The sequence below is a fragment of the Enhydra lutris genome, unplaced genomic scaffold, assembly GCF_002288905.1.
Source record: "Enhydra lutris kenyoni isolate GAN:26980312 unplaced genomic scaffold, ASM228890v2 scaffoldscaffold12, whole genome shotgun sequence".
NCBI lineage: Eukaryota > Metazoa > Chordata > Mammalia > Carnivora > Mustelidae > Enhydra > Enhydra lutris.
In genome coordinates, this window is record NW_019154096.1 from 45,000,788 (window position 1) to 45,141,625 (window position 140,838).

The following is a 140,838-nucleotide window of genomic DNA, read 5'->3' on the forward strand; positions in this document are numbered from 1 at the left end:
CAGTCTGTGGAAGTGGGGTTAGAGAATGTTTTAGGATGGGATAAGTTTATTTATTTATTCAAAAAATAGGGACACCTGGGTGGCTCAGTGGGTTAAAGCCTCTGCTTTTGGTTCAGGTCATGATCCCAGGGTCCTGGGATCGAGCCCCATGTCGGGCTCTCTGCTCGGTGGGAGGACATGCTTCCCATCCCCCTCTCTCTGCCTGCCTCTCTGCCTACTTGTGATCTTTGTCTGTCAAATAAATAAATAAAATCTTAAAAAAAAAAAAAGCCACTGAGTGCCTACGAGGTAGTCTTTGGATTATCACTGAAGAAAACAAAGATCCTTGACCTTATGGAGTTTATTTTCAAACAAAGGAAGACAGACAATAATCAAAAAGCATACGAAATATTTGTTATATGGTTTGTTATAAAGTGATATGAGCTATGGAAAACAGAAAGCTGAGCAGGAAAATGGGAATGAAAAGTGGGTGGGGAGTGGAGAGCTGGGTTGTAGTATAAATACCATGATCAGGAAAGGAGGTGTGGAGGGCAGAATAGCCCCCAAAGGTGTCATGCCATAATTCCTAGAATCTGGAGACAGGTTAAGTTGTATGGCAAAAAGAACTTTTGACCTTTAATTGAAGTTACAGACCTTAAACTATGGAGACTGGACTGTCTTGGCTAAACCAACCTAATCAGAGAGCGCTTGAAAGTAGGGTTATGGTTAGAATCAGAGAGATGTGGCTGAGGTTAAAATTCTGAGAGAGACTCAACCCAGAGTGCTGGAGGGTGGAGGCGTGGAAAGTGTGGGGAGGAAGGAGGGAGCCTCCAGGAGCAAAGAGCAGCCTCCGACTGATAGTCAGTGAGGAAACGGGACCTCCATACTACAGCTGCAAGAAGCGGAATCTGGCCAATAACCTGGATAAGCCTAGAAGTAGATTCATCCTCAGAGCCTTTGTAAAGTAGTGCAGCCCCGCTGACACCTTGATTTTGGCCTTGTGAGACTCTGGGCAGTGGACCCAGCTGAGCCAGGCTCTGCCAGAACTTCTTACCTACAGAACTATCAGATAACAAATAGGTGTTGTTTTAAGCCACTGAATCTGTAGTAATTGCTCATGGCAGCAATAGAAAACTAATACTGGGAATAAGAAAGTTAGCCAGGCTGATACTTGGGAAAAGAATCTTTCAGGCAGAGAGAACAATGAGAGCCAAGTTCTAACATGAGGTCCGCTTGGGATAGTAGAGACCGAGCAGGTGGCAAGTGTGGCTGGAATGAAGAGAGCAAGGGGATGAGTAGTTGGAGCTGAGGTCAGAGAGGCAACTGGAGTGGAGGGTGGAGACCGTAAAGGGCTTTGGCTATCATTCCAAGTGAACCACGGAATCATTGCACCATTTTGATCAGAAAAGTGATATGATTTGACTTAATTATTAAGATCATTCTAGCTCCTCTGACGGTAGACTGTAGGGAAGAAGCCAGGAGACCAATTATGAAGGCGATAATAGAAAATTCTGACACAAAATGGTGGTGGCTTAGACCAGTGTTAGTGGAGATGACGAGAAATGGTCAGATTCTAGATATATTTTGAAGATAAAGTCTATTTCTTTGTGACTTAGATGTGAGATCTGAGGAAGAGAAAGTAATCAAAGATGACTCTGTAATCTGGAACCTGTTAATAGGAAAAGATGAAAGTGCTGTACTGGAAAGCTGAGGGTGAAGGAGATCTGGGGTGGAGGGAGGAATTAGTGTTCAGTTGGAGCACACCAAGGATAGGTTGTCCGCTAGACTCCAGTAGAAGATGCATAGTTTGGTAGCAGAATAATGACTTCCAAAGATGTCCACAGCCTAACCCCCAGAATTTATGAATATGTCTCTTTAGGTAGCAAGAGGGACTTTGCAAGTGTGATTAAGTTAGGATCTTGAGATGGAGAGACTTTTCTGGATTATCTGGGTAGGTCTTTTTTTTCTCTCTGACCTCTTGGTATTGCAGTAGCAAAGCACACCGAGTGACCAAGCAAGAAGGCAAAGGGCAAATGAAGAGAGGTCAGTGTCGTGGAAAGCAAGTGAAGAAAGTATATCAAGGAGGAGGTAGTGGTTGCTTATGACAAATGCCACTGATGGGTTAGTGAGATGAAGAGTGTGGCAGTGCTCACGAAAAGCTGAGCTGCCAAGGAGAGGAGCTGATAAGGATGGTCTGAGGGCATGGGTTGGGTGACTGCTTCAGTCGGAGAATGGTGAGTTCTTTGTGGTGCCTGGGGAGAAGGCAGAGAGTACAGGGTGGGGGAAATGCGGTGGGAGTGCGTGGGCATTCTCTTCAGATGCGTCCATTTTCTCAGAGGAATAGGAAGTTGATGAGAATGAGGATGGGGAGGGTGGTTTGGGTGACTTAACAGAAGTGTTATTAATATTCCTAAATCATTGAATATGTCACATTTTACTAAGTCAAAGTTACATGCTATCCTAGCCTGGGTTCCTCTGAATATCAGAATGTGGACAAGTTTATGGACAATTCATTTATTCTGAGGAGTAATCCCAAAGAACCCAATTTGAGCCTGGGAAGAGTTAACAGGGAAAGAAGGAAACCCAGTTTAAGGTTCATTCAGCAACTTGATCACCACTGTGGGCAGCTGGGAAGTGATCTCACAGGGGACTGGCAGCCTAAGAATGTACCTCAGAATTGTCCAGCGGAGAGACAGGGAGATGGAGGGGTAATTCATTTTCCTGTGCTTGCTCCTGTCCCCTGCGGGTCTGGTGCTTGCCCACCAGGTGTGGAGTCCATCACAGGACCATGCCCGTGTCAGAATGCTCAGCAGGTCCCTACGGATGAGATGAGTTCCACGAGGGTGGCTTGACGGCAGTATCCCCAGGACCACATGGAAGGAGCTAAGACTCTACTCCTTGAGTACTTGGTGTCCATCATTCATCTTTTTCCATGCTTTGTGGCTCATCTTGCCCGGTTAAGCCATCGCCTAGATGAGGAGCTTCTGGGGCTTTGGGGTTCACTGGTGGACAAGCTGCAGTCCCTGCCTTCGAGTCTCACAGTATGTTGAGGAGCTCCCAGGTTCTTTTTATTCAGGTTCTTTTACCCTGTGTGGGAGGTGGAGCCCCACGGAATCCTTTTTAAACAGAAAAATCGCATGATATGATTTCTGTATTAGAAGTGGACAAGGGAGTTGATAAGCAGAATTCTGGTTATCTAATGCTGAGTGACAAGCCACCCCCAAACTTAATGATCTAAAACAACAATCATCTGTAACTCTCACAGTTTCTTTGTGGTGGGAACTTAGAATCTGGTTAGCTCTTCATTCCACTTGGCATCAGGAGGGAAGGCTCAAGGGCTGGGGGCTGGGGGCTGGGGTCGTCTTAAGGTTTGCTCTCTTATGTGGTGCCAGGTCTGGGACACTTGGGCTCCTTGAATGTGCTCTTCACTCTGTGAGACCTCCCCTCTGCTGGTCTCTCCAGCAGAGGCATCAAGGGAGCCAGATTTGTTACTGGCCACTGGGGCCTCTCAAGACGCACATCCCTAAAGAGAAAGAACCAGAGGAAAGCTGTATCACCTTTTATGACCTAGTCTTATGAGTCCCACTGGATCACGTCTGCCTAGTCACAGGCCTGCCCAGATTCAAGAAGAAGGACCACAGACCCACCTCCGGCTGGACCAGCACCATCCTGTAAATAGAGCATGTGGGAGCATGTAAATGAACATGTATATTGGTGCTGCATTTTAGGAAGTAAAGTCTCACAGGCAGTATTATCATCACCATGACTGCTGGCATTTCGTGGGAGCTGACTAAGGTCCGGGCACTGTGCTAAGTGCTGGAGGTATTCTATTCTAACTCCGGATTTGTAAGGTAGCCCCCTTTTTACAATGAAATAGTGAGACTCAGTGAGGTTAAATGACTGGTATAAGCTCACAAAGAATTTCTAAATTTAGTGATAAAAGGGCAAATAGTTGTAAAGAGTATGTAGGAGCCTTACTTCCAGAGGGAAACTTGAACCATGGATCCCTTGAGGGACTCCTCCTTCAGCAGTTCCTGCACAGTTTTCCACCACCCCGATTCCCTCCTCCCACTTCCCCCCTCCCTCCAGTATCAGCCTCTTCTCAATTTGTTCATTAAATTCCAGTGATATTTTCCTACACCTTTTTTGTGCATGCAAATCATTTCAGTTATGTTTTGAGTCTACAGATTGATCCCAAAACATAAGTACTATGAAAAGGCACACAAACTGATTAAAAAAAAAAAAATTCCCAGGTCATAAATTATTGGTATGTTGAAAACTTCTATATGTAAAAAGGACACATTTTCTTAAACCAGTGAATCTCAAACATTTTTGCAATCCTGACAGGTTGGAAACTCTAATATAACTTGGAAATACTACCCTCCCCACCCCATCCCTCCCTGCCCCTCCCCCCAGCCACTTCTTCTCTCCTGCCTTGAGACTGGCCAGCCTGTAGCACCCAGAAAGCCAGTATCTCTGAAATCCTATTCACTTTAAACCTTGTCATTGAACATCTCATAAACACTACCGCTCTCTATGTGTTTAATGAAGGAGTTCCATAAATGTAAAACTTCCCAAACTGCTGATGCTTCTGTCATCTTCTGCATCTAGGCATCCAGTTTTTAGAAATTAGAAACATATTTGGTTTTAGAGCCTTGCCTAGGTGCTTAAAAGAGCTAATAAATAATCATTTGTTATTTTGGCTTTACAGGACTAATTTAAACCCACACCTTCCAAGGAAGCAGAAACATTATTCTTTTTGTCTAGATTCACATTGCCATTTAGAAAAGAGTTCTTCAGAGGCACCTGGGTAGCTTAGCCAGTTAAGTGTTTGACTCTTGATTTTGACTCAGGTCTCTGGGTTGTGGGATTGAGCCTTGCATACGGCTTTACACTCAGTGGGAAATCTGCTTTAACTTCTCTCTCCCTCTCCACTTCCTCATGCTTGCATTCTCTCTCTCTCTCTCTTTCTCAAATAAATAAATAAATCTTGAAAGGAAGGAAGAAAGAAAGAAAGAAAAGGAAGAATTTTTCAAGTTCTTCTGAAGATGATCCATTCATTCATTCAGTAAATATTGATTATTAAACACCAGACACTGGGTGTGGCCATGGCTAGGCGAGTCTACAACAGTGAATCAAAGCGACAAAACTTGTCTGTCCTCATGGAGCTCACATTCAAGTGGGTTGAGACAGCCAATAAATACACAACACATAATCTGTCAGAGAGTGAGAAATGCTGTGGAGAAAAATCAGTCCACAGAAGTGTCAGAGTATATCCCTGTACCTAGTCATGTTTCCATGGTTCCCATCTTCCCCAAGTAGAAGGACTTACAGCAGCCCAGAAAGCCCTGTGTGATGTGGCCTCTCTTCTCCCTGACCGCAGCACCTTCTCCGTTCCCGGTCTCCTTGGCCTCCTTGCTGCTCTTGGGCATCGCATCATTCCCGTTGGTGGCCTTTCCATGTCTCTGTTCACCGCCGCTCTCCCTTCAGAAAACCATAAGACAAACTCCTCATCTCTTTTTGGTCTTTGCTTAATGTCACCTTCTTGTTAATTTCTTTCCTCGTTTTTAAATGTTAGTCACTCTCCTGATCCACTGCTTGCAGTGCTGCCTCTCCCAGAGGTCACAGCCCAGCGGAGGAGGTGATGCCACCAGCCAGGCACCATCCGAAGCAGAACAACATCGTGGGCTTCCTCTCCAGAGGCAGGTCTGCCTGTGGTTGGAGAGCCCTCGGACTTTCAGTGTCGTTGGAAGAATTTTCAGTAAAGGCCCTGCCTGGGGTCAGCACTGCGGGCTGTCCTGGGCTTCTCCAGTAGCAGCGATCCAACCCTGAGCTTAATTAATTAGCAGGAATTCTCAGGGTGGCACTTGCCTTTGTCATGCCGTGGCATCGTCCTTCTTAGGGACTGGATGTAGTCTCTTGCAGTAGAGGGCCCTCTTGTAGATGGATTCTTTCTCCCCCGTGATTTTTGCCTGGGTGTGTTTGGTGTGTTTAGTCTGCTTCTCCTCCTTGGCAAGGCCATTCTTGTTTTGCTTCTCCCTCTCATTACCCACTGTGACTGCCTCTTCTGAGTCCTCTGCTTCGAGTTTCACTGACTATGCTGACCTTTTATATATTTCTTGTTTCTGTTCAGAAACCAAAACTGCATCTCATACATGGCTGGCTTATATCTGCCTCATTCCCATTTTATTAAAAAAAAAAAAAAAGACAAAAAACCTATTTTTACACCTTGTCTCTACCGCATCTTTACAGCATTAACAAGAACATCCCTGCTTCCACAGGCAGTTCAAGAGTTTATGACTAAACAACATTTGAAATGTGATTTTTGTCATGGGTTGGGTTTCCTGGGAGGCCAACCCTGAGGTGTAGTTTAGCGTTCAGCACGTTAATTAGGGGGTGGGAAGGAAGTAAGGGGAAAAAGAAGTTGAATTTTGGTACAGGCCCGGCAATGACCTTGGTCAGCCCCCCAGGTATCTCTGCAGTTATAATGGCTCTTCAGAGTTGTCTTGACTTGCGCTGGAATAGTCAGGCCTTTACCCTCCAGCAGCCCTCAGTCATTGCCTGTTGGCCACCTTGGGAAAGTGTGTGACCTTGAGCAAAAAGAGCCTCTGCATCAGAGGTCATCCCTGTAGAAGCCAACAACAGCCCCAGCAAGTGTGGCAAGAGGGGGATCTGGGCAGTGCCTCTCAGCGTCTTCCACGTTAATGCAGGTGCCGGGCAGCGACAGCTCCAAGTGATGATGCAGTGCTTTCGGTACGAAGTAACCTCCATTGTCACTTTTAGTTTGTGATCGAAATTTGCTTTATTTCACTGAAAGCATAGGCTGTTGGAACCTGAAGAGGCCGTAGAGAACCTCTGTCCAGCCCTCTTATTCAGTGGATGGAGAAATGGAGTAATAAGGAGAGGAAATCTCAGTTTGGTTTCCCCAGAAACAGACCTTAAGACAAGGATTTGAAGAGTAAATGGTTCATATGAGAGCTTCTCCCCCAGAAATATTAGCCAAGAAGTGGGCAAGTGGTACAGGGAAGAGAAGGAAGCCAGCAGAGTTGCATTTACAAAAGGATTGCTTCTGTGGGTTCCTGGAGCTCAGTCCCTTGGGGGAACTCAGGAAAACAGTGCACATACTTCTAAGTTGCCCTCTCCAAAGGGCAGAGTAGCTGGCATATTTGCCCAGTGGCTTTCCCCATCCATCCTTGGCTGAGGGCAATTTCCTGGAGGCACTAACTTCTCTGCATTCCCAGCTCACTCAGGGAGGGGCCCAGCCTGTTCCCAGAGCCAGAGTAGAAGCCGCAGGTGGTCACAGAAGGCTGCCTGCCCCATGGAGAGGTGAGCCCAGAAGGACGTAGGAGGGAGTGGGAGGCAGAAAGAGCAGGGATCTAGTCCCTCCTTCTGAGAAACAGTCTGATTGGTGGGCCAAGCACACATGCAAGCCTGAAAGAGCACAGAAGTTCACAAGCATTTGTAGCAGTTTGTGGGGACGATCCTGTATTCCAAGCCGTGCATTGCACATGTGAGTGCCCAGGCGCTGCTAAAGGGCTGCCTCAGAAGAGGTTTTTTTGTTTTGTTTTTCATTTTTAAGAACAATTCTCAGTCAAAATTTTGAACATGGATTGATGTGGCCTGAGGGGTAGGGTAGCATACCAGTGACGAGTTGGGTGCCTTTGGAGAGGGCCATCTGGTTTTTCATCCTGCTTCCATCATTCAGTGGTCATTGGATGGTGGGCATGTGAAGCCTCAGTCTCCTCCTCCTCTTAAAAATGGGGACAGTCATGGAACACAGGAGTGTTGAGAGCACTCATGAAGTAACTGATGTAAAAACACTGAACTGAGAACCTGCCACGTGGAAGGAGTTTGATAAACGTTAGCAGTGGTCGTGATTCTTGTTGCCAGAGAATGGTAAGGTAAGGTCAAGCGGGAAAAATTAGGGCATGAGATTCAAGAATCTAGAAGAGGAATGCTGTGAAGTACGACCTCTGGGATGCTGGGGGAAGTGAAGGGGAAGGCTTGATAAAGTCGAAAAGGGCTGCCCACTCAGACCAAGTTCTCATGGGAGCCTGGGTCCAATCAGAATGAAAGTTTTTGGGGAAACCCAATATGTAAAAAATATAAACAGAGCTGCTCGTTTGAAGGTGGAGTGGGGAAGCAGGGTCCTGTGTTCTCCCCTCCTCCCTCAACCACCCACAACCCCTGAGGGAATTCTGAGAAACCCCAAAGCTGTGAGAACAAAAACAATTTCTAAAGAAGGATTTTAAAAAGCTACTGTAACACCTCATTTGTTCTGTATTGAGTTAGTTTTCCAGAAAAACATTTTTTTAGAAACTCATCTTGGTTGAAATTTTGTTTCAGTGTGTTACTTTTTTGCCTTCTTAACAAGGCTGAATGAAAACCTTTTAATTTGTTCTTGATGATTTTTGATTATAGTAATGAACATTTAGTTATGGTTCTATGCTTTAATGTGGTGATTTCCAACCTCAGAGGTTCTGAAGAGTTAGGACTGTTTACTTACTTATACTGTGCTTTTTAAATTGTTACAAGAAGCAGCATGGCTTCAGGGAGGGTCTTGGAATTGGGAGCCAGACTATCCAGGTTTGTCCTTCAGTCTGGCATCTTACTAGCATAATGACCTTGGGCAAGTACTTAACCTCTCTTTGCCTCAGTTTCTTCTTCTATAAATTGGGAACAATCATTCTACTTACCCGGTAGGGTTATTGTGAGAAATAGATAAATTTTGTTCTCTCGATGCTTAGAATAGTGCCTGCATATAAAAAGTGTCATATAAGTGCTGCTGTGATAATAAGGATGATGATGATTTTATCTGTTTTTATAATTCTTCCATTGTCGTCTTTGACGTAGCTTAGTGGTTAAGCCTGTGGGCTCTCAAGCTAACCAACATGGACTCCCACCACCACCGTGATCTGGGGTAAGTTCACTAGTGCTCTGTGATTCAGTTTATTCATCTCAAGAGTGGGACTAATAATACAAACTAGTTACAGGATTGTTGTAAGGATTAAATAGGATAAAATTTGTAAAGTCCTCAGCACAGTATTTGGAACATTGTGTCATAGTCATCATTATTATTAATTATTAAGGTTCTAGATGAAGGATACCATAACAGTAATGTAGTATAGAGCCAGAAGTTTTTACTATATTACTCCTTCAAAGCCTTAGAAGAAGGTTCCTTCTTGTTACTTCATTGGTTTTCAGTGAGTAGAGGTTTTTTTTTTTTTTTAAGATTTTACTTATTTGACACAGAGAGAGAGAGAGAGAGAGAGAGAGAGAGAGAGCACAAGGGAGGGGAGCAGCAGAGGGAAAGGAAGTAGCGGGCTCCCCGCTGAGCAAGGAGCCCAATGCAGGGCTCGATTCCGGGACCCCGAGATCATGACCTGAGCTGAAGGCAGACGCTTAACTGACTGAGCAACCCAGGAGCCCCTAGAGATTGTTAATCTTACTTAAACAATAAACATTTTCAGTGTGCTTCTTAACATTGGAGTAAGGAGTGGATGGGCAGAGGGATTAACCGTTGATGCTATGTAATACAGTGTTTATTATCAAACACTGACTCAGAACTTTTAGATATCTTTGTGTGGAAGGAATTAGATATTTTTTGATTAAAAGGTTGACATAATTAGTATTCATACAAAGGGATACTGTCAAAGGAAGAAAAACAGTAAAGAATGTGTTGGTAGAAATGACTAGAAGCAACACAGGGTAGGCAGCAGATTTTCTGATATAGAAGAGAGACCAGACATGTGATAAAAAGTAGGCAAACAGTGATTTTGCAGCCTTGGTTAGGGGGTGGGGAGAATGTTCAGTGTACCCCTTGATACTCAATATTTTAAGAGCTAACTTAGATCTACAGATCATGCCACTATCAAGACTAACCCATTGCACAAGGATTTTGTATAGCCAAAGTTTTACAGCATAAGCGTTAAGAAAAATTAGCTAGTGCTGGAGAATAAGGCACAAGGATGATTGCATGTCCTTGCAGTGTTATGCTGGAGCATGGTCAGACATACCCAGCCAAGGACCACATAATTCTCTAGGGAAATGTTCCTTTCTTTAACTTACTAGTTGCTATTGATCAAGACCCAGATTTTATAAAGTTAGATGTTAATTGTAGATAACTTGCAAATTACTTGGCTCTGGTGGAGAAGATAACCCCAAAGTTTAGAGTTTCAGTGACCTATAGGACCAGTTTTATATCTGAACTATTTTTAAGCTTAATGTGTTCTTTCATAGACTATACATACTTCAGTCTTTCCTATTCTCACTGAACCAGATGTATCGTCCTGCTGGTTTTCTCCTTAATGATTTAAATAAATATTGGACATGTGCTTAATTTATATTTATGTAAGAGTCACGTCTTTAACTTCTTCAAAACTATATCCCAACAAACAACCTACCTGTTAATGGAAATTTCCTTTCTTACTGTTTGCTACTTCCCCTAACATTTTTATTTTTCATTGTAATTTCAAAATTGGGATATATTTTATAGGTCTTTTATTTATTTTTTTTTATTTTTTTATTTTTTTTTAAAGATTTTATTTATTTATTTGACAGAGAGAGATCACAAGTAGACGGAGAGGCAGGCAGAGAGAGAGAGAGAGAGAGAGAGGGAAGCAGGCTCCCCGCTGAGCAGAGAGCCCGATGCGGGACTCGATCCCAGGACCCTGAGATCATGACCTGAGCTGAAGGCAGCGGCTTAACCCACTGAGCCACCCAGGTGCCCCTCTTTTATTTATTTTTTTAATTAAAGGCATTCTGTGAAGAACAGAAGCAAGTGTAGGTAGTTAAAATTTTTTTTTAATTTTTTTTTTATTTATTCGAGAGAGAGACAGAGTGAGAGAGCATGAGAGGAGACAGAGAGAGAAGCAGACTCCCCATGGAGCTGGGAGCCTGATGTGGGACTCGATCCCAGGACTCCGGGATCATGACCTGAGCTGAAGGCAGTCGCTTAACCAACTGAGCCACCCAGCTGCCCCGGTAGTTAAAATTTTTAAACCTGATTCTTTTAGGCTTAGGCGAATCGTGAACCTAATGGTTGCAGTAAGATCCATGTCTCTGAAATGTGTGTAAGCTGACGTAACACTTTTACACAGCTTTCATGTGATTGTACCACTAGCTGGTCTCTGTGGGAATTGATTGAGTTTGTGGACCATGACATCAAGGATTGTAAAAGTGTTCCCTTTTATGTAATCAGAACTACAAATGAGATAGTGATGAAATTTAGAGAATGTGTTCTTTAATAGTTACTTGCGTTTACAAAGAAATGTTTTAGAATTATGAATATATGTTTAATTTGGATACAGTCCTGCCCTCTCTTTACTCCTCATACAATATTCTGACAAGACATATGGTAGGGAAGAGAGGTATTTGTTAGGGATGTCTTAGACAGGATCCCAGCATTGGATCATAAATTTAACTTGTGACTTTCAAGGTCGTCGCTTGGATTGTTAAAGTTAGGTGATCCTAAGGTTTTCATGAAAAACTTCTTATATTTGTTGCTCCTCCCTTTGTTAGAAGTTTGCTTTCAACTCTCTTAGATGCCTTAACTAATATTTGTTGATAGATATTTAATATTTAATTCTTTTGGAATGGAAGCTCCATGAGGACAGGTTGTATCTGCTTAATTCATAAATGTGTTCAGGCACCTGTCACAGTACCTGGTATGCAGTAGGCCCTTAGCGAAATAATCCAGAGTGAGTGACTACGTGCTTGCCTTTACTCTGTTATAAAACAAGGAACAAAAAAAACCAAGACAAAACAAAACAAGGAACACATTTAGAACTTGATCACAGATGGATGATTTCAAATGCTGGATGTCGCTAGAGTTTAGTTCCCCACCAGTAAGAATCGTGGACATCGTGGACACACAGCATATCGTTCAAGTTCTCTTGTTGTCTTCTGTCTCAAACTCATCCATTCTCTGCAGTGTTGGTTGTTGTTGTTGTGTAATTAGCCAGTTTGGAAATTACCAAAATAGGGAATAAATTGACAGGAAATGATAGAGCCATTTCTATCCAGACAAACCTTTGGTTCTCAGAAGTCTTGGAAGATGATAAACCTGAGAACCCCCAAAATGCTAAGAGAATAAAAGCAATTAGTTGTACATAGCAAAAGATCCCCCACTCCCAATTTGTCATTGCTCTGTCCTTTTTCTCTCTCCTCCATCTCTGATTCCTTCCCCCTTTAACTACCTTGGTTCCTTTTTCTGAAAATGAGTACATTGGGTATTGATTTGGTGCTGTGTAGGCCACCAAGCTGAAGAAATATAATAAACTGCCTTTAGCTGGGCACAGTGTCAGAAGTTTCCTAAGTGTTCTAAGTTTTAGCTTCTTTCTCACGAAATGCCAAAAATAGAGATTTTTGTAAAATTCAGAGCATGCATTCAGTGTGATTAAATTAAATATATATGTAATTGAATATATTATGTATTAAATTTGTAATTTTTTATATAAACAACTCCTTAAAATTTTGTGGGAAAACCAAAGTCTAGGTAATACAGGTTTAGTATTCTCATCCTTCCAGTCCAGTGAGATTAGAACTGTAAATACACTCATTTTTATTTTTTTTAAGATTTTATTTATTTATTTGTCAGAGAGAGAGAGAGTATAAGCAGGGAGAGTAGCAGGCAGAGGGAGAAGCAGTCTCCCTGCTGAGCAAGGATCCCTATGTGGGACTCTATCCCAGGACCCTGGGATCATGACCTGAGCCAAAGGCAGATGCTTAACCAACTGAGCCACCCAGGCATTCCAATACACTCATTTTTAAAGCAGCAAATCTATTTCTATTTTCTCACTAGAATCACTAAATTGGGCAAAATCTTCATCTCCTTGATTCTCTATGTCATCCATTCTTGAGCACAGTTGCTCCCAAATAGTTTGAAAGGATATTGTTAATTTTCTTTTTTCTGAATTTCCAAATTACAAAGAGCACATATCCACCATCCCTCCCCAAATCAGCCCTCACCAACAGTATGTGAGTAAAAACATTACTTGTAGTCCCAGATAGCAATATCCCAAGTGACAGTATTGTATCCAAAGTTCATTTACAAACTAATTGTCATGAACCAAACCTAACGTACATTTTTTCCTCTAAAAATTTTGTTATAAATATTGGAAATAATGGGTTTCACGTCTTCTATCGGATGTGCTATGCTCTTTCCTGATTTTATCCCACAGTTTAGTCCCCCACCTCATTCAGATGTAAGCTCTATGAGAATGGGGTCTTTGTCTGCTTCACCTTTCTATTTCCTGTGACAGGAACAGGCCACGGCACATTGTAGAAGAATTATGAGTTGCATTTTCAGAGAATGGGCTTTTAGCCCAAAAAGCACTTTTTCCTAAAAGTGTTTTAAGGAGGAATTTTTTTTCAGCCTGCCATTCGATTATATTCAATTTCAGGACCATTTTGGGTGGGGAGAGGGTGCAGTTGATGGTATTTCGTCTTCTTCTAGTAGAAGGTCATGGTATGAGGGCCATTTGCGATAGCATCATTTTTCTATCTTTCACTTTTTTCCCCCTATTTCTAACTTTTTATTTTGACCAATTTGAAATCTACAGATAAGTTGCTGCAATAGTTCAATGAACATCCGTATACTTTTCACTTAGACTTACCATTTGCTAACATTTTACCATATTTGTTTTATATCTCTATATACATATATTATTACAGTTCCTCACAGAACTACTTAATGTTTAAGAATAAGTTGCAGGTGTGACTTTTCACCTCTGAATGCTTCAGTTTGTATCACCTAAAAGGAGATACAGTTGCCATATTCAGGACAGAAACATTGATACAGTAGTTCATCTAGTGTACAGACCTGTCTCGGTGATCTCCTTTAGAACAATATACATTTAACAACAGCAAAGAAGTCTTAATCCAGGAAACAGTCCCCAATCACAGATTACATTTGGTTATAGAGCTTCTCCAACCTTTCTCAGTGTTTTGTGTCTTTTGTGACATTAACATTTTTGAAAAATACAGGCCATTTGTTTTATAAAATGTCCTTCAATGTGGACTTATTTATAACTCCTCATAGTTAGAGTCAGGTTATGCATTTTTGGCAGAAGTGGTATCGTCTCCTCCTAAGTCTATCACCTCAGCAGGTCCATGATGTCATGTGGTCCCATTACTAATGGCATTAAATTTGATCACGTGATTTGGTTAATGTCCAACAGATTTCTCCACTGTAAAGATACCTTTTTCCCTTTGTAATTCAGCAGTAACCTGTGGAGAGATACTGTAAAACTACGTAAAGATCCTACTCCTCAACAAACTTTCACCTAATGGTTTTAGGAACTCTGGAGATTCTTGCCTGAATCCATGACAGCAATGGTGGTTGCAAATTGGTCATCTTCTGACTCTTTCGTTCCTCATATATTTGTAAATTGTAAATGCCATTGTATATGCCATTGTAAAGAAGGGCTTCCACTTTACCCATTTGTTTATTGCCTTATTACAAATATGGATTAAGGGAGGGGCGTCTGGTGGCTCAGTCGTTAAGCGGCTGCCTTCAGTTCAGGTCATGATCCCGGGGTCCTGGGATTGAGCCCTGCATTGGGCTCTCTGCTCGGTGGGGAGCCTGCTTCTTCCTCTCCCACACCACCTGCTTGTGTTCCCTCTCTTGCTGTGTCTCTCTCTCCCTCTGTGTGTCAAATAAATAAATAAAATATTTTAAAAAAATATCTTCAAAAAAAATCAATTGTGGATTCAGGGTTTCATGGATTTTTTTTTAAAATTCAATGTGTTATAGTACATTACCATAATTTATTTCAATGTTCAGATTGTCCTAGAATTGGCCTGACTACACTGAGCCCTAGCATCTGGGGAGAGAAATACTTAATCCCAAGAGTGGGAAATATTTTTAGTACATTCACAGTGCTTCTGAAATTTTAATGGCATACAAATCACCTGGGGCCCCAGATTCTGCATTCCTAACAAGCTCCCGGGTGGTGCCGATGCTGATGGTCTGTGGACGGCAGGTGAAGTAGCAAAGGTGTAGGAGTCTGTAGGCCAATCTGGAAGACTTAAAATACATCTTGCTCTACCTCTATTAGTATGAAAATTCCCCTTATTAACATGGAAGAGACTGCTCATTTGAAGAGTGTGTGAGCTCTGCTAGGCATGGGCAGAGAAGAGCTACACCCCAGCTACTCGATTCCCAGAAATCATGATGATGTGGAGCACTGTATTCCCCTCCTTCATGCTTACTTTTGAATTTCCCTAGAAATCCTGAACTTTCAGGGAACTGTCTTCAGCTCCAACAGGGATCAGGGGAAATTGTCCACCTGATTGGAGGATGTGTCTCTGTGTTCTCCCTTAGACCCAACTTTATTGATACCAACGGAAGTTAGGCAGTTTGAGCTCTCCTCCTCAAAAAAAGAAATATTTATTTGTTTATTTACTTATTTATTTATTTATTTATTTATTTATTTATTTTTTGGCTCCACAAAAGTTATGAGTTTCCTGTCATTGGCTTTTGGCCAATGGATTTGGATTTGGATTTCAGTGGCTTTTGGCCAAATAATTTCCTTTTTCCCTTTTAACGTTATTTTTTGACAAATAGCTGTTGGCAATCCAGCCCTCTGCAGTTTGTGACCACTACATTCATAAAAATTCCAGATGTCCATGGAATTTTGTTGCTTCATCATCTTGTCCAATCTGTTCACATTTTTATCAATAATCCTTTTTCCCCTTGTCATGATTTCATTTCCCCGTCTGTCATCTGACTTTTCTATTTCCCCTTACTTCACCCTATTAAGAATGGATATGGGGCGCCTGGGTGGCTCAGTAGGTTAGACCTCTGCCTTCAGCTCAGGTCATGATCCCAGGTCCTGGGATCTAGCAGCACATAGGGCTCTCTGCTTGGTAGGGAACCTGCTTCCTTCCCCCTCTTTCTCTTCCTGTCTCTCTGCCTACTTGTGATCTCTCTGTGTCAAATACATAAATAAAATCTTTAAAAAAAGAATGGATAGGATCTTCCCTATAGATGAAGAGAGCTTTACATCTGAGGGAATCCCTCTGTGGAGGTTGTGGAGGGAGCGTCAGAAATCAGAGGACAGCCAGTGTGATGGACTGAGTGTTTGGGCTACTCACCAGCATTGGGAAATAAGTGAGTGTGAAACCCATGGGCACATACCAACTCATTTAACAAAATCCAAAGGATTTCTAAAATGAAGATTTTGTTTCTGTTTGTTTTTATGTTTGTTTTATTCTCTGCCATTTGTATCTTCTGCTGTTTCTGGCATTTAAATAGATAACTGATAATAGTATTAGACTAAAGTAAAGCTTGGGCAATTTCTGACTTATGAATGATTCACAAGTTCATATGCCCCCATCAGTGCTCTCTGTTAACTCCCAATTCCCTTCAGGAGACCAGCTCCCACTTCCCTGCTAAGGGATGCTGTCTTACTGTTATTGCAAATAATCTCCCTGCTCCTAGAGCCTCCATCTCTAACAGAAGGTACTGTAGCCCTTGTGATCTCTTTCTTGGTCATGGCACATAATAACATGTTCATTGAATTATGTGGGGTTAGAAGGGATTTTATTCCCCCCTCTCTGAGTAACGTATGTCACCGAGGGTGTTTAATATGGCCACATAATGAAAATATTATGTCGGAAAGCTAACCTGGAAATCTAGTAAGGTACATAAGCAAGTTAATACCTTTTATGCTTTGTCTGTTGGAGGATGCAACCTGAAGATTTCTAGTATCAAACTGTATAATTGGCTTAGCCTGGTGATAGATGATTGTCCCTTAGAGGTTCAATGGTTGCTATAGAAGCTCAGGGCCAGAACTGTGCTCTGTGCAGGTCACTACTAGGGTATTTGGGGACTGGGTCATGGCTGGGTGCCAAGGTCCTGTGGAAAGCAGAAAGGCTGTTTCAGTCCCTCAAGTGCTAGACACCTTGTACCAATTAGACCACACCTGCTTTCTGCTGTTTGGCCTCTCCCTTTCTCCCACCTGTGAGCTACTCTTTAAAAAAAAACTCACTGAAAATGAGAAACTGTTCAGGTTCTGACTCAGATCTCTGTGTATCTTTACAACCTCTTGGAACTGTGTGACTTCTACTGATGGTAGTAAGTAGGAGAAAATTTGCACCTATTCTCTCATTCATTTTAAGATTGAAAAATTCTCAGACAGGTGAGCTGCTTCACGCACATACATTAAAAAAAAAAAAAAAAAGAACTCAGCAGGACTGGGGCAGCACCCTCCACAGTGCGCAAAACAGAGTTTAACATATAGGTCCTAGAAGTCCTTATTAAATGATCCAAAGCAAAATGGCAATGGAGTGCTTTTATTTTCATTTCCCATCTTATCAGCTGTTCAAAACATCATTTTAATTCCAACGAACTTGGATCCCTCGTTATATTTCCAATGCTGTATTTAAACATTGCTTGAATGTCTGTCCCTGGCTGTTTATACACAGACATATGCGTACACCAATTTGCTGTATCCAAACGCAGGAATGCCTGCTCAGTTGATGTGATTAGCTGGAGGAATTGGTTGTTAGGTTGAAGAATACCCTGGAGGTTATTATAAATTCTGCCAACATTTACTAAACATCTGCTGAGACCTGAGCTGGGCCCTGTCTGTCTCTGCCTTTAGGTTATCTACCATCTTTCCTGATAGATTACAAAACACAAAGCATGAACACTAATATGAAACCAGCTAAATACCAGGTGCATGGGGCTCCAGCAGTTCTCAGAAAAGAGAGAGTCCAGTGAGGTGGAAGGGTTGGAATAATGGACAGTTTGGAAAGATTTATCATTGCAGTTGGCCTTAATGGATGGTGAAAGGAGGAGAAAGAGGAGAACATTCCATTTAGTGGTGAACAATATAAGCAAAGGCAGGTGGTTGGCATTCATAGCTTTTTTTGTGGGTCAGTGATAGCTTGGTCCAGTTGTGGTGTTCTAGGTTGGAAAGAGTGCAGTTAAGATGTTAAGCTTGCTTGGTACCAAGTCCCGGAGGTGCTGTGCTGCCACAGAGCAAAGTGATCTAGAATGTGCTTGAGCAGCACCTGGACAGTCCTGGAACCACTCTGCTACGTCCCACTCTTGCCTCCATCTCTCCTGAGCTTTGTGCTCCTGGTTGTCCCACAAACTCTGTGCCACTGTTTCCTCACATGTAAAATAAGAATGGTGATTTTATTTATCTCACAGGGTTGCTGTTGGAGCAAAAGAAATAATAATCACACCAATTGTTTAGCACATTCTGGGTACTTGGTAAGGCTCGTCGCATCATTAATTATTAGCAAGGGAGAGAAGGAGTGGAAGCTATGCCTTAGAAAGCTGACTTTGATTCAAGATAAGCTGATTGAAGCTCCAGGAGGCTTTCCGGAGTTGCCTTTTGCCTGGATGGAGTTGAAGACAGAATTTTAGAGGTGTCTCCACAATCTCCAGCCTCTGTAGGCAGGCATGGGAAAGGGTCCGGGGTGACATGTTGCACAAAGCCATTCTCTTTCCACTACATCTCCCTTTCACAGATTTTAGAAATGATTGTGCTTGATAGTCATTCAGAAATGATCTGGTAGGTGTAATTAGCAGTGTTCTTTAATGGCCACAGAGAACTCAATGTTGGTCAGTTAGGGGAAGTGAATTGTGGAGCCAGAAGTAACTGGAAGTTTATTTGCTTTTTCTTCTTCTTCTTCTTTTTTTTTTTTTTTTTTTTTTTTTGGTTAATATTTTATATTGTGTGCCCAGAGGCTGCTGTGCTGACAGGGATAAGATAGAGAATTGAATCTGAATAAATCAAAATGGAAAATAGCTCTGAATATCCCTACAAGAATTGCAGTGCCTAACTTCGATAACTCATGCATGCTAATTCTGTTTGTTGTACTTACTCTTTGGGTGGACAAGAAAACTGAAAGCAGTTCTCTCTATAAAAACAGGAATTCCATTTCATACCTTTCCTTGAAGTTGTTCTTTCTCTTAGCTGTAAGATTTTTAACTGGAAGTAAGTTTAATTCATCTAATAGGAAGTTTGAATTTTTACTATGCTTCTTTTTATAAAAATATGAATAAGCTGTACTTCAGTCCTATCTTCATGGTGGAAAGTTGTATGAAAAGAATTTTACAGCATGAGCATTATGCTTCCTGAAGAAACCACATCCTCAAAGGATAATGTTACAAAACATTTACATTTTTGTTTATCATGGTAAGTTTTACTTCCTAAGTATTACTTGTCTATATTTTGACTCTGAATATTATAGATGTTTTCATATATGGTAAGGAGTGTTCTTATATGCAGTTTAAAAAGGGTTTCAAAGGCCAAAGTTTATAAATAGTTCTGGTATAGCACTCCAAGTATAATGCCATCATGTACTGACAGCAATAGTTGTTAATTCTTGGTGATATTTATGCCTTATAAAACACAATAGAAATAATCAGTTAAAAATGAGTGTGACTGGGGTGCCTGGGTGTCTCAGTGGGTTAAGCCTCTTCCTTCGGCTTGGGTCATGGTTCGGAATCCTGGTATCGAGCCCTGCATCGGGCTCAGCAGGGAGCCTGCTTCCCCCTCTCCCTCTGCCTGCCTCTATGCCTACTTGTGATCTCTCTGTCAAATAAAAAAAAAATCTAAAAAAAAAAAAAATGAGTGTGACTGTTATGTTTGAAGAAGCACATCTCTCTAGTTCTTCATCTGTGCAGTCTTTAATATATACTGTGCATATGTGTGTGTGTCTATGTATACGTTTATGTGTATATGTATCAAGGAGTCCCTGTAACTGTTTGGCCATGTGTAGCACAGAGTAATTCTGTGCCAGGTATTGTAAGTAATACCTTGAATCAGATTCCTTTGAATGGATCCAAAAGAATGTCTAGAATTAAATACATGATAAATTGATTTTAAAATAAATATATTCCGGCTTATATACTTGGCAATTATATTAATATAAATGGGGATTCACTACCCCTCCCTTTCTGTGCAGTTCAGTCAACCCCTGTCTGGCTTCCTTCTTTTCCTAGTTACCCCAGTGTCATCATCCTGACTTTCCTCTTAACTCCTTTCTTCTACCCACTGTATCTACAATTCTCTACCCGTTAGGTCAGTCCATTTAATTCTTGTGCTGCTTCTTTACCAGCATGGTTGGGTTGCAAATCAGTACCACTAGAAAGATGTTATCCAATTCCACAAGGTTCTCGGTACTGCTGGGTTTTTTGGTTTCGGTTTTGGCTTTTTGTGGGAGGGGTTATTTGTTTGTTTTTATTATTCTTACGTATGTGCCTGGACAAATTCTCTCTCATTTCCCAGCCATGATCCTAAATTTGATCATTTTCCATAAATTCTTTAACACAGAGGTAGCTGAGCTGTGGTTCCCTCTTCTGACAGGAACCTCCCAGGTGGGAATTTCCAATCCCCTACCACAGAGAGTTCTGGTGCTGCTGCTCCAGTCTCTGTCTGGGTCATCATATGGCCATCTTCCCTCTGCATCTGTATCTGCACATGGTACTCTCCCTGCCTTTCTCCTGTTCTTATAAGGACACCAGTCCTATTGGAGTAAGAGCCCAGCTACTCTAGCATGACCTATTGTAACTTCATTATACCTTCAAAGACTTTATTTCTGAATAAAGTCATACTCACAGGTACGGGTTAGAACTTCAACATGTCTTTTTGAGGGACATAGTTTAATCCATAACAGGTATTTAGAATACATCTGTGTAATATTTAACGTGTAATACTTAACATGTGTGTTGAGGGTTTGTGTTTCATGTGGCATACATATTATGATGAAGTTAATGAACCAAGGATAGAAGTGTGAAACATTCACCTGGTTGTTGAGTATGGGTATTGTATCACACATGTCAACTTTTAAAAGTTAAATTCTCTTTATTCAGTTTTATTGATAACTAGTTTATTGTTAGATACTTCTAAAGTGATTTAATTTACATAACATAAAGTCTTCATGTAAGCCCTCATGACTGTGCTTATAAATTCAGTTCCTAATTATAGAAATTCTTTCCTTTTCCAGTAGAAATGAGTACTCCACTTAAAACTTCAGACTTTATTGGTAAAAAAAAATGATTAAAGAATAAATTGTTTAGGAAATACTATAAAGGAAACTGATCTACTAATTTATAATTATCAAGTTCCAATTAACTTCCTTGTCAGTATTTGTGATAAGCATCATTCTTCTAAACTTTTTAGGAAGTGAAGTACCACCGTAAGTTGTTCAAATCAAGAACAACAATTCTTGACAAAACTTACCTTTTAAAAGCTCAAGTGAGTACATGTAATTGCCTCTCTTCCTTGGATTTTTCTGCAGTTTTCTTAATTTAGTCAATTAAAATGCCAGTATTTAAGTGATCTAATATTAAAGCCTCCTTCTTTGTAATTCAGAAGTATAGTAGTGAATGGACCTCAGTTATGATAACTTATGTGAAAAGTACTTTGAAACTCTTTTACCCTTTCCACAGATTCTTCTTGATTTGCCTAGAACAGTCATCCAGAAAGCTGGAAGGGAAGAATATCATTACAACCTATCAGCTTCATCATAAGAATAGAAGCATCCCTCCCTGTCCTCAGACTGTCAGGCCAGATCTACTTCCCACAGCTCCAGTATCCTCATTTTAAATATGTCCTCTCTTGTTGGAGCTGCTGTTCTTCAAAGGAAACAGGATGGTGAACGCTTACCCCCTTGCCCTTCATGGCCTCTTCTCAGACCAGGATCCAGGCTGCTGAAGCTGGCCATGGGGAGACTGGCAGTGACATAAGCACACGTTCTAGCATGACTTCCCAGGTCAGGCCAGCTTGTAGTGCTCTCTCAAAGTCTGTAAGCAGATAGCTTACCCCTCGAAGCCCTGTTTTTTTCTCTTAGATCAGCACTCTAGAATCCCAGGTAGAATGGGGAAATATTTTCTCTTTAAATGCCACTGGGACTATACAGTGTCTTGGAGTTGGAGATGAGAGACTAAGTCTGCTCTTCAGTAAACAGGAGAGAATGTTTTTATTTAATATTCCTTTTCTCTTTGTTGGCAGACTTTCTCCATTGTGATGTAGGAGAAAGAGCAGATTATATTTCGCTTCTAAATAATGAAAGATCGTTTCCGTCTGAGTTATTTGATGATGATGATAGTGATGATGATGGTGGTGATGATGACGGTAGTTAAGCCATTCTATCTATTCTATTCATTGCCTGGAAAATAGAAATCATAAAGTTAAGGTGTTACACTAAGACAAGAGCTTATTGGAATTGTAGAAGTTTTCAACCCTGGGACACAGGAAAGTTTTTATTGGATATCATCTGTACATGCTCACAGAGAGATGCTCTTGATCAGGAATTGACAAATAGTACCCCAAAGGCCAAATCTAGTTTGCTGCCTGTTTCTTAAATGAAGTTTTATTGGAACACAGCTATACCCATTTGTTTGCTTATCTGTTGTTTTGGGCAGATTTACCCTATATGGGCAGAGTGGAGTTACAACAGAAACCATGTGATCCACAAAGCCTAAAATATTTCCCATCTAACCCTTACAGATAAAATTTGCCAACCCCTGCTCTGGGTAATGCTTCCAAATTGTAAAACCATATAATTGAAGAACTTTAAGGGTCATTAGAGATTATGTATCCCAAGTCTAAAGCAATGTCATAGGTGGGTAGACCAAGGCTCATGAATGGTCATGAGCCAGTTTGCCAATGGTCTTAACTGTTTGCTGTGATTTTCTTTTCCTTTTTAGAAAAGGAAGATTTTTCTTCCTTTTTATCATGGTAAAATAAATAAACATGGGAAAATAAATTTTACCATGTTAACCATGTTTCAGGTGTGTCGTTCAGTGGCATTAAATACATTCATACTGTTGTACAACCATGTCCACTATTTATCTTCAGAACTTTTTCACCAACCTAAACTGAAACTCTATACCCATCAATCTAACTCTCCACTCCCACTACCCCTAGTTCTGGCAACCACCATCGTACTTTTTGTCTCTATGGATTTGACTACTCTAGATACTTCATTTGAGTAGAATCATATAATGCTTGTCCTTTTGTAACTAGCTTATCCAGAATTTTTTCCTAATTGAAGGAAATGTGCTTTACAGAACCAAGAAAATTCTAGCCTTATCCCTGACTTATTTACCACTTGACTTGGCCCAAAGAAACTGATCAACTTAATATTCTCAGCTCTTAAAATGGCACATTTTATTATCTTTCTCTAAGGAATTCAATAGTGTCATAGTATTAGTCAGCTATAGTTTAAAAAAAAAGAAAGATCTTAAAATTTACAGTAGAATAGTCACAAATATTAATTTTGCACTTCAGTTATTTGTTTCCAGAATTTTGATATAAGGGAACACAAATGAATACTCAGAAATTCTGGAAACAAATAACTGAAGTGCAAAATGAATACTCAGAAAGTAACTTTGTGGTCATTGGAATCAGAGTCAGAGATGAGGGATGATAATTCAAGTCTCATGAACCAATGATGGGTAGGCTCAGAGCATACTTCTCTGGTGACTAGTTCAAAATTTGCCAAATTCAGTGTCTACCTGTCCTAGACAATGCTGCCTATGCACAGCTCACATCTTGCCCTTTGTTCATCATTCTTTTTCTATTTGCATAAAGCTACCCAGATGAGGTAAAATATAACTGATTATGTTTTAGTTTACTGTCCCATTTCAGTTCTGCCTCCCTAAGACTATCGCTAGGTCACTCATTTGGAATTTTGAGTGTTCATAAAATTCTTTAGATATCTGTGCATCCTATTTCTTGATTTCACCTTGAGTAATTTAAGTTGTGATTTTCATATTTTACTCATTTGCCACTTAGAAGTAACATTATTTTAAAATTCTTACAGGACAAGAAAGGGCAAGTCTCAGGAAAGTTAGGTTACTAAGTGTTGCCTGTACATACATCCTCAAAGCAAGTAGATCGTACTAACGCATTTGTTCTAAGTATTTGTTTGTCATTAGGCCTTGAATTATGTCTTTTGTTTTATTGCTGTTTTGTCCAAATAGTGGGGAAGGATATGGATATGAAATTCTCAAGATGAATTCAGTGTTGTTTGCTTACTAAGTGTACTAAGTGCATTGCTGGTATTATCTCCTTAAAACCCCCTTAAACCCCCCTGAAATATGTACTTTTATTATATCCATTTAGGTTATGAGGAAACTGAGAGACAGAATAGTTCTTTGCCCTATGATATACAGCCAGTAAGAGACTATGCCCAGGGCACCTGGATGGCTCAGTCAGTTAAGTGTCTGCCTTTGGCTCAGGTCATGATCCCAGGGCCCTGGGATCAAGTCCCACATGGGGGGTCGGGGTGGGGAGGTCCCTGCTCATTGGGTAGTCTGCTTCTCCCTCTGCCCCTTCCCCCTGTTCTTGATTTCTCTCTCTCATTCTGTCTTTCTCTCTCAAATAAATAAATAAAATCTTAAAAAGAAAGAGAGATTGTACCAGAACTTGAACGTTGGCAGTCTTGACTGCAAAGTCAGATTTCATTTATTTGCTTATTCATCTGTTCATTCATTTATTCCAAAAAATATTTAATAAGATCCTGTTATGTTTTTTTTAATTTTTTTTTAAAGATTTTATTTATTTATTTGACAGAGAGATAGAGAGCACAAGTAAGCAGAGCAGCAGGCAGAGGGAGAGAAAGAAACAGGCTCGCTGCTGAGCAGGGAGCCCAATGAGGGGCTCGATCCAGGACCCTGGAATCGTGACCTGAGCTGAAGGCAGCCGCTTAACCAACTGAGCCACCCAGGCACCCCAGAGATCCTGTTATGTTTTAGAATTGATTCAAGGGATATAGCAGTAATGATAAAAGCCTTGTCCTCATGGAGCTTATGCTGTTAACCACTTTTCTTTTATATATATATAAAAGATATTATTTTATTATTATAACCACTTTCTGTGAACCATTTTGTATTCTCCTTCATCATGTGTTCTAAGACACTTGGATGCTAGTGCTTTTTTCAGCTTCTTATCAAGAAGCTATTAGGAGGTTTTGGTAAGTGGTAGGATCTTTTCCAGTCAGCTAGGATAACCCCTTTCAACAAACAGAAATGAAGAAACCATTGAAGACAAATATTGTTTCTTTTGTCTTGAACTATCACAGACAAGTTACCATAGCTTCTGAAACTTCTGTGGGGTTTATCACCCTGAAGGCCAAGAATTAAGAGTATCTACCTCATAAGTAATGTTGCTCTGCTTTAATTTAGGCCTGTGTTCTCTTAGTTTTCCTGCAAACCTGAACACAAAGTAATCAGTATCGTAGTCATTAAGTCTGAATAGTTGAAGACCGTATGAACACACACTAATTTGTTTTTTTCTTTTGTTTTGCTTTGGTTTGGTTTGGTTTGGTTTGGTTTGGTTTGGTTTTGATGTAAGACAGAATTGTGAAGTACAAGAGAGAAGGTTGTGTTTGGTGCTTTGCTCTTCTCCTTTTTCAGTTACACTTTCCTTCCTCCTGCTGGCTCCCGGACCTCCCCGCCAGCAAAGTGTTACAGTTAATATCCTGCTAAAGTGTTAAGTCATAACTAAAGCCTCCTGCCCTTCCCTGGCCTCTCTCCCTTCCTTTAGACTAAGAATTCTACTAATCCTGGTGAGCAAGGAGCCCCTAGCTCCAGAGATGGCTCGTGAGGACGTGACTGAGACCATGCCCAGAGATTTTGCATTTAATGGAAAACATTACGTTTCTGCTACCCCTTCATCTGAGGGGAGTAAATAAAGATTTAACACACACTTCTGCAATGTTGAACTAACCCAGATTATTACACATTTGGGGGGAATTAGTTTTCTTTGTGTGTCTTTGAATTGCTTAGTATGAAATACTTAGGTTTTCCCATCTTTTTAAAAATTGGGTGTGATAAATATTGAGTCCAGAGGAAGGAATACTTGGTGACCATTGCATGCCTTACTTTATGCTGTGTCCTAGATTCATGGCCTTGCCTGGAGTGTCTCATTCATCCTGTAAATTCTCTCAGCATCCAGGACCTCTGCTGGGTGGTACAGGATTACCAGGTACTATTCGACTGCTGGGGGTCTGCAGGATTGACAATTAAACCTTATATTTTTACAGTCCTTTACAGCTGATAATTTAAAAAACACTTATCATCTCATTTAATCTTCTATATGCTCATTATAATAACACACAAATATAGAAAGAAAAGACTAGTGATTAAGGTAACATTAATCTCAGTTTTCATAAGAAGAAAATGAAGCCAAGGGAGCTTAAGTGACTTGCCCTGACTAAAAACCAGGTTCTCTTCCTAGGTCCAGTGTCCCTTCCTCTAAACCACAGCTACCTATAAAATGAGGACTTTTTCAAATCATGTGCCTAGTCTCCTCTGGTATTTGAATGTTTATGTCACTAAATTTTTATATTGCATTTGCCCCATTTGAATTTCCTATCTTTTTTTGGTAGGTCTTTTTTCCCTAACTTTTCTATAATCACTCCTAACTTAGAATCATCTACATTCAGATTTGATGGAATATTCTTAGTTTCTGCATGTCAGTCATTTGTCCACTGGACATCCTGAAGGATTTAATCTGACCTCCCAAAATAACAGTTGTGGTTTTGTCATGATGTTTTAAAGTATCCACAGCCCTGATGATGGGAGTGATGGGAGTAAATGCAGTTTTTCCTTATAGTCTGTACCTATTTTAGTTACATTCTCTGTTCTTCCAGTATAAATGGAACTTGCTGCAGCCAACTGTTGAAATTGCAGTAAAGAAAATACAGCTAGTTTTTTCTCCCTCTCAAAAGAGGGGGGAAAAACAAGTATTGTTAGTCTGTCTTTTTAGCATAATGTACTTAAGGCACTTTAAAATATTTATTTAGCTAGTTGCACAGTCTTTCATAGACTAATCTTGTCCCTCTAGCTAACGCTATTTATCTGTACTTCCTTTTAGGTATATTGACTTAATTTCTCTCTTTTTTTCTAACATTCCCATTTATTTTTCACATCCATATCTTTTAGTATTTTCCCTTGCAGTCTTTATTACTGGCAGAGTCTTGAGCATGTAGGGCTAATTTTTTGACCACAAGTAGCACTCCTTCCTTCAGCTGGAGTTTTTGTCATTTAATACTTTATTAATAAATTTGGTGTATTGCTCTATAATTGTTTCCTGTGGATAAGTCTCTATTCCCTGTTGTGATTTTAATTAGTAGTCCTAGATTGCAGGGATTATGCCTAACATATCTTTGGAAAGATCCCTCCAAGAAGAAGCCAGACAAAGAATACACAGAATATGTCTTAGAGTGCGTACAAATATTCAGCTTTTCAGCCAGTATTTATTTAAACGCTTACCATTTTGTCATCTGTTCTGCTAGTGAAGCACAATCAAGCCATGGGTCACCTGGGCTTACACACTAGTAGGAGGTTAACCAGTCAATTCAAGACAGTGTGATGTGGGACTTGAGAGAGTAAGTTGAGTTGTTATGTATGTATGTGGTATATGTATATCAAAGAAGCTCTTCAACAACATCAAGGTGTCTAGGAAGGTAGCCTTTGATATTGTTGGATAACTGAAGGACAAACAAGGGTTGACCAGATTTAGCAAGGGTGGGGAGGGGTAAGGAAGTTGGGACAGGATGCGCTTTTGAAAGAAAGAAGACCCATCTTTCTAGCTAGAGGGTAAAAATGTTCATTAGGGCAACAGCGTAGAGTTCAGGGGAAAGGCTATAGACGTGATGGGGATCTGGAAAGGGCTTATTAAGTGTTTGAGCATCAGCCTAAGAGCAGGTGTTTTTAAGCTGGGGAACAGCATGATCCAATTTGTAGTTAGAGAGTCCTCTGGTTGTGCTATGGGGAATGGTTGTACAGATAAGAGCCATAGCTAAGAATTCATTGAAGTAATGGAGAGTAGAGATAATAGTAATCTCAACCTGGGCAGGTTAAGTGGAAGGATTCAAGAGACATTTAGTAGAGAGAGTCCTTGAGAATTATTGATTACAGGGTGCATTACGAGAAAAAGAGACATGGCTGAGGGTGATTGGAGGACTTTCGGTTCTGTTCCCTTCTCATACCTCCATCACTGGTTTTAGGTAGTCATAGATTTTGAGCTGTCATATCCATGGCTATAAAATAAATACATTTGGGCCCAGGGGAATGCTTTAAATTTTACTATTTTCTAAAGTCTCTGTAAGAAGACTTTTATAGAAGATAATTTTATGTTAGAGATATTCTATATAAAAAGATTAACTAGCATACTGAGGTACATAAAATAATTTACAAAAATGAAAAAGCCATCTCATTTAATATCCCAGGGGAAATGTAAAGTTCTAACCCCATTTTTATACATTATGCTATTAAACATCAGTTCATTGATAATATATTAGCCAAAGACAGAATGCAGACTTTCCAGTATAGAATTATCCCTACCCAGCCTTAACTGAAATAAAAATCTAGACATAAAATATAAGTAATGAAAATGTTTGTTAGGTATACGGGTAGATCCAAGTAGTTGCAAGAGTTATCAAGAGCCATTTGTGGTTCCCTGGAAGAGTCTGGATCAATGATCGAATGAAACAAGTTACTGCTTTGGGATTAGGCTTCTTTGGTAGGAATTCACCAGTGGCAGCTCCCTCCTTGATACCATATAGACAGTTATTTGCCTCTCTCCCTTCACCCATTCTTCTCTCCCTTTGTTCTTTATTTTCTTTCAAGTTAACATGTTTCTTACCCAACCTCTCTTGAAATCCTGGACTTAAGAAGTTCCCTTGAGAAATGTAAATGATATGGAACTGGTACCTTTGTTTTGGTCTTGGTTTTACCAAAAGCAGGTCTGTGATTATGAACTTGCCACTTTTCAGGATCTTGGTTTCTACATTTGTAAAATGAGAAGGCTGAAGTAGATTCATGATAAGGGGAATCCCAGCTATGATTCTTTTATCTGCCTCCCCTCCCCAAGTCCTGCATATCCAATTGCTTCCAGGCCTTTGTTTATTTGAGGGCCCCACTGGTACTTGAGATTTGTTATCAGAGCTGCCCTCTCACGTTGAGGCTTCTGTGGTTTGTTTCAGCCCCACCACCAGAACCAGAGGACTGAGAAGTGAGTTACTGGAAAGCATTCCCAGGTGGGGTGGTTGCTGAAGAGGGAAAAGGAGAAACCACTGAACATTTTACTACAGATCCTTCAGGGACATTAGGCACAGATTTCCTTACAAAGGCTGTGTTTCTCTCTCCCACCCCTAAGTCCACCATCTGCAGTCTGGGTTATGGCAATGCGCCCTCTACACCTGTCTTCAGGTCCTACTCTAGCATATTCCTCACTCCTTCCATTTCTAAGGAAAGCCTTCCTAATATCCATCCTCGAGCTCATTTCCTCAGGAATGCTGATTAATCCCACTTACTATCAATCACCAATCACATTTAAGCCCCCCCCTTGGACCTCTGTTAAGTGTTATTCTTTAAAAATATATTTTAAATGGGTTCAGATGCAAAATAGGAAAATACCAATTTATAATAGTATATACAGAAGTGTATTCCATTGCTTGAAACAGGGTGACTTTTCACATATTGATCTGTTTTTTCTCTGAGATGAAAGATCTGAAAGTACCTTCATCTATAAAGTCATTTAACCAAACTTGTTTTCTGTGCTCATTGTGAGTGCTTGACTTATTGAAGCTGATCCTAGCTTAGAAATTGGCATGTATGCTTTTGCAAAATGGTTCTTATAAGGACTATAAAAATGTGGTCCTTGAAAGCTGTTTGAGAAAATGTATTGCTCCTGCTGTGATATTAGCAATGGTATTTTTTAAATGTTATGTTCCCTCTACATAAGATTAACTGTAAATTAGATATTTTTTAAAAGATGTCTTTCTCTACTCTTTTGATGTATTCAAATTCGAAATAGATCTTGGAACACCTGTTTGGTTGCTGGACCCATGGTTGTTGGGTTTGTTGGTTTACCACTAGAACCATCTCCACAATCTATCCCTCTGATAATAAGGATAGTGACTACTTTCAATAGGAGATAAAACAAATACTTTGCATTAATCCTCCACCCCAACCCCAGTACTGTCAGTTCCCCAGCCCCCACCACTCTCACTTCTACAGAAGCAGAATTATGTAATTACAACACCTTTTCCTCTAATACATAAATTGAAACCACCCTTTACTGATTCCCTTTGGGATGTTTGTTTTAACTTTTGTTTTACTGATGGAGACCACACTGATTTGCCTGCCACCCTAGGATTACTTGATTGCAGTCTTCTAAGAAGCAAAGAACCAGGTCTAATTTAATGTTTAGCAAAATAGAGGTTGTGGTAGAAATTTGTAAGTTTTTGGAATGCAGTAGAATAGGATTGAATGACGTTAAGGAATCCTTTAATGCATGCCTTTGAATAAATCTTTAGCAGTCAGTGGTCTCTTGTAGATCTCAAAGCCACTAGAAAGAGAACTGGGGTGTTTGTTTATAACCTAGCAAATAGTAATAACTCTTTACCTTTCTACTGATACTCCCACCCACCAACCCCCCACTCCCCGCCACAACGCTCCTGCTTGCTTACGGTCGTCAACAACCCCCACCCCACAGTAGCAAGTTCGTTAGTGATTTTTGCATAAGGTGCAAATCAAGGAATGTCTTCGTCCCCGCTGCGTGCAGGTGGGACTGGCTTGGGGAAGACACTTTCGCAGGGTGACTCATTATCAACACTGACCATTGCTTTTAAACCCACCAGGGAAAATGTACCAGACATTGTTATGATGAAAACAACCGGGAGGGGTGGTGAGGAGAAGAACCGAGATAAAATTTGGCCAAGGCCACGTGTCGCACTGAAGCCACGGCAGCAAGGCGAGCGGAGAGGCCAAAGCACCTGCGAGGAGTGCGGGCAGGCGGGCGTGGCCTGCGGGCGTGGCGCCGGGGGCGTGGCCGGCCGGCGGCCCTGGCGGTTGAAAGGGGGTGGAGTTGCCCTTGGAGGCGGCACCGGCCCTGGGCCCCGAGGCGCGCCGCGCCCTATCGGGCCTGAGCCGAGTGGCCCCGCGGAGCCGGCGCGCTCCCGCCTGCAGGGGGAGGGCGGACGGGGCGCGGGGACCGGCCAGGCCGCGGCGGGCGCTGTTTCTCTTTCACTTTCCTTCCCTCTGAGGCCGGCGCGCTGGCGGGCGAGGAGCGGTGGTGGCGGCGGCGGCGGCGGCCGCGGGGTAGGTACCGGGAGGGCTGAAGAGGCGGCCAAGGGGCCCAGGCCGCCCCCGCGCTCCCAGGGCAAGTTTGCGCCCGGGGCGGGAGCGGCATCTCCAGGCACCTGCCGCGGCCGGCCTTGCCTGAAGCCGGGAGAGCCCCTCGGGGCCGGGGATAGGGGTGGCTAGCGGGGCTCCGGGGGCTTCGGAGCCGCGTCCTGCCCTCGGGCGCGGAGAGGGCGGCGGGCTGCCGGCCCTCGGCCCCGGGGGAGGCGGCGCGTCCTCCCCCGCGTAGCCCCGGCGGGGCGGGAGCGTCACGTCCTCCCGGCCCGGGCCCGCGCACCTGCCGGGCGGGCGGGTCGGACTAGTGCTCGGACCGCCCAGGGCCGTGGCGCCGGGTCCCGCCGGAGGACGCGGAAAAGTTCCGTGTCGCCCCGTCACTGCAAGTACTTGCTTCCTTTAACTGTCTTGGTGACAGAGCTCTGTGGCTTACTCTCTTCATACCTCCCGAGGTCGGGACCATGTATTTCCTCTTTCAGAAGACTCTCAGCTCTGGAGCTTCCTGGCAAACCTGTGGAAAAGGCAGGGCCGTTAGTCCCTATGTATAGCGGAGAAGCTGAGACCCGGGCACGGGTATTAAATGCCTTACTGAAGGTCATACAGGGCTAAGGACCAGAACCCAGACCCCCTTGGCTGTTATTTATGCTCCCTTTATGTTACACCCTGGCCATAACTTTCCTGAGCGGGTGGGATGGTACCACGCAGAACCTATTCCGTGCACATTCTTAATGGCGATGTGTCCGTGGAATGATGCCTTTTGCCTCCCCGCTTGCTTTATAACTGTGAGTTAACAGCTAAGATAGGAGAAAAGTTCCTGTTTATAGGATTAACTTGGGAAATCAATACCTTGTTTTCTCAGAGAACACATTTGTTTGTGAGAAACCTTTTAAACTTTATTTTTCCTTTAACAACCCCATCTACCAGCCAAGAAGGCTAAATATTTCTGGGGAAAAAATAATGACTTTTAGCTTTTACTGTGTGCTAGCTTTATGTATATGGTCTCATTTAATCCTCACTACTCTTAGGGAGCTGGCACTCTTATTTTTATTTTACAGTTTAAACAAACAGATTTAGAGAGTATAACTAACGTTGCCCAGGTTATACATTTACTAAATGTGATTAGTTCCTATCAAAGATTGTGTAGTCTAATAGAGGACCTAAAGAATGAATGTAACTATGAATCAAAAGGAAAATGTTACAAAAGAGAAGGATTAAACTTGAGAGTACGCTGAGGGTAACTTTGGAGAAGGGTTTCAAAGGATGTAGGTAGGATTTAGACAAAATAAGGGAGGGCTTGTTGGGCACAGGGTATATTGCCCATGCAGAATGGACTGTGAGAGAGTGATCCTTTCAGTTTGCCTAAAGAAAAGTGTTGAAGGGTATGCTAATGTCTGCCTGTGGAAGGTCTTGTATGGAAAGCTAAGGAATTTAAATGTCTTTCTGTTTGTAAAAAGGAGACATTGGCAGTCTCTGAGAAGAAGACCCAAATGTGATAGAATAAAATAAAGCTGGTAGAATGTAAGATGGACTGCAGGTGGAGAAGTAAGCTTAAGTAGGGTGGCTATGGATGGAATGGAAAAAGACATCAACTTGATTTCCCTGACTAGATGTACAAAATGGAAATAGGCAGCATATTGGTAGGGAGGACAGTGACTTCAGTTTTGAATCTTATAACTTGTATTGGTAAGAACTCCTAATAAAGCAGTCGAGCAGATAGCTAAAATGCATTACTGAAGAGGTAAAGATACCAAAACTGGAGTTAACCGCCTTGGGTGTCATTTTTTTAGAGGTGATAGTGAAGGCTCCAGGATTTGATGTATCTGCCATCCTGAATTAAATCATAGCAGGTTTACAAATTAATGTGATAGTAAGAGACATGTTCTGTTCACCCATTCACCCAATTGGGAGCATGTAACACTTGCCGCTAATGTTATTAATATAGTATGAGGAATTTGACACTTTTTTCTCTTATCTTTTTAAAATTACTGTGGAAACAGATATGGGAAAGCCGAATCACCAAAAGGAGTGATGACCAGCGATCTCGTGATAAATCTGGATGTTAGTTCTCATGCCTCAGGACATCCAGTTGGGAACTCCACACCAGCTCCTGGGATCAAACTTCATCCACTTACTACCCCTCTTTGCCTGAACTACTAAAGCCTAGCTAACCACGAATGGCTACCCAAAGGAAACACTTGGTGAAAGATTTCAATCCTTACATCACCTGCTACATCTGTAAAGGGTATCTGATCAAGCCAACTACAGTGACGGAATGCCTCCATACCTGTAAGTAGTCTTGTATGTCCTTTACCCATCAAAAGTTATGGGTTACATTTGTTCTCTTAAAACTACCAGATTTATTTTTAATATCTAGATTTTCACTTTCAAAACTATGAGTATTCCAAGAATCATTAACTTTGAGTTTATTTTCAGGATTAAATTTGTCATTGGGATACCAGTGGCATGAAATTTTTCTTGTAATTTTTTCTTATTTCTTATGTAATAGTTGACTTTTATCTAATCTTAATGTTCTAAAAATCATAAACATGTTGTTATTGGTTATAGTTTTTTAAAAATTGAACTATTTTAGGTTTCTGATTTTTAAAAAAAGTATATCACAGACACTCACTCTCTCTCTCTGAAATAATAAAATCTTTAAGAAAAAATAAACCAAGCCTAAATAGATTTTGGGAAAAAAATATTAAAAAGTATATTGAAGGACTTGATCTGCTCTCAGGTTTTGCTTGGGTATGCGTACTTCAGTTCATTGGCTTTTTTTATGTCCCTTTACTGAGGTATGGTTGACATACAAAAAAAACGGTACACATTTAATGTATACAACTTGATGAGTTTAGGGATAAGTATAGACCCATGAAAACATCACCACATCTGTGCCACAAACCTGTCCATTACCCCCAAAAGTTTTCTCCCAGCTCTTACTATTATATTTTTGTGATATGAACACTTAAAATTTACCCTCTTAGCCAATTTTAAGCATACAACACAGTAATGTTAACTATAGGCTATTCTGTGCAGTGGGTCTCTAGGACTTACTCATCTGTTTAACTGACATTCTGTACCCTTTGACCAAAAACCCTGCAGCCTCTCCATCACCTGAGATCTTGTTAGAAATGCACATTATCAGGCCCCATTCCAGAATTACTGAATCAGAAACTCTGGGAGTGGGCCCAGCAATCTGTGTTCAGTAAGCCCTTTAGGTGATTCTGAAGCATGATCAACTTTGAAAATCTCTGTTCTAATATGATCATATCTGTGGAACTCTTACCAAGTTTCTTTGTCACCTAGCCTATCAGTAGAAGACAGTGTGGTGGATCAGTGGTGGTGAGGTCCATGTGTGTGTACTTTGGAAAACCTTTCCAAGTGATGGTGATATATATTACCTTTGGTTATTACCGGCCTATGCTATTCAATTAACAATTAACTATGAATGGTCTTGAAATATTAATTTACTGTTGGCCTATATTATTATTTAACCTGAACATTTGCCAGTTCAATATCATCAAACAAATATTTATTGAATACATCCTGTGTGCCAGGCACCATCCATTCCAGAAAGGATACAACTGTGAACAAAATAGAATAAAAAATCTATGCTTTTGTGAAGTTTAACATTCTAGTGGAATTTAACATTCTAGTGTTTATTATGAAACTGATAATAAACATGTGCCATGTTAGATAGTGATGAATGCTATAAAGAGAACAAAGAAGGGCTGTAGGTAGGACAGATGGGGTTATTTTACATAGAGTGTCAGGGTTGATGTCTTTGATAAGATGACATTTGAACGCAAACCTGAAGGAGCTGAGCTCTGTGGATATATGGGAAGAGCATTCTAGACAGAGGGAAAAGCCAGTATAAATAAGGCTTTGAGGCAGGGAGGTTTATACAACAGCAGTCACTGCAGGTCTCCTGAAAGATTATAGAGTCTTCAACCAGAGTAAAGAGGTGTGAGACTGGAGCCTGGGAAGAGTGATTGGATTGTGGATGTATTTTGGAGGAAGAGCCAGTGGATGTGGCTACTCTAGGACAAGGACTTTCTGTTACACTTCCATGTTTCCTGCTATACCAAGCATGGTACCGAGACATGGTCCCAGTCTGTTTTGTTTTGTTCCTTCTAATATTTGTGCATTTTTTTCACATTTGGATTTCTCTAGCAAAAACTATCAACCCTGGAAAAGGAGAATAAAGCCCAGATTCTCCCAATTTCTGCCTTTCTTACACAGATTTTATATCTGTTTTTCTGAAAGAAAATTTTCTCTGGGGCATAATGAAATCTCAATTTAAATGTCACTTTTTGGGAGGAAAACAAAAGATTCCAGAAGTATAAACGGGTTATAAGCAAGGGCAATGTTTATGTTTGCAATAGTAGTTTAAAGTCTAAAGGGGTAAATGACAGTTTAATTGCACAAGTCATTCTAGCCTGAAAAACTCCTTGGCTGTCATCAGGCCCCTTTACTGAGAGAAAATGTACGTAGCTGAAGTGGAATTAAAAAACAGTGGTGAATCATAAATGTGACCTTTATCATCAGCAGGAATACAGAATAGAGTAAATGATGAAGAAGTAAGGTACTCAACCCAGTGTCTGTGGAGACCTGACAGTCCTGTAGTACTCATCTTAATGCACTTTCTTGTCCCTCAATTTCTGGGTATTATTTTGTTTGTATTTATGTTGGGGCTTGTAAGCAAAAACTATCCTATTTGCAAAGTATCCTCTTATTTGTAATGATAAACAGTTCTGCAAATTAGTGTTCCTCAGTCATTGGTTGGGTCTTTGATTTTACCCAGTTATCTTATGTATAATGTGGGTCATATTTAATGAAACTGCGATTTGAGAGAGTAGGGAATAGAAAAGTCAGATGGCCAAATGAGAGAGGAGGAAAGTGAGAAATGTTAAGTGACATTATAGTACACCATATTTTTTATCTTGATTTAGGCAAATAAAAAGAATATCTCATTAAAATAACTTTGTACAAATACTATGATTTTGTGAGCCTTTCTCCCATTGAGAAATTATGGAGCTAACCTTGCCTGGCTTCCCCATCGATGTAGAAATAAGGTCCAACAGGACCAGCAGGATGACTGACTACAGTAGGCCTTGAAGATGTTAGCTCCACAGCTGCACGGAAGAGAAAGGGCCAGTTAGAAGGATGGGAGAGGCAGAGATGGCAGGGCAGACTGTGTCCCAGGTTCCTGGCAAAGAGTTGCAAAAAAACAAAACAAAACAAAAAAACTCTTATAAAAGCCCCATTTTAAGTATGCTCATATCTCACCTGTTAACACCACTTCTCTTCAGCAGGCCAAGGACACTTGATAAAAAGAAGAAATTTTAAAACAAGGCAGAAATTAAAACAGAAACGAGTCATAGCTTTGAATGGTCACTTCATGCTAGATGAATTAAAATCCACATTAACTGTGGTTATAGATCTATGAGATAACTTTAACCCAAGTAAAAAAATACCCTAAGAAAATAAACATGTCTACCCAAATAATAGATAATTATTGAATTACTTAAAATAATTAGTTGTCAGGCACTTTGCTAGCCACTGGGGCAGAGTGGTAAAAAAGACAAATTCAGAACTTAAAATCTATCAGGAAAAACTCATAAGCCAAGAAGAAATTTCTACATGTGTATTTGGATCTTTTTCTTTTCTATGTGAGCTCATCGACTGTGGGACTTAAGCTGCATGTGCTGATGTCTCCCAGATCTTTATATTTGGCATAGACCTTCCTTCAGAGTTTCAAAATCCTACTCGATATGCACTTGGGTGTCCTAAAGCCACCTGGGGCTCTGCATGTCGAAAAATGAATGAATGGGGTGCCGACACTGAGTTATCCCCCCAGGAAATAAGCTCCATACTTGACTCTGTTTATCCTCCTTAACAAAATAGGGACCAAGTCCTGTCTGGCTTCTCTCTTTAATATCCCTTAAATCTGTCCCTTCACTTACACCCCCTGTTACTGTTCTCTCAGACCCTCATTACTTCTCACCAGTCACTGCAGCCCACTTCTAACCTGTGTCAATGCGTGATCATTTGAAGTAGCTCCTGTCTTCATCACTCACTCTTCAACCACCCCAGAATTTCCTAGAGATATCCTAGTGCTCTCAGGAGAAATTAAAGCTACTTAGCTATGCCCACCTCTTCCTCCCTCACCACCTACTTCACACACATGTACATACTTGGCTCAGCTGTGTGTTCTCCTTGGAATGCACTTAGCCCATATGCCCAGCTAGCCGTTACCCATCCTTTAAAACTCCTCTCCTCCAAGATACGCCACAGGCAGATTTGGTGTATCTTTGGTACCTGGTACTTGAGTGCTTAATAGTGATTAAATGAATAAATAGATGACCGATTTGTTGATTATTTTACTGTTTTTCCTTTTAAAGATTCACATGCAGTAATAAGTAGCTTGAAAGGCATGTAGGCAATGTCAGTTAGGATTTACGTATTTTGAAAAACTGTCTTCTACAGTATAGGTGGAAGCCATGTAGGTCTTTGGGAGAGATGCTGGACTGGAGACCAGAGATTGGCAGTTCTAGAGTAAGGGATGCTCTGTCTCTTGTACTAGGATCCTCAGAAAGTTTTTGAGGTTACTTAGAGTATATTTGCTTGTGGTTGTATAGGTTGTTGGCTTAAAATGAAAGACTTTTCACTTAACTTAGAAACTTTCACTTAACTTAGAAACAAAGGAGATTTGTTCCAGGAGCAAAAATGTGAAGAATACAGTGCAGTGGTTCTTAACTCTTTTGTGGTTAGAGAACTCCTTAAGAGTCCTGATTCTTTCCTCAGGGGAAAAAAAAAAAAAGAGGGTTATACACATAGAAATCTGTGGTATGGGAAAGGAAAGCTTTCTTCTTTGTGCCCTTTCAGAGACTATGGTGGTAATCCCTTCACTAGGTACAAATTCTTTGGAAAAACATTGTTGTACTTAGTTTTTAACTTATGCATAGAAGACAGATTAATTGATAATTAAGCATAGTTGATGTGACAGTTAAGGGACTTGGTGATTTTATGTGATAATTAGTAAACATGAAGGAACAATTAATCAGAAGATGATAAAATTTAAGTATGACCAACCGTTTATTGTTTTGGAAAACGTGTTATAAATACATAAGTATTTTAAGGTACAGAGATCTCTTGATGTGTAGATATTCAATGTTTAAAACCTTGGGCTACATACACTTGCTATTCAAAGTGCGGCCTCCAGGCTAGTGGCTCCCACCAGCAGCAACATTATCTGGGAACTTGTTAAAAGTGCAAATTCTTGGGGCGCCTGGGTGGCTCAGTGGGTTAAAGCCTCTGCCTTCAGCTCAGGTCATGATCCCAGAGTTCTGAGATCAAGCCCCGCATCGGGCTCTCTGCTCCGCGGGGAGCCTGCTTCTTCCTCTCTCTCTGCCGGCCTCTCTGCCTACTTGTGATCTCTGTCAAATAAATAAAATACTTAAAAATATATATATATATTTAAAAAAAAAAAAGTGCAAATTCTTGAGCCTTGCCGTATACCTGCTGAATCAAAGTCTCTGCAGACAAGGCTAGAAATCCGTGTAATAAGAAGCTCTTCAGGTGATTCTGTGGTGTACGAGTTTGAAAAGCACAGCTCGTGACCAGACATTTATAATACTAGCATACTTCAGTCAGGCAGTTTATAATCAGACAGTAATTAAATCATACTGTAATTAAAATAAATGCTAATAAAAGGTAAACTAATAGCTGTTATTTATTGAATGTTTGTTGTGTTTGTGGTCATGAGCTTTACATTTATTATCTTATTTAATCTTCCCAAGAACCTTCTAGTTAGGTGGGATTATTTAACCATTCAACACCTACATTGCCCTAGTCATTCTTCTAGCCCGTGGAAACAGGGCAATAAACAAGATCTGCCTAATCTTTGCCCTCCTGGAACTTGTGGTCTAATAGAAGAGGCAGGCAATAAGCAGGTAAACAGTATCATTTCAGATGTTATGCGTATCAAATGATGAGAAAAAAATAAAACAGAGGAAGGTCTTTCTTGGGAGTTACCATTTGAGCAGAGACCAAAATAATAGGAAATAGCAAGTTGTGAGAAGGCTTGAAAGAAGAGCATTTCAAATTTTATTCCAGTATTTTTCACAGAGACAGGACACAGAAAGTTCAAGTAACAAAGCTAGTAAATGCTGGAGCTGGATTCTGAATCCTGGACATCTGACTGGCATATCTTCATAATTAATTATGACATTTTCCTAATTTTATTTTTTCTTCTTTCTGCTTGGTTTTGACTTTTGAAATTTCTTCAAGTAAACATATATATATGTATATATATATGTATATACACACACACACACACACACATATACACATATGTGTGTGTATATATATATATATATATATATATATATATATATAGGCTTTATATGTATATAAAAAGCCTCTTCCTGCTATGTTTGCATGACAGGATACTTGTCTTATGTACCCAATCATGATATGAATTTATTAATTCTGAATAAATAGCCATTATAATGGAGTTAGAAATTGAACTTTCCAATAATGTATTCTTTATAAAATTCAATTTTTAGGGCCAAGACTTGTTTTTAGAATAAAAACCAAAGGCCTAATTAGCAATTACATTTAAATTCTCAATAGGTAGCAAATATAATGTTTTCAGGATTGTATTAGAAATGAGGTCATTGGTACACTGTTAGATCTTTCAAACAATATTTTGGCAGAAACTAGTCACTCATTCATGAAAGTGATTATAGTATTCATTTTGATGATTCTTTTTAAGTAAGAGTAATTATAGGTCTTAAACAGTCTAGGTGTCATCTGTTATTAACAATAATGCTAAAGAAAATTGTATTAAATTTATGGTTCTTTTAGCTTTTGAAACTGCATTAGATAGTAAAGAATGTTTAAACAGTTGAGCAAAATATCATAGTGGACACTCAAAGCCAAAACTTGGGGCTAACAAATTAAAAAATGAAATTGTCTTATATTGGCTTCTGAGAATAAATTATATCTAGGTCATAATCATTTGGAACCAATACCACTGATAAGAGTGAGAAAAAATATCTACCCTAAAATATGTAATTATTAAGAATTAGAAGTCACAGTTAGTGCACAGTTATGTTTAAGAGTCTAGCACAGGGGCTTCTGGGTGACTCATTTGATTAAGCATCCAACTCTTGATTTTGGCTCAGGTCACTATCTCAGGGTCATAAGATCAAGCTATGCACATTGGGCTCCATGCTGAGTGTGGAGCCCACTTAAGATTCTCTCTCCCTCTCCCTTTGCCCCCCAAACCGCTGACAGCATTCTTTCTCTATGCCTATATAAATAGAGTTTGTTTAAAAAAAAAAGGGGGGGGGGCGCCTGGGTGGCTCAGTGGATTAAGCCTCTGCCTTCGGCTCAGGTCATGATCTCAGGGTCCTGGGATCGAGCCCCGCATCGGGCTCTCTGCTCAGCAGGGAGCCTGCTTCCCCCTCTCTCTCTCTCTGCCTGCCTCTCTGCCTGCTTGTGATCTCTGTCAAATAAATTTAAAAAAAAAAAAATTAAAAAAAAAAAAGTCTGACACATGTTCGAATGTAAACAATATGAATACAGTTCAAACATGTAGAAAAGACAAAAGATAATTTCTCTTTGGATACTTTGAAGACTTTTTATAACTGTTGATGTTTTATAACATACTGGTTTTTACCAGACTACTATATTATATCAAAAATTTAAAAACCAGTGGACAAAGCTTTGTTCTCTCAGAATGCTCAACCGCTGAATTTCTTTACTCAGTTAGCAGAAAATTATTGTATTTTAGAAAACTAAAACTTTTAAATTTGTGTTGAATTAACTTTTTTAAATTGTCAGAAAGATTGCTAGTAAACTCAGAGAAAATCTCTTCCCTTACCTAAGTTGAAAATGTAGGCTGATCTCTGACTTGACCACAATAGGACACTATAGGCCCTAGAATCCTGCCTCCTTCTATAATTCCTAACCCCATGTCCTTGTTTATTCCATAAATATTTACTGAGAACCTTCTCCTCCAGGTACTATACTAGGCACCCAGGACACATGAGGCAGCACAGAAGGCAATAGGGAAATCATAGTGTATCGTGGAAGGTGCTAAATGCTGTAAAAAAAAAAAAAAGGAGAGTCAAGCTGGGTAAAGGGAATTGGGCTGTCAGTGAGATGTTACAATTTAAAATAAGCCTATGTTCAGGGTAGACCTCATTAAATGACATTTGAACAGACTGAAGGAGGCGAAGGAGTTATTAGCTAATCACAGGTCTGAGGGGAGAATATTTCAGGTAGAGAAACAGCAAGAGCAAAGGCTCTAAGGAGGCACGTGCCTGTCAGGCTGCGAAGTGGCCAGGAGCCCACTATGGCTGGACGGTGAGGAGCAAAGCAGAATTGGGAAAGCTAATGGGGTGATGTGGGCCCCAGACACAGTGCACAGTTCTTGTGGGGCCATCTTAAGGATTTTGGCTTTTACTCTGAGAGAAATGAAGACCCAATTCAGCAGGGTTTTGAGTGGAGGAATGACATGATCTGACTTAAATTTAAAAGGATCATTCAGACGACCATTGAAAATGGACCTGTTAGGAATAATTACAATAAGCCAAGCAGGAGGTAGTGATGGCTTACACAACGTGGTGGTAGTGGTGGGAAAAGTGGTCAGATTCTCGTTCTATTTTGTAGGTAGAGTTGTATTTGCCAATGAACTGTCATTAAGAAAAAGGAATCAGGGGCGCCTGGGTGGCTCAGTGGGTTAGAGCCTCTGCCTTCGGCTCGGATCGTGATCCCAGGGTCCTGGGATCAAGTCCCGCATCAGGCTCTCTGCTCAGCAGGGAGTTTGCTTCCCCCTCTCTCTCTGCCTGCCTCTCTGCCTACTTGTGATATCTCTCTGTCAAATAAATTTTTAAAAAAAGGAATCAAGGATATCGTCTAAGATTTTTGGCCTCAGGAATTTGAAGGATAAAGATATCATCAAATCATACAGGAAAAACTGAGGATGGAAGATCAGGTGGCTATTTTTTGGCAATTGAATGTCAACTGTGAGACATCCAAACAGAGATACCGAGTTGGGAGGTGGACACATGCGTCTGGAGTTTATGAGCATATGGTTTGTCAACAATGGAAGCACCAAGGGAATGAGTGTAGATTGAGAAGTTGAAAGACTGACCCTGGGGCTTTAAGAAGGAGAGGAAGAGGCATGAGTTAGGAGAAAAACTGCTTATCCTGTCAAGGAGGAGAAGTCAACTAGATCGGCTGTGTTGAGTAGGGGGCACTGAGACTAGACCTCTAGGTTTAACTACATGGAGGTCACAGATAATCAATGGAGTGGTCAGGAACGAAAGTCTGGATAGGTGTGAGAGGATGGAAATTTCTTAATTTCCTGGTTTTGATAATTGTACTATGATTATACAAGTATTTAACCTTAAGGTAAAGAAGGTGAAAAAATTGGAAAGAGCGGTGCTAGGGAGTGAGTGAATGAGTGTATTTCACTCTGAAATGGAGTGATAGCTCACAAAGGAAGTAGGGTCAACAGAATTTTTTTAGTTTTTGGTTTTTAAGATGGAAACATATTTTTGAATATTGTTGGGAATCTCAGCAAAAGACTAATGTAAGTGAAAGGGGAGAAGCACTGGAGCAATGTTCTTGGGTCACTGGGAGGGGTCTAGTGCACAGGCTGAGACTGGCTTTAGATAGGCACAGGAATGTTTTAGAGATAGGCAAGAGCAGAGAGTATAGATGCTAGTAAGTAAATAGATGTGGCGGTATGAATTCTCTTTGTTTCAATTTTTTTTCTTTTTTTCCTTTTGCTTTCAGTAAAAAGGAAGTGAGGTGATCAGTGGAAAGTGAGGATGGGGAGGAAATGTTGGGGATTTGAGGAGAGGAGAAGGTATGCAGTATTAGCAAAGAGCCTAATGGACTTGGAGAGTTGAGTGTGACTGCCTGGCAGATGCGGCACCCACTGGTATTCATGGTCAAGAATTAAGGTGAGAGACCAATCAGCATGGTGCATGTGTTTCTCCCAGTGTTCTGCTGTAATTTTGTAGAAGCAGAGTATGTAGAGAGTTGGATTTGGCCAGGGTGTAATATTTTAAATGAGCCAGGTCTGCTGAAATAAGAGAGAGGCAAAGAGGTGAAGTAGAAAACAGCAGAACTATTCAAGAACATGTGTAAGGAAGTGATTATTTTGATTGATCATGAAATTTCTATTGATAAGGAGGGGGGATGAGGGCAGCCCTGGACTGACTGAGCTACCATCAGACTGTATCTTGACCTTGGTGTCGTACTTGACTCCTTAAACCTGACTGTGGAAGTGGGATAAGCTTTCCAGCCTTTCTGAACCTTTTGGTCTCCTGGTCTATTTGGTCTAAGATTCCGCTACCATGCTTAAATCCCAAGATTCTATCCTGACCCTGTTCAAAAAACGCTGCTGCCTGTCCCTCTGTCCTGTAGAGACGATAATAAAGCATTCTACTCAATAGAAAGGAATGCTGTTCTTAATGTTCTCCATGAAATTGCAACCCATGTAAGCCTTTGAAAGAAATGTGCCATGTATAACATAAGAGAAAGATGTTCGTTAGTTCCTTATGTAAGTAAAATCAGAAGATACTGTCTCATGGAAGAAAATTACAGCTATTCTGGAAAACTTTTATAAAAACGTCAGTTTTACACATTAAGAATATGTATCAAAAGCAGGAAACTGATGCTTCTTCTCTTTGCAGATGACCACGATTTACTTACAGATTGTTAGCAGATAATAGATAAATGTTTCAAAGGCAAAATGTATCAAGTGAGTGCTATCAAGAAGGGTATATAAAGATAGTGATGTGCTTAAGGAACGAAGGAAAAGTATGCTTCTATGTTAACAGATAAAACTAACACATTCAGATGTTTTTAACAAAGGAAGTCAGCATTTGATCATTTTCAATACACAGGGCATGACTAATGAATGACTACACCAAGGACATGAAAGAAAAGAATATTATTGTTTTACTATCAGTGATAGCAGCATTAGTGCTCATGAAGAGAAATTTGTGTAGATTACTTTGTGTCATCAAAGCTGGGAAGCTAGCTCTCTGATACAGAAGAGACGTGGGTGGACCATACATCCAAGATAGCAACAACAAATGGTCGTACCTATTGTGAAGAACCCCCTCCACCAAGAATCTGAAAATAAGGGTGTCTGGGTGGCTCAGTCAGTTAAGTGTCTGATTCTTGATTTTTGGTTCAGGTCATGATCTCAGGGTCATGAGATCACACCCCGCCCTCTGGACTCCACCATGAGGAGCCTGCTTAAGATTCTCTCTCTCCCTCTCCCCTACCCCAATTCTCTCTCTCTTCCCTCCCTCTTTTTCTCTGTCCTTCTTTCTCTCTCTCCCCCTCTCTTAAAAAAAAGAGAAAAAAAGAATTCGAAAATAAGGAATTAGGATAGATAGCCCTTGAATAGTTAAACTATGAAATCAGCAGATGATCATGCTTCAGAGCAAGTATGTGCAAAGTGATCAGGAAAAGACAGAACATGGTAAGGCCTAGACCAGTGGGACTGTGCTAAAATTATATTAAACATAGAAGTTAAGGAAGGAATGTATAATGGAGAAATGTTGGTCAATCTTGGACCCTCCACCCCAGAAAAAAAGTACTATCACACATGTAGAGACCAGCAGTTTCCATTCTGGTGAAGCAGTGTGTCATAAATATCATACTTGAATTGCAAGACTATCTCTAGGGTGCACATGGCTGCAGAGGATTAATACCAATACATGATAGACATTTCAAGTTCCATTAGGAAGCTCATCTGTTATTTAAGATGGACACATGAAACTAATCATAGTCTGATGCCATTCAATATATTGACTTTCCTTGGAGTCTCCTCCTCCTCATTTCACGCTCATCCAGTGATCTAATATATAGTGATAGCTCACATGAACTAAATATTTATAAGTTCTCCAACACTCGTTTACACACTTTATATATATTATCTCATTTAATCTTCACAAGAACGCTGTGAGATAGGAGCCTTTGCGATATCCCTTGTACATAGAAAAACACAAAGTAATTTGCCTAATGAGAGAACTGGGATTCAGATCCAGGCAGTCTGCTGCAAGATTATTTTTATCTAGAACAACTTTGTTGTACTACCTCGCTTCTCATGTAAATCTGCATTATGAGGAAAGAGTACATTAATCCCATTTTTTTTTATTACATCTTGTCCCTTGACAGTGATTTCCTAATGGTGAATAATAAAGTGACTTCTGACTGAATCCTTGGTCAGGTTTCCCCATTCTTCTTTGGCTGCCTTAGTGAGAGAGCTTTGCAAAGTTAGAATCCTGGTGCTAATCTCCCAGAGATTCAGATTTAACTGGTCTTGGGTGTGGTATACAAATCCGTTTTTTTTTTTTTTTTTTAATCTCACTGGTGATTGCAGTGATTTGAGAATCACTGCTTTTTTAAAAAAATATTTTTATTGAAGAATAATTGACCTACAATACTGTTTTAGTTTTGGGTATATAACATAGTGATTTGGTGTTCATATATATTACAAAATGGTCACCACAATAAGCCTCATTACCATCTGTCACCATATAAAGTTGTTACAGTAATATTGACTGTATTCCTTATGCTATACATTACGTCCCATGTCTTATGTATTTTATAACTGGAAGATTGTACCTCTGAATCACCTTCACCTATTTCATTCATTCCCCACCCCCACCCTCTTCCCCTCTGGCAACTATCAGTTTGTTCTCTATCTATGAATCTGTTTCTGTTTTGTTTGTTCCTTTTTTTCTTTTTAGAGTCCACATATAAGTGAAATCAAATGGTATTTGTTTTTCTCCAGCTTTTTTCACTTATCCTGTAGGTCCACCCATGTTACTGTAAAGGGCAAGATTTCATTCTTTTTTTTTTTTATGACTAATACTCTCTATATATATACCCCAGAAAAAGAACCACTGCTGTAGATGATACAAGGACTCTTATTGTATTAATTTGTACAACAACCTAGTTCAAATATGAGAAATGGTCAAAGGAAAGATTTCGTCTTAGTAGGCTTTACGCAGAAGTTGAATGCTGTTTGTGATGGGCTAAATATAAGCATCAGTTAAAAATATGAAATCTTGAGGCGCCTGGGTGGCTCAGTGGGTTAAGCCTCTGCCTTCGGCTCAGGTCATGGTCTCAGGTCTTGGGATCAAGCCCCGCATCGGGCTCTCTGCTCAGCAGGAAGACTGCTTACCCCCTCTCTGCCAGCCTCTCTGCCTACTTGTGATCTCTGTCAAATAAATAAGCTCTTTTTTAAAAAAGTGAAATTTTAATGAAGGGACCAAGTGTTACGGACATTAAGATGTGTTGCATCTTAATGTGTGGATTTTAGGCCTGGAGCTACACAGCCTGAGGCTGGATATGGTCTCTGGTACACAGCTGGCCAGCTGTGGGCAGCCTGCTCAGGCACTCCAATACTGCATTTCTCATTTGCCAAAAGGGGTGGTCAAAGTCCATCCTAGAATCCATACAAAGCCTTGAGCGGAGAGCCTGATCCTTGTTAGTGCTCAGTAAATGTTAGCACTTGTTTCTATTCAAGCGTTTTTCCAACTAGAGATATCTTTGGCAAGCCCAACTCCCTTTCCGACTCAGGTGTTTTCTTGTGGCTACAGCACCTGTTTGTAGAGTAGCTGGTGAGAGTGAAAACTAGTTGGTCTCCATACACAGTCTTAACCACAGGGGGGACTTTCTCAGCATCTTTCTTGGACCTAGGGAATTAACCAGCACAGCAGCTGAGCAGTTAGAAAGCTTGGTATTAAATCTTGAAGATATTTTAAAATTTTATTTTCCAGCTAATACGAACAAAATTATAAACTAAGAATCAAAGGTCAGTTTTGTAATGATGGGTTTTTTTAAGCATCTAAGGGAAAGCAAATCCTCCTTTTACTTTTTTTAGTTTCACTGAAATTCTGGCCTGAATTTTCTCAGGTTCTAATTCATATGAGGTTGTGCTTTACTTAACAGCTTTTAAAAGCATGTAATGTATTTTCTACAGTTATTTTTTTAAAGGAATAAATAAGCTGCTTAAAGGGGTTATTCCATGCAAAACACTTAGCATAAAAGGAGATCTTATTCTACAAACAGACATTTTTAAGGTTCCCAAATTAAGGGGTAAGGCATTCTTTTTCTATGTGTATATATAGGCCTATAGAAATAAAATTAGAAAAAAATGTGTCACACAGGCTGTGTTAGTTAAGAAAATGGGCTCTTGATTCAAACCCTGGCTTTTCTCACTTACTCAGTGATTTTTGGCATATTTCTAAAGTTCTGCTCAGTTTCTTCAGCTGTAAGAGGCCTAATATTACCTAATAGGGCTGTAATGAGGATTAAATTATTAAAGTGTTGAATTAAATAAATGAAGCATTTAGAATGCTGTCTGATACAGCTGGTATTTTTATATAACATTCTTTTCCTTTGTGAAGTTAAAAAAATCTTTAAATTTTGACATAAAATTTGTGATTTCATATCAGAAAACCTAGATTCAAGTCTCTGTGCTGCCATTCATCAGAGTAGGCAGGTAACCTAGCCTGTTGAAACCTCTTCATATACAAAAGTAGAAAAAAGTACTGTATCTCAGGTGTTGCTGTGAAAAATAAATTCACCTTCTGACAGGGCTTTCTGCATCCCTCTAAAATAGCAGTCATTCAGTAGTAATAAAATGTGAGCCACTAATGTAGTTTTAAACTTTCTGGTAGCCACATTGTAAAAGCAAGAAACAAATGAAATTAATTTTAACATATTTTATTTAATTCAGTATATCTGAAATATCTTAACATGTTACATGTTAAGTAACATTTTAACATTAATATAACATTGATGAGATTTTCATGCTGAGTCTTTGAAAGCTGATGCACATTTTATACTGAAAGCACATCTCAACTTGGATATTTCAAGTGCTCAGCCACATGTGGCTAGTGGCTGCCATATTGGACAGTCCACATCTAGATCCCAATGAATATTCCCCGTCAGCATCCTTGGGCCCTGGTGCTGCCTTTGCCTTAAGCAGTGAACACAGCCTTGTTCTTGAAACTGATGCATGTCTGGATGGATGAGCCTTTCATTTCTTCCTGCAGCAACCTAGATTAGTATGTTAGGCCCTGGGAAGACAGGCTCCTACCCTTAATCTTTTGGCTGACCTGGATGAAGACTTGCTCTGGGCATGTCACGTGCCTCTATTTGGGCCAAGGCTGGTAGAATTCCTAAACCCTTTGAGTGTGATAAACATTTTGAACCACAAGGATCAGAGCTCCAGGGTCAGATCAGAGATTCAGGATGGGATCAGGCTTTGTAATACTCTTCATTCTTGCTTCTTATCTGTCCTTTTTTCCCAAATTTCAGAGACTTATCTAGCGTCCTGGGAAAAGAGCAAATACCAGCAATCTTTTAAAAGAATTCAGCTTCTCTGTTCTCCACTTTAGTATAGCTTACCAAGAAAGTTCTCCCTTCCCGAACACTGACCTTTTTTAAAAGACATTTAGAACGTTTTTGTGGCCAAGAATTGTGGAAGACAGAGGAAGTACTCTTATCTAAGCCCTTTAATTTTTAAGGTTTTCTGATATTGTCTTAAATCCAAATTTGAGAAGAATTTTAATCAAGGGGTATTATCCTTAAAGCTGTATGTATTGGTAAAAAGAGGTGGAGAAAATGGGATTCAGGTGTACTTACCCAACAAAAAAAGTCTTGTATGTTGGGGTGCCTGGGTGGCTCAGTGGGTTAAAGCCTTTACTTTTGGCTTAGGTCATGATCCCAGGGTCCTGGGATCGAGCCCCGCATCAGGCTCTCTGCTCTCTCCTCCTCTCTCTCTGCCTGCTTCTCTGCCTACTTGTGATCTCTGTCAGTCAAATAAATAAATAAAATCTTTAAAAAAAAAAAACAGTCTCGTATGTCATCTTAGAAAGTCTTCCCCTGGCCAGCCTAAAATAGCCGCCAGGGCTCCACACTCTACTTTTTTTTTTTTTTTTTAAATATCATGTGTTACTAACTAAAATTTTTTGTTTGCCTTTCCAAATAGAATATAAGCTCCATAAAGGTATGGGCTTTGTTTTGTTTGCCTCTACATCCCCAACTCCTGGTACAATATATGGCCTTCAGTGAATGGATGAGCAAGTGAAAGGAAATACGAAGATACCTTCTGTGTATATACTAATGACTTTAAAATTAGGTAGCTAATAGAATTCTTCCTTGACCGCTGGTTGCTCTGACCAGTGTATGTGAGATGCTCAAATTTTCAGACCTAATCTCAGAAGAATCCTAGTGTTTACTTTTGATCAATTGTTTAGATAAACTTTTACTTCTTTTAGGTAATGAGGTAATTACTTCTTTTAGGGGCATGAGGAGAGGGAAAAGAAGTAGTTTGTAGTGGAGTTGAAAAGGGAGTTGGGGGGCACCTGGGTGGCTCAATTGGTTAAGCGTCAGTCTTCAGCTCAGGTCATGATCCCAGGGTCCTGGGACCAAGTCCTGCATCAGGCTCCTTGCTCAGCAGGAAGCCTGCTTCTTCCTCTGCCTCTGCTGCTCCTCCTGCTCATGCACACCCTATCAAATAAATAAGTTAAAAAAAAAAAAAGAGAGAGTTAGGGTAGCTGATCCAGTGGGTAAAAATTTCAGATTATACAGAGTAAAATAGAGGAGAGGGGTATTGGGATAGAGAATTAGATAAAAAAAAAATTTTATAGTTCAGGTGCTGTAAATATGTTTAAGGTTTTTGGGCAAGACAGTTGACATAGTAGGTAATAAAAGTGTCAGGAAAAGGTGAGAGAGATAGCCAGAAAGATTTGTACTATTAGAGGAAGCATAGACTATATGAGCTAGTAGCCAAAAATCCACAAATCATATTTCTATTGTCTTTGTTTAGAATCTTTATTTAAAATCTTACTTATCCCTGTCAGTTTCTTAGTTGTTCTACTTTTCCTCTCGTGCCTTTGTACCAAGTTGATGCCACTACCCATACTTCATGCTCCGTGGAATTACAGTGCTTGCGAGCACAGACTCAGCATGCTCTGCAAAGGCTAGAAGTTCCATTGTAACTCCCCACTTGTCCTGGGAGCACCCTGCCAAAAGAAAGTAATCCACACATGTTGAAAACTCTCAAATTTTATTAAGAACTGTTTATGTTCCATTCAAAAGAAGTCCTTGCAGACTTACAGGTTATACCTCTCTTTGTCCTTCTTTAAATGAGAACTGTTGTTTTATGTAAATATACCAGCTTTTCCATGATAATATGAATAAATTATTTGGTTTGTGAATATATTTAAGAAAGCAAGCAGCAGAGTAGTATATACTTTTTATATAGTTAACTGTAAGCTTTGTTTCAATGGTTTTGTTTGTTTTTTACAATGTCAGAATTTTAAGTCTTATAAAGTTTGGTTAAAGAATAGCATTCTGCCTGTAATATGCAATTCTTACAGACTGTTTCTAATTACATTAAGTTCAAATAATGCATTTTAATCTAATGTCTTCTTTCTTCTTAGTCTGCAAGACTTGTATTGTCCAACACTTTGAAGATAGCAATGACTGTCCGAGGTGTGGCAACCAAGTACATGAGACAAATCCATTAGAAATGTTGAGGTAAGTAAATGTACTCTATAGTTCATCAAAGTTATATGAACTCTTACTATATTGTATTATGCATCATAATATTTGTTAGCACCTTGACTCAGTTAATACAGGTTTTACAAATTTTTTAATTTTCATCTTAAAGCATTTTGGTTCATTTTAAAGAATTTTATTAAGAGGAATTTAAAAGTAAGTCTGTACATATTAGACATTAAATATTTAAGAAATATATTTCCAAATTTAAAATTATAACTTTATCTCAGAGCTACTTTAGTTGTAGTTATTTTCAGGATTTTAATATTCCGCACATAACTCTGCTTTTGTTGGGCAACATGGTAGTGCTGGCAGACATAACAGTGAGAGAGGCTGACCTTAGTACTATTAATTTTTCAGTTATATCAAAAAAGTATACAAACATTAGTGTAAAACTTAAAGAATTTTTTTAAATGACTACCATTCACTTAAGAAGTATAATTATGTAGTTTTAAAGCTGAAAGTAGTCTATAAGATCCTAATCTAAACCTTTTTTTTTCCAGATTAGGAAACTGAAACTTAGAGAAGTGACACAGCTTTTCCTAGGGCTTCAGCAAGCACACATGTCATTTCACAGCTACATGCCAGATATTCTTACCACTAAACCCATTTACTTTCTTCCTACTTTTCCTACCATAGCTCCACCACAGATTAACTGTGTGATTTTAGGGAAGTACACATCTAAAAACAGCTAGACATTCTCTATTTAGCCCTTCTGCAACCCTCATAATCTGTGTGATGTTGCCTTCATTCTATAAATCTGGATTTGCAAGTCCTTTTTTAAAGATTTTATTTATTTATTTGAGAGAGAGACAGTGAAAGAGGGAACACAGCAAGGGGAGTGGAGAGGGAGAAGTAGCCTCCCCGCTGAGCAGGGAGCCTCACCTGGGGCTCCATTTCAGGACCCGGGGGTCATGACCTGAGCCGAAGGCAGGTGGTTAACCGACTGAGCCAACCAGGTGCCCCTGGATTTGCAAGTCTTACATTTCACTTTTTTTTTTTTTTTTAATTTTAGTGCATGTCACTGGAGTAATTTTTCTGTAGGTAAATGTCAAGTACAGTGGTTTTCAAAGTTGGTCCCCAAACCGCTAGTAGCTTGTTAGAAATGACAATTCTTGACCCCGCCTGGGACTTGCTGATTCAGCAACTTGAGGGTGGAGCCCATTTTAGTTAATAGCAATCCTCCCAGGTGTTTCTGATACAAGCGAGCATTGGCGAACCACTGTTCTACTGTAGTCTGTCGTCCTGATCTGTGCTTCTCCACCACTGGTGATTTTGCTTCTCCCTTTCACTCCCCCTGCTTATAGCAACATGTACTTATAGCAACATCTGGAGACGTGTTTGATTGTCATGTCTGTGTGGCACTGGTGGCATCTAGTAGGTAAAGGCTAAGGATGCTGGTCCCCACTGAGGATCCTATGATTCCCAGGACAGCCTCCTCCCACACCAGAGAGCCAGACCCAATTGTCAACAGTACAGGGGTCAAGAAACCCTGATTTAAGTCACTCAGAGAAGAACAGGGCAAACTCTTCCTCTAAAATTTTTTTCTGATGCTTTATCAAAAACTATACCAAACAGTTAATAATAATTACCTACTCCATTTGAAAGTGCTATGTTGGAAGAAAAATTAACTTTTGGTTTTGAGTGTTAGATATCTGGAGGGATCCAGTCGCCATTTAATCAAATATAATCCCTTGGCTAAAGTATATCACATTTTTTAAACTTTTTCTTTGGAAATAATTTAAAACCCACAAAAAGTTCCCAAAATATAAGAAATGCTTATATTCTCTTTACCCAGATTAGTTTACTGTTAATATTTTATCCCATTTGCTTTATCATGCACATGCCTGCCTGCTCTGTTTTTTCTGAACCATTTGAGAGTAAGTTACATGCCTCCTGGCTCCTTACCCCTGATGACTTTAGTGTGTATTTCCTACAACTAGAGATACTATCTTACATAACTACAGTGTGATTACATTGGTATAATATTTTAATCTATCCTCCATATTCCAGTTTCATCAGTTTATCTAATGATATCCTTTATAGTTTTTTCCTCCTATGCCACTAAAATTATTCTACAAAGGATGAACTTTAAAAGACAAACTCACAGAGATGATAAGAACAAGAACTCAGTATTGGCATGGGGATAACTTCTGCAATACAGTGGGAACCATTGAAGCCTTGGGGTAAAGATGAGAAGGGATAGGAGCAAGAATGGGAATTGGAAAGCAGACTGATGGTAGTGATGGTTGAGCAGACCCAGGAGAGCAGGTCTGCTGGGAGGTGGCAGGTGGAAGAGCTTACCAACAGGTCCCCCAGCAGGTTTTCTCTCACATGCAAACTTAGGTAAAGGGGTGCTGTGGGGGTCTAGAGGGTCCTTGGCTTCTGATTTATGCCTAGGGCTGGACATACTGCTGCCAGCACATAAACAGATTTTGTTAGCAAAACATAACGGGGACCTGCAGGTTCTTCAGTAGGTAACATTGTGTCTGCTACACAGCTATCAACAGATTTTCCTCCTACATACTTTCTCAGGAGCCATTGGAGGGTGTGCTGGAACCTAAACTGAGGAGGAAGGGAGTCTAACATGGGACCGAGATGCCAGAGGACGGCAGTTGTGCGGGAGGGCGGGAAAACAGTCTGTGTCAGTGCTGTTCAGCCTCCTAGCCATTAGCCACGTGCGGCTCGTGAGCACTTACGATGTTGCTAGTACACCCGAGGAATGGAATCTTAAATTTTATTTAATTTAAATGAAACCTTTTTATTTAATTTAAATGAAACCCTGAAACACTATTGTTTCCATTAAATAGAACCTTACTGTTATATAATTTCAAATTAAAATTAAAATTACTAAACAAATGCATTGTTAAATATTTTAATGCATAAACAAAACATTAGAATTTTACACAGAACCTGTAAAATACTTTTGTTAATGTGCCCACTAGAAAATTTAAAATTATGTATTTGACTTCTGTTTCTACTGGACATCGCTGATACAGATGGTAGAAGGAAGATGGAAAATGCTCTGAGGAATCATTCATTCACGTATTTACTAAATGCCTGCTATGTTCAGGCATCATACTAGGTGCTGTAATGGGCAAAATAAAGATTTTTGCGCTTGTAGGATTAATATTTTTGTGAGGAGAGATAGACAACAGAGTGTATAATGAATGACGTATATGGCACATTAGAAAGTACAAAAGGGGAAAAAAGGAGAAGGTGCTGGTGAAGGCAATCAGGAGTGCGAAGGGAGAGGCTGAATGCAATTTTAAATGAAATGGTGAGGATAGGCCTCATTGGGAAGTAAGCTTTGAGCAAAGAATTAATGGCCATGAAGGAGTTAGCCATATATAAATCTATGAAGCATGCCTGTTCCACATAAAGGGAGCAGCCAGTGCAAAGGAACTAAGTCGGGAGTGCATGTGAAACTTGTCTGAAGAACAGCATGGAGACCAGTGAGGGAGGGAGGGAATAGTGGGAGAGGAGGGCAGAGAGAGAATGGGAGTCTATGCCACTGTAAGAATGTCATCTTTTACTCTGAGTGAAATGGAGAACCACTGCCAGGTTTTGGTTAGAGGATGGACATGACCTGGTGTAAGAGGATCATCTTGATGACCCTGTTGAGAATACACTGTACCTCGCAAGGCAAAGGCAGAAGCAGGGAGAGCAGTTAGAAGCTAATGGTGGTGATCTAGGTAAGAGATGGTAGCCGCAGAGGGCGCTAGAGATGGTTATATCTTAGATAGAGTTTGGAGGAGGATCCAGCAGGATTTGCTGGTGGGTTGGATACAGTAGAGTATGAGAGAAAGAGCAGACCCTGACCTGAGATGCCTGACTGGGCATCTGGAATAATGGAGTTGTCATTAACTGAAACAGGGAAGACTAAGGATCAGCAGCTTTGGAGGAGGGGTAAACTGGGAGTTTGGCTCTGGACATAATGAGTCTGCTAAACATTTCAGAGAAGAGAGCAAGGTGGCAGGTAGATATCCAAGTCTGTGGTTCAGGGAGAGGTCTGGCTGGAGAGAAATACTTGATGGTATTCAGCATGTAGAAGGTATTTAGACTGTGAGACACGGGATGAGTTCACTTGAGGGAGTACAGAGAAAGAGGAGAGGACCAAGGGTCGAGCCTTGGAGCATTCCCTCATTTAGATATCAGAGTGAGGAGAGGGAACAAGCAAAGGAAGCTGAAAAGGTCCAGCCAGTGAAGTAGAAGGAAAATCAGGAGTGAGGTTTAAAAGCCAAGTGAAGAATGTGTATCAAGAAAAAAGAGTGATCAGCTGTGTCAGATGTTCCTGGAGTCAGGTAAGGTGAAGACAGAACTGGTGGTTGGATTTAACAACAGGAAGTTCATCAGCCTGGACAAGAGCACTTCCAGTAGAGTCGTGAAGCAAAAACTTAATAGGTTTCAAGAAGGAAAGGGACAAGAATCATTAGAAACAGTGACTATAGGCAAATCTTACAAAGTTTTGCCACAAATGGAAGCAAAGAAATTGTATAGTAGCTGTTAGGAGAATACAGTCAAGAAGGTTTCTGTTGAATTTAATACAGGCCAAAAACAAACAAAAAAAACAGGTATGTTTGAAGGGAATAGTCCAGCGGAGAACAGAAAGTTAATGGTAGAGTGGAGTGGAGGAGGGTTTGGTGAAACAATGTTCTTGGGTAGATAAGAGGGAATGGAATCTCCCAGAATAAGAGAGAAGAGTGGCTTTCTACAGGAGCACTGACCGATCCTCTGTGTAGCGGCAGGCTGGAGGGCAGAGTACATGGGGTGCATGCGCTGTAGGCATGTACGGTGGTCAGAGTCTGTCGAAGTTTTTCAATGAGGAGAAAGTGTTTATCTACCAAGAGATAGGATTGAAAGATGGGATGTAGTGGTTTGAAGGAATTTGAAGGATAAAGATATCATCAAATCATACAGGAAAAACTGAGGGTGGAAGATCAGGTGGCTGATGGAGAGAAAAAATAGTGTTATCCAGGAATGTGAGAGAATAAATTGACTGGGAAAGAATTCCTAGCAACTTAGAGGCACATTGGAGTTGTAGTTATGAATTTGTAGAGGTGTGGTAGTGTTTTTTCTAGCCATGTATAGAGGTTAATGGAGAATTGTACTTAGCCAGTGTTGTAGTTGTACCAAATAATTTCAAGCAAGTGTGAGAGGGACAAACAAGGGAATTGAAGGTACATGCAAGGGTATGTTTTTAATGACTGACCTTGGAGTAAATCAGTCCTAAACTGTGATAGAGGGCGTCAGTTTGGTGTGAGGGATGGCTCAGAGGAACAGAAATGAAACTCGTCAATTCCTGATCTGTTGGAGAACAGTGAAACCAAATTCTTTTAAAGAATTTTAAAGAATTTTAAAGAATTTGGAATTTTAAAGAATAGGTACATAGAAAAAGAAAGCAATTACTAACACTAGAGAAAGAAAAAAGTTGAATGAGGGGATGTCTATAATCAGAGTACACTGTAAATATATAATTATAACTACATAAACACTGGTTATTAAACCAAAAAATGGTAATAAAAGTATAGCAGAAAGATGAGAGTAGTATATGTTGGGAAGAAAGAGGGCTGGCAAGATGATATCCAAGAACCAAATCCTTACTTTCTATAAAAGGAAGTAAAAAAAAATCTAGACAGCAGAAAAGGCATGGCTACCAGAAGAAACAAGTTGGATTTGAAAGTGGCTGCTTCTGGGGTTGTAAGAAATGGGGAGGGTGGGTCATGAAAATGTTGTATTTTAATATAAGTTTTGTGGGGAAGTTTGATCTGTAAATTGTGTGTGTGTGTGTGTGTATTACTCTGATAAAAAACAGAAAAATATTTCTCTTATGTTTACTTACTATTAAATAGTCTGGGGGAAAACTTTGTGAACGAGTATTTGAATTAAGTCTTGAAGAATAAGGTAATATTGGTTGCATTGGAGAGCAAGAAGAGTGGAGAAGCCAGAATGAAGAGCATGAGAGAGAAAAACAGATTGGAAGTGACAAGGCATTCTTAAGGATAATTGAATAAGGCAGGTGGCTAGAGAAGAGAGACCTAGTACAAGTTTTAGGTTGGACTCAAGTTCTATAAACACTCAAAGCCAGGTGGTGGGAAGAAATTAGTTCCTGAACAGGCAGATAATGATCAAATTAGTGCTTAAGGAAGAGTCACTATGAGCATGTCAAGTTAAGGAGCTCTGTGCTGTCCTGTTAATATGGCAGCGGTTGGCAGAGTGGAAGCGTGAAAGGTACGGGAAGATAAGGTGGGAAAAACATGGAGAAAGCATGGTCATTGGGGCTGGGTGAGTAAATGTGGGAACTGAGAGGGGGTTGAGAGAAGGCTCAGATAATTCTTACAGTTTGAGTCTATTTGGGGGAGATATGTTATTTCTAAATTCAATTTTTAAAAAGACACAGAGGTATTCAGTATTTTGTTGAAGGATAGATGAGATGGTCTTGAACAGTGATGAGCAAAAGGAGGTGCTTGAGATCTTCAGCACTGGTTAGAAACACAGAACTTGAGCTCAGCAGAGAGATGTAATGTATATGTGTACACATGTAATCTGCCTGTATGCTAGTTTTCACGCCATGAATTTGGATGCAATCATCAAGGCAGGCAGTCTGTAGAAGAGGTCGAAGAGTGCAGAGTGCACAGCAGTGGGGAACACTCAAATTTTGAGGTAGTTGGAGGAAGAAAAATACTTAGGGACGAAGAAAAGTAGACAGAAAAAAGAACCAGGAAGGGGAATTTTCAAGAGGCAGTGTTAGGCAACACTACACTACCAAACTGCTATAGAGAAAAATGACTTTTAAAAATCATCTACAATTTTTAAACTGTAATTCTAAAACAAGAATTTAAAACTATTCAATGTGGAAATTATGATTTCAGTAGGTAAAAGAAGCAAAGCCCAGGTCGTGTGGCAGAAATAATGTCGATCATGCTTTCAGACTCTTCTAGTTGGAAGAAAAAATTGAGAAACTGCTAACAGCTTGAAAAGACAATAGGTTCAGCAAAGGTTTTAGGGTTGGTTTTTTTTTAAGATATGAGAAAGTTGTCCGTGTTTGTATTCTAGAGGAGTAATGCTCCTGAGCTCCGTGTCGGGGATGGGGAGAGAAGAGGGCTGTGGGAGCAGGAGGAGACTGAAGGACCAGCCATGAAAAGGAGGCATTTTACTCCTCCATGGCAGGAAAAGGAAATGGGGAAAAGGCCAAGATAAATATCTACATTTCTTATCTAGAAGATAGAATGACTAAAAGGTCTAGATTGCTTCAAAGGAAGGAATGGACATTATTTCCTTTCCAGGAACTAGCCAGGTGTACCAGCTGTATCAGCTGTTGTTGCATAACAGACCAGCCCAAATTTCATGTTTAAGACAGTAATAAAAGCATTTATTATTCCTCACAGTTCTGTGTGGTTCACAGATGTAGGTGATTCTTCTCGTGTTGGCTGCCCTCACTCAGGAGACCGCAGTGAATGAATGAGTCTAAGATGGCCTCAGCAGGGCAGCCTGGTGCATGCATGCTGTCCCATCCTCCAGACTCATTCTCGCAGTGGTGGGATTCCTAGAGCGAGTGCACAGAATTATGGGAGGCCTCATAAAGCTTTGGCTCAGAGTAAGCACGGTGTCACCTGTGCCACATTCTGTTGGCCTAATAACCACATTTCAAAACTAACCCATGTATATCCTCAAGGTGAGGAAGTAGATGCCATCCTTTAATAGAGGGAGGAATTTCAAAGCCCTGTTCAGAGAGTAGAGTCATAGAGAGAGCTGGGGACTGGGACCATTTTTGTAATCGACCGGCCCCTGCAAGAAAGGCTAGAAATGGGTGTGCTCTGCACGCAGAAAAGTTTGGGATAGTGGATGTGCTAAAATTGTCTACATCTTGTATTTTGTAATACCTGTAAGATACAGTCTGTAACTGTTTAAATAGTGGATTGCGGTATCTTCATTGTTAGTATATTCTCTTTTTTCCCCTTGGAAGGTTGGATAATACATTAGAGGAAATTATATTTAAGCTGGTCCCTGGACTACGAGAACGTAAGTTGCTTTTTGGCTTCTTGCAGATTTTTATGTTCTGTGAAGTCACTGTTTCTATTAAAGATTTCATGATTGTTTCCATTATTTTTACACTTCTTTTTTCTTTTAAATTAGAGGAACTTGAGCGTGAATCTGAATTCTGGAAGAAAAATAAGCCTCAAGAAAATGGACAAGGTGACTTTTTCTTTTGTCTGTATCTGATATACTCCCTCAAAGTGGCTAGGTTTTTGTAGCTTTGGTGAACTAATATCTCTTCAAGCTCACATTTCTCCTGTACAAAATTTATGTAGCCCTTCATTTACATTATGATCCTTTTGTATAAAACCATGAGATTTTATATACATGCCTATAAATCTGGAGTCACACCAATGAAGGCAATTGGAAGTAGAGAAAATTGGGCTTTGGGAAGAGAAAAGGAAGATAAAACTGAAAACTCCCTACTGTTTATAGTAGTATTTGCTGGGGAGCTAAAGGAAACTGAAGAAATAGCCATAGTCTACAACTAAACCCTGAGGAGTTTTCTGTTTTATTTATTTTATTCTGTATGTTTGTTTTATTGGAGAAAGAACCAAGATGTGGCTGAGTGCCAAATCAGGTCTATGCTCTGATAATCTGGAATTATGTGTTAGTAGGTGGAACTCAGATGATACAAATTTATATATCCTGAGATATGAAAAATACTTCTCCGTGCTTATGGGAATTTTCTCCACTACTTACACTGAGTGTCCATGTGTCTCTTCTGGGTCCCAGGAGACTCTGCCTTCAGTAATTTTTAATAATAATCTTGGCAAAGTGGCAAACCTTCCTGGGCAGAGAAAAGGCTTTTAGTATGTATAATTCACACAAGGGGGAAAAAAGCATAACATACCTGAAATGAAAAGAAATAGTATGCTTTCCCACTGTTATTTAATACGAGATTTATTTCAGGATAGTCTAAATACCATTGAAATCTTTTAAGGATGTATTCATGTTTTTATAGGCTCATTGTGAGCTCAGTCTTCCACCTCTCTTTTTCCCTTAAGATCATAAGATTATCAGTTATATATCATTAGGATAGGTTGAGGAAATCCTGTCTTTCTCTTTTTATCTGTAAACTGAGGATCATAGTTTTATTAGTTCAACTTAACTGTTCAAGGCTGGCTTCCAGTGGGAGCTTGAGAATAATTTTCAATTACTGGAATAAGGTAGTTAGGGATTATTTTTTATCTGTAACAACAAAATGGGCAAAGAAGCCCATGACAAAACATGACTTCACTAAAGACTTGTTTTACCCAAGTGTAAATTGCAGTTTAGATAGTAGTGCTATAATGAAAGTATAATATAAAGTTGACTAAATGTTCCAATTTTTGACTGTCTTTTCAAGAGAACAGGAAACCAAGGGATTGTCATAAGGTATATAGCAGGTTTAGTCCACTCAGCATATCGTATGGATAGACTCATGAAGGACTACAGCCTACTTTGTGTGTATCTCCCTTTACCCACATTTCTCCCTTTTTAAAATATTTTCTAATGTTTTGTCTTGAGTTTGGGTAGAGAATGTCAATCTTTTCTTGGTGCCGGGAGTTTGGTTCATAAAAGGTAGCTCCTGTTTGTGTGGGTTCAACATAACTATATGGAAGAAAGAATGCAGAAGAGAACCCATCTGCCATTTATGATACAACTGTAAATGCTTTTATTAGGCGTTGAAGAGGAGTTAACCTGTCTTCCCCCCTCCCCCCCACCAGGATTTTCTGTACCATAATGCTTAGCTGGTTAGTTCTTTTAAGTTTCAGCTTGGATATATTTTATCTGGAAATCTTCCCTGAATTTCTGCTTCACCCCAAGTTTGGATACCTCTCTTATAGGTGCCCACATAGTCTATTTTTACCTCTTCCATCAGTGTCCTTATCATACTTCTCCATCTGTCTGTTTTCTTTACTTGCCTCTACCCTGACCACTATGACGGTAAGGATGAGAACACTCTAGTTTCTATAGTCCCCCAAGCCTAGCACAATGCATATCAAATACAGAGTGAAAGGGACTCTCTTAATCAATGAACTGGCACATGAGTTGTATTATATGTAGGCTGCAGGTATTTCATAGGTTCAATACATTTGTTATATAACAGAGTATGTAATTCAGATTTCTTTCATGGATTTTTTTTTAATGTTTTAAAAAGCTAATTCATTCTAATATCTCACTAGCTGATTTTATGAGTCTCTAATAATTTGAACTTCTGAGAACTCAGTATTTTATACTTTAAAAGAATACTTGGTTTCAAATTTGAATATATATGTATAAAATTTGGAATATTTTTATATCCTGTCTGTTTTCTAAGTGGTCTAATCATTAATTGCAATCATTTTTGTGGCCAGATATAGCTAGCTCTGAATATTTCATTTGGATTTCCCAGTGAGCCTAGAAATGTTAGGCTATGTTATTCATTTGGATTTCCCAGTGAGCCTAGAAATGTTAGGTTATGTTAATAAGTCAGTGATGGATTTTTAAAAATGTTTCCATTATTGAGTCGGTCGGAACATTTTAGAGATATTAAAATTTTCAAGTATTCTTCATCAAAACAAAAATGTTTAAAAAAGCATTTCTTAGTTTTTTAAAACTTTTTTGCTGATGATTTTGTCTTAATATACTGTTTAACTTTAAAATCAACTTTGAGTTATATCTAACTTAGTTTTGTTTAAAATATGCAGATGATACTTCAAAAGTTGACAAACCTAAAGTAGATGAAGAAGGTGATGAAAATCAAGATGATAAAGACTATCACAGAAGTGACCCACAAATTGCTATATGTCTAGATTGTTTACGAAATAATGGACAGTCAGGGGACAATGTAGTAAAGGTGAGTGGACAAGCACAGTTATATTTTTATAATCATTTTATAGTAAATCTTTGATAATTTGTTGAAGTATTTGACTAGTGTTTGCTTTCAAAATTTTTATCAACAAAATAGAATGCCATTCCCTGACAGCCCCATAGCTACAAATGACCAAACAAGTGCTTACTGTTCCCAGCACCTGCTTTCCAGCGGCCACAACTGAACAGTCCTGGGCCAATGCCACCACCTAGTGGCTAAGTCCAAGAATCACGCCTCCAGTTCTCTGTCACCTCCTTTTATACCTTTGTTGGGAGTTCATATACATTGTTTCTCCCTTTTTATGTGTGGTAAGCAATTCAGACTCACATCATTACATCATATGATGGGCAGGGTCTCCAACTCTTTCATTCATCCTCTCCTCATTTTCTCCTTTATTTTTATGTTTTTATTTACAACTCAAAAGCCATCCATGTCATGGCTAATACATTTTATAAATAATATAACTGGTTTTGAAGTAAAATTGGGTGTCCTAAAGTGCCTGTGAACTTTGAAAGTCCTTAAAGGTTCCCAGATATTCCCTGTAGGATCTCCATGTTTAATCCGGTTTCCCCCTGTATCTTCCTGCTAATTCGACCTTTTTGTGAAGGATTTATATACGAGAGAGAGTTTAACACACCCTATTCACTTTTATTTTCTTTGGCCTGTAAATGCTGTTATTTAAGTAATGTTTTCTGCTTTTTTTATTGAAAGCAACTTCCCTTTTAATTATAAATGTTCACTACTTTAGCTCTTAGTTTTTTGTCAATGATTGAGAGTATTGTTTTTCTCTTTATACTCCATGTTTTTGCAAATACCTATATTCAGTGTCTCTTATTTTCTTCCTCTGTATAAATCTGTGAATGGGTTTTTCACTAATACATTAAATGATATTTTCCTATTAGGAAATTAAAAGCAAATAATTTTCAACTCAGATTAAGTTTCCCAACATCTTACAACAAAGAATATATAGGAGCATAGTGATTCAGTGAAGGAACAAGTAATAAAAAAAAAATTCACTCAAGGAACTTAAGTTAGGACTTTCACATACAAACAAATAGTTATAGTAAAATAATTAATTTAGTTAAGAGGGGTTGGTTGGACAAGGCATGGAATGAGCTGCAGCAATCTTTAGAGAAGTAGCCTTGGGACCTATTTATCCTTCCAGGCTTCTCTTGGATTTTATGCTGTGGTGCAGCACCCTTTGCTTTTTGTAAGTCTTTTTTCAGGGTTTTTAAAAACCTTACTGGGGCGCCTGGGTGGCTCAGTGGGTTGGGCCTCTGCCTATGGCTCAGGTCATGATCTCAGGGTCCTGGGATCAAGCCCCACATGGGGCTCTCTGCTCGGCGGGGAGCCTGCTTCCCCCTCTCCCTCTGCCTGCCTCTCTGCCTACTTGTGATCTCTCTCTCTCTGTCAAATAAATAAATAAAATATTTAAAAAAAAAAAAAAAACCTTACATTTATCTCATTGCCTGGGTGGCTCAGTGGGTCAAAGCCTCTGCCTTCGGCTCAGGTCATGATCCCAGGGTCCTGGGATCGAGCCCTATGTTGGGCTCTCTTCTCAGCAGGGAGCCTGCTTCCCTTCCTCTGTCTCTGCCTACTTGTGATCTCTGTTGGTCAAATAAATAAATTTTTTAAAAAATCTTTTTTTAAAAAAGGAATTCTTAATAGAGATTTTGATCATCTTTAGCTCTCTGATACATGAGTTACTAGCTTGTAAATTGTGTCATGTATCTTGAAAAGTCAGTAGAAAAGCTGAATATCTTTTCATAAATAAATGTGAAGTCTACTTCCTATAAGATTTCTAGTATGAAACTTATAAAGCATTGAATTTTAGAGATTCATCTGAAAAGTTACCCCTTGCCTTGATACTCTCTTGACATCTTTGACACTTCACCATCCCAGTTGACCTTTTATTCATTCACTTTTTTTTTAAAAGATTTTATTTATTTATTTGACAGAGAGAGATCACAAGTAGATGGAGAGGCAGGCAGAGAGAGAGAGAGAGAGAGAGAGAGAGAGAGAGAGAGGGAAGCAGGCTCCCCACTGAGCAGAGAGCCTGACGTTGGGCTCGATCCCAGGACCCTGAGACCATGACCTGAGCCGAAGGCAGCAGCTTAACCCACTGAGCCACCCAAGGGCCCCCTCATTCACTCTTTCTTTTGTAGACTTTTCTTTATCCTTGTGCCTTCTATTCACATAACAACTTTAATAGCTTATGTGACTTCTGTTTTGCTACCCTGATTCCCACCTTTTTTCTCTGGCCATTCCTACACTGTCTCTACTTCTTCCTGGCTTCTACTTGATACATGTGAGTATCTCCTAATACCTTGTCTTCCACTCAATTACTCTTTCTCTGGATTTATCCTAGGTCAGTTCTACTTTCTGTGACTTCAACTCTGCAAAGAACTTTTAAATCTCTATTTCCAACCCTGCCACATCTCCCAAGTTGAAGAATGAAGTCTCTAACTACTTTCAAATATTTCAGTTCAAAGTTTTACTAACATCTGAAACTTAACACGTTTAAAGACAAATTCATTATGCTTTCACCTAACTTTACTCCAAACTTGCTATTTCAGTTATCACTACAACTTTCTACCAATCATACATGTTCAGAACTTTGGAGTCATCTTTGACCTTTCACTGTTTTCCTTCAACCAGCCATAAGTCCTGAAAACTTTCCCTCAGTCTAGTGCTGCTCACCTTGGATAGATTTTTTAAAGCAGTCTCTTAAGTGTTCTCTGTACCCTTAATTTCTCTTTTATTATCCAAGGTTGAAGCTACAGCCTAAAGGTATGGGCCAGAGTCATAGCCAATATCAGGGGCAGATAGTAAATATTTTGGGCCCTATGGAACTCCCAACAAAGGTATAAAAGGAGAGATGAAATATGCTTTCTGTAGCAACTACTCAGCTTAACTCATTGCAGTGCTAAAGTGGCCTTAGACGATAGTGAATGAACTGGCTTGTGTTCCCATAAAACTTTACTTACCAAAACAGGGTAATTTTGTCTTGAGGGCCGTGGCCATATTTTGCCACTTTCCAACCTGCAGAGTCAAGTCTTACCTCCTTAAGTTAGCATTCATGGCCTTTCACTAGCCCCTATCTTGACAAGTTTATATTCCCTTATACCTATCAGTGAATCCTCCTTTCAAGACCAATGATTATTGCCTTATATCTGACAAAGGATTATATTAAGAATATTTAAAACCTCTAAAACAGTAATGCTCCTTTTGGCAGGTTCTTGCCTTTTCTCACCACTTCGCTATGCTTCTGTCGAGACCCAAGCAGAGATTTCTAGTCTTTGTGATGCTTTTTCAACCCTAGTGAATCCCTTCTCTAAAATTCTGTAGAATTTGCATTTATAACTCAGGCGATTATTTATTAAGTCAGCATTCATTGTGTTCCTGAAGGTGGCAGGTTACTTTTACTGTCTTTTGTCTTTTGGGGATATGTCTTATCCTTGAAACTAGATTGTAAAGCCGTTCAAGGCAAAGAAGCCATGTGTTTCTTTATAGTCTTCTCAGGTATCTCACTTCTCTGCAGTAAGGTGTGATTCTCAAACTTGGTGTAGCTGCATGTACAGTTTATACAGCATACTTGCTACTTTTGTAATTCCAAACGTCAAAGTCAGGAGCAGGAAGGCAGTGAAAATAGTAGCATAAGGACCTTCAAAATTTCATTCTTCCATAACAGCAATGAAAAAACTGCCAGGGGCACCTGGGTGGCTCAGTGGTTAAGCCTCTGCCTTCGGCTCAGGTCATGATCCCCAGGTCCTGGGATCGAGCCCCGCATCGGGCTCTCTGCTCAGCAGGGAGCCTGCTTCCCTTCCTCTCTCTGCCTGCCTCTCTGCCTACTTGTGATCTGTCAAATGGATAAATAGAATCTTTAAAAAAAAAAAAAAAAAGAAAGAAAGAAAAAACTGCCACACACACAAACCCCTCAGAATCAACTTTCTTAGGAATTTGATAATTAATCAGAAGCTTGGAGAACCTTGGTGGCTCAGTCATTAGGTGTCGGCCTTCGGCTCAGGTCATGATCCCAGGGTTCTGGGATGGAGCACCACGTTGGGCTCCCTGCTCAGTGGGGAGCCTGCCTCTCCCTCACCCACTCCCCCTGCTTGTGCTATCAAATAGATAAAATCTTAAAAAAAAAAAAAGGCTTGCAGAAACTCCTAGAACATTTGGTCAAGAAAATAGTGTGATCAGTGAGGTTTGTGGCATTTTAATTTGCCTTAGTTCAATCCCCCAACTCTCCAGCTCTGGAGTAGAGTAATGGCCCACTAACTCTCCCACTGTAGCATTTCAGGCACCAAAGGGCAGAACAGGTGGAACTCTTTCAAAGCCTAATTGCCAAATAATTATCATTATTTGACCTGTCCAGTGGTTCCTGGAACACCCCACTTATAGGCCTTTCTGTATTGGGCCTGACATGGAGCTTGTCCAGTAGAAAAAACATCTGTGAGCTGGGAAGGATGGAACATTTTTCAGAACCAATTATAGACAAATATTTGAACTTCATGGTTCTCTTAGGTATAGATGACATTTGGAGAAAACAATAGACAACCAAAAATCTTAAAAGGAAAACCTGGCAAATAAGATGCCTATAGATACAGGCTTTGAGCCTGTAGGAGTTTTGAAAAACTCTAACATACTCCTGGGAATCTTCAAGTCCAAGCATATACTTAGGACTGTGTACATGCTCAGGAAAGATCTAAGTAGCCTTAAACTCTCACCTCTGGCTGACCTTGAGGCTCTGCACAAGCAGGATGTGAGGATTAAGGCAGAGTTGTGAACAACCTGGTTGAGTATTGGAGGTGTGCCCCAAAACACATGGTGTCCTAGCAAAGACTGGGAGATTTATTAGTTCCAAGTGTATAAGGAAATCTCTGTTCAGTCACTAGCCCACAGGTAGGTGGAAACTTCAGTGGCCACATATTATAAAGAATACAGGCTTCACAGAATCAGTTTAGGAAAGTCACTAAACAAAGAGAAATAGCAAGACATAGCCACAATAACAAAGCCTCTGAAGCAGGTGGGACCCTGATTTCCACTGTTGCCACATTATATTATTTTAAACGTTAAGTTTTCAACAACAACAACAAAAATACGACACAAATAGATTAAGGTGTAGCTCATATACAGGAAAAAAGTAGTCAATTAAAACTTTCCCTGAAGAAGTCCAGACATTGGACTTATGAGGTACAGATTTTAAGTCATCCATTTTAAATGTGTGAAGAGAACTAAAAGAAACCATATGTCAACATTTAAATGAAAGTGTGAGAACAGAACAGAACTGAGGGCCAGATAGGATCCTGAGCTCACCATGTCCCACAGACACACCAAAGCAGCAGCTGCATCTATTGCAACTAATTTTAAAAATGACCTCAAGACTGGCAGAACAGATCTTCACAGCTAATCCTAGAAAGGCCGCTACATCAAAAAGGATAAAAGGAGTGAAGATATGATTGGGAACCATACTAACCACAAACAGGAGGGACATCACAAGCACAGAGAAAGGAGATCAGACCCCATCCCAGTCACCCTCAGCCCTGGGGACCCACTCTGGGAACATGAGTCCCTATAAAGTCTGGCTTTGAAAATCAGTGGGGCTTAACCCCAGGAGAGCTAGTGGGTGATAGGAAACCAAGTCCCCACCCTCAGAGAACCAAAACAATAACTTGGCCTAAACACAGCATAGCAGCCACAGTTTGACAAGAATTTGCGATATACGTGAAGGGTATTTGTCAACTAGTCTTAGGACGTATAACAGTGGGGCAGGGATCTGCAGATTTCTCCAGGAACAAAACTGTTTGCAGGTGCCATTTTTCTTGCCCTCCCCAGGCTAGATGGCTGGATGCTTACAGAAGCCAGTTCTGACACTCTCCATCTACCTTGCTAGCACCACATACCCGACGCCAGGGTTCCCCTGCAGATTTGCCCCACTGAACACATTCAGTTCTGCAGACATCCCTCCAAAGTGGCTCCTGCCCTGCCTTGCCCAATAGACAGCCCCAGCCAGGACTGGCACCACTCCAAAGTGACTCATGCCCTGGAGAGGAGAACATTTAGCCCCACACACCCTTAGTTCCTGTAGCCAGGCCTTTTAGCTGGCTACACGGGGAGTGAGCCCTGCCCTTCAGTGTGCCTGCAGCTGTTGCAGAGGCTAATTGCAGGCAGCTAAGCTGAGTACCAGCCCCACTCACCAGTGAGCCCCTGGCAGCTGCAGCCAAGCCTCTCAGTTGGCCATGCAGGAAGCAAGCCCTACCCATCACCGCACCCACACCTTTCCCAACAGCTAAGTGCAGACAGGTGAGCTGTGTGCTGGCCACCACCCACAAGCAAGCCATGGAAGCTTCAGCCAGACCTCTTAACAGTATGGGGGACAAATCCTGCCCAGTCTGCCCACAGCAGATGCAGCAGGTCATTGCAGCCACCTGGGCTAAAGGCCAGCTTCACTCACCAGCATGTCCACAGCAATCACAGTTCAGCCACACCAGGAAGGTATATGCAGCCCACATGGGGAGCACACCTGGAGCACCTTGTTCTGGTGACCAAGAGGTATTGTGCTACAGGGACCTCTTCTACACAAGGCCACTTATTTCAAAACCAGGAGATGTAGCTAAGTTACCCATGACATAGAAACAGAGACAAAATGAGCAGACAAAGGAAGATGTCCCAAATGAAAGAACAAGATATAAAATTATAGAAGAGGTAAATGAAATGGTCATAAAGATAGTTATCAGACTTGAGGTGCCTGGATAGCTCACTCGGTTAAACATTTCCTAGGATCGAGCCCTACGTCGGGCTCCCCACTCAGTGGGGAGTCTTCCTCTGCCCCTCTCCCTGATTGTGCATGCAGGCATGCTCTCAGATAAATAAAAATCTTAAAAAAAAAAAAAAAAAGTTACTCATCAGACTTGAGAAAAGAGTGGATGAACTCACTGAGAACTTTTCAACAAAGAGATAAAAAAGAACTAGTCAGAACTGAAGTGTACAATAACTGAAATGAAGAACACACTAGAGGGAATCAACAGGAGATTAGAGGATGAAGAAGAATGGATTAACAATCTGGAAGGCAGGGTAATGGAAAGCAATGAAGCTGAATCACAAAAAGAAAAAATAATAAAAATGAAAATAAAGGTTAAGAGAATTTTAAAAAATCACAAGCATAAAAACATCCTCATATAGAGATTCCAGAATCAGGAGAGAGGAGGCGGAAAACTTATTTGAAGACCTAACAGCTGGAAACTCTCCTAATCTGGAAAAATAGACATCCAGGTCCAGGAATCACAGAGAGCCCCTCATAAGGTGAACTCAAGGAAGTCCATACCAAGACACAATAATTAAAATGGCAAAAAGTGATGACAAAGACTCTTAAAAGCAGCAAAAAAACTTAGTTACATATAGGGGAAACCCTTAAGAATATCAGCTGATTTCTCAGCAGAAATTTTGCAGGCCAGAAGTGCTGAAAGGAAAACACATAAAATCTATAACCAAGAATAAGTCAAGTTATCGTTCAGAAGTGAGTGAGAGATTCCCAAAGAAGTTAAGAGTTCATCACCACTAAACTGGCCTTATAAGAAATATGAATGGAAACTCTTTAAGTAGAAAGAAAAGACCGTAAGTAGTAATAAGAAAATTATGAAAAGAAAAACATTTCACAGGTAAAAGTAAACACAGTAAAGATAGATCACTTATAAAGCCAGTATGGAGGTTAAAACAGAAATTAGTAAAATCAGTTATATCTACAAAAGTTAGGGGGATACACAGAAAGATATAAAATACATCAAATGTCGAGGAGGGAGTAAAAATTTAATGCTTTTAGAATGTGTTTAAATTTAAGAGATCATCAAGTTAATGCAGACTGCTGCTGTAGACATAGCATGTTATATATGAGCCCAATGGTTACCACAAATTGAAAACCTACAAAAGATATACAAAAAATAAAGAGAAAAGAATCCAAGCATAGCACTAAAGAAAACCATCAAACCACAAGGGAAGAGCAGAAGAAGAAAGGAACAGAGAAGAAATACAAAACAACCAGAAAACAATTAACAAAATGGCAATAAGTACATACCTATCAAAGATTGCTTTACATGTAGATGGGCTAAATGCTTCCATCAAAAGACTTAGGGTAACTGATGGATTAAAAAAAAAAAAAAAAGACCCATATATATGATACCTCTAAGAGACTCACTTCAGACCTAAAGACGCATGCAGACTGAAAGTGAAGGGGTAGAAAGAAATTTTCCATGAAGATGGAAGCAAGGAAAAGAAAAGGGCAGGTAGTATTACTTATATCACACAAAACGGACTTTGTAAAACAAAGGCTGTAACAAGAGACAAAGAAGGGCACTACATAATAATAAAGGGATCTAACCAACAAAAGTATTTAACAATTGTAAATATCTATGCACCCAACATAGGATAACTTAAATACATAAAGCAATTTTTAACAGACATAAAGAGAGAAATTTACAGTAATAGTTGGCCACTTTAACACCACACTTAACATTGACAGATCATCCAGACAGAAAATCAGCAAAGAAACGGTGGCTTTGAACAACACATTAGACCAAATATATACAGAACTTAACAGATTTAAGTCTGGACTTAACAAATACGTACAGAATATTCCATCCCCAAACAGAATACACATTCTGTTCAAGTGCACATGGAACATTCTTTAGGATAGACCACATACTAGGTCACAAAACAAGTCTCAGTAAATTCAAGAAGACTGAAATCCTATCAGGCATCTTTCCCAATCATAATGGTATGAAACTAGAAATGAGTTACAAGAAAAATACTGGGGGGGGGGGGGGACACACAAACACCTGGAGGCTAAACAACTTGCTACTAAACAACCAATGGGTCAATGAAGAAATCAAAGAGGAAATTTAAAAGTACGTGAAGACAAATGAAAATGGAAATACAGCCACCCAAAATCTTTGGGATGCAGAAAAAGCTGTTCTAAGAGGGAAGTTTACAGGCACCTAAACTTGGTTAAGCTTCTAACTCTTGATTTCAGCTCAGGTTATGATCTCAGGGTTGTGAGACTGAGCTCTGTGTCTGTCTCAGCACTAGGCATGGAACCTGCTTGAGATTCTTTCTTTCTCCTTCTGGCCCCCACCCTCCCACTTGCACACAGTCTCTCAAAATTAAAAAATAAATAAGAGGGAAGTTTAGAGCAATACAGGACTATATCAAGAACAAAAATCTCAAACAATCTAACCTTATACTTAAAGGAACTAGAAAAAGAACAAAGCCCAAAGCTAGCAAAAGGAAGGAAGTAATAAAGATTAGAGGGAAATAAAAGAAATAGAGACTAAAAAATAAATAGAAAACATCAGTGAAACCAACAGCTGGGGGGCACCTCGGTGGCACATTTGTTTAAGCAACCAACTCTTATTTTCAGCTCAAGTCACGATCTCGGGATTGAGACTGAACCCTACATTGGGGCTCTGTACTCAGTACAGAGTTTGCTTCAGATTCTCTCTCCCTCTCCTTCTACCATTCCCCCTTAGTCCTTCTCCCCACTCACACACATGCTGTCTTTCAAATAAATAAAATCTTAAGAAAAAGAAGAAACCAAGAGCTGGTTCTTTGAAAAGACAAGGAAAATTGATAAACCTTTAGCTTGACTCATCAAGAAAAAAAAAAGAAGTCTCAAATAATATCAGAAATGAAAGAAAAGAAATAACAATTACACCAAAGACATACAAAGAATTAGAATAGTATGAAAAATCCTATACAAACAAATTGGGACAACCTGGAAGAAATGGATAAATTTTTAGAAACATATACTCTTCCAAAACTGAATCAGGAAAAAATAGAAAATTGGAATAGACAGACTGGTTACTAGTGACAAAATTGATTCAGTAACCAAAAACTCCCAACAAGTAAAAGTCTAGGGTAACATGGCTTCAGAGGTGATTTCTACCAAGTATTTAAAGAAGTTAATACCTATTCTTTTCAAACTATTACAAAAAATAGAAGTGGAAGGAAATTCATTCTACAAGGCCAGCATTACCCTGATACCAAGCCAGAAAAAAGACATGACAAAAAAAGAAAACTACAAGCAAATATCCCTGATGAACACAGAGGCAGAATTCCTCAATAAAATATTAGCAAGTTGAATTCAAAGATACATTAAAAGGATCATTTACCACGATCAAGTGGTGTTTATTTCAGGGATAAGAGGGTGGATCAGTATTGGCAAATCATGTGTTATATTATATTAACAACAGGTATGATAAAAACCATATGATTTTGATAAAATACAGCATCTGTTTATGATGAAAACTCTCAACAAAGTAGATTTAGAGTGAACATACTTCAAAATTTAAAAAAAAAAAAAAAAGGCCATATATGAAAGACTCACAGCTAACATCATACTCAGTGGTAAAAAACAGCTTTTCCTCTGAGATCAAGAACAAGACAAGACTGTCCATTCTTGCCACTTTTATTCAACATAGTATTGGAAGTCCTAGCTGAGGAGACAAGAAAAAATAAATTCTCAGACAAGAAAAATAAAAGTCATCCAAACTGGTAAGGAAGGAGATAATCTCATTATTTGCAGATGATATGATTCTATATATAAAATACCCTAAAGACAACCAAAAATCTTTGGAACTGATACATGAAGTCAGGGAAGTTGCAGGATATAAAATTAATATAAAGAAATCTATTGCATCCTACACATCAATAACAAAGTAGCAGAATGAGAAATTAGGAAAACAATCCCATTTACAACGGCACCAAAAATAATTATCTAGGAAATTTAAAGAGGGGAAAGATACATACTCTGAAAACTAGAAGAAATTATAGACGAAATTGAAGATAACACAAATGGAAAGATATGTTTGTGAATTGGGAGAATATTGCTAAAATGTTCATACTACTCAGAACAGTCTACAGATTAAATGAAATTCCTTTCAAAATACAAATAACATTTTTCAGAGAACTGAAACAAATAATCCTAAAATTTGTATGAAACCACAAATTTTGAATATCCAAAGCAATCTCAGTCTTAAGCATTGTGAATATCAGGGCGCCTGGGTGGCTCAGTGGATTAAGCCACTGCCTTCGGCTCAGGTCATGATCTCAGTGTCCTGGGATCGAGCTCCGTATCAGGCTCTTTGCTCAGCGGGGAGCCTGCTTCTCTCTCTCTCTCTCTCTCTCTCTCTCTCTGCCTGACTCTCTGCCTACTTGTGAACTCTCTCTCTGTCAAATAAATAAATAAAATCTTTAAAAAAAAAAAAGAATTGTGAATATCACCAGAGTCCCAAATTTCAGGATATACTGCAAAGCTATAGTAATCAAAACAGTGAGATATTGGCACAAAAACAGATACATACATCAGTGGAATAGAATGGAAAGTCCAGAAATAAACCCTTAATTATATGGTTAACCTACAGCAAAGGGGCAAGAAAATACAATCAGGAAAATACGGTCTTTTCAATAAATAGTCCTGAGAAAACTGTACAGCTGCATGCAAAAGAATGAAACTGGACCACTTCATTACACAAAAATAAACTCAAAATGGATTATAGACTTAAATATGAGATATGAAACCATGAAACTCCTGAAAAGAAAACATAGGCAGTAATCTCTTGGACATCAGTCACCCTTGCAACATATTTATGGATATGTCTCCTTGAGCAAGGGAAACAAAACCAAAAATAAACTATTGGGACTACACCAAAATAAAAAGCTTTGGCACAGCAAAGGATACTACCAACAAAACAAAAAGGCAACCTACTGAATAAGAAGATATTTCCAAATGATGTCTGATAAGGGGTTAATATCCAAAATATATAAACAATTTAACATCAAACAATCCAATAAAAATGTATAGAGGACCCGAATAGACATTTTGCCAAAGAAGACAGATGGCCAACAGACACATGGAAAGACCCTCAACATCACTAATCATCAAAAAAATGCAAATCAAAACCATAATCACCTCACACTCCTTAGGATGGCTATTATCAAAAAACAGAAAACAGGGGCGCCTGGGTAGCTCAGTGGGTTAAGCCTCTGCCTTCAGCTCAGGTCATGGTCTCAGAGTCCTGGGATCGAGCCCTGCATCGGGGCTCTCTGCTCAGCAGGGAGCCTGCTTCCCTTCCTCTCTCTCTCTGCCTGCCTCTCTGCCTACTTGTGATCTCTGTCAAATAAATAAATCTTTAAAAAAAAAACAGAAAACAGCAAATGTTGGTGAGAATGTAGAGACATTAAAACCTCTGTGCACTAATTGCATTTAAAAAAAGAGTAAAATACTTAGGAATATACCAAGAAAGCATAAGATTTGTATATTGAAAACTACAGGAGTGCCCTGGTGGCTCAGTGGGTTAAAACCTCTGCCTTCGGCTCAGGTCATGATCCCAGGGTCCTGGGATCGAGCCCCGCATCGGGCTCTCTGCTTAGCAGGGAGCCTGCTTTCCTCCTCTCTCTCTCTGCCTACTTGTGATCTCTGTCAAATAAATCAATAAAATCTTAAAAAAAAAAAAAAAAAAGAAAACTACAAAACATTAAAAGAAATTAAGAAGGCCTAAAGAGTAGGGGGCACCTGGGTGGCTTAATTAAATGTCTGACTTCCAGCTCAGGGCATGATCTCAGGGTCCTGGGATCAACCCCCACCACAGGCTCGCTGCTCAGCGGGGAGTCTGCTTGTTCTCTCTCTGCCCTTCCCCTCTGCTTGTACTCCCTCCCCCCACCAAATAAATAAATAAATAAATCTTTAAAAAAAAAAAAAAGGCCTAAGTAAATGGAAAGACATCCCATGTTTGTGGATTAGAAGACTTAATATTGTGAAGACGGCAAGCCTACCCAAATTGTTCTTCAGATTCAGTGATAACCTTAACCAAAATTCCGATTGCCACTCCTGCTGAAATTGACAAGCTCATCCTAAAAGTCATAGAAATCCAAGGGACCTGAAATAGTCAAAAGAGTCTTGAAAAAGAACAACAAGGTTGGAGGACTCAAAGTCCCAATTTCAAAACTTGCTTCAAAGCTACAGCAATCAAGACAGTATGATACTGATAAAAGCGTAGACTTATAGATTAGTGAAAAGAATTGAGGGTCAGAAATAAACCCATATATTGATAAGGAATTTCTTTTTGGCATGGTGGCCATGATAATTCAGGGGGAAAAATTATCTTTTCAACAGATGTTGCTGAAACAACTAAATATCCACATGCAAGAAATGAATTTGGATCCCTACTTCATGCTATATATGAAAATTAACTCAAAATGGACCCATAGCTAAATGTAACAACTAAAACTCTAATATTCTTATAAGAAACATAGGGATAAAATTTCAAGACCTCGGATTTAGAAGTAGATTCTTAAAAATGATACCATCAGCACAGGCATCAAAAAAATATAGGTTAGATTTTATCAATATTAAAATTAAAAACTTTTGTACATCAAAGAATACTACCAAGAAAGTGAAAAGACAATACATACAATGGGAGAAAAGATTTGCAAATCACACATCTGGTAAACCTTTAGTATTTAGATTACATAAAGAACTCTTACAAATTAACAAAAAGATAATTCATTTTTTAAAATGGGCAAAAAAATTGAACAGACATTTCTCCAAAGAAGATAAAAAAAATGGCTGGGGTGCCTGGGTGGCTCAGTCAGTTAAGCATCTGCCTTTGGCTCAGGTCATAATCCCAGGGTCCTGGGATTAAGTCCTGAATTGGGCTCTCTGCTCAGCAGGGAGCCTGCTTCTCCCTCTCCCTCTGTTCTCTTGTGCTTGCTCATTCTAATAAATTAAAATCTTTTTTTAAGAAAAAAGATTTAAAAATTGGCCAATGAACACATGAAAAGATTCTAAACATCATTAGTCATTGACCTATGCAAATCACAATCACATGACATACCACTTCACACCAAGTAGGATGCCTTTAAATTTTTTTTTTCAAAAAGGAAAATAAGTTAGGATAGTGTATAATAAACTATAAGTTAGAGTCAAATACTAATACATGCTACAACATGAATGAACCTTGAAAACATTATGCTAAGTGAAAGAAGTCAGACACAAAATTCACATATTGTATGATTCCTTTTCTATGAAATATCCAGACTAGACAGTCCATAGACACAGAAAGTAGATTGGCTTTTGTCAGGTCGAGGGAGAAGGAAGTAGTAGTGACTGCTAATGCGTAAGTTTCTTAGTGCCCTGGAATTAGGTAATGGTACTGGTTACACAATCTCATGAACATATTAAATATTACTGAACTATACACTTTAAATGGTGACTTTTATGGTATTTGAATTATATTTCAATTTTAAAAAAAAGTCAAAGTCAAGCTTGACAATTGCTTTAGCTGGTGAAGGTACTAGCCATGCCATTCCAAAGATGAAAGAAAAAACACTGTTAGAGATTTGGATTTTAAAAAACAGAGGTGCCCGAGTGGCTTAGTCGGTTAAGTGTCTGCCTTCGGCTTAGGTCGTATCAGGGTCCTGGACTGGAGCCCGCATCGGGCTCCCTCCTCAGCAGGGAGCCAGCTTTCCCCCCCTCCCTCTGCCCCTTCCCCCCACTCCTGCTCTTTCTCTTTCTCTCACTCAAAATCTTTCAGAAAAAAATAAAAACAAAAAAACCTCAAATAATCATAAGAATTAGGATTTGTTGAATTGTATCCTACAACTGGAAAACTGTGTAACCCATGACATTGACCACTAGCTGATTTCAGATCTAATCTAACTCTTCTAAAAAAAGGTGGGGGGGGATGGGGGGATAAAGGGTAAAAATGCTTCTAGGGTAACCACCTTAGAAGCAGAAAGAGCCTTTTTTGAACTGTTCCTCTTCTGGCCTGAGGAACAGGTTTGAAACCAAGGGCATTGTAACAAAGGTAACAGATCTTTTTCCATATAATATTTCTTCAGATATGCAGGGGAGGGAACCTAGAATGTTGATCCCACCAGAGCAAATGGCAAGGCCTGGGCTATACAGCTACTTTCTCGGGCAGCAGTCTCCCCTTAACCCCTGTGTGCAGTACAAATGTTTCCATTTTCTGTCTGTGTTAGGAAATGAAATGGCAGGAAAGAAGCACTGCTCTTAGGATCCCTCTTTAAGTTTCTCCCCACTGTCGCATCATCTCTGCCAACACTCTTAACTGTCATCGCCCCTCTTAAAATGTGTTGATTACTTTTTAGAGACCTGTATAGCAAGTCTACGGTAGACCTAGCTGGGAGGCAACAGGATTACTTTGGTATAATTGTAGAATGTTTCTATAGAGAGAAAATGCATACTTGTTATACTGTCATTTTCTAAGTATTTACAAATCAAATATTAAGTAATTCTTGGGATGCCTGGGTGGCTCAGTCAGTTAAGCACCTGCCTTTGGCTCAGGTCATGATCCCAGTGTCCTGGGATCAAGTCCCACATCTGGCTCCTTTCTCAGCAGGGAGCCTGCTTCTCCCTCTGTCTGCCTCCCGCCCCTGCTTGTGCTCTCGCTCTGTGAAAAGCAAATACAAAATTAAGTAAATAAACAAATAAATAATTCAGGCCAGAATTTTCTTAGAGATTAATGTCAAACCTTACTGAATTTTAAACTCCTGAAACAAGCTTTTGCCTAGTTTTTAAAAGCTTCCCTTAAATCTCTGACACCTCTATACTTGTTAATAATTTCTGAGACCTTAGGAGTATTACCGGTAATGCCATGGTCATTTCTATAGGCTCTTTAAACACCTGAGATTTCTCTGCAGATAATACATTTAGCGTGTCTTTCAGTAACCACACGTTATACTCTTACATACTCTTATATGCACACGTTAACACACGTTAACTTAACAGGGACCCAGAAAATGTGCAAAGCATTCTCTATAAGCTGTTTGGAACAAGAAAATAGACAGGAAACCTCAGGGTAGTTGAAATGTTGTGAATAGATATAGGGAAGATCTGGTTGATTATTTATCCCTTTGTTTCCATGCCATCTAGAGTATCAGTCTTCCCATTTGAAATGGCTAGAGTATGTTTTGCTTTAAATGTAACTTTTGACTTCTGTTTTCTTTTAATGGATACTTTACCATCTGAATAGTGACCAAGCACCATTTGTAAATTTGTTTCTGTTGGTCTTTGCTAGGAAATATATTTTGCTAGGAACACATTTGCTAAGAACAGATACTAACTGGATGGCTTGCTCTTTTTTCCTTTCTAAGAGAGCAGGCATGTGTTGGTGGGAAGGGGTGGGGGGGTGGGGGGAGAGCAAGAATCTTAAGCAGACTCCATGCCCAATGTGGAGCCCAAGGTGGGGCTCAGTCTCACAACTCTGAGATCATGCCTGGGCCTAAATAAAGATCAGACACTTAACTGACCTAGCCACCCAGGCACCCCATGGATGGCTCTACTTTTGGCTTAGTGTATTTAAGAACAATTCTGCTTGCTGACCTAATACCCTATACATATACGTAGAAGTAATACTTTATATTTTTAAAAGATTGAATTGCTGGTGTTTGTTTTACTATTGGTTTGGAGATGTAATTTTGTTTCACAAATTGGTTCATGTTTATCATTTTGACTCATTCTCAGTTTGAGTGTTCATTCTGGATTGGTTCTTATATTTTAGTGATGTTCATGCTTAAAGAGTAAATTAGTACTGCTAATAAAATGGGGAAAATCAAGACACATAGAACATTGTTTTTCCAGGAAAGTATTACCACAGCCCATCAGACATCTGACTCCTTAGATCCCCATTTGAAATCACTGCTCTTTTAAAAAATAAAGTTATGAGACTTTTTAAAAATATTCCTAATACTTTTAGAAGCGACATTATATAATAAAATATTCTATATGCTTTTTGTGATCTTTATTTTTTATTAAACTTATAATGTGTTGTTAACCAAATTGTTTAGAGGTGTGGAGATTGTCAGATACCCAGGATTTTCCTCATACATTCTTGAAGAATATCATGTAAATATCCAAGAATTAGGAACATTTTTACTCACTAGTACTAGGGAGTTATACTTTGAAATGTTTTCAGAAAATATTTTGAAAAATCCTTAAAATGACAGTGGAAGTGATACCTGTGTTTTCATTAAAAATAAAGTCGAATATTTTAATTAATAATCTTTATTTCCTTTAGGGTTTAATGAAGAAATTCATTCGGTGTTCTACGCGTGTAACTGTGGGAACTATTAAAAAATTTTTAAGTTTGAAACTAAAACTTCCAAGTTCTTATGAGGTAAGTTGTTAATCTGACCTTGATCATTTTGATAATTCTGATCTGAACAAAATTCTAACAAAAGAAGTAAAAATTAATGGAAAATACATTTAACTTTTGTGGAAACTTAGGTTATTTTCATGTTAAAAATGTAATTTTGAGAATATAGTATTCTATTTGTATAATGTGTATTTTTTAATTTAACATATGACTAAAATAGGCTACTAATGCATTTAGTGGTTTACAATTAAAAGAGTTACTTAAATAGCTTAAATGTTCCCTAAATAAAACTACAGCTAGATTTTTTTAAATGCCAATATGCTTTAGGTTCCTTTTTTTTTTTAAATGAGAACTACAGGATCCATTTCTACTTTATAGACTTCTTTATCAGAATTTAAAACATTGTGTTTTTAAAAAGGATTTTGTAAATAATGTTCCTTTAATTGTGTCATATGCAAAAATGGTATTGTGTAGCAGTAGGTAAAACCAGCATAACTGCATCTGCATAAATGCCATTTACCAGTTTCCTTATGGAGAGATAAATTGCCCTCATGGTGATCACAGCACAGCTTGTAATGTGTTCGGTGTTTGGAGAATGTTGATGATCCTAGGAATAATGAGGAGACATGGCTACCATTTCTCACCTGTCCAAATGGCAGTATTAACTACTTGAATTAATTTCTCTTCCTCCTCTTTGGGTTCTGAAAGTAGCTTCTGAAGAAACGAAAGACTGAGACTAGTTTCCTATATAATAAACAAAGACATCAAAGGCAACATTAGTTCTTCATTATGTATACCAATATTAATATGAACAGTTTATCATAGCAGAAATAAAATAAGATTTGAACATAGGCATTGACATGCATTAAGTATGTATTTTGAGGAAGCTTCTAATCCTAAATTTATTTAAAAACTCTTAGACAGGGACGCCTGGGTGGCTCAGTTGGTTGGACGACTGCCTTCGGCTCAGGTTATGATCCTGGAGTCCCGGGATCGAGTCCCGCATCGGGCTCCCAGCTACACGGGGGGTCTGCTTCTCTCTCTGACCTTCTCCTCGTTCATGCTCTCTCTCACTGTCTCTCTCTCAAATAAATAAAAAAAATCTTAAAAAAAAAAAAAAAAACTCTTAGACAACTAATAACCCATGGGTTAAAAATTCTTACTGTGAGAGTAAGATTAAAAAAGATTAAAATGTTTCCAGAGACATCAACTTTTACATTAGGGAAAAAATTGTGAAAGTTAATCAAAGCCCTATGTACTTGGTAAAGTAAAAGATGACAACTTAGATACAACAGTGAAAACAGAAAATGAGATTGTTTTTATGATTCGGTTTTGTACTTTATCCTCTTCTTAAAAATACCACACAAAGTTTTATTTCCTTACTTCTAAGTGTGACCCACTGAGTCATTTTCTAAGTCCCAGGAAGTTGTTAGAGCTGAGAGTGCTCTCTCTTTCATACAGTCTCACTGCTGGCCCACAGTGTCTCTCTCCCTACTGGAAGCCAGCAGGGCTGGAGACTCTGTGCACTGACAGCTCCATATCTATCCTAGTGTAAAGGACTGTTCCTATGATTTTTAATAACATTTACTTGTCCCCCCCCCCTTATTTTGCTGTCTAACACATAGGGTGATGTTTTAATGAAGTACCTACAGCTGAAGCTTTTGCAACAACATTGCTAATTGGGGCAAGATAGTTTGGTTTTTAAATGACAACAGAAGCAGTGTATCTAACCAGGAATTGCATCCTAAATCTCTTTACTACTTTGCTTGTGAATTTATTTTACAGGCAAGGTTAAAAAAATAAAATTATCTATTTTGTCCTTTTAAAAATAAACTGAGAAACATTTTGAGGTCCATGCAAGTCAATATAAATCATCAAAATATCAATATAATTCAGCTAAAAATTTGTCTAATACAATTAGAATGCTACTCATTTTAGACTTAAAGTTCAGAACTCTCTAGTCTCTAACCAGACACAGAATTATTTAAAACCAATTTTTCTTCCCCTTCCCATACTTCAAACTCTTTTTCAGTTTGCTTTTAATAGCTAGAGAACTGAAATGTTTTATTTATAGGGACCTATGATAAATGTTTAACTATGCTTTATTGAATTGGTAAATCATAGCCACAGTTCCTGGGGCCTTAAGGATTTGGGGTGTTGTTTTGTTCCTGCAACTCTAGAGCAAAAGTGAGCTTTGGGAAGCTCATCCCTTTCTGAAGTTGGATGCAAGGTGAGAAGAGGGTCCTGTAAGTATTAAGCAAGTTACCAACCAAGCAAAACAGGCCAGAGAGCCCAAGAAGATAACAGGCCTGTGGCATTGCCAGCCCTAACTGTTCTATCGACTTAGCTACAGGCAATTACCAGGAATTCTTAAATGCCTTGAAGTACCCACAAATCTTATATCCAAACACTCATTCCCTTACCTCTTTGACTACAAATTAATGAGGGGAAAGCAAGTCCTCTAAATCTTGAGAAGATGAAAGCATTCTGAAAGGTGAATTCATAAGCCAAAGATGCTGTGAGGCCTCCACAATTCCTTCCCATTCTGTAAGAGACAATCACAGAAAAATGTCTAAACCTTTAAGGGTGCACAGAGACATGGACTGAGAAACCTTACCCTGCATTTAAGTGACAGACACGTGGGACAAGACAAGCACCGCTTCATGTTACTTATATCTGAATTGTTAATAATTATGAGATGGCCCAGTGCTTTTAATAAAAATATTCAGTGTTCTTTTTAAATAACAGTTAATACTTTTATTTTGTTATATCTATTTGAATCTTTTTTGAAATTTGGGGAAAAGGTGTTAGACACTCATGAATTAAAAATTACTTATGTTAATGGATCTGTAACTGTTCTTTTTAAAGTTGGATGTGCTGTGCAATGGTGAAATTATGGGGAAGGATCACACTATGGAATTCATCTACATGACAAGATGGCGACTAAGAGGCGAAAACGTAAATTGCTTTTATATTTACCTATGTGTATATTTAGTTATAATTGCCATTTTGCTACTCATAATTAAGCAGTATTATGTAGAAACAAACAAAAAAAACTAGTCTACAAAGAGAAGAAACTGATTCCTTTTACTGTTTATCTCAGCTACTCCATGATAATTGGTCCTAAATACAAAGCCAAAATCTGTGTTAAATGTGGTTGTTATATTTATGGTAAGTTAAAAAACTCCATCTAGATATGTTCAGCACTCTACTTACCTCAATACAGAAGAGATGGCACTTAAATTTTTTTAAACCCCGATAAAATATGGGAATGTCTAACTATATGGAGTCAAGGAGTCAGGACTAAGTTTTGCCCTGATTAGTACGTTGTTTAATGGTTGATACTATTTTTTGGTTGTGCCAGAGGGAACAGATAGGGTAGAATCTAGGTAATCTTTTTTTCAGGTACCTCGTTTATGTGAAAGTATAAAATTGGACCAAAGGGTAAGTGAGTTTGCTGTGGTTTCTGATGTCAGAATTAGATTGTTGTGGCGTAGGCCCAAGGCAATATGAGAGAAATGATGTAAAAGGAGAAAACCTGAGAAAAATCTAAAACACCCAAAAGGAGAATTCTCTATTTTGAACTGTACCTTTGTTTAGGGTTAATTAGAAGGTTCAAGCATATCTTATCTGAGTTATGTAGAACATTAATAGTAGAGAAATCCAAGGGGCTAGGGATTATAAGGCTAATGTGTATCAGTGAGGAGTGTGGTCCTAATGTTACCAAATTCTCTTCATAATCTGATTACATGAATACACATTAATTGAGATTGACTAGAAGGTTGTACTAGATGACTTCCAAGGTCCTCTCAGACATTAAGAGTCTATGGTGTTTATGGTACAATATGTCCTACTTCTAAACTCTGCATAATTTTAATCTCTCTAATAAGCTGGGTTTTATTACATTTTCTTATGAAAATATAAATTAACTGTAAAAAATACAAAATTAAGGAATATAACCCCTCAATACAGAATCTGAATATAATTAGGATTGTTCAAAAACATATTTCTGTGGAATGTAAACATCTATGGAATAGTTATAAAACCTCAAAAATCATTTTTGGGTGTTGTATTCAATGGGTAGGAAAATTGGCTGTTTTTCAGAAATATCTTGATATAACAATAAATAAAGCACCTAACTTCTAAAGTCAGTTTTTTGTTTTTTTTTGTTTTTTCTGAATCCCACTTTGGTGAAGACTTCCTTGTGAGGCTGAATTCTCATGACCAGGAAGAAAAGATTCTGTTCTAGTGCTGGTCACCAGCTAGTCATGTGCCAGGAAGAACTCATTAGACCCTCTAAGCCTCATTTAAAAAAAAAAATCTGGGTGCCTGGGTGGCTCAGTGGGTTAAGCCGCTGCCTTCGGCTCAGGTCATGATCTCAGGGTCCTGGGATCGAGTCCCGCATCGGGCTCTCTGCTCAGCAGGGAGCCTGCTTCCCTCTCTCGCTCTCTGCCTGCCTCTCTGCCTACTTGTGAACTCTGTCTGTCAAATAAATAAATAAAATCTTTAAAAAAAAAATCTAATTATCTTTGTATTTGGTAAATTATTACCACCTTTCTAGGATATTTTATAGTTTTTTAAAATGGTTCTACATACATCACCCTCATTGAATCCTTCCAACCAAAATGTTTCAGGTACCAGGTGCAGATTACAGAGGTAGTCCGTTCTCCCTTACCCAGCACCGTGGGTGCTTAGATATTGTGATATCACATATAATATCATAATGTAATTTTAGTTTTCTTTGATAAGTCTTTGAGCATTTTATTATGTGTTAATGATTTTCAAGTGCTATGAATATGTTTGCCTTAAGGTTGAAGAGCTAGCTCTCACTTGTCCTTCTCACAGTCCCTTCCCAGAGGTCATCCACACTGCCAGTTATTTTAAAGTCAAAGCATTAAAGAGCTAATTTGAAGAAATTGTCGTTAATTGACTATCAGTTAAATCAGCCTTTACTACAGTTGTGTTTCTGATTACATGTATCCGATAGTTTAAATCCCTGTGTTGTTTAAGGCATATTTTAATATAGGTTGGTTGGGAAAATGGTTCAGTACCTTAAGATTTTTCATTCATGTAAAAACTAAACCAATAAATAGGAAAACTAGATACTATCTTTAGTACAGCGGTAATGTATTAGTCCATTTTATTTTTTCGGCATGACAGAATTGTTTCTAACCTCAGTCTTTACAATCTCAGTAGTTCTAAGATTTGTAGTTCCATTTTTTCCAGTTTCTCAGACCAGAGTCCCTGAAGTCAGCCCTGATTAGTTTCTTTTTCTTTCATCTATCCTTAGCAAATTCTGTGACCACTCCTATCAGAATACCACGATCGGAGTCCAGTTATGTCTTCCCCCGCTCCACGTCTGCCACTCTGGGCCCCGCAGCTGTCACCATTCTTCAGAAGTTCTGTAAAAATCTCCCTGGGCTCCATGCTTCCTCTCCTGCCTCTACCCAGGGTCCCACTACTGTCCTGGCCCAGCACAGCAGCCAGAGGGATCCCCTGAGAACAAATTAGAACATGTCACTTCGCTGCTCTCAACTCTCCAGGGATATCTCATATCATTCAGATAAAAACTGAAGTCCTTCCAGGACCTATAGATACGGACCCCCACGATTTTCCCCAGATACCTCTGTGATCTTACTCTTTACTCTCCTTTGACTCACCACAGCCTAGCCCCACTCGCTTCGGTTTCCTCTGACATGCTGGGCTTTCTCCTACCTCCCGAAGTACCCATGTGAATCATTTTCCTTACCTTCTTCGCCCAAGGAATTTGGCTTCTACATCTCCTTCTCAGTGAGGCTTCCGACTTTCCTTAATAGTACAACCCCCACTCCCAATATGGTATTCTCCCAATCCATTTTATGTTTGATTGTTTCTGGAGTTTTTTTTCATACCATCTGTCATACTATGCCACTTATTTATGTTCATTGTTTGTCCCCCAACTCAAATGTAGTCTGAGGATAGGGATAATTTGTTCACTGTGGAGTCTCCAGTACCCAGAGCAGGGCCTAGGACCAATACTCAGTATCTGTTCAAAGAGTAAATTGAATGAAAAGCTTCTTTTATAACGTCATAGTTAATGCAAAATATATCTAAAGATTATCTCATTTATTTGAATCTCCATTTCCCATTTGTCTTCTGTTAAATTTTAAATTTTTGCTTATGTTCCAACTAATTATGAATTATTATTATAATAATTGGTGAATTCTAACAGTTGGAATGAATGGACAAGTTAGCAATAAAACAGTCATTTCGTGATCAAGCCCCTTCTAGTGTATTTGATGCAGTCACGTCCCTCCTATCTCTACCCTCCGCTTCCAGCAGGATGCCAGGATGTCTGACAAGCTCACATGACTCTGCCTGCTGTTCTTGGTACCTGGCTATGTGTTGGGCTGGGATCAGTTGTTTACCAAAACTCATGACCACCATGGGGGCTTCTTTTGCTTCTTTCCAGTACTTTTTTACATTAAACGTTGTGATCCACTTAAGATTTACTTACTTACATGCACATACCTATAATGAGGCTAAGACTCTAACAAAAATTATTCTAAGATGTTTATGCCAAAAACGTAATTTATTGAATAAGCCATACTTTATATCTCACCATTATCTGTGCATACGTATCCATACATGTATATGTACACACATGGACACACAGGTATGTACACACATGTACACATACACAGAAATAGGTACACACAGATATGTACACACATGTTCCTGGACATTCTATTTTGTTCTTCTGCACAGGTCTTATCCCTGCATATTACACAGTATGTATAGTTTTTATAAAAATCTGATCATACCCCGCTCCTAATTTAAAGCCCCTCAGTTGTCCATTTTCTTTGGGATAATTTTGAATAAAGTTCAAACTAATTTATAAGGCAAACAGGCCTTCTAATTTGCTTTATGATGTATATTCATATTCGTTACAGCTAAGCTCGTTCTTTTAAAAATGGTGCTAATTTTACCCATTTATTTTTTCAGATGAGCTTGAGAGTGGGATTATGATTGGCATTAGAATAAATTTTTAGGTTGATATGGCTGAAATTGGCATCTTTGCAGGTTTTTTTTAGTCTACTCAGTGCTGTGGGTGTTGGGGCAGCGGTGTTCTCCTCATGTGTTCCAGGCTCTCCTAGGTCTCTGAGTCAACCCTGTACTCTCTTCCCTCTTCACACAGGATGCTGCCTCTACCCCCAGGGTCTTCTGTCTCAGGCAAGGCCACTCTGTTCCATCACCTCCTTACCTTGTCTGAGGTCTGGACTCCTAGGAAGAATCTTGGAGAAGTCCACTTGGCCTCCGTTTCTTCAGAGCAACATCTCCCTGAGCGACACAGCATCTCCGCCTCTTTTCTCTTCTTTATCCTGGGGCAGTTCCACTGAAGGCTAAGCCTGTTCTCTGTAGTCCTTGTACTTTTGGGATTTTATCTTTAGGAATCAAACATCTGGTTAAACTTAGCTAACTCTTAGAGATTTTTCAGTTCATAATAACATTGATACCTGAAGGTATTATACTTAAGATTGGTGTTCATCTTTCACTTATTAATGGAAGAAAATGTACCTTGTCTTAAAACCAGTGCTTCTCAAACTTCAATGTGAATATAAATCCCCTGGGGATCTTGCTAAAATTCATATTTGACTCAGTAGGTCTGGGGTGGGGCCCAAGATTCTGCATTTCTAACAAGTTTCCAGGGAATGCCAGTGCATCTAATCTTTGGACCGTCTTTTGAGTAATAAGGGTTTAGGAAACGTGATCCATGACTACTGACTTACCCTGTAGCTTCCACATCTGTAAATTGAGGGTGTAGAGTTACAGAATTAGATCGCAGTCTGGAAGGAACTTATCTAGACCAGTCATCAAGAATACATGAATGATTCTGTTCATAAGTATATACTGTATTCACATTTTTGAAACATGAATGGACTCACATGTACTGTTCTGCAACTTTTTTTTTCTCATTTGTTGATGTGTCATATGGAGAATCAACAAACTTGATACAATTCTTTCTAACAAGTTGATAGTATTCCATTTGTGTGGCTGCAGCATAATCTGATTAACATGCTCCTTTGGTGGAAATTCAGACTTTTTCAAGTTTCTTAAACATTACAAGCAGTGCTAGATTCCAGCACATATGTATATTCTCGCACATGTGCAAGCGTATTCATTGGCTAGATTCCAGATATGGATTTACAATGGAGTGTGCATGTTTTAAATTTTGATAGATACAGAATTCCTTCTTAAAGGATTTTAGCAGTGTATAATTCTACCGGTAATATATGAGAGTTCCCGTTTTCTGAAATCTTCACCAACATTGCACATGAATTTTGCATCAATTTTGTATTTCTTCTGTGAAGTTTCTTTTCCTATCCATTGCCTTGCTGCTGTTTTTCCATTGTGTGGTTGTCTTTTTCTAACTGACTTCTAGGAGCTCTTTATATATTCTGGATTCTATAATCTTTGGTTATATATGTTGTAACTGTTTCCTCCCAGTTGTGTTCTGCTTCTGCTTCCTAGTTATTGGTTTTTTCTTTTTTTTTTTTTTTTTTAAGATTTTTTTATTTGTTTGCTCGAGAGAGAGAGCGTGAGTGAGGGGAGGGGCAGAGCCCAGAACTCCCCTCTGAGCAGGGAGCTCCACGCAGGGTCTGATTCCAGGACCCCGGGATCATGACCTGAGCCGAAGGCAGATGCTTAACCAACTGAGCTATTCTGCTCCCTAGTTTCCACTCTTTTTTTTTAAATTAAAATTTGGGTGTAATAATACCTGTCTTGAAATTTTTTAGTAAGAATGAAATATTATAAAGTACCTAGCAGAATGCCTGACATAGTAAATGTTAGGGAGTTTATGAATAGCTTATATATGTTGCATTTTGTTATTGTAATTCTCACTTAACTTCCTCTCATCCTTGGGAGCTTACTATTCATATTTTTCCATTTGGCCTCGGCTTTCATCATGAACTCATGTTCTTCCTGCTCTCCTTTTTCTCGGGTAGGTTGAGTACTAACTCTCAGTACAGCCCCTCGTTCCCAGCTGATCCTGGTTGGTTTTGTCACTTCTCACAATTTCCTGCCAGGACATACCCCAAGTTACCTCGCCACATTTGTCTTGCTTTGCTTTATCTACATTATTAAGCAATTCTAGGAAAAACAAACATCCTCCTTGACTTGTAATCACTTAGTGAAATAGCCTCCTTCACTTTAACTCTTCACTCTTAAATGCTGTTCGGGACTTGCAAAGTGTGGGGACTCTTCAGAGAGAAAAGGGAAGGTTGCTAAGGAGAGCAGTGCTGGGTATGGCTTCCAGCATGTTGATGAGCCCTGTACAGAGTGTCCAGGACTCACTCCTGGAAAAAATGGCTAGTCTTTTGGGGAAATGGAAAATTTCTAAAATTTTATTTAAAAGGCTACCAGTACATTTGCTTTAATCATTTCTTACGTTAACATTATTTCAAAGTCTACCTTTTAAAAAGTTGCTTACTTTAGGATGGTAGATTTTTCCTGGTTAATTTATACCTATTTTTTATGTATATTTTCCTATTTTGAAGAGGCATGCAATGTTAAATTCATATATACATAATTTTAAAGTATATATTTCATTGTTTATAATCGTGTTACAATTAACATAAAGTTCATGTTTAATAAGTATTTAGCTCAACATTGAAAAATCAAGATTTGGGAATGATTTTTTTCTTTACTGTGAATGGTTAAACTGTTAAAAGTTAGTGGGTTTACAACTGAATCTACTCAGTAGTTTAAAATGTGTTCATTCATTGATTTACTCACAAAACATTTTTTTGAGAAGCTGCTGTATGCCATTTCTGGGCCTTAGTTATTAAGACAGTGCACATGAATAAGATACAGACTCAAGGAGTTCATACTCTCTGCTCTTTAAATAGATACGGAGACTAAAAATCGAATCTGAGCAATATAAAGAACCTCATCTAAAACAGAAAACGGACCCCTTACATGTTGGGGCAAGCTGCATACCCTTTTCAGAGCTCTGAACTCTAACAGTGTTGCTTTCATGGGTAGTAGAAGAGCGAGCTAAGCGAGATTAGTCACTGGAAGGGGTAGAAGGAGGAGGGTACCCCTCCTGGATTGGAAGAGGTGAGGGTTTTCCCAGGAATTATTATCTGAAGAGGAGATGGAAACGATAGGCACCATTTTCGTAAATACTTGCAGAATATTAACAAAACTGATATTTAGATACTCAAGTTGTCTCAGGCTACATTTTACCAGTCACTAAGTTATTAAAATCTTAAAAAAAAAAAAAAAAAACTACCATAGTTTGGAAAGTGTTTACTTAAAATTATCATGTTGGCTCATGTTTGACGTTAAAATAGTTTAAATAATCAGTTTTAAATATGTATCCAGTTGTGGATGCCTCTTATCTGATGAGTTCATCTCCTCCGCAGTTTCGGTGTCTGAACTGCTCAGCTTCGCAAGTCTGCTCTCAGGATGGCCCTTTGTATCAGGTAAGAGGCACTCACGACTGTACATATGCCCGCCTGACGCCTGCCAAGGTGGTGATTGCTTTCGTCTCAAACCCGAGTTTCTAAGACCTGCAGCTTGGCAAAACCAGTATTTATCTGAGCTACAAAACTTCATTTTTCAATTTATGTCCCCAGAGTGTCCCATTATTTTAGTTCTCTTGCATTTATCTAATTAATTTCACTGAACTGAAAATGAAATTATAAGTGTTAAGGCCATTATTTATGAGAGTTTTAACAATTTAATTAAATTATTTTTTATTTAAATTATTTCTTAATTTAAAAATCAGAAGTTTTTAATAATTACTAGTTTCACCCCTTTAGAAATCTACTCCATGTTGGATATCTGCTCCATACCCAATACTTCTTTGCATAAATTTTCGTGTGTTTTTTTTTTAATCAGTTAGTCACCCACAAGTGAAAGATAAAATGCCAGATTAGGGAAATCACCCTAAGGGCAACAGCGCTGTGGAACTGTGAGCTTGCTTACTAGGCCCTGCCCTGAGTGCTTTCCCTGGGTTACCTCTTTTAATGAAGAAATGAAAGAAGACTAATTTTAAAATGCACTGAGAAAAACTTTCCTCTGATCCATTTTCCAGTTACCTAATAAAAGTACATTTTAATTGGGATGATAAATTTTAGTGATGCTTCTGCCTTGAACTAGAACTCATACATACATGGTTTTTTGCTTTCACTCTTGGCACTGATGTCTGTTTCCTTGAAGATGTTCATAAAATCTGACCTAAAATATTAGAGAACTGGAGTAAGATCAGATTTTTTTAAATCCTCACAAATTCCCTTTTCTTTCTTCACTTCATTGTGGATTTTAGTCCTGTCATGGAGTTGAACTTACAATTAACAGGAAATACCTTTAGCCAAAGTTCAATTAGAAATTTTCAGGGAAAAAGTTATCACTTACTTATTTCAAGAAAACAATGTATATAGCTTTATACTATTTTAAAATTTAAAAAATTTTTAAATTCCACAAAATGGACAGTTTTCTAGGAAACTACCAATGGACCAAAATTTACCCATGAAGAAAGAAAATGTAAATCACTAAATCATAAAAGAAAATAATAATCCTTCCTCAAAGGATGTCTGAGTAGTTTTATGGTCATGTTCTCTCAAATTTTCAAGCAATAAATTATTCCAATTCTAAATTGTTTTAAATTGTTGTAAGAGGGGCACCTGGGTGGCTCAGCGGGTTAAGCCTCTGCCTTCGGCTCAGGTCCTAATCCCAGGGTCCTGGGATCAAGCCCCACATCAGGATCTCTGCTCAGGAGGAAGCCTGCTTCCCCCACCCCCCTGCCTGCCTCTCTGCCTATTTGTGATCTCTGTCTTCAAATAAATAAATAAATCTTTTAAAAAATTGTTGAAAGAGGTAGAATTCTTCCAAATTCATTTTACAAAAGTAACATAATCATGATACCAAAAACTGAAGGAGAACTTCCAACTAGAAAACGAGTATCAATCTCATTTTGAATACAAATACAAAGATAATAAATAACACACTAAAATCATATACTAAAAGAGTAACAAGACCAAATAGTATTATTATCAGAAATACAAGAATGGCTTAATATTGGGGGAGGGAAGTAATATATGTTATATAGTAGAAACATATTTTATGCAGACAAACACACAGTCAAATCAAAACCATCAGTAGATACTAAAAAGGCATTTGATAAAATTCATTATTAAGTCCCAATTTCTCCTACCAACTTATTTTGAAAATTTTCCAAAAAACAAAAAAGTTGAAATAATACAAAGGAATATCCTTTACTTTTGCTTAGATTTCTACTAATTAACATTTTGCTACACTTCCTGTCCCTTTTTTCCTTCTCTTCCTTTCTCATCTTATTAATCTCTTTATAATTCTATTGTTTCTTTGTGAAGCCATCTGAAAGTAAATTGCAAGTATCATGACAGTAACCACTAAATATTTCAGCATGTATTTTCTAAGGTCAAAAACTTCCTCATCAATAACCAAAATACCACTTCACACACAAGAAATTTAAATCATATATGAGATACTATAGAGATGTCCTTTCTCCCCCATAATTAAATTATGGAGTTAGATGTAGTTCCAAGCACACTTTTACCAGATTCTTGTTTAACTTAACAGAATCAGTCATTCTGAAGTTCATCAGGAAGTATCAACTAGTGCTTCTGGTCAGTCACATCTTTCAGTGAGTAATCAGGGGGCACGTGCATTGCCACATGCTAAAATGTGTCTTAAAGCTGAAGTCATTTAAAGAGGTACTGACTTAAACACAGACATACAAATCAAAAGAATAGCTCAGGAACAGACTGTCTGGTATGTATGAGTCTATAAAGAGTATTTCAAGTTAGCAGAATTAAAAATGATTCATTTAGCAAATACCAATTCAGCACTTAAGTTCACTGGGCAGTCTTTTAGGTCCTGGGGACACAGATGTAAAAATGAGCAAAATTCTTCTTCCTCATAGAGCTTATGCTCTAATGATGGTAACAGATGAAAAATAAATGAATACAATTTATAGTGTGAAAACATAAATAGAATATTTTAGATAAAGGGAAGACCTCTTTGAAGTGGTGATTCTTGATCAAAGGGAAGTGAGAGAACTAGCCCTGTGTGTATCTGGGGTAGGGTGCTTCAGAAGAAGGGAACACAGTGGGAAGACCTGTAGGAGTGGTTATGTCTGGTTGCTTGAGGGTTGCAAGGAGGCCGGTGAGGCAGGAGCAGAGACAGCAGTTGGCCGTTGGCAGGAGTAATCAGTGAACTCAGAGTATAGATGGTGGCAGGGGGCAGGTGTGATCTAGGTTTGTTTCCAATAAATTTTACTGCGACCTTTGGTGACAGGGATGGAGATGTAGTCCATACCTCATGTTACAGGAGATTCTCACGACTTAAAGTGGTAAATATTAAAATTGATACCATCAAAGATCAGGAAGAAGTATAGTTGAGTAATGTCAGAGTAGAGACAGCCTTTCTCATTGTACATGTAAGGGGAAACAAAGACAAACCAAGTCGACTGTTAATATTGAAAAGTACGTGGCAAAAATACCATAACTGAGGAAATACTTGCAACGTGTGACAGAAAGTTTTAATGTCTTTAATACATGAAGAATTCATATAAATCTATAAGACAAAGTTTACCTTTCCTTAGAAAAATGAACAAAAAAATAAAACAAAATGAACAAAAGACATGCTTAGGAAAGTCACAAAAGAAAACTGACTAATCGGCATACAAAAATTGTTAATTTCTTTAGAAGAAATAAAATAATATTTTATGCTTAAATTGCCATATTAGGAGGGAAGAAAATACAGTACTCATTATTGGTGAGGCCATTGAAGAAAGCACTCATATATCTTTTGGAAATGTAAAGATAGAATAACTTTCTTAAAGCCTAGTGTGACAGTATTTATCAAAAAGCCTTAAAAATGTGTGTGTTGTTTGAACTAGCAGCAGTGGAACTAGCAGTTCCACTTCTAGGAACCAGCCCTGATCATTGGGTCAAGATTAATTTATAATCACACACACACAAAAAGGAATAAACTAAAACATATAACAAAAGATTTATTGATAACTTATAATTCTTTTATAGAAAAGCATTATAGTCATCCTTTAGAAATATCACGTGGGATATTAAATGTGTAGAAGTAGTGTAGAAGTCATGGAATTTTTTAATGGAAATTACAATTTTACATGGACAAAATTATTTTCCAAATGATATGTGTGGCATGGTTACAGTCTTGAAAAAAATATGTATATAGACAAAAAGGCTAGAAGGATATACACTAAAATAATTATGGTAGTTATCTTTGAATGTTGGTATGGTTAAATGATTTTGCTTTTTTCTTGGTGCTTTTCTGTATTTTCCAAATCTGTCACGTTTACTTTTATGATAAAGATTTTTTAAGAAAAGCAGCACATCAATGAAGGTCAGCGTTATTTTCTAATGTTATCACATTTGAAATATATACTGTGGAAGTATCTATTTTTTATTTTAGGACATGATGAGACTGAGGACTAGCAACTCTACAAGTGGGTCTGTTCAGGACAGTCACTGAACACTAGGGGGTGACGTGCCATATTTCATGATAGTACATGCGGCGCCATTTTACTACAGAAAGCAAACTGAAATACAAATAGAACTTCAAGTATGTCTTAACAGTTCCCAGCATTTTAAAACTTTTCAGTAAGATTAAACTTCATGTGTCATCATAGAACAAACACAAATGGTTACTTGGAGGACAAAACCAACTGGTTTTCAGCGAAAACCAGAAGATCCTGACCACAGACAGCTAAGCCATTTTACTTCCCTATCTACCTTTATCCCAGTAGAATCGGTGATGGATTCTTCTATATATTATGAAGGGATTCTAGAATGAGTGGCTTAATTATTTGCCAAAAGTATGTGGATTCAGCAGTCCAGATTGGAGAGCACAGCTAGGAAGATAGCTGTGACAGGGGGCAAGCTGCCTCTTGGGCCAGGAAGAATGGGAAGTATCCAAGTCAGGGTGGGATGCCTGGGCAGCAGTCTCCACATCTGAGCTTCAGAAAACCCAGGGAGTTGTTTTATAAAATGCAGATTCCTGTGCCACTCCCAGACACTCTCATTCAGAAGGAACAAATTCTAAGTAAAAACAAGTAAACAAAATTTAAACCAAAATAGATTTAGACCATGGAAATCTTGAGAGACTGTGACTTTTATTCCAGCCCTTAGGACTGGTGGTGGCATCACCTAACGTCCTCAGCTGGAAAGGGCAAGACCTAGAAATTTTCATTCCCATCCTCCAGTCCCATCCTGAGCTGAATGGGAAAAGACTCCAATGACGAGTCTTCTCAGTATATAACATAGCTATGATTAGTACAGAAATGGTCATTTTTTAGGATTATAGAACCTCGGTCCATCTCTCTCACATGTATGAAAAAGTACACAATTTTCTTTCCTAGAGATTTATGTTCACCTACGCGGAGATGAAGGGGAACCGTCAGTGACAGTCTCCACACTGTCTTGGTTTCATAGAAGTTGCTCCTCAAAATTGCATTTAAAAGGGACTCTGCAGCTTTCAGAAAAAGGAAAACCATTGGTTCTCCAGACCTTTCTGACTCTGATGTTTAGGTTCTAAATTACACAGTCAAATCGCAGGACAAATACAGAGGTGGCTGTGTGGCACGTGCCTCGCGCGCGCAGGAAGCACTTCCGTCTCTAGTGTGGTGATGTAGGACACCTTTTCCAGAGTCAGAACAACCAAGGACCACCTGAACCTTTTAATTATAGAACCGAGTCCACAGTGAATAGATAGTTGTATCAACTAACTGTTGAGAGGAGGTAGCAACCTAATATTCTATATAACACCTACTTGTTTTTCAGCATTTTTTTAAGGCCCATTAAAGTTTAAATGTTAAAAAGAAAAAGGTGTCAAACTTAACTTTTAAAAAATGTGATTCATGAAAACTGTCCCAGTTTCACTGATTCATAGCAAGAGGTCTGTTACCTTGTGACTCAGTGGGCTGCCACAGACAGCAGCTCTGGGTGGAATCCAGCCCACGTGGTTAAGGATCGATGGAATGAATGCCTTTATGCAGAGCCCAGAACCTTCAGTCCTCCCCTGGCCCTCACTAAGTGTTACATTAGTAATGGTCACATACCCAGCTGGTGTGACATCAGTGAGCCTTTGAACTTGACCTTTGTTACATAAGAGTACAGAAAACTTCACTGATTCTGGGGGAAAAAAAAAAAGGCAACTTAAAAATAATTTTAAAGGTAACTAGTCTTCATTTAATTGTCGTAATCACTAGTACCAGGAAATATTGCAAAGTAGAATGCTGCATTCTAAAAATCTTTTATATATAATCTTTATTGCTTTCATGTAATCACAGTCTCATTCATCATCCTGTTTTTATTTTGTAGTCCTATCCCATGGTATTGCAGTATCGACCAAGAATTGATTTCGGTTAGACCAAGGGGCCTCGATTCCCCCGAGATGAATCCTGCACTTTGTTTACTCATCAACAGATCGCACAGTGAACGGTGTGTGGACGAGAGGGACACAACCAGATTTTCAGCATGCAAATAAGGCCATTTGTCTGTCTCTAAATTGTCAGTTACATTTATGTTGTTTCTATTGAGAGTGAACCAAGTGCCATTCTGCTACTGAACCATCCACATAAGGTATCTTTGCCGTCTCACGGTGTCCAGTACGGCCAGGGTTGGCATCAGCTAGGTGTGCAGCCACAATCCAGCCTCCCACGTAGCTTGCTTGCCTGTCCCCAGACTGTCCTGATGTTTGATTACACTAGTACTATGACTCTGTGTGGTGTTGCAGTGTTCACATACTTAATATTTTATTAACTTTTGTTTAGAGTACTGTACAAGAAATAATTACTGTCTCTTGAAGTTATTTTGTATGGGAAAGTATTTAGAAGAATGGTTTTTGAGCCACTGTCCTGTTCTCAGTAAGCTTTTTGTGCATGAAATAGTTCACTCTTGAGTGTGCAAGTCTTTGGGGAAGAATGCCAATCATTCTTATCATTAGAGCACATGATAGCAGTAGACCTTTTCAGTCCTCCAGCTGTGTAGTCTGCCAGTCGCACAAGGAGAGCAGCTTAGCCCTCGGGATGGAAAATGGGAGGGACTTCGTGGAGACCTGAGGTGGGATTCACAACCATTCAAGATGTTGACAACTGGTCACATTTACTCTAACAAAATTAATGCATCAGTAAGGTCAAACTTTCATAATGCCTTATGAAAAGCAGGTGCTGCTTCATGAAACGTCACTGTGTATAGCCTGTTTTATGTGTGTGTCATTATATTGTGGCTCCCATTTAATAAGTGCGGTGTCTCTCTTTTTAAGTTGGCCTCAGGTGTGTGTCATTGTGGCATGCAGAGGGTTAGGATGATTTTAAATATTAGGACCTTTAGAGCAGATAACATTAGCTGTTTTATGGATTTCAGAAGTCTCAAGGCAATTACCAATCAAAACTGTTAGTCACCTATCACATTTCCAAACCATATGCGCAAAATAGAATAAATGCTGTGTAGTAGGTAAATATGCTAACCGAAATTAATGGTTTGAGGATATTTCATTTTAGATCCTGTAGTAATCAGGGGGAAGCGGGATTCTGTTTTATACATAAATTCATTAAGTTCAGAGCTGTGATAATGTCCTTGATTTTGCAGTTTTGTTAAGTCTTCCGTTCATTTTGAGATTAGTCTGCAAGTCAAAGAAAGTCTTGTTACCTTAAATTATATGAAGAACTTCATTTAAAATCTTTTAAAATTTACAGTTGTTTTCAAAAAACTTCTTTGGAAATCAAGTTTTATTAATTGCTTCAAAATAAACAAGTTAACCTCTAAAACTGAGGAAAAATCTTGAAAGTTAGGAAAACTCTTTTAGAAATCTGACATGAGCACAATCTGTGTGTTACACACATAGTTTTTATACTGTATACATTATAGATGTGCTACATTTTCCAGTAAAATGTATCACGGATTAATGCCTTCTGAATCTCAAAATGCTTCTTGTAACATTGTACAACTCTAAAAAACATACAAAATACAGCTAAATCTTGATATACTTCACAACATAAAAGGCTGAAACTTCATAATTATCTCTTCCATGTGTCTTTGTTTCAAGTTAGAGAGTCTGTATTAAAGTCTTCTATTGTTTTTGTTTTGACTTTTGTGACAAAGGTTATGGCAATGCTTTCTGAATTTCATTTTGTTAGATTGTGTTTGTGCCTGGAAGGACTCACAAGCAGAATTTAAAAGGCAGATTTTTGTTAACTCTTTAAAAATGGTTAGGTTACACTCAACCAAGAACAGAATTTACTCTCCGCTACAGAAATTATTTTGCTGTGCTATGAAATCCAGTTCCTGACATCTCTAAGAAATTTTAAAATCGCAGTCAGTGATTAAAATGGTGTTTTACATATGGAAGTTAATTAACTCAAAATGGATTGAGAGTGCATTTTAAAAACCACAAATGAGACCTGCATGTGATTGGGTCTCCAGCCAAACTTACAGCCTTAAATCAGTTTTGTATACCTGATCTCTTTCAATCTGGCCTGTTGCTGCCTCATCTCATGTAATTTCACTCTTTTCCAAGGAAATACTTAGGAAGCAATTATGGGATTGAGAATAGTTTTATATAAAACTCCGTTATTCCATGTTAACCTGTTAACATTTTTACTGAAATGCAATGGAATATGTGCCAAAACATGTGAAAGAAAACCTTAAGTAAAGAAGGGTATCAGTTACGAGTTAGGGAAAGGTACTCATTTTGTGATGGTCCTGAGTAATACAATGTTAGTATTAAGAACCATAGACTTCTTCAACCGACTTCTTTTGGTATATTCAACTATGATTTTCTAAGTATGGGACTACTATCATGTCTAGCAATACACTAATTATCCCCTAAGTCAGACTGTGGAATTTGTAAGAAACTAGGTACAGAAAAAAATATATAGGCAACTTTTGTGGTTAGTTTTATCAGCTTAGGGTACTAATAAAAGTCTTTATATAAATAATCTGTAGAAATAATCATTTGAATCCGCAAAATTGGGGAATCAAGTTAAAATTTTTTAATCTATTGTTTCTTAAGCAACGAACTGAAAGAACTTTACTTCCATAAAAGATTTTACCATCTGTTTTCTCTGCCTTAGATATCAGAGATGTAAGAGGGTCAAGGAACCCGGGGTATAAAGAAGGACTGTGGCCTATAGATCCCACTTTAGCTGGGGTCATCACATCCATTAATAGGAGAATCAGAATATAGCCTTTTCTCTAGATTAACAAAACACTTTTAAGAAGTATAAAAAATGAACTAAAAGGCTTATTGATGAGGGTAATATAAGGTCTTTCAGTCTGGGGTGCAGGTACCTTGGGTAATATCTTTTAATTACTTTTCTAAAAGTGTATTATTTCTTTATTCATTGGAAATATGTCCCATACGAATATGCCACGTTTTATAAATGTAATGAGTTTGCTCAACTACATTATACACTCCAATTTAATCTAAATTTAAATGACTCCCTAAGGGGGGGAAAGTGTGTTATATAATATTGTGAGCTGTTTAGCTTTACTGAAATCTTTAAGAGAAAGTGCCTCATTGCTAAAGTGCATTTCTGTTTAGATTTGTTGCATAAACTTTGAGTTATCTGTACCTGTCTCTTATGAATGGTTTTGTATCTAACTAGGCACTAAAGTTAAAGTAATCTCTTTTTGAAAGATTTTCATAAGAAATAGAGATCACCAAAGACATTCTACTGTTCATTAATAACCATGGTAAGAGAGACAGTTTTAACAGTTTGGAGGTTGGAATTTTTTAGGTTGCAGTTTAATTTTATATAGTTAGTAACTCAATAACCTTGAGTAACTACTAAAATATCACCAAAGAAAGGCTTTAAACTGAATTTTTGTGATGAGATCAATCAAATGTGGGTTTTTCTTGCAATAATCAGAGCACACTTCCTTCCAAATATGTCCCTTGTTTTTCCAGCATCACTTGATAGGTCTTGGGAAATCCTCAAAGGTGAGAAAGAGATGAAACACCACAATTGGCTCCCCCTGGGTGCAAGGGGGAGAAATGCATCCTTTGAAAAGAAAACTAAAATGGAAAATTTAAACTCTAATTTGAGAAGCTCTTTAATCCATTTCATGGAGGCCATATAAACTAAAACTGGGTTTATTTAGTTCCTGGGTTCTTAATAACAGAAGAAATTTTACTAAAGGCAGACTTTAGTAGAAGTGCTGACCATGCTGCTTACATGTATAGAAAAATAGTACATACTATTAGACTTCCATAAGTAAATGCTTTTTTTGTATCCAAAAGCAAATTTTTCATAAAAGCCTATTATTTTTTAAATTAACTCTTTGTCCTGTTTCTCAGTGATTACTTTATTGTGTTTAGAATTTAGCCGCACAGCCCAGCTTGGCACAGTGGGTCCCAGATCGAGAGCATATGCATCAAGGAAGCATTGCCACCCCCCCCACCCCCCACCCCCATTTTCCTTGGGAGCGGACACCGGGGCCACCTTGAAAGTACAGCTCACATGGTTCAGTCTTTCTGATCAGCCACTAGACAGACCTCCTTGGAGACACTCTGTTACATACTCTGGCTTATCATAAGGAATCTTCCAGCAGGCTAAGCCTTAGAACCAGTAAGACTTTGGTTATAGGAATTGCAAAAAATGAAGGAGTTCATCATAACTTTAATGTTTGGGATGAGAAAACATGAAAATGCTCTTAATACTTTAAAATTTATATCCCTGCCCTAAGGAACGTAACATGTCTGCCAGATCTGGTCTGTGAAAACCTGAAAAATATTAAATATACTAGAGACTCAGAAACCCTTTTGAAAGCACAAAATAACCAGCCAATTCTGGATTTACTTGATATACCTAGTATCGTGTGTAGTATTTTGATGGAAAAACGTCAGATTGAAAATTCATTAAAATGCACTTAAATACAAGATGTTTATGGTTTTTTCTTAAAGCAAAGACATTTTCCCAATAATTTGAAATTATTCTCTTCCTCATGTAATGTAGTCTTCACAAATAGTATGTTTACTCACTATCCTTACTGTATTTGCAAATAGAATTAAAATGCTTAAGCACTTCCTTTTCAGAAAGTTATGAAATTAAACTTAAATATAATTTATTTTAAATGCTCATTCAAATATGTATACTCATTCTGCCCCTTTTTCTAGGATTCAGTACTGAGACATTCAGAAATCCTTTTAGTTTTAATTCTCTTCAAATAGAGAATCAAGTGAAACAGAGGTGTTAAAATACTGGGTCTAGTTTTCTTTCACCTTTCAGAGCTTTGTGGAGTTAAGAAACTAATCTAGAACAAATGAAGATTAAATATTTCTGGGCAATGTAGAGCTAGGAAACAGATCGTCTATCCCTAGACTTCCCCTCAGTCCACTGGAACAGGCAGAAGTTCTACATGTTAGAAATGTCATGGGATCAGCCTACCATTTTGGGGGGGGGGGTCGGTTTTCTTTTGCCGTATTTTTTAGAATGGGGATGGGGGCCCAAGTGTCCTTATGAAGCTGTGGCCCACGATAAGAGCTTGTGGGAGAGCGCCAGTGTCCGCGGCCTTCCCACATCTGGCAACACAACAGCAAGCACCAGTTTTTAATAGAGTAGCCCTCACGTGACAGAACCATCCTAGAATATATTGTACAGTTATGTTGCTAATTTTCCTTTGAAATATAAGATATTTTAAGCTTTTTTTGTCAAAAGTGGTAACATCTTAATACAGATAAAAACCTTTTTGTGGTTGTAAGATTTAGCTTATAAATCATTCAAATTGAAGTGAAAGATTACCAGGTCATTGTTAATGACTTAGTCTATTAAGAATATATGTATTTTTGTAAAGGAAAAGCACTTGTAGATATTTAATCAGTACAAGATATATGTCTGTTTTGCAGAAATAAAATGCTGCTTAGAGATTCTCTTTAAATATTTTTTATTTTTGTGCTCAAATGTATTTTCTGTTGATCTATGGAATGTTCTGTATAAAAAAGGTGTATGGTTGTACTGTTGGGCTAGATTCTTTTGTTTTTTAAAATCTGGACTTAGCCAAGTATATTTGACCATGTTAAAAATAGTATCTTTGTTATTAAATTTTTGATTGCATAATTCATTGTTGTCGGTCATCCTTAATGTTAGTTGTAGATTGCAGCCTCTATTAATTTCTACCGTAGCAAATTTCCTTAAAATCTGATGAATATGTGAGAGCATCGATATGCTCTCAAGATTCTTGAGCTGTTTAGTTTTTGTTCTGTTTTGTTTTTTGTTTTGCTTTTTTTAAAAGATATTATTTATCCCTGAGCTGTTTAGTTTTAAGACAATGGGCATACTTGAGGTCTGCTCACACACACTTTAGAGTAATTTATTTTGTTAGCTCAATCAAATCTAAATAACCCTTCGAAAGTGATGGAGTATCAAAGAAGGGCCCAAGTGAACTGAAAGACAGACTGCTTGCTTCAGCCAGCTGGGAACAGTTCGGTTTCGTTAAACCCCCCGCGTGTTCTTGCCCGGGGAGCTCTGGCTGAGCGGAAGGCAGGCATCCCAGCCAGGAGGCTGCGGTGACTCAGCTCTTCCCCACTCACTGCCCCTCTGGTGCTGAGCGCGGGCTGATGTTAGCGGCTAGAAACCCCAGGCCCTGGAGTGAGATGTGGAAAGTAGCATCCTCTGAGCACAGTTTGACTCCTCCCTCCTTTCAGCTTCACCCCTTTCAAGGCCAAGTTGCAGAATGGGAAGTGACACAAGGAGAGGACGGTGCAGGGAAAGCGCGGGGAAAGGCAGCACACTTGACCTCCGTCCCATGTCGCTCGCTGGCTGGCCAGGGACTCTGTCACACGGCCTCCCCTACTGAGGTGCAGACCTCAGGGAAAGCCCCATTGCCCCGAGGAGAAGAGAAAACAGGTTTGTGACCTGCTGAGCAGTTTCTGCCCAACCCTCACTCGACAAAAGGGGTTACAGTGTCTGGGTTCTTAGAAGCATTTTGTCAACACAGGCTCCGGTGCTGATCTTTTCACTACAGAGGACTGGGGGGACCTTGGGCGCAGAGGCTGAGAAGTGGGGGCGGCTTTGGCTTTCTGTGCAGGCAGGGGCTCTGCAGGCAGTATTCTGCTGGAAGCCACAGAGAACCCCGCCAGACACCTAAGCCCATGCTGTGGAGTTTGGGGTGCCCGTCATCTCCGCACTGTCAAGTGGAGAACCATGTCCAGAAAAGAGACCGTCCACACACAGCACCAGCTCCTACAGCCCAAAGCCCTACTCCTCTCACCGGCCCGCTCAGATCCTAGCAACCCAAGCAGGCGCGTCCAGACTCTCCCCCTTCTCATCGCTCCTCATGGCAAGTGTGGGAACTGAGGTTTGTCCTCCCATGGAGAGCCTGAGCTCGGGGAGGGATGCGGACAGCCGTCCTGCGATGTCCACACCCTCACACAACCCATCTGCATCTTAACTGGCACCCAGCAAACCACAGGCCGCGGATCCAGATTGCAGGGAGAAGGGGATGCCAAGAACAGCAGCCAGGTGTCCCTCCCCTGCGCGTGAGGACACCAGTCTTAGTGGATTTGGGCCCCACCCTCACGACCTCATCCAACTTCATCGCCTCTTTAAGGCCCTAGCTCAAGTCGGGGTCTAAGGTACTGGGGTCTAGGGCTTCAACCTAACAAATTTGGGGAGACACTCTTCAGTTCATAACAGAGCCACGGGGTGCCCGTAAACCGGGGTTTAAATTCAAGGTCGTTCTGTTGTGTCACTTCCAGCAGTTTACTTAACCCGGCTGAGTCTCCGTGTCCTCGTGGTAAAGATGGTAAAGCAGAACAGTAACAACTCACCCCACAGGCTCGAGGGGGAATAAAATGCCCCAGGACACGCTCAGAGCAGGGCCGGGGGAAACAGGACAGCGTGGCACCATGTTTCTTCTCCAGCTGCTGGTCACAGGTGGACCCAGTGTTGCACCACTGTTCTCTCCAACTTGCTGGGAGCTAAAATGTGGTCAGAGAACTCAATCCTTGCTCACCGCGCACTGTTCCCATCACAGCGGCTCACAGAACTCACTCCCACCCAACGCGCTCATGCAGAGAGAGCCCAGCACGGGGTCAGCACGTGGCAGGCACTGGACAGGGTCTTCCCTCTCTTCCACCCCCATTTAATCAGCAAGATAAACTTATTTTAGCCCCCATTTTAGTGATGTGGACGTAAGTCTGAGTAATCCCCAGAATGTATCTGGGTGTCCCAACACACGCCTTTCTTGGTCCAAAGGTGATCCTGTGGGTCTGAGAGTTCAGGCATCTAAAGATGATGCTCAGGCCCTCCGGGCCCCTCTTGGAGGCTCGCTAGCCAGCGTATGCCTGGGAGGACAGCATGCCTGCTAGTCCTGGGGTCCACACACTGTTTGGAGCACCCACTGTATTCTGAGCTGGCACTGTGCTGGGCTCGGGATGTAGGCAGTCAGCCAAACAGATGGCCACTCCAATCTCTAGGAAGCTCAGGTCATCCTATCTCTAGGAAGAGATAGATGTTGAACAAACACAGTAAATACATAATAAAAAGAGTGGTAAGGAAACATATAAGAATGGGAGGTCCAGAACTTTCTGAGAAGATGATGCTTAAGCCACGACCTGAAAGAGGAGCCAGAGCGAGCCAGACGAAGGACAAGGGAAGCATATTCCTGAGGGCAAGAACCAGCATGGAGACCTCCATGCAGCCCAGCCGTCTGCAGGGAGCTGGTATGGCCAGCGAGGAGTAACAAGGCAGAGAGCAACGGGAGAGCGTTCTGGAGAAGGCGGCAGAGGTCAGGTCCTATAGATAGTTTTCGGTGCTATGAGAAGCTTGTATTTTACTCAGAGCATGATAGGAAGATTTTAAACAGGGGACTGATATCTCTTTTATATTTTAAAATTGTCACTCTGGGAGCTTTGCAGAGACTAGGTCATTAAAGGGGTAGGGCCTAGAACAAACGGAAACAGGTTAAAGCCTAGAGCAGGTAAGAAAAACCCAAGAGACCCAGGCCAGTGCCGGTGCCCCTCAAGGTGAACTTAGGCGGCTGTGGAGGAAAGGTTCCCCATACACATCAGCCGCAGCCCAGCCCCAGCGGGCCCAAGTTCAGTGTAGCCCAAATTTCATGGGTGCAGCTGTAGATGGGGGTGGGGAACTCAGACCAAGAGGGTGGGAAGAAGCTGTGAACCAGAGAGCAGCAGCCACACCCGAGCTCCCACTCCGAATCAGGAAACCCTCAGTGGGCAGGTGACGGGAGCAGGGGCAGGGAGAGGAGCCTGTTTGGAGCGAGTAGGAGCAAGGATCCTGAAAAGCCTTAACCACCAGTCCAGTCCAGGGCTGTCACCAGAGCTCCCACGGGACCTGCTCCCTGCCAAGGCCCCAGCCTTGCCCAGTGAGGTCCCTCCTCCATCCTGGAGGCCCAGCCCCCAAACCTGCTCAGAGGCCTTGTTCAGGAGCCCCCCATCCTCCCTCTCCAGGGCTGGTTCTGCATGCCCTCTCCCCCAGGTCTTACACAGCCCTGTCCCGTCACAGGCATCAGGGGGGTGGGGGGAGGAAACACACAGCTCAATGCCAGCGCGGGTTCCCCTGATCACCTCAGAGGTCAGTGAGACCCTGAAGCAAATGCGACGTTCAAGGAGAACTCACAAGATGTCATGAAAACACCTACTTCTTTGTGTTGTTCCCAGTCCCCTTCCACTGGGCAAAAACGTCAGCCATCCCCACAACTTTCTCCGTGCACTTTAAGTCACAAGACACGCTTTGAATTCAGAAGTCAGAATGGCCACCAGTCCGTTCACCAACACATCACTCTTCATTGCAGGAGGACACTTCTTCCCTACTCCTCAGCGGGGCCTGGTAAAGGTTTACCTTCCTTCCAAAAATAGAGGGTGGTGGGTTTCCCTCCTTCCCTCCTCCTCTGGGGTTTTGGTGCCCAGTCTGGAAGCAGGAAACCCAGCAGAGCCAAGCCAGTTGGAAGCGGGCTTCCAGCAGTCTGGGCCTAGCATTTCAAGCTTCCTCTCCTGGTCTGTGGAGGATCCCTCTCCGCCATCTCAGCCACCACGCCCTTGGCTGGGAGCCATGCCTGGATTTCAGTGGGCTGTTGGCGGCCACACTCACCTTCTCTTCTAGCCAGCTCTCACCTTCCACAGGAGCTTGTCTTGGGCAGGATCCCTTGTTAGTGGCTCCTTGCAGAGGCTCCTAGCTCAGGTCCCTCAGAGAGTCCCAAACAGACAGGTAACACTGCCCATTGCCAAACAGGAGTCCATGTTTCTTAGCCTGGCAGTAACTCACTCACTCTCTCTCTCTCTCTCTCTCTCTCTCTCGCCCATCCTGATGCCTTAGGACCGAGAGAGACACACCTTCTGGGCTTCAGTTCCCGCTTTCTGTGTTGACGCCGGACACCATGCCCCCACAGCCACAGTAACACACAGTGAGCCTTCTGGGGTGCTGGGACACCTCACCCTCACTGGACCTGGGTGGATGGGACAGTGCCCTCCACCTCTCTGTCTTGAATGCGGTTCATAGCCCAGCTTACTCCCTAGGAAACCGCTCTGTAAATCCTCCCTCCTTAACTCCAGCAGCATGTGAAGGACGGCCCACCAGGTAACTAGAAACCTCAGGCCATTTATGATCGCTAGTTATGAGCAGAGTCTTCCCTCTACCTTCCTTCCACTTCATGCCCTTCATGTCCAATGGAACAGAGGCTGTCCAGGCTCCCAGGAGAACATGGTTCTCTCCATGGTCACTGTGTCCGGAGGCGAGATGACACACAGCCCATCAGCCACGATTCAGCTCCTGATGGCACCAGCAGATGAAAAGAGAGCCATCTGCACCCCGCCTTGCAGCCCAGGCTCAGCCCAGACTGAGGGACTAAGCCCTGGCACCAGCCTAGGCCAGACCCTCCAAGAGCTGCCCTCTGAGAGCAGAGTACAACTGAAGGAAGAGAAAGCCAATCCTGTCTGACCCACCAGAGTCCAATATGGTGGACTCGGGTGCTCTGAGAGCAGAGTGAGCCACTCAGGGACCTACGCGGAAGAAGCAAGGCCTGCACAAGCTTGTGTGTGACGTGGAGGGCTCTGCTCCCTGACTGTGGACTTGTGCCAGCTGCTCTGGGCTGGTCAGCACAACCCACTGGCATCAAACGGCCTTTATTTCTCAACTCTTTTTCTAGAAGCAGTTGGATGTAAAGCCAGGGTGTTCTGGGAAGTTTTCCCACTGGCGCTGACCAATACGTGAGTTGGAAACAGCCCAAGGATAGTATCTCCTTCGGGTTCTTATAAATGTGCTCACTGAACAGTGTCTCAGAGCTGCCGCTGGGGGTTTCCATCAGAGGCAGCCCCAGAGCTCTGGGGTTGAGTGGAGTGGTAACAAGGAAATGAGCAGCGATCCGGGAGGAAAACCAAGAAGACTTCATTCCCAGTTCAGCACTCACTAGCTGTGTGTCCTCAGGCACACTTGCCCTCTCTGGTCCCTGCCCTGGCGACTTTACCCTGTACCTCCCTTTCCATAATGCTAATCTCCGCTGCAGTGACTTTTGTGGCATCTGTCTTCCCAGCCAGGCTGCAAGTGCCCTGAGCTGTCGGGGCAGTCTGTGTCGCCTGGCCCCGGGGCGCAGCCCCTAGCACAGGTGAACAGTGGTGGTGACTCTCTTATACCATGAACTTATAGATACAGAGGGGTAGCTGGGTGGTTGGGGTGGGGGGTCCAAGGTTTGGGGTTTTTTTTTTAGGATTTTATGTTTTTATTTGACAGAGAGCATGAGAGCATGAGCAGGGAGGACGGGCAGAGGGAGAGGGAGAAGCAGGCTCCCCACTGAGCAGGGAGCCCAATGTGGGATTCAATCCCATGACCCTGTGATCCTGACCTGAGGGCAGTCACCCCACTGTCTGAGCCACCCAGGTGACCATAAGATTTTAAGTAATCTCTATATCCAACATGGGGCTCAAACTCACAATCCTGAGATCAAGAGTCATATGCTCTCCCAACTGAGCCAGCCAGGAGCCCCTACAGACGCTGTTTTTCATGGAAATCCAGTTGTACCTCCATCAGCACCCCTAGACTGGGGCCAGAGGGTCTCGGCCAGCACCAGCATTCTAGCAGGCCCCCTCTTGTGCATATCGCAAGCTCCACAACATGGTTTTTGTTTGTTTTCCCCATTTTCGGTCTTTGAGGAGACTGTTGAAAGTTCAATAACCCACTGAGTGAGCAGGAATTAGGGGGGAGGAATATGCCATCTAATCGGACCCGCTGGACCACGGGATGGTGTCGGCGGGGGTGTGGGGGGTGGTCATGGTCTCTGTCCTGAAAACCACAGAAGGAGGCACCGCTTGGTCAAAGCGTGTGCCCAGACCCTCTCCGCCCCCTCTGCTTGGCTCAAATAATTTGGGGAGGCCCTGACTCTCTGGGGATCCTGACAAGTCAGTTTCCCCCCTTGGGTTCAGGTGGGTTCCTGGGGCCCAGACCACGTGGGAGCCTGGGCCAGTACCCAGCCCCACCACCACCACAGGGGGCCCATGAAATCCCTCAGGCTCCCAGGCAGCAGAACTGCATGGGGGAACTAGGCCTCCTCTAGCCTTTGCGGGTCAGTCTGCGGAGTCCCGAGTGAGAACAGAGGCTTGGGGGATAAGACTTTATAAACAATTAAAATCTTTCAGGCATGGGCTGTGTGGCCTCCGTCTGCATCCTTGCTTCAGACCTTGCACACTTAGGGGTGCGTCTATGTGGCTGCTCAGCGCTCAGGGTTAATTAGTCCTGAGCCATCATTCCTTCTGTGGTAGATACTGTGCTAGGACCGGTCCTGCAAAAATTTCCATGTGCAGTGAGGCTGACAGACACATAGGTCAGTCAGTCACAATACAGCGTGCTCAGAGCAATGCGAGGCAGGCAGGCAGGCTGTATTTTGGGAGCACAGAGAAAAGGGTCTCCTGCAGGAAGGGAGTAGGCTATTTTAGACTTCAGTGCCTCCCTCCCCAAGAGACTGAGGGCAAACCACACCGCCAATCTGGAATCCAAGAGCCTTCTGGGAAAGCCAGGAGAATCCAACAACAAAAAATCAAAGATGGGTAGGGACAGCAACAGCAGAAAGCGCCCTGTGATTCTCAAGTGCGGACTGCGGCCCAGCTCCGAGCCTACAGGATCTGCCTCATGACTTTCCGAGGTTCGGTTATGGTCCTCATTTCCCAGATAAGGAAACTGTGGCTCAGCTCAGAGAGGTTAATTCATTTGCCTCACATCACAAAGCTAGTGACAGAGCTGGGATTTGAATGCACGTTGGTCAAATTCCAGAGCTTATGCCTTTAACCCCGTGGCTTTGAAGAAGTGACAATTACACACCTTGTCCGCGTTGGCTCCTGCGCGCAGCAGGATCTTCCTGGCACGCGTTATTCCCAAAAGGAGAACCCTACACTTGCCACAGTCTTCTCAGCTATGGAGCTGATTCAACAATCAGGCAAATTCAACAACAGGAGGAGGGTCATTTATGACGAATTAAATGAAGAACCCCTCTCATGAAAAGAAAGGTGGAATGATGACCATGGTGTGAGGCTGGGTGGTGGCTGCCCTAGGAGGAGGAAAATGGGCAATGAGGACGGCTGGGTCTGGCTGAGTGAAGACAGACCAGGGCACTCAGAGACTCTATTAAAGGGTGGAAAGCCAAGATGAGGGGGATCTTCAACACATTCGTCTATCCATCTCACACAGCACATGGTGCCTAGGCACACAAAGAAAGCCAAACGTCTTTTTCAGTGTCTAGATGATCTGTCCCTATAGCAGAATTCAACAATGGTGACCACTGCTTCTTCTTGAAAAAAATTCTCTTTCCCCAGCTTTTACTGCCAACTCTCCCGATTCTCCTTCTTCCTCTCTGGCCAACAACAAAGGGGCAGGCGAGGTGGAGGCAAGTGTGATGTCTGGGTTGGGATTTTTAAGGAGGTGCTTACTCTGAGGCCTACAAATGCCTTCCTCTCCAACTGGGTCTTTAATGATGGGCAGTCCTCCAGGTGGGACCTGGCTTCTCCCTTCTCAGCCTAACTAGCCTCCTTGAGGGATCTCACCCAGGCCCACATTTCAATGACCACATCCACTCAGAGGTCCTGCAGACTGATCTCTGCAAAGCCCATCATTCCTCTGAGCTCCTGGGCCAAATAGCCAACAGCCTCCCCAGAAGCCCCTCTTGATGGTTTCAAAGACATCACAAACTAACCAGTTTCAAAAGCAAAATCTAAAATCCCCTCTCCCCAAAGGGTCTTTTCCAGTACTCCCAGACTCAGTGAATGTCACCACCAACTATTCAGTCCCCCAGACCTGAACCCTTGGGGTCCTCCTGGACACAATCCTCTTCCATCAAATCCACAAAGCCCAGGAGGTCTACCTCCTGAAGATCTCTTCACGTGGCCAACATCTAGTCTACCACCACAGTCTCGTCTGCTGTGTTCTCAACTGGAGAGCTAGAAAAGCCTTGTTTCTGGTTCTCTACCGGCATTCTCACACACAGCCCCCTGCCTAATGCCCATTCTCTGTTTTCACAACACCATTTCCAAATTGCAAGTCTGATGATGTTTCCCCATGCTCTCCCCCTACCCTTCTTTTGCTGAGAGAACTTTAAAGGCTTTCTATTGCTCTTGGGATAATCAAAATCCTTAACATGGCCTCTGGGGACCTTTATGTTCTGTGTGTTATATGTATTACATGCTATATTCTTACAACAAAGTGAGCTAGAGAAAAGAAGAGGTTAGTAAGAAAATCCTAAGGAGATACTACTGTGTGGTAAGAGATGATAAGCATCCTTGTGGTGGACAGAGCCTAATGTGTACCCCGTTGAATCACTATGTTGTTCCCCTGAAACTAGTATTACATGGTGTGTTAACAATACCCAATTTTTTCATTACTCAAATGTTTTTTTAAAAAAGCATTACAGGGAAGCATTCACAAAAATGAAAGTGTATGTAATGTATTTTGCATAAATAAAGCTTCATACTTTCCTTTTGGAATGCACAGACATGGGATGAAATATGTACTTTGGTAGAAGTATAATCAAAAACAAATTTCAGGTAATAACTACTTCTTGCAAGCAAAGTTGGGATGCATAGTTTTCAATCATTCCAGTGACATTTTATTTTGTGAAAATGTCCCAAAGAAAATGTGGAAGATTGATCAGAATTGATAAGACTGGATGAGAGCTAAACAAATGTTGTGTTTATTTTAGGCTATACTAAAATATTTTATAATTTCAAGAAGAAATCCTAAGGAAAATATATTTACATTACTGTTAAAAAAAATCTGCATATCAAGTGAATCCATGCAACTCAAGCCCATGTCAGTCCAGAATCTTCTGCAGTCTGACAGAGGGCAAATAAGACCCACCTGATACCACAGCAGATTCCAGAACACCGTGGGTTACATAGCAGTAAACAGATTTTTTTCAATAAATGTCCTAGAAAACTTTTTTAGACACTTGTAACAATTTGAAAAAAACCTGCAGACACACCACATAGCTTAGAAATATCCAAAAAATGAAGAAAAACTTAGGTATTATTCTAAGAATACAACGTACAATGCACATAACATGCAAATTGTGAGTTCATCGACTGTTTCTGTAATCGGTCAGGCTTCCGGCCAACAATAGGCCACTAGGAGTTAAGGTTGGGGGGGGAGTCGAAAGTTATGTATAGATTTTTGACTGTGTAGGGATCGGGGCCCCTAACTCTTCTGTTGTTCAAGGGTCAACTATAATCTCATGGCGCTCAGATCGGATAACTTGGTCCAACTGTGGAATCTGAGGAATTCATGAGAGGCTGCTTAGGAGATTGGACAATTACATTCTGCGGTTAGTCATACCGTCGTCTTGTTCTGTTCGCATTCTTCACTAAGGGATGCTTTTCTGGGCATTCTGTTCTTATGACTTGACTCTTCTCCCATCCTTCCCTCTCTCTCTCCTGTGTAACTTTCAAACGACTTCACCATCAGAAAAATCAATCTAATATGCACGCTCTTTGATCCAGAAATTCTGCCTGAAGGATCCAAGCTTATAGGAATACTATTACCATTGCAAATGATGTAATACAAAAGAATATTCACTGTGGCATTTTCTGTGATGGTGGGAAAATAGAAACAATATAAATGCCCACCAATAGAGGAACAGATGAGTAAATCCATACTATGGTATCATAACGCAGTAGGTACTGATGAGGACAGTTGACGTAATATCTTGATAAAGCACTATGTACATTATGATCCCTCACCCACAATAAATATAGGAGTATATGTCTGTCTAAGCTTGGGAAAAATCTGGAAGGATACACATTAAATTACAACAGGGGTGATGTGTCGGGAAGGCATTGGAGGAAGCCTGGGAAGGAGACTGCATTTCTTGGTTTATGTTCCTCTGCCCTACCTGAATTGGTGACAAAAGCATGTTATATTTCTAACTTTAAAACCCCAACAGTGTAAATAACATATGTACTTTTTTATTATCTGTCCCCCTGTTGATAAGTCAACTACACGTGGTCAGGGACTCTGTCCGTCTTTTCTCACCCCAGTACCCTCCCAGACCCCCATGCCTAGATTAGTCCCTGACACATGCTAAGTGCTCGATGCCTATTTTTTATGAAAGACGTATCTATTTTTTAAAAAGAAAATTGTAATTTAACATAAACTGTCTTCCACATACCCTCCTGCTGCATGTCCCTACCTGTGCAAGTGATCGTGTCACTTGGAATGTGTACTGAGGAATCGAAAATTCTCTGCATCCCTGGGATGGGCCCCAAATTGAGGTTAGCCCCTTCCCCACACTTGAGTGGAAAACCCAGTGGCCCCCAAGTCACAAGTGTGGAAAACCCTGACGCGCTCTGAGTTCTCAAGTGAGGACACTTGAAGTAACAAAGACTGAGCTGTTGGTTTTTTTTTTTTTTTTAATTAACATATAATGTATAAGCCCCAGGGGTACAGGTCTGTGAATCACCAGGTTTACACACTTCACAGCACTCACCATAGCGCATACCCTCCCCAATGTCCATAAACCCACCACCCTCTCCCTACCCCCAACCCCCCCAGCAACCCTCAGTTTGTTTTGTGAAATTAAGAGTCTCTTATGGTTTGAAAGACTGAGGAGTTTTAAGAGAAAACTTGATATTGGAACAAAGTCGATCCATTCAAAAAATAAGAGCTGAGAAAGAACACACTGTGAGACAAAGAAGAACGTGCTGTCACGTTACATGCTCAGTCACTGAAAGGTCACAACGGCTTAACCACCAAATAGTTTAAGCTAGTTAGAAGAATTGAAACAAACCACAGCTGCAGATTACAGTTTAGGAAGAAATCTGCCAAAATATCCGTCAAACACTCCTCTGTGGTTACAGTTTCTTTTTAAACTTGCCTCTTGTTTCCTGCAGAACACACACACACACACACACACACACACACACGGCAGTGCAAAGGAGAAGCACGATCTCCAGGACACGCAGGCTTTCCCCCCTTTTCTTCACGGGGGTACTCTTAAAGTTTGGGGGCCATGGCATAGAGACACTGGTTGGGTCAGAGGCCCCCAAAACTTAGGGGGTCCACCTTTTGGGCAAGCAGGAAAGGGAAAGAAGGAACAGGTTTGCCCATATCACCTGGGCCTAATAATTTCGGGTCTCGCATGTCCCTGACTGTTGTTCTTGATTTTTCCTTCCTGCATCAACAGGCTACTAGAGAAATCAGTGCAGTAATGGTCTGGCGCTGGCCAACCAGAAAGATGCTCAGTGAATTCTTAATGAAAGAATGCAGGCACACTTGATTCCCGTTTAGAGCTACAGGGGAAAAAAAAAATGTAATCTGCTAATTTAATTTCTAGAAGCTAATGGAAATAAAATGCTAATGGCTTAAAGAATTTCCATCTCAACCGCTGATTATTTTTTGCCAAGGATCTTTATTTACAAAAGAGCAATCTGTTGTCTTTCCCTGCAGCAGCAGCTTAATGTGATCTCATCGCATCTGGGTGAAAGTTAAATATTTTTAAGGGTAAGTCCTAGAAGTAGAAAAGGAGGTGGATGAAGTTTATTTGAAGGGGAATATCTACAGAAAAATTAAAGGAGGTGTGTGATTTGAGGTGGGGAGAAAACAAGAGAAATTTTCACTTTTAGCTTCCTTCTGTATTGTTTGACTTTGTGTCAAGAATCAAGAAATACATAGCAAACATAAAGAAATAAAAAGTGAATTCAGATAGGATAAAATCTACAGCTTTCACCAAGTGCTTTAGCTAACATTGCCCCATAAGGCGCTAGGGGTCCTTTTCCAAGACGTCATTCCGCGGCCCTATCAGCACCAGCCACCACGTGTGGCTTCTCTTCAAAGACCTCCATAACACTCAGCTCAACGTAGGACTACAGCTCAAGTGTGATCTCTCCCGGCACACTGGGCAACTTACAGGGGAACTTTGCACTGATCAGAGGAAAATTCTAATCCACAGGCAAGAAATCATAGGCAAATGAATTGTAGACTATGGAAAAATTATTGGGATTGGAGGACAATTTTTATTCAATTTCAAGCAATATGCTATTTTGATAAAAATATGTGTGGTTAAGAACACAGGCTTGGTGGTCAGAGAGACCTGGGTGCAAATGTTTCTCCACGGTTTGCTTTGGGCAAGTTATCTGCCTAAGACTCAGTTTTCTTATCTACCAATTAGGTATGATTAAAAAAAAAAAAAAAAGTGTACTTCTGAGGAGTACAGATAAGTGCTCAGTAAAAGGTAGCCATTAACCTAAAGCCATCTGTAGGTCCAGTGCAGTCCCTATCAAAATTCCAATGGCATTTTTTCACAGAATTGGAACAAACAATTCTAAAATTTGTCTGGCACCACAAGAGAACTTAAATGACCAAAGCAATCTTGAGAAGGAAAACCAAAGCAGGAGGCATCATGCCCCCTGATTTCAAACTATATTACAAAACTGTGGTAATCAAAACAAAATGGTTTTGGTATAAAAACAGACACATAGGTTAATGGAATAGAATAGAGCTCAGAAATAAATCCATACATATATGGTCAATTAATAATGACAAAGAAAACACACTGAATATACAATTGGGATTTATAATTATAATTTATAATTGTATATTCTTGCTTCAAAAGTATACAATTGCTTCAAGAATATACAATGGAGAAAGGACAATTTCTTTAATTAGGAAAACTGGTCAGCCACACGCAAGAGAATGAAACTGGACCATTATCTCATACCATACCCCAAAATTAATTCAAAATGGATTAAAAACTTGAATGTAAGACCTGAAATCATAAAACTTCTAGAAGAAAACATAGGCAGTAAGCTCTTTGACATTTGTCTTGGCAATGACCTTTTTTTGGATTTGACACTAAAAGCAAAGACAACAAAAGCAAAACTAAACAAGTCAGGTTACATTAAACCAAAAAGGTTTTGCAGAGCAAAGGAAACCATAAACCAAATGAAAAGGCAACTCACCAAATGGGAGAAAATATTTGCATATCATATATCTGATAAGGTGCTAATATCTAAAATACATATGGAGTTCATACAACTCGATAACAAAGAAATAATCCCATTTAAATCCTGAAACTAATGTTATATGTCAATTATTTTTAAATGGGCAGAGGATCTGAATAGACGTTTTTCTAAAAATATACAGATGACCCACAGGTACCTGATAAAGTGCTCCGTGTCACTAATCACCAGGGAAATGCAAATTAAAACCACAAGGTGAGGACATTTGACACCTGTTAGGATGGGTATTATCAAAAAGACTAGAGAGAACAGCTGTTGATGAGGTTGGAAGAAAAAAGGAACCCTTGTGCACTTGGTGGGAATGTAAATTGGTGCAACCACTACGGAAATAGTATGGAGTTTCCCCAAAAAATTAAAAATAGAACTGCCATATGATCCACCAATTCTAATTCGGGGTGTTTATCTAAAGAAAACAGGAACTCAAAAAGATATCTGCAACCCCCATGTTCACTGCAGCATTATTTACAATAGCCAAGACATGGAAGCAACATCAGAGTCCATCAATAGATAAATGGATAAAGAAAACGTCACACAACACACACACACACACACACACACACACAAAATGGAAGGTTACTCAGTCATAAGGAAATCTTGCCATTTTGCAATATGGATGGACCTTGAGAGCACTATGCTAAGCAAAATAAGTCAGACATAGCCAAATGCTGTATGATTTCTCTTACACGTGAAATCTGAAAAAATAAAATAAAAAATAAATAAAAATAAAAATTAAAAAAAAGAAAAACCCTCACAGATACAGAGAACAGATTGATGGTGCCCGAGGCAGGAATAGGGGAGTGGGTGAAATGGGTTAAAGTAGTCAAAGAGCACCAACTTCTAGTTATAAAATAAATAAGTCCTGGGAATGTTATACACAGCATAGTGACTATAGTTAACAATATCATATTATATATCCGAAAGTTGCTAAGAGAGTAAACCTTAAAATTTCTCATCACAAGGGGAAAAAAATGTGCAATTACGCATGGTGAATGGTGCTAACCAGACTCATTGTGGTCACTTCACATATATACAAATATTGAATTATGTTGTACACCTGAAACTAATGTTATAGGTCAATTATTTCTCAACAAAAAGTTAGCTATTCCTTTTTAGCTTGGTGAGATACATGTGTTATTTAGAGTCATAAGAAAGTGCACAAATTAATGTTTCTCTGGCAAAAATTCCGAATCGCTTTTATGTTATCTAGGGAATTTTACTAGGAGAGATTCAAAAACGGAATCAGCACTACGCCAGCATTAAAGGGAATTCAGGGTACTAGCACAACTTCCGGACTGTGAGAGCGTGGGTGTTCCCCAAATGCCCATAACTTCTGGTGCTGCTTGTCTTCTCTTTCCTGTCCTGTCTCAGAGCTCTTCTGCTTCTCCTGACTGCCCCAGGGGAAAAGCCTCCCAGGAGACAAAGAACCCCTCTCTGCCCTGGAATCCTGGGAGTAGGGTGATCCAGGTAGAGAGAATGGAGGGATTTCCTTGTGTGGGGCTTTCAGTGCTAAAAATGGGACAGTTCTGGGAAAACTGGGACTTTTGGTCCCCCTACTCCCGGGATTCCGTGGCACCCAGATCAGGCCCGGAGGGGAGAATCTTTTTTTTTTTTTTTTTAAGATTTTATGTATTTGACACAGAGAGACACCGAGAAAGGGAACACAAGCTGGGGGTGTGGAGGGAGAAGCAGGCTTCTCGCCTAGCAAGGAGCCCAATGCGGGACTCAATCCCAGGACCCTGGGATCATGACCTGAACCGAAGGCAGACACTTAACCAACTGAGCCACCCAGGCGCCCCTGATCTCTTGTCTGCACTCATTTTTACCTCAAGCCTCTTCTATCATTTCTTTCCCTTAGTAATTTCACTAGCACTCCTATGAGTCTTGTCAGAGGTGAGTAGAGCTAAATTTGGTCAACATAAATGGAATGAAGAAGGGAGATGGAATTATTTTTCTCCCCAAAATAACTGGTTAACCACAGAGATGATTTAAAGGGTTAAAGAGCGGATTGCATGGCTCTGGGTAAGCACATACGTGAGAGAAAAGAAGAATGTGAAAGTGAGTGAGTGTGTGTGTGTGTGTGTGTGAGAGAGAGAGAGTGTGTGTGTGTATGAGAGTGAGTGAATGAGTGTGCGTTGAGTGTGAGTAATGCACCTGGGAAGCGATAAAACAGGCAGGGACTCACCTGGGCAGTAGCAGCCCCTGGAAGGGAACGTTAAGGCCTGGGTGGTCGCACAATTCCCCACGCTGGCCTCCAGGGGGTGCCATCAGCCCGCAAGAGTTGTGTTGCCTTGGGGGCAAGTTGGGAGGCAGCTGATGGACCTTGGGGGTGAAGACCAAGAGAATGCACCCCACCAGCTTTAGGGGTGGGGTGTGCAAGAATGGAGTGTTAACAGGGCAGAGAAGTGCCCAATTTCCTGCTCACTAACCTTCGCGGAAAAAGCACATCCACCTCCTAAGAGACACGTTCTTTCATTCTGGCTTTAATTCGCGGGCCTCCTTTCCTTTGGAAAGAATGAAAACCCTCACCCCAGCCATCTCAAGAATCTGCTCTCCAGAGAAAGAAAGCCTTTCAGAGCAGGTAGTTGTGAGGCCAGGCCTCCCACATGGTGTCCCTGGCACCTAGCTGCTCTTAGGGGGAACAGGGGGCGGGGAGGGGGGACGGGAGCTCCGGGTCACCAGCCGGAATGAATAGGGAGCTGATTGCTGATTGCCACTCCACGCTGATTGATGTATGTTTACTACATTTGAAATGTTCTGAGAAAAGAACTGTTACTTAAAAGGAGAAATCTGTGTGAGCACAATGAACATTACAGATTCCAAAACCACCACAGGCTCAGCCTTCCTACTACGCAAGGATATGCCACAGACCCCGCCAGAGGGGGGCTTGAACCCAGGACCCCAAGATCAAGAGTCAGATCCCCAACCGACCAAGCCACCCAGGCACTCTGAGCATGTGCCACAGAAAGCAGAAAGGGGTTTCTAGCATCCCCTGCTAATCAAGGAACACCTGTGAGAAAGAATTGATCTCCTCTCCTAGCTCAAAGCCATCGGGGAAAATTGCGAAAAACGAGCCTCCAGACCCAAACTGGAGTGTCTTCTGCAAGGTCCCATGGCACAAAACCGAGGCCTCTCCATTACAATGCCCCAGATATGGACACTAAAACCATCAGGAATCGCCCTGTCAACAGCAGTTAGGAAACGTGCCTGACAGACTCCTGCCATCCCCTCAAGGAAAGAAGGCTTGCGATGAACAACCTGCTTTCTTTGCTGGGTATAACCGCCTCGTTCCTGCTCCTTTCTGCCTATGAGTCTTTCACCTTGTACAGTTCCTCAGAGCTCCTTTCTGTCTGCCAAACTGGATGCTGCTCGATTGAAATCAATTTATTCAAATCAGGTCTCGAAATGTTTAATATGCCTCCATATTGTCTTTTAATAGAATCAAAAAGTAGAGCAGCTGGCCTGGTGCTGGTTCTGGCTCTGCCCTTTATGTGACCTCTAGGCGAGCCACAGGAAATGTGGACCTCCGTTTTCCCATCTGTAAAATGGAGCTGGGCTGCATGGGACCTAAAGTCCCCCCAGGTCCACACTTGATGCGGTGATCTCATTCACCACAGAAGCAGTGCCAGTTCTCAAACTTCTCACTCTCGGGGACTCCAACATCACTCTTAAAACTGTGGAGAACTCCGAGGAGCTTTGGTTTCTGCAGTTTCCCCTATCGACATTTAGATTGTTAGAGATGGAAACTGAGAACATTTTAAAACAGAAATACAAAACTACGTTCTCTTCACCCATCATTTCTTCCCTGGAAAATTCCTCTGTAAGAACGAACGTGAAATGCAATAACTTCTTAGTGTCATGGGGCAAGTTTGGATCTCATTCACGTCCCCCCCCACCTCCCCGGAAGGGTCTCCAGACCACACGGCGCCAGTGCCCCTCATGGAGTGGAGGCCCCTGCTGCCAGAACTTGCCTTTGAAGCTTGGTTTTGCTACTTGCTAACTCTGTGACCTTGGACATGTTACTTAAGCACTTTGTGCTTCAATGTCCTGTAAAGCCATAACAATAAGAGTAGCTAATTCACAAGCCTTTAGAAGGGTTAAGTAAAATAACTCATGAACTTCAACATAGGTCAGTGCATCATAAATATAGGTGATTATTAATCAGCGAGAGATACATTTCCATCAAAGAAGCACATTTGGAAACTTAACAAGAGAAAAAAGAAAAAAAAACAAAAACAAAAACTTACCTATAACTAAGAGGCTAGGTTTCCAGACGGCGGTCAGAATCGCAGGCTTGCGCAGGGACTTGAGGCCAATGGTTGGGGTCTCTGTGCGGGGGCTGTGTCTGTTACTCAAGGCCAGGAGGGGGGCCTCGGCCAGAGCTGTTTTCCCCACGTTGAGCTCTAACTGGGGCCCGGGCAACATCTTGCCAATGACTCTGCAGCGTCCTCCCTGCTGGCATGCCCCACAGCCCAGCACACATTCGCAAACTGCTTAATTGAACAATTACCTTACTTTCTATACCTGAGCCCCCACAGATATCGGGGGGCCTCTTTCGCTATTTGGCAGTCAGCTCTGATCATGCCTGACTAACAGGCATCTGAGGATTTCGGCATATACTCCCTCCGTGCAAGGTTCTTTCCAGGTCCCCATCCCCATATCTGTCTCTTAAATTTTCCCTTTGTCTCGGTTGAGTGGAGTACTGGTTGTAACTGAATGCCCAGTGGAATCAGCTGGAGCGCTGAAATACAGCCCAGGACCCACGTCCCGGAGATTCTGATTTGTCTCTGCTGGGGCCCGAAGGGGAGTCTCCTGCAGAGAGCCAGGCTTGAGAACCACACCTCTATGAGCCTCATGGTTCTCGGAGCGTGGTCCTGGGCCAACCGCATCAGCATCACCTGGACGCTTGTTAGAACTATGGATTCTCAGGCTCACCCCAGACCTACCAAGGTGGGGCCCAGCCATCCATGTTTTCCCAAGCCCTCTAGGGGATTCTGATGCATGTTCAAGTTTGAGACCCGGTCCTCCTGCTTGCGGCAGACCCCAACTTCCAGGTCCGCCGTCACCATCACCGCCATCAACTAGACAAACTCTCGAAAGGAAAGCTTCTGGTTCCTGTCTTCCACTGGGCAGATACCCCTGTGTACTGAGGTGGCAAAGCTTGGAGGACACCGGGTGTTTGTATGCAAAGTGCCTCCACACAGCTGCTGGCGTCCTGTATGAGAGAATGAACCAGAGGTCACTCAATTCAGCAAATAATTAATTGCATGTTTAGTGAGGCATCAGGCTACTGCTGGAGGCATTAGAAAGACAGGTAAAACTCAGCCCCAGCCCTAAAGAGCCCATAGTCCAACAGGTACAAGCCCACAGCCAAACACAAAGACAGAATACCAGGGCCTTTGGAGAGACACAAAGTTACAGCAACATTAAGATCCCATGGTAGCTAATACTGATTGAGTGCCCTCCCTCTCTGTGCCAGGTCAAGGGCAGAGAGCTGTATATAGAAAGCCTCACAAAACCTCCCTAGATGCCCACAATGGCCTTAGACAACATAGGCTTTAGTATTACTCTTATTTTATAGGCAAGGAAACAGGCTTACAATGAGTGAATGTGTCACGAGGTGACACGGTTAGCAAGTGGGGAGCCAAGATTTAAAGCCAGGTCTGCTGACTCCCCACCCCTGGCAATCATGTCCCTACATGTGCTCTTGGTTAACAGGCAAAGGGTATAAGAGAGGCTTGGTAAACATTGCCCAGCCAGTTCCAAAAAAAGAAACTTTTCTTAAATAGGGTTTGAGTCAATGGGTTGAGATGATGACAGGCTTCAAACAGCTTCTGGTGAAACTGAGAAAACCGGAGGAAACGGGGTGTTGAATTTTCATACCCTGATCACCGGCAGAGTGCTTAGAGCATAGGTGATGCTTCAGAAATGCTATTAAAGAATCCTCAACCATTCTTCATGGTGCCCAGGAACCAGGGCACGTCTGACCTCTAACATCTAAGAAAGACCCTCATCCTTAGGAATCCCGAAGAACAAGGGTATCTCTGGCACAACAACAAAAAAGAAAAATCACAGTCCCCTCTAGCCTGGTGCTTGGCCTTCTCAATACCTTTGCTCAAAAGAATGGAAAGTATTTGCAATAATTTGCAAATATGAAACATTATTTGAATCGTGAATAATTAATCCTAATTTTTAGTTCTTCTTTAAAGATTTTTTTTTTTAATTTGTCAGAGAGAGAGAGCACATGCAGTGGGAAAGGCAGGCAGAGGGAGAAGCAGACTACCCACCGAGCAAGGAGCCTAATGTGGGACTCGATCCCAGGACCCTGGGATCATGACCTGAGCCGAAGGTAGCTGCTTAACCAACTAAGCCACCCAGGCAACCCTCTTAGCTATTCTTTATAGAAATGCCATCTTTTTGTGGAAACTAACAAGGCTAAGAGTTCTAGCGAAGATCTATAGGACTTGGCTGCCCAACACTCACCATACTTGTTTTGCTAGAAACTGCCACTCACCCCACCCATGTTTCTCACTGCAACTGCTATATGTGTTTCTGTGTGTGTGTGTGTATCTTTTTTTTTTTTTTTTTTTACATGACCCACCAAACCCAGTCACAGTTCATTTGTACAGAAGTTGACAGCCAGTCCAAAGCATGCTATTAACTCCCTAGTTTGGGATTTGGGGACTCTGGGCTCTCTCTGGTGACCTCTGGTGACTCTCCCTCTGGTGACTGAAGTTGGAAGATACACAGCAGAGTTGGATTTTTTTTTTTTTTTTTCCTGGCCATGTGGAATTATCCAGTCTGTGCCAGCAAGGAGAATGAAGCTGACAACATACAGACAGAGCAGCAGAGGCGAGGGAAAGTGTCCTCCTGCTCTTTGAGAACCTGACTTTGGTCATTCCAGAGACCCACCTGCATCCCTGCCCTTTCCCAGGCTCGTTGTGTCAACATTTCCTTAGATTTTGTGACTCAGTCAAATCCCCTATGAAATAGAGCTATTTGGAATTCTGATTCTGTCACTTGTAACAACAGCCCTGGCCAAAACAGGTGTCTGAACAGCTTTCAGGTGAACAAAATGAATACAAAAGAGAAATCAAGCAGTAGTTCTAACTTCTCATTTTCTGCTGCCCCATGTTTTTCTTAATTTAAACAGATGGATTTCAGTAGATATTCTCTAAGGTGGGTTTTGTAATTTTTTTTAGCAAACTTCTTATTGAATTATAACACACACACACACATGCCCCAAAGCACTGCGCCATCACTTCTCATGAAATATACACACCCATGGAACCAACAGCCAAATCAGGAATCAAAGCCTTTCCAGCGATCCAGAAGGCTCCCTCACACCCCCTGCCAGAAGCATATGTATCCTGTCTCACGTTGAGGTCTTTTATCCATTTCGAGTTTATCTTTGTGTACGGTGTAAGAGAATGGTCGTTTCATTCTTCTACATATAGCTGTCCAATTTTCTCAGCACCATTTATTGAAGAGACTGTCTTTTTTCCAATGTATATTTTTTCCCGCTTTGTCGAAGATTATTTGACCATAGAGTTGAGGGTCCATATCTGGGTTCTCTACTCTGTTCCACTGGTCTGTGTGTCTGTTTTTATGCCAGTACCATGCTGTCTTGGTGATCACCGCTTTGTAGTAAAGCTTGAAATCAGGTAACATGATGCCACCAGTTTTATTTTTGTTTTTCAACATTTCCTTAGCAATTCGGGGTCTCTTCTGATTCCATACAAATTTTAGGATTATTTGCTCCAGCTCTTTGAAAAATACCAGTGGAATTTTGATCGGAATGGCATTAAAAGTATAGATTGCTCTAGGGAGTATAGATATTTTAACAATGTTTATTCTTCCGATCCAAGAGCATGGAATGGTCTTCCATCTTTTTGTGTCTTCTTCAATTTCTTTCATGAGTGTTCTGTAGTTCCTCGAGTAAAGATCCTTTACCTCTTTGGTTAGGTTTATTCCCGGGTATCTTATGGTTCTTAGTGCTATAGTAAGTGGAATCGATTCTCTAATTTCCCTTTCTGTATTTTCATTGTTAGTATATAAGAAAGCCTCTCATTTCTGTACATTGACTTTGTATCCTGCCACGTTACTGAATTGCTGTATGAGTTCTAGTAGTTTGGGGGTGGAGTCTTTTGGGTTTTCCATATAAAGAATCATGTCGTCTGCAAAGAGAGGGAGTTTGACTTCTTCATTGCCAATTTGGATACCTTTACACTATGGAGTATTATGCCTCCATCAGAAAGGATGGAGGCACTTTTGTAGCAACATGGACGGGACTGGAAGAGATTATGCTGAGTGAAATAAGTCACCAACATGGGACTCGATCCCAGGACTCTGGGATCATAACCTGAGGCGAAGGCAGCCGCTTAACCGACTGAGCCACCTAGGTGCCTCTGGGTTTTCTCTTTATACATGGATGAAGTCCAGTTTTCTCTGCCCACTCCATCTTTCCAGATCTTTCAGAATCTATTGCAAAAGGAGACTTTTCTGCTCACCAGTAACCACACTTCTGAAAAAAGATTTGAATACACATTTTGAAAACAAAGTGAGTCACAGCGAACAATGTAAATTACACATCTAAAAATAGACTAAGATACACTTCTCACCAAAAGAGAGGGGAGTCATTACTTTAATCAGAAGAATGATGGGGAATATAACACTGAGGGTTTCTTTGTTCACTGAGATTTTTCTATGACCTGAAGTCTGTTAGTTTTAAGAAGGAGGCTGGTCTTCATGCACGCTCTACGAATGGCCAGTTGATTATCCTCCATGACCCCTGGAAGAAAGACTGGGGCTGTGGAGCTTTCTGCTCTCTGCGCTCTTATTAAAGTCAGCATCTCACATGGCAACAGGCTGCACGGAGGGAGTCTACACTAAAGCCCATGGAACTGGAAAGTCTCAGCGGTCCCAGCATGAACACCAGCATTCCAGGACTCACCACATGGCTCTAGTGGTGTCTTTCGTGCCATGCGCGGTATGGATGATTTTTAACATTATTCAGACCAAGTCAGATTCCCTCCAGAAGTGAATACTCCCACCTCGTTTTGAGTTGAATATTAATCAATTCTAGTACTTTACACAAGTTCAGATCTGACGCATTGGACCAAAAGAGAGCCATGTTCTGAAAGCAAGGTTGCTACATTATATCCTGTTCCCCCATTCATCTCATATGGTTAGCACGTTCCTGGCACATGATAGGGCCTCAGCAGTACAGTGATCAGTTCCCATCATTGACCACAGGAAAAGAGACATGCCCATTCAGACATTTCTTGGGTCACACTGAGCTGTTTGCAGTTTACTAAAAGCGACAGAAGCCAGACATGGCAAAGCCAGATTTTTGTATATTTGAACTACTTTATAACTACCTTAGACCTTGAGTCTTGCATTTCTTGTCAAATATTACCTATTGACATCCATTCCCTCCCAGACAGACCTGTAGGCAGAGAGCAGAAAATAAAACATTCCAGAATGAATCACTTTCTACAGGTGGCTGTGAGGTCTACGCCTGAAACAGCCACGATGATTGGCCCCATTGAGACTCCTTAAACCCTGCCTCTCCTTCCTTCTTCCCTCAGTCTCAGAAATAACTGCTGTCTTCTAATTTCCACAACATCGTTCTCACTCCTGGAATAGTCATTGTGATTGCAAGTTGTAGGCACACGGCTGAAAACACATGACTCCATTTCTCACTTTGCCATATGGGCCATACCTTGGGGGTGGCCCCCATTTGTAGTTCTGCCTTCTAGTGCAATGCTAAGCACATAATACACATTTGTTACATGAAATGATAAGTAGATAAATAGCAGAGATGTATATTTTTTCTCTCCATGAACTGAGAATTTAAAGGTTAAAAAAAAAAAAAGGAAAACCAGATAAACTATCTTATATAGGACAAAGGGGAAAGTAAGTGGAAATTCAGTACTTAATGGGCTGGAAAATTAATGGAAGAGAGGAGTAGTCTAATTCTCTTGCTGCTGTTATTCTAGGGAATGTAGGTAGTATGTGAAAATTTCTAAACACTCTTCTTATCAAGACATGCCCCTCTGTGTCACTTCCCCCTTGAACCTGGGCCTATCTTAGTGCTGCAGGTGTAAGCAACAGGTTGCCGTGGAAGTAAGGCAGCCGACCTTCTGAGGCTAGGCCAGGAAAGGCTCCGCAGCTTCTACCTGGTTCGCTTCGGGTGGTCGTCCTGGGAAGTCTGCCCTTGCCACCATGGAGAAGTCTGACTAGCTGGGACTGCCAGGCTGGAGAAGCCACATGTGGGCCTCTGGTCAGCCCTGGCGGAGTCAGCCATGTGTGTGAGCCACCTCGGACCCCCAGCTCCTCCGAGCCTTGGGAGGGATCCCGTCCCGGCTGACATCCAACAGCAACCACTGAAGAGCCCCCAGAGGGTCCCCCGATCCGTTTCTAAATCTGACTCACAAAATCATGAGCAAGATAACACAGTGTTTTTAAGACACCAGATTGCAGGACGGATTTGTTACACACTGAGGATCATCACTGTAGGAAACCCCTGAACCTCACCCCTGTTCCTGAAGGGGACAGCTGCGCCCTCTGCCTTGTTCAGACCAAGCCCACGTGCAAGGACAGGCAAGTGCACCGTTGATCCGCGACCGTCTTAGTCCATAAATAAAAACATCATCAGAGCTTGCAAATGTAGAATCCATCAAAATGTAAATTAAAATCACAAAGCCCTTCAGAAATGGAAGCAGTCTTTGCTTAATTAAGAAATGCAAAACCTGTCTGAGATGAGAGTCCTAAGAATAATTAGTAGAGGCTGCTACAAAGCCGTGTTTCTTAGTTACTGAACAAAGCCTCGGTTACTAGAAAGGCTCGGAAATTATTCTCCCCTGAAAGGAAATGAAGGGAAAAAACACTCAGAGAGCTCTCCCGTGACTGAAGACAGCTCTGCCCCCAAGTAGGGGCATTCGTGTACGCCATCCCCATGACTGATCTCGACGGTGAGTCCGAACTCCCCAGTATATTCCCTCCAGCCCAGGCAGCAGTAGGGAACCTGCCCCCACTGCCAAGTCCTTCCCCAGGTTTGCAGGATGCAGGTGTTAGACCTTTCGCTGGCACATAAAGGAAGAATTACACATGTGACTGTCTGTTCTTCCTTCCTTTGTCCCGCTTCCCATCTAGATGCCCTGTGGCTGAGGGGCTGTTCTCAGAAGCTTTGCCCTTCCCTGTCTTCCCCTCCAGCAGCCGCAGCCCTTGGGGAAGGATTAGCCTAGCCCGGCCTGAGGGTAAGCTTAAGGAGAGCTGAGCTGTCCTCACGGATCTGTCCTCACAGCCTGGCAGGCCAGGACCAGAGCAGCCCAAGGCGCAGAGCCCATGAGGCAGGAGTGTGGTTCCCAAGAATGCTGCTGCTTAGTGGGCAGCTCCCTGGGGCTTTCGCTGGGCCTGACAACTGAGAACTATCACCCACTTCCTGGCAGTCCCAGCAGCTTGAGCAACCTCCTTACAAAGATCCCTTAGCCATCCAGAGAGGAAGCGGTCTGCCAGCTGCTCAGAAAAGCCAGTGTGGACAAGGAGGGGTTACCACAGGGAACAGAGGGTGGGAAACAGAGATGTGTCTCTGAGCGCCCCCTGAAGAACTCCCAGAGCACCCCTGCTTTTCTGTCCTGTGCTTGCCTTCAAATATTTCATTTTTAGAAAAAAAGTGTGCTGCCCTTGAAAATTATTTGGAAACCACAGCAGAGTAGAAAGAGGGTGAGCTTTGGAATTAGAGGACTGTGGGCTTAAATCCCAGCTCAACCCCTTAAGGTCTCTGACCTTAATTCTTCTATAAAATGGGGATAATGATGCCAAATTCACAGGCATAGTGTGGATGGAATGAAACAATGCGATCAGAGATCTGGTACATGGTAGTTGCTCAATAAATGATGAAGCTTGGGGCTTTAAAGGGTCAGTATATCTTACTATTTCTCTGCCTATGTTCTGAGTCCACTGAGGAAAGACTTGAGAATCAGACAGATAAAGGCCAAAAGGAGCAAGCTGTTTGGAGAATGAGGTTTACCCCTGTGGCAAAGGAAGGCTTTCTAATACTATATCCCAGAATTAAACTTACCTACTCAGTCATAGGTAGAGCTGGAAATCTGTAATCCTCCAGGGGAAGGAGGACTCCCTTGGGCAATTTACAATATAGAGGTTCTCTCTATAGAAAGGCAGATCCCAAATATGAGGAAGGGGCTGAGTTACACACACTCAGTTCTCTCAAACTCAGTAACAGATAGTCCTCCGGGGTCATCATGTACAGCTGCCTATGTTGTTCACTGCACAACTGTGGACAATAGCATTTGTTACGTATTTTGATGTGCCCTCTAACAATAAATCCAAAAGCTTCCACAGGCTGCAGCCAACTTCCTTGATTTCTCACAATTTTGTAAGACAACAAGTGAAGCGCAAAGTGTCCACTGGAAAAGTATCCCAAGAGAAAATTCATCAGACTTAATCTTGGCCATCCCTTAATAAGTAGTTTTGTGCAAAATGAGGGATGGATTAATCCCATTACAGTCAAAATGTACAATGCTGTTCATTGCCTGAGAAACGTGAATATAAGAGCTGCAGGTCGCCATTGGTTTCTTCATCTGGGCTGATTGCCCCAGGACGTGACAGACTTCATACACCTGCTGCGCCGTATGTCATCAGCCCTGTTACGTATTTGTTGTCTGGGTAACCTTTGCGATAATTTTCCAGGGGTGCTTATTAGTTATTGTTAGTGGTATTCGTTGGTACATTTAACTTCTGTGGTCATGCAAAGGCTTGCTCTCTGCCTTTTGACTCACAATATTTCTATTCACTCCCAGGGTGTATCTTGCCTGAAATTTATGCAGATTAAAAAAAAAAAAAAGACTTTTACAATAACTCCTCAGCATCTTTTAGCAGGAAGGCTAATGTTGGGAGAGTACCAGCAGCTCACCCTAATGTCACAGTGTTTAATGTGCGTATACCCTGCTGGGATGAAAATTTCAACTCAGCGTGAAGATAAGTGTTTCTCTGTATCTCTCTGAATGCCCTCAGTTTAACTAGTATTAATACTAGCCTTGTGTTGCCAGAAATACTTGGAATAAAGACAAAGGTTGTTTAGTTTATTTTGGTCTTGTTCCCTTTCAGCCCTTCTTCGTAGCTCTCTGCTGCGAAGATTTTGCCATATTTCATCACAAGAAATAGAGAAGGGTCTTATTTGTGGGATGCGAGTGGGAAGACATAACTGCAATTTACTTGGCAAAATAGTAAGGCCTTAACAGAAAGAGGAGTATTGCTAAGGACAGAGGTTTAAAAGACTTGATGGTAGTTCTCCGTGACTGGAATTTCTCTGAACTTCTTTATCTTCAGAAACTCCCTGGGTTTGAACAAGAAGCCAAAGACAATGAAAACAATAGCTACCATCTGTAGAGCTTCTGCTGCATTGTGTGCCAAGTGTTTTACTTCAGTATTCCTTTGACCCTCACCACACCTCTATGACATTCATTCTATATCATCCCCATTTTATAGACGAGGGAACAGAAAAGATTAAAAAAACTCATCACACGGACCTAGAGTTGCTAAGTCCCAGACACGTAGTTGGATGCAGGCAGCCTGACCCCTGAGGTTGTGAGAATATTTGGAAAGTATTGTTGCTCTTGAAACTATTCAAGTAAATATAACCTATGTTGATTTTCTATAGAAAAACCACCCTGGTTTCAGCTGGAGTTGTGGGGTTTAGCCAACAACAGAACGCTATGGAGAATTTTCTTCCTTACCACTAGAAGCAAAGGCCTCCCTGATTTATGGAATAAGCCTGTTTGGAAAGGTGTGTCTAGACAAGGAACCCCATGAAAGAAAACTGCTCTTGTCTGGGGAGTGCAGACAATGGATTATGAACAAATGGATTTTGCAGCAAAATATCCTCTGAATTAATGTGCTGAAAATGGCCCATCCCTGAGCTTCTTCCCCAATTTGTAGTTAGGAAGATATTCTATACATTCAGTGTTGAGGAAAACCTCTGGTTTCAAATAAAAAGGCACCTGGGTGGCTCAGTCAGTCAAGAGTTGGACTCTTGATCTCAGCTCAGGTCTTGACCTCAAGCCCCACATTGAGTTCAAGCTGATGTGGGAAACAGAGGCAGAAGAAAATTATTAAATTTCATTACCTACTGACAAGCCCTTGAAACAGGCAGAGTGACCCTCCTCTAGGGACTCAACTACGCTCACCTTGAGGCTTTGCTAAGGGCAAAGGACAATCCTAGCCTGACTGACCCCTACCCCCAACCAGGATCCTGTAAGTCTACTTGAACAATTCCTTTAGGAAACTTTCTTTCTTTCTTTTTTTTTTTTAAAGATTTTATTTATTTATTTGACAGAGAGAGATCACAAGTAGAGAGGCAGGCAGAGAGAGGGGGGAAGCAGGCTCCCTGCCAAGCAGAGAGAACCCGATGCGGGGCTCGATCCCAGGACCCTGAGACCACGACCTGAGCCGAAGGCAGAGGCTTTAACCCACTGAGCCACCCAGGTGCCCCAGGAAAGTTTATTTCTAAACCTCCAAGATAGTGTTGAGAATCATTCCCATGCATATGGCCCACTGATATACATCTAAAGGGTCTCACAGAAGGTTTTATTACTGGTAATGAATAACCTTTTCCCCAGACAATAGCTAGCTCCTCAAGGTCCCAGAAACCTTGCTTCCAAAATTCCTTAGAGACTTACGCCATCCCTAACCCCCTCCCAACTCACAAGTATATAATGGACCGCTCCCCACATCCCCAGGGCAGCAGCTCTTCCTGCCCACGGGTCCTGTGCCCGTGCTTTAATAAAACACCATTTTGCACCAAAGATGTCTCAAGAATTCTTTCTTGGTGATCGGCTCTGGACCTCATCCCACCAAACCTCACCTATGTTCTAGAACTTCATCAAAGCTACACCAAGTGTGGATCCCACTTAAAAGACAAAACAATGCAAAATACCTGAGGGACATAGAGATAACTCAATTCCTATAGTCTTGACACACATATGAATGAGGGTCCTGAGAATAAGAATAGAATAAAACTTGGGGTAAATTTATAGGAAAAGAAAACAAAACTAACAAGAATCATCTTAAAAGCTCAAGAACAAAATTTCAAAAGTTTCAAGACAAAAATCTCTTAATGCATTTTTATTAGGGCTATTTATCTTCTAAAGGAACTGGGATGCTGTGGTAGGAAAGCCTACTGAAAACACTTTAAGCTGTATTGTATTGGTTTTCTGGTTACATTTTTAAAGTCAACAATACATTTTTTGTTGTTGTTTAAATCAAACAAATTTGGAGCCCTCATAATCCAAGGGTTCAACTGGTTGGCAGCTTTTACTTCTCTGGAGGCAAAGCTTTCCAAATAAGCCTCAACTGTTTGGAAATTGCCTATTACTTCATCACAAACAATCTTCCCATGTGAGGTTGGGGAAAGATGGGAGACTGGCACTGGCAACGATGTAGGAAGTATTTTATGAGCAGCTCAAACCCAGGACCCTGCCTCATGTCCTACCACGTCCCACCAAAACAGAAAACAATCCTAGGCCTGAAAGGACTCCGGAAGAATTCTCGGTTTGACTCAACTAGAATCAAGCTTGGACAATCCAAGGACAACTGAGGAGCTAATTCTATACATTATGCCTCAATGCCAGTCATCACCTTTGTCATTCAAAACTCAGTGAACCCTTGAGCACAATGCAGGGAGTGGGGGTGTAAAGATAAACACACTCGGTTCCTAAAACAAGGAAATCACAGCAAAATTGAGGAGACAGGGCACATCCAGATCAAGACAGATCATGATTGAAACCACCATTTGGTTGATATGTAATAGTCCGGGGTGAGGGTGGGGGGGACACTTCAATATGCAGATTTCAGATGAGTGAAATCTGGGGGCTGGGGTGGGAGCAACTAGATCTCTGAGAGTAAGTAAGGATTCTAGGAAAGGTATAAGAAAAAAGCTTGCAAAGCTAGATGCTCCATCTCAAATCTGGTTAAAACATGAATGTCGTTCTAATTAAGATAAACTCAAGAATTCATTAATGAGACTGTATTGAGATACATACTAATGATTTGTGCACTTTTCTGTAAATGTTATACATCAATGAAAACTTTGATTTAAAAAAATTAAGTTTAATTTTAAAGATTTTATTTACTTGTTTGAGAGAGAGAGCATGAGTGGGGTGAAGGGCAGAGGGAGAAGCAGTCTCTCTGCTGAGCAGGAAGCCCCATGCAGGGCTGGATCCCAGAATTCTGGATCATGACCTGAGCTGAAGGTAGATGCTTAACTGACTGAGCCACCCAGGAACCCCTAAGTTTAATTTTTAAAAAATTTAAAGGTCTGCTTACCTGTAAGACAGCCAAGCAGCACAGAAAAATTTAAAACAGAAAGTGCAATTTTCCCATGTAATTATCTCCCTCTGTCTCTGTCTCTCTCTCTCTCTTGCTCTCTCCCTCTAGATCACATTGTTTCTCCCCTTCCCCACAGGTGGAAAGTCACCTGCTCTCAGGCCACAGTTCAATCAGTGACTCTCTTAACTCCATCATAGCTTTAGCTGACAACAGAAACATGCTCTGAGAACTCTCCTCCATCCTGAGCCAGGAAAGCTTTCCTGTTCCTTGCAGTCCTAGAACTTGATTATTTGTGAGTAGAGTTGCAAGAGTTAGCAAAAGCAAACAAAACCCCGAATTCTCAGTTGTGTTTGAATTACAGATAAATAACTAATGAAATGTCAGTATTATATCCCATTTGATATTTGGGTCATACCTATACTAAAATGTTATTTGCTTTTATCTGAAATTCAATTCTAACTAGGAATCTTATATTTTAGCTGGAAACCCTATGTTTGGGACACGTGGATCCACGACCACCCTTCTAGACATTAGAGTTTGTTCTCTGCCACCAACTTACATAGAAAGAGAAACAGTATTTATAAGATTCTAGAACTTTGTCAACATTTATTTTATGTTTTTGTTTACTTTATTTGATGTATCATTTGTTTTCATTTTAAAATTTTTACATGTTGGGACATTTGGGCGGCTCAGTTAGTTAAGCATCTGCCTTCAGCTCACGTCATGATCCCAGCGTCCTGGGATCCAGTCCGAGGTCCTGCTTCTCCCTCTGCCTGCCGCTCCCCCTGCTTGTGAGCACTCTCTCTCTCTCTCCCTGACAAATAAATAAAAGAAAATCTTTAATAAAATAAAATAAAAGTTATACATGTTTATGGATTTTTTTAATAAGTTTAAACACTGCAGAAGACAACATAAGCTGGAATGGTAGGGTAAGTACATCCAAAAATTTGCTCCTTCGTAAAAGCAACAGGAACACTGGCAAAACTTGCCACAATCAACATTTTCAAAACTCTAGAAATTAACCAAAGACTGGCAACAATCCATGAAGTGTTCTTTCAAGATAAATGGCTGAATCTCAGTAAGAACCGTAAGATTTGTGGGGTTTTAATTTGTCCTACTCCCATTCTCCTCTGTAAAACTCTTAGAAGTCTTGAAGAGAAAGAGCTGCTTCAAATACAGTGAAAATCAGCAGCTTGGCAACTCCTGGAAGAGGCAGAATAGGTTTGGTTCCCCCAAAACACCTTTCTCAGAGAATTGTCATTATTTGACCTCTCTGGTGGTTCCCTAGAAATGCTCAGTTGCAAGACTTGTCTTTATTTGATGTGACTCAGACTTCTCTCATTCCAAACAGCCTTTTTCCTGGGAGTGTTTGTTGAAGACAATCAGTCATAGTTGCTTAACAGCATAGTTTCCTGAGGCATAATAGCAGTTGGAGTTAAGAAGCTGATTTTAAAAAGTTAAAAGGAAAAGGCGGGGAATGAGATGTCCATTGGAGACTTTGAAAAGCTCTAACACATTCTTGGGAATCAAGAAAGCCAGGCACATGGCTGTGTATATGCCCAGGAAAAACCTAAGAGGGCCCTACCCTAAGCTATCATTACTAGCTGATCTTGAGGCTCTTTGTAAGCAGGAAGTAAAGACTAAGGCAGAGTTATAAATTACTTGCCTGAGCATTAAAAGTATTATTCAAAAACATACACAGACCCCACTGGCAAAAACTGGGAGACATATTGATTTCAGCCGTTTAAAGAAATTTCTGGTTAATCATTAGCTAACCAAGGGGAGATACTATTGGCCAAAGATGACAAAGAATACAGACTTTACAGGATTAATTCAGGAAAGTTACTCTATAAGCAAACAACTATAACAACAAACCCTAGGGAAGGGCAAAATATAGTCTCAGGTGTTGCCATACTATATTATTTTAAATGTCCAGTTTCAAGCAGCAAACTTATCAGACATACAAAGAAATAAGAAAGTTTGGCCCAAACACAGGAGGAAAAAAAGCATTCAACATAAACTGTTGCTAAATAAACCTAGATGTTGGAACCTTTGAACAAAGGATTTAAATCGGGTATTTAAAATATGTCCAGGGGCGCCTGGGTGGCTCAGTGGCTTAAAGCCTCTGCCTTCGGTTCAGGTCATGATCCCAGGGTCCTGGGATCGAGCCCCATATCAAGTTCTCTGCTCAGCAGGGAGCCTGCTTCCCCCTCTCTCTCTACCTACTGTGATCTCTGTCAAATAAATAAAAACTTTAAAAAAATTTAAAAATAAAATATGTCCCCCAAAAATTAAATGAAATTATGTTTAAAGAACTAAAAGGAAGCATGAAAGGATGACTCAGTATATATCAACAAAAATAGAGAACACTAATTAAAGTTATAGAAATTATTAAAAAGAAACACATAGATATCCTGGCATTGAAAAATACAATAACCAAAATGAAAAATTCATTAGAGAGGCTTAACAACAAATTTGAGCTGTCAGGAGAAAGAATCACCAAGCTTGAAAATGGGATTATTCAGATGATGCAGTCTGAAGAACAGAAAGAAAAGAATGAAAGAAAAAACAAAAACCCAGCAGCCTCAGAGATCTGTGTGACAGCATTAATCATAACACCATATATTTAATAAAGTCTCAGAAGGAGAGAAAAGAAATAAAAGGGTTGAAAGCATATTTGAAAGAAACACTTCTTAAAATCAATTGAAAATGTTAATCCACATATCTAAGAAGCTAAACAAATTACAAGTAGGATAAACTCACAGAGCTCTATATCTAGACCCATTATAATCAAACTGTCAAAAGACAAAGAGAATCTTGAAAGCAGGGAGAGGGAAGTAACTCAACCCATACAGGGGATTCTCAATAATATTAACAACTGATTTCTCATCAGAAACCATGGAGGTCAGAGGCAGTCACATGACATTTTCAAAGTGCTGAAAAAGACTGTCAACCAAGAATTCTATACCCAAAGAAATGATCCTCCAAAAAATGAAGGAAAATATAAAATAGGTAACCTGCTTCAGAAAACAGTTTGGCAGTTCCTCAAAAATTTCAACATGGAACTTTTTATCATATGACCCAGCAATTCCATTCCCAGATATGCCCGAGAGAACTGAAAATACATGTCCACACAAAAACATGTGCATAGATATTCGTAGCAGCATTATTAATAATAGATAAGGAATAGAAACAACTCAAACATCCATCTACTGATGAATGCATAAATAAAATGTGACATACACACATATAATGGAATATTATTCACCTATGAAAGGGAATGAAACACTGGTAATACTACAATTGGACAAACCTTGAAAACATTAAGTAAAAGAAGCCAGACACCAAAGCTCAAATATTTTATTATTCCATTTATATAAAATGTCTATAATATAAAAATTCTGACAGACAAAAAAATAGATCAGTTGTTGCCAGGGTTAGGGATATGAGGGAGTAAGGAGTGAGTGCTAATTGTATGTCCTTTTTGGGGTGATGGAAATATTCAGGAATTAACATTAAATTGAATGAGGTTGTGAAGCCATCACAACCCTGTGAATATACTAAAACCAACTGAATTGTACACTGTGAATGTGTGACATTTATGGTATGTGAAATACATCTCAAAAAAAGAAAAATATCTATAAAAAATGTTTCCAGTAGAAACCAATGCACCCTAACCACTCCTCCTTCCACCACCTAGTGGTGACCATTACTAACTTTCTTTTATATTTCTATGGAAATGTTTTATGTACAGGTAAATATAAACTTTTGAAAGTTACCCAAAGAAGAACACACTATGTACACTGTTGTTATGTGCTTTTTTAATTTAAATATATCTTAGATTGTCCCCCCTTTTAATACAGAGATGATTGTCCTTGTTGTCAAAAAATTGTCATAAGCCATTCTACTCTGTGGATGTGCCATAATTTATTTAATGATTCCCCTGTTGAAGGATATTTGAGTTGCTTTTACTTTTTTCCTACTGAAAATACCCTGCAGCAAATGTTCTAGAGAAATCTTTGTGCACTTATGGTGACACATGGCTAAATTCCTGGCAGTGGAATTGCACACAAACATTTTAAAGTACAATGGATACTTAATGGGCAGTAGAAAGAAATGGACTTTGTGGTCAACTGAACCTTGATTTCTGGTCCTGCTATGTATTAAATGTGTACTCTTGGCCAAACAATTTAGCATTTTTGAGTCTCATTTTCCTCATGTGTAAAATTGAACTGTGTTTAGGAAACACTTCCCCAGTCTTAAAGTTTTCCTCCTTGTTGGGGGAGCTCAAGTAGGGATGTGTTTCTGGCCTTTCTCTACCTCTTTAACCACTCAGTCTTGAGGGAGGTGAAGTGACCTATCTGACTAAACTTGGTAAGAATAAATGGCTCAGGGGTTCCTGGGTGGCTCAGTCAGTTAAGCATCTGCCTTCAGCTCAGGTCATGCTCCCAGGGTCCTGGAATCAAGCCCTGCATCGAGATCCCTGTTCTGTGGGAAACCTGCTTCTCTCTCCCCCTTTGCCTGCTGCTCTCCCTGCTTGTGCTCTCTCTTTCTCTCTCTCTCTCTCTGTCAAATAAATAAATAACATCTTAAAAAAAAAAAAAAGGAAAAGGATAAATGGCTCAGATTCTCCACTTTACTTCTTGGAAGTGAATCTACTCTGCTCTAAGTCTTTTTTGGACAGCCCCCATGTTAGGAGGTCTGCACTGGTCCAGCATTCAAGTGACTAGATGGGTTCAGTTAAAGGAGGGATTTGTGTCTCCTACTAATCGAAAACCATCTGACTTAGTCTTTTACAGTAAGAAAAGGAATGTTTGTCTGCTATCTCCTTTTTTCTTATCTCTTAGGTTATTTAGAACTTAGGTGAAGAAGAGAGGTGCTATTTATTTGACCCTGTGAAGATCCTAACCAATGATTACTACCTTCTTTGAAATATGGTCTTAACGATTAAAAGAGATATAATGTTGGAAAGTATCTGACAGATTTAGGTGCTTAAAAATGGTAACTATTAATACTACATCTGAAAACAAAAAAATTAAAAAACAATGGTTTACATTATGCTCTCACTGTCTACTATGTGTATCTTCCCTAGTTGAGATCTTTTTTTTTTTTTTTTGCTCCACTTTCTCTGTTTTGAATTACAAAACAAGTACATATATTTAACATACCATTTCAAATCACATGTGCCCTTTTTATATTCTTGCCAAGGTACTTTTTCACCCTCCACATTGGTTAGAGTCTGTCACATGGAAGAAACAGAAACAAAATTCAAATAGTCTTTAGCAAATGAAAAAATCTCATGACTTTATGTGACTGGGAAAAGCAAAATGGATGTGATCTCAGGTAGGACTAGATCTAAGATCTCAGTCAACATCACCTAGACTTTTCCTTTCTTTATTCTTTATCAAGTATGCTTGTTCACCGCTATATTCCCAACACCTAGACCAGTAACTGACACATAGTAAGGATGCAATAAAATATATATATAATGAGATAAGTGATGTATAAGTTCTTTCCTAATGTCCTCATGGTTCCTCCATACAACTGCCTACAGTTAAAATTTGGATTGTAAAATCAAGCTATTGACCTGAGAAGCAAGGGAAGCCTTCTTTCATCTGTCCTCTCTATACTTTTATATCTCTGTCTACCCACATTCAAGTCTATATTTAAATCTCCTAGGGATGGGTTCTTGTTGCTTGAGTCTTATATCAACCTCACTGACCACTGGCCATGAAAAGTGATAGGGAGCCACAATTGGTTAGCTTTGGTTGACATGACCCCTACAGCCAAGGAAATATGATGGGCAGTATTACCACAAACTCATGGATGGGTAACCACAAAGAGAAATATTATCCAAAGAAAGAGGGGATGCTGTTAACAGAAAAAGGGAATAAGAACAATGGACAAATATAGACAATGGAGATTACCTACATCTATTCCATCCAGGGTCTGTATCCTGTTGAAAATGATTGCAGTCTAAATCAAATCCCATAATTGAGAGTTTATAGATTCAATAAAAAGAATTGATCACAATGACTCTTCTCTTGACACTTACAAAGGTCTAGTATGCCTCCAAACGCTGTGACATTTTTAAAACTTTAATCGTGGGGCACCTGGGTGGTTCAGTTGGTTAAACCTCTGCCTTTGGCTCAGGTCATGATCCCGGAGTGTAGGGATAGAGGCCCACATCAGGCTCCCTGCTCATTGGAGAACCAGCTTCTTCCTCTGTCCCTCACACTGCTCTCTTGCACACACACAATCACTCTCAAATAAATAAATATCATCTTTTAAAAAAGTTTTATTGAGGTATAACTGACATACAACAAACTATACATGTTTAAAATGTATAATTTGATACATGTTTAAATCTGTATGCTGTGAGACCATCACAACAATCAGGATTGTATATCCACCTCCCTCCAAATATTTCCTCATGCCCTTTTGTCATCCCTTTCTACACTCCCCACCTTCCAAAGGCAGACTCACCCATCCATACACAGCTTGTCAATTTATTTTTTTTTTAACATTTTATTTATTTATTTGACAGAGAGAGACACAGTGAGAGAGCGAACACAAGCAGGGGGAGTGGGAGAGGGAGAAGCAGGCTTCCCACCAAGCAAGGAGCCCGATGCGGGGCTCGATCCCAGGACCCCGAGATCATGACCCGAGCCGAAGGCAGACACCCAACGACTGAGTCACCTAGGCACCCCGCACAGCTTGTCAATTTATACCAAAAAAGACTACTGAGATTTTTATCTCAATTACACTGAATCTCTAGATCAATTTGGGGAGAATTAAATCCTTATAAATATTGAGTCTTCCAAACTCATGATATATCTCTCAATTTATTTAGATCTTCTTTAATTTCTCTCAAGATGTTTTGTACTTTTTATTTGATAGGTCTTACATATCTTTTGTCAGACAATTTTATATTTTTATGCTATTATAAATGGTTATTTTATCATTTCAATGTCCAATTGTTTGTTGCTAGTATATAGAAATACAACTGACTTTTGCATGTTAATCTTACTGACTCATTAATTTTAGTAGCATTTTTATATATTCCATTGAATTTTGTGCAGAGACAATAATGTCCTCTGTGAAGAAAATTTTATTTCTTCCTTTCCTCCTTTCCAGTCTGGATGTCTTTTATGTATTTTTATTGGCTTACTGTCCTGGCCAGAATTTATTAACTTTTGCTTTATGGATTTTGAAGTTCTATTATCAGGTTCATAAGCATATCATGCCCCTGGATAAACTGACCTCTCTGTCATTATGAAAAGACACTCCTTCTCCCTAGTAATATATTTGCTCTAAAACCTTCTCTGCTGGATATAAATATAATCACTTCAGCTGTCTTTTTGTTAATGCTAGAGTTAAATATCTTCTTTTATCATTTTATTTTTAACCTAGTCAGGTGTTTATATTTAAAGTGGGTTTCTCATAGACAGCATGTGGTTGCATCTTGCTTTTTTATACAATCTGGTAATCTTTGAATTTTAATTGGGGTATTAAGGCCATTTACATTTAATGTGATTATTACTATAGATGAGTTAAAACCCACCATCTTGTTATTTGTTTTCTATATGTCCTCTGTGTTTTCTGGACCTTTTTCTTCTTTTCCTATCTTCCTTTTAGATTATTTGCATATTTGAGAACTATAATTTGAGAACTCTTAACTTATTAGTTATAGATCTTTGTTGTGTTTTTAGTAGTTGCTTTGGGACTTATAAGATAAATATTTAACTTGTCAAGTCTACCTTTAAGTGATAATATACTACTTCATATATAGTATAAGAACTTTATCATAGTATACTTCCTCCTGTCTTTGTGCCATTATTGCCTTACATTTTACTTCTTCATGTATTATAAACTCCACAATACATTGTTATTATTTTTGCTTTAACCAGATTATTCTTTAATATTTTAATTAACAATAAAAAGTTTTTCCATTTACTAATATAGTTATTTCCAGTGTTTTTCATTCCATTTTTGCAGATCCAGATTTCAGGCTGACATCATTTCCCCTCTGCCTTAAGAACTACTTTTAACATCTTTTACCATGCAGATCTCCTAGTGATGAATTCTTTCAGCTTTTGTGTGTTTGAAAAGTTGTTATTTTGCCTTCATGGAAGGTATTTTCACCAAACAAAGAACTCTACTTTTTTTTTTTTTAAAGATTTTATTTATTTATTTGACAGAGAGAAATCACAAGTAGGCAGAGAGGCATGCAGAGAGAGAGTAGGAAGCAGGCTCCCCGCTGAGCAGAAAGCCCGATGTGGGTCTCGAACCCAGGACCTGGGATCATGACCTGAGCCGAAGGCAGTGGCCCAACCCACTGAGCCACCCAGGCGCCCCAGAACTCTACTTTTAAAGCTTTTCTTCTTGCAGCCCTTGAAGATATTGCTCCATTGTTTCATTGCATGCATTTTTTTTTAAACAAGAAATGTATTGGTATCTTTATGTTTGTTCCTCTGTATATGTGTCCTTTTATTCCCCTCTTACTTATTCTAAGATCTTTTCCTTGTCACTGGTTTTAAGCAATGTGACTCTCTTTTACTGTGTTTTTCTTTATGTTTTTTTTACTTGAGGTTTGTTGAGCTTCTTGGATATAAGGGTTTATTATTTCATCAAATGTGGAAATTTTTCAGCCATTATTTCTTTACATACTTTTCTCTCTTCCTTCCCTCATAGACTACAATTACACAAATATTTGGCTGCTTTACTTTGTCTAATAAATAGTTCACTCATTTTCTCAATTTCACCAATCTCTCTCTGTGTTTCATTTTGGGAATGTCTATGGCTATGTGCTCAGGTCCACTAGTCTACATCTAATCTGTCATTATTACTACCCAGTGCACTTTTCACCTCAGCCATTATAACTTTCATATCTAAAATCTTGATTTGGGGCATCTTTTATAGCCTTCATTTCTCTATTTAATGTTCAATATTTCCTCTAATTTTTTCAACAGATAGAATACAGTTCTAATACATGTTTAAATGGTCTCGTCTACTGATTCTATCATGTGTGTCATTTCTTTGTCATTTCCGAGTGCCTACATTACCCAAAAGTGTAGCCCCAACTCCAGGCCAGCGTGCATTTGCTAAAACAGAAGAATATAAAGTCTGCTTTTGCCCTCTGCTGGCAGCCTCAGGAAGGAAGGAATCCTCCTAGAGATGGTACCCAGGCTCATTAAACTGGCAGGCTCTTTGGAGACACAAGGAAGATGGGATGAAGATTTACCCAAGTCCTCTGAAAACTGAGGGCAAGTTGTTCCTCCTTTAATAAATCAAAATGCATATATCTGTGTTGAACTCTATGATGTATATACATATATTTGAAACAACCTCAAAAATCATCTAGGGATTTTGCAAACCAAGGATTGGCAAACTGATCTGTGAGGCAAATCCAGTCACACTCATTTGTTTAAGTAATGTCTATGGCTTTTTAATTCTAGAATGACAGAGTCGTGTGGTTTCAACAAAGATGATATAATACCTAAAGACAGAAATATTTACTAGATGGTCCTTCATAGTAAAATTTTGCTTTTCTCTGATCCAGGCCAGTGGTATCCCCAACTTTACTTTTTAAAGTTGGAGCAATTCTACAGGGGTCCTCTGGGGTTTCATGGGGAATGAAGGGAAGAAGACAGCACCCACCATTATCACAACCACAACCTCCACTAGGATATAGCACTCTCTTTTTAGCTATTAGGTTATCTTTCAAAGTTTCTTTGGAAGACATTATTTCAGAAAGTTTAAATCTATTTCAAATATTTTTTTAAGATATGAAAATAAAGATTGGAGAAGGAAAGTATATTTCTTACTGAACCTGACACAGCTCTTTATAACCCAAATTTAATGATTTCCGAGTCTAAGAATTCTTTATACCATCTTGAGTTGAAACCAGTTAGGAGAAGCTCTCCTAACTTTGACCTTCTAACCTAAAAAGAAAAATAAAAGGCACAGTGAAAAGGACAGTGTCCAGGTTATGACGGAGAAAATCTGCCTTGAGCTAGAATTCCCAGGACCACATCACCCATCTCTTGGCAGCCCTGCCCTTAATATATGGGATTGTTATGGAACTGCCCCACTCATGAAAAGAGTTGTTTATTCAGCCCCATGTGTAGGGTGACAGGAAGGAGTAATGGGAAACTGAAGGGTTGAGAGACTCAGAAATAGAGATCAGAGGGTAAAAAAAAAAAAAAAAAAAAAAA

The 140,838-nt window shown here is 40.3% G+C and overlaps 1 protein-coding gene across 2 annotated transcripts; it reads left to right on the forward strand.

The window, feature by feature from the left end:
• Positions 1 to 31,045: 31,045 nt before the first annotated feature.
• On the forward strand, positions 31,046 to 100,879 carry LOC111144804 (polycomb group ring finger 5). 2 transcript variants are annotated; one of them, XM_022499290.1, is made up of 10 exons: positions 31,046 to 31,060; positions 33,094 to 33,382; positions 50,599 to 50,695; positions 58,683 to 58,738; positions 58,853 to 58,912; positions 61,426 to 61,574; positions 78,683 to 78,781; positions 81,629 to 81,718; positions 89,170 to 89,229; positions 95,146 to 100,872. In XM_022499290.1, the coding sequence occupies exons 2-10, from the start codon at positions 33,271 to 33,273 to the stop codon at positions 95,191 to 95,193; spliced, it is 771 nt and encodes a 256-aa protein (XP_022354998.1). In that variant the 5' UTR covers positions 31,046 to 31,060; positions 33,094 to 33,270; the 3' UTR covers positions 95,194 to 100,872. The 2 variants fall into 2 exon arrangements, with proteins under 2 accessions (XP_022354998.1, XP_022354997.1); XM_022499289.1 differs by lacking the exon at positions 31,046 to 31,060 and having other exon boundaries at positions 32,929 to 33,382; positions 100,259 to 100,879.
• The last annotated feature ends 39,959 nt before the right edge of the window (positions 100,880 to 140,838 follow it).

Excerpts from the sequence above, each read along its gene's own strand:
- LOC111144804 (XM_022499289.1), top strand. The coding sequence starts at position 33,271 with ATGGCTACCCAAAGGAAACACTTGGTGAAAGATTTCAATCCTTACATC. Across the intron at positions 33,383-50,598 it reads GACGGAATGCCTCCATACCT|TCTGCAAGACTTGTATTGTC; the intron begins GTAAGTAGTCTT and ends CTTTCTTCTTAG. Across the intron at positions 58,913-61,425 it reads GCCTCAAGAAAATGGACAAG|ATGATACTTCAAAAGTTGAC; the intron begins GTGACTTTTTCT and ends TAAAATATGCAG.